The sequence below is a fragment of the Muntiacus reevesi genome, chromosome 7 (assembly GCF_963930625.1).
Source record: "Muntiacus reevesi chromosome 7, mMunRee1.1, whole genome shotgun sequence".
Classification (NCBI taxonomy): domain Eukaryota; kingdom Metazoa; phylum Chordata; class Mammalia; order Artiodactyla; family Cervidae; genus Muntiacus; species Muntiacus reevesi.
The window spans coordinates 65,033,935-65,150,575 of NC_089255.1; the positions used below are offsets into that span (position 1 = coordinate 65,033,935).

At 40.9% G+C, this 116,641-nt stretch overlaps 2 protein-coding genes and 2 pseudogenes across 4 annotated transcripts; 2 read left to right on the forward strand and 2 right to left on the reverse strand.

Annotated features, from left to right (window-relative positions):
- Nucleotides 1-3,962: 3,962 nt before the first annotated feature.
- Nucleotides 3,963-53,079, reverse strand: LOC136171508 (low molecular weight phosphotyrosine protein phosphatase pseudogene; annotated as a pseudogene).
- LOC136171509 (large ribosomal subunit protein uL23-like) lies at nucleotides 6,332-6,794 on the forward strand (annotated as a pseudogene).
- Nucleotides 52,536-70,377, forward strand: LGALS3 (galectin 3). Its single transcript, XM_065940152.1, has 6 exons — nucleotides 52,536-52,668; nucleotides 59,407-59,428; nucleotides 60,906-61,247; nucleotides 64,978-65,066; nucleotides 68,500-68,665; nucleotides 70,069-70,377. The coding sequence occupies exons 2-6, from the start codon at nucleotides 59,411-59,413 to the stop codon at nucleotides 70,222-70,224; spliced, it is 771 nt and encodes a 256-aa protein (XP_065796224.1). The 5' UTR covers nucleotides 52,536-52,668; nucleotides 59,407-59,410; the 3' UTR covers nucleotides 70,225-70,377.
- A 2,089-nt stretch (nucleotides 70,378-72,466) lies between these two features.
- Nucleotides 72,467-114,971, reverse strand: DLGAP5 (DLG associated protein 5). 3 transcript variants are annotated; one of them, XM_065940149.1, is made up of 19 exons: nucleotides 114,845-114,971; nucleotides 112,295-112,533; nucleotides 107,083-107,276; nucleotides 101,798-101,860; nucleotides 100,652-100,736; nucleotides 100,442-100,561; nucleotides 99,571-99,641; nucleotides 97,760-98,034; nucleotides 96,909-97,033; nucleotides 96,411-96,537; nucleotides 94,386-94,471; nucleotides 93,469-93,629; nucleotides 86,190-86,282; nucleotides 82,538-82,757; nucleotides 79,689-79,872; nucleotides 77,615-77,675; nucleotides 76,350-76,593; nucleotides 75,429-75,478; nucleotides 72,467-73,102 (listed from the first exon to the last, which is right to left on the reverse strand). In XM_065940149.1, exons 2-19 carry the CDS (start codon nucleotides 112,530-112,532, stop codon nucleotides 72,962-72,964), a joined length of 2,538 nt encoding a protein of 845 aa, XP_065796221.1. In that variant the 5' UTR covers nucleotide 112,533; nucleotides 114,845-114,971; the 3' UTR covers nucleotides 72,467-72,961. The 3 variants fall into 3 exon arrangements, with proteins under 3 accessions (XP_065796221.1, XP_065796222.1, XP_065796223.1); XM_065940151.1 differs by having other exon boundaries at nucleotides 72,966-73,098; XM_065940150.1 differs by lacking the exon at nucleotides 75,429-75,478 and having other exon boundaries at nucleotides 72,467-73,098.
- Between the last annotated feature and the right edge of the window lie 1,670 nt (nucleotides 114,972-116,641).

A 116,641-nucleotide genomic window follows, 5' to 3' on the forward strand; every position in this document is an offset into this window, starting at 1 on the left:
ACAAGGGGGATAAAAACTACTCTGATTTATGTCTCACACCATATACAAAAGTTAGCTTAACATTTACAGGCTTAAATGTAAAACTTAAAACTATAAAACTTCTAGAAGAAAGTATAGGAGAAAATCTTTGTGACCTTGGATTAGAATACCAAAAACATGATCCCTGAAATTAAAAAAAAAACTAATAAATTGTATTTCTTTAAATTAAGAATTTTAAAGTCTCAGAACTCAAAAATAAGAAAACAAAAACCCCGTTGAAACAGTGCAAATACCAAGTCTCCTGTAAATGTGTTCTCATACTTTCATGATTTAAAAAAGAAAAAAGAGAATTAAAAAAAAAAATTCTTAAAATTGAGCAAATAATTTGAACAGATAATTCACCAAAAACATACATGGATGGCCAAAAAAAAAGAGCATATTTTAAAACACTCAACATCATTAGTCATTAGGGAAATCAAAATTAAAATCACCAAGAGATACCCCTACACAACCTATTAGAATATCCAAAATCAAAAAGACTGATCATACCAACTGTTGTCGATGATGCAGAGCAACTGGACCTCTCATATGCTACTGAGGAGAATGCAAAGTGGTACAAACACTTGGAAAATAATTTGGCAACTTCTTTAAAAATATTAATCTTTACCTACCTTATCTACTCCCAGGAGAAATGTAAGTATGTGCCCATACAAAGACTGATAAACAAATGTTCACAGAAGCTTTATTTCTAATATTTCAAAACCAGAAACAACCTAAATGTCCATCAGGAGGTGAATACATAAACAAATTGTGGTATATCTACTTAGCCTTTGATAAATTCAACAGAGGAGAATTACTGAGCAATTGATACACTCAAGAGCCTGGATGAAACTCAAAATAATGCTGAGTGAAAGAAGCCAAAAGAATAGTGCACACTATATGATTCCAGTTATATACAATTCTAAGGAATGGAAGCTAATCCATAGAGAAAGAAAGTAGTGATTTGCCTGAGGACAAATAAATGGATTACAAAAAGATATAAGGAAAGGCCTTCCACCAGCAAGAAGATGACAATTTGTTGAAGGCTCAGATGAAAGTTAGCATTTCTTAGCAATAAAGTATTTTAAATTATAAAAAGATAAAAGGAAACTTTGGGAGATTATGGATGTAATCATTAACTTGATTATGGTTTCATAGGTTAAAACTTATAACATTATATACTTTAAATATATACAGTGTATGTTACCTCTCAATTACTTCAATAAAACTGTTTAAAAAGATCAGAGAATAGAGTTTGCCAAAATAAATGTAATACCTAGTAAAAAAAATAATAGCCAACATTTATTGAACATTTTGGAATTCCCTGGTGGCTCAGACAGTAAAGCATCTGCCTACAATGTGGGAGACCCGTGTTCAATCCCTGGGTTGGGAAGATCTCCTGGAGAAGGAAATAGCAATCCACTCCAGTATTCTTGCCTGGAAAATCCCATGGACGGAGGAATCTGGTAGGCTCTAGTCCATGGGGTCACAAAGAGTCAGACACGACCTAGCGACTTCACTTTCACTTTTCATTGAACATTTCAGAATGGTAAAAACATTATGCTAATTAAGAGTTCCCAGTTCCCAGTAACTTTATAAGGGAGGCAGTATTATTTCCATTAAGTAACTCACTCAAATTACATAAACCAGTGAGATGCTAAGCCAGAACTCAAACCCTTGACTTCACTACCTATAATCATACCCTCAGAGGGATACCATGATTCCAAGAGGCCTTCAAGGAATTTGCAGCCCAGTGGGAGGCAGATGGGCTTCCCAGGGGGCTCAGTGGTAAAGAATCCACCTGCCAATGCAGGAGACGCAGGTTCAGTCCCTGGGTTGGAAAGATTCCCCTGGAGGAGGAAATGGCAACCCACTCCAGTATTCGTGCCTGGAAAATCCCATGGCTGGAGGAACCTGGTAGGCTATCGTCCATGGGGTCACTAAGAGTCGGACATGACTGAGTGACTTCACTTTCACTTTTCATTGAACATGTCAGAATGGTAAACATTATACTAATTAAGAGTTACTAGTTCCCAGTAACTTTATAACTTCTCCAGGAGATTCCTACTTGGAGTATTCCATGGATAGAGGAGCCTGGCAGGCTACAGTCCATGAGGTCAGAGTTGGACACGACTGAGTGACTAAGCATGCACTCACGGAGAGAAAGATGCCACCACAGATACCAGCTGCCAACTACAACAGAGTCACCGACGGGGAAAGAAAGAGAAATTTTAGTAAAGCTGAAACTAAGCTCTTCCCAGGTTCCAAGCCAGACCACTGGCCCAATAACATGGGCAAGGCTCCAGATACAGAGTCCTGGTGCTTCTGTAGGGCCACGGGAGAAGGGAGGGGCTGGTGGGAAGGGATGGGGAGCCTCTATGTAGACCAAAGGAGATTGGACCATACATGCTTAGTTCAGGCAGGGCTCCATCAGTTCTGCCCAAGTTAAAGTTAATCAGAAGCAACTGATCAAACATTGCCTTTTCCCATTTCAGGAATATTAAGATAGGTTTTTAATTAAAAGACCTAAGATTAGAACCTTGGGCGAACCCTTTCACTGCTTAGTATTCCCACTGCCTCATCTCTAAAGTGGGGAAGTTGAACTAGGTATTGCTGTGGCTCCTTCCAGGTTTCCCGCGTGCTGCCCCATCCTGTTATTATGGTTTTCCCAGAGTATGAAGGCTCTGCTGGCCATCCAGGAAGTGTCTAGTAGGGTGACTTTACTTCTCTCGGCAGCTCTGCTGACTACAGGGAAACGAACAGAGATCACAAAGCAGCACCATAAATGACTAAAAAGGAAAATCATTAACTATGGATGCCTTTATAGTAATAGTCACTTTTCTGATTAAATAATAGAGGTTAATCATAGACATTTAAGGAAATACAGACTGTGAGGAAAGAGTTAACTCAGCAGGTCTGGTTGTCTACTCACTACCTGTCTTCAAGGGACCGATGATTAACCCTTACCCAACCACTGGGAATGTGGCCTTAGAGTGTTCCTTCTGTTAGTGATTGATGGGTGTGTTATATATACCTGGAGCAATGGACCATATCATTACCTGCTTGTCAGGTTGCTTTGCACAAACATAAAAATCGACGGTCTGCACTTGGTCTCATTGTTAGGGTCCTGAGTTTGCCTTGTCACGGTTGGTTGCATAACAGGATATACCTATATGACCAGCTCCCCATAAAAACTTTGGACTCTGAGACTCACAAGGTTTCTACGGGCAAAGACAGTTCACAGATGAGTCCATGGTCAACAGTGAGAGAAAGAGCAGTCCTGTGTGACCTCAGACAAGGAAGGACATTGGAAGCCTGGGTTAACGCTCTCTTGATCCCATTAATGCATATCTTCCTCCTGCTGCTTTTGCTCTGAACCTTTGCTATCATAAATCTCAGTGAGTATAACCTGCTACTAGGTCTCATGGGTCCTTCTGATGAATCACTGAAGGAAACACAATATATATATATAAATCAAAATCTCTCCACCTAAATATAACCATTGGGCTAACTTTAAAAACAGGTCTTACCAGTCAGAATGGCCATCATCAAAAAATCTACAAATTTTGGAGAGGGTGTAGAGAAAAGGGAATCCTCTTGCACTGTTGTGGGAATGTAAACTGATACAGCCGCTATGGAGAACAGTATGGTGATTCCTTAAAAACTAGAATTAAAACTACCATATGACTCAGCAATCCCACTAACTGGGCATAAACTCTGAGAAAACCATAACTGGAAAAGACACTGGTACCTCAGTGTTCATGGTAGCTCTACTTACAATAGCTAGGACATGGAGGCAACTTAGATGTCCATCGACAGATGAATGGATAAAGAAGCTGTGTACATATATATAATGGAACATTACTCAGCCATAAAAAGGAACACATTTGAGTCAGTTTTATTTTTATTTATTTATTTTTAAAAATTTTTTCTAATTTCCCCAGTTTATTTGAGAACAATTTTGCCTGACATACATTCATATGAATTTTAGATCAGTTATTTCAAAGTGCGCACAAATTATGTATATTTCCCTATAACCAGGCACTGACAAAAGAATACTTAATATATCAATATTTGAGTATTCCAACATAAAAGGACTTTTTCCAACTTAATACTTTTTCCCACACAAGGTGATCTATAATTGACATTCAGGCAATTATATGCATATAGAAGCAGACACAGTCCCCAAGCTGACCATAAGATAAACCAGTATACACGTCCTTCTCCTGGATATAATTACATTTCCAGAGGCAAAGGGGGTCAAATGGGAACAAATAAGTTGACTTCCTTATGAAATAAGCTACACAGACACAAACTAAGAAGGAGTGAAGGTGCTAAAGGTGAACCCCACAAATCTCCCTCCTTCCTGTCTTGAAAATGCACGCGTGGGCACTGTGAGTGTGTGACACTCGACCAACGTCACTGGACGCCAGGTCCTGGCATCGAGAGGTCATGCAGGCAGGGGCCCATCCAAAGGGAGAGGCAGTGCAGGTTCCTGGAAGGACGTCTTATTTCACTTCATTATGTTCTACTGTGCTGCTCCACTATTTCGACTGTTCCACTGATTTTGTAACTGGGGCAAAGTGGGAGGTTTAGCTAGTCTAAGGAACTCTTACCCCATAAACTATCTGAATCAAAGACTTTTTATTTACTCTTTTGCTAAACACAAAGACTGATTTCCATCTACAATTATTTTGTCAGGTGAGAAACAGCGAGTAAGCTGAAGGGAGGGCTGCGGCCTTGGCTCGGAAGGGACACTGTTGACAGTTGACACATGGCCTGGGGGGACGAGCCTGGGCCACAGCGGGATGGCCTGGTCAGCGGACCTGCTCCAGGAAGGCCCTGCAGCACCGCACACACTGCTGGTAGACGGTCTCAAAGTCCGCATCGTTGCCATAATAGGGATCTTCAATGATAAGCTGTTTTTGTGGATCATAGCTCCTGAGTAGTTCGATTTTCACTCTGCAGTTTTTAACTTGATTACTTTTTCTATTCAAATCTCTCAGATTGCTCTCATCCATACATAGTATATAATCAAAAGTGGCAAAGTCTTCTTTGGTAACCTGCTGGGCAACGTGACTCATGGGGATACCATGCTTCTTCATGCAAGCCTGCCCCCGATAATCAGGAGGGTTTCCTAGTTCATACGTGGATGTCGCTGCACTGTCTATCCTCCAATTATCTGAAATGTTTTGATCAGTTACAAGTTTCCTGAAAACCGCTTCTGCGATGGGTGATCGACAGATGTTACCCAGACACACGAACAGCACCGACTTGGTCACCTGCTCAGCCATCTTTCCCTTGAGTCAGTTTTACTGAGGTGGATGAATCACAGCCTGGTATACAGAGTGAAGTAAATCAGAAAGAGAAAAACAAATATCATACATTAATGAATATATATGGAATCTATAAAAATGGCACTGATGAACCTCTTTGCAGGGCAGCAATAGAGATGCTGCAGATGGTGACTGCAGCCATGAAATTAAAAGATGTTTACTCTTTGGAAGAAAAGCTATGACCAACTTAGACAGCATATTAAAAAGCAGAGACATTACTTTGCCGACAAAGGTCTGTCTAGTCAAAGCTATGGTTTCTCCAGTAGTCGTGTATGGATGTGAGAGTTGGACTATAAAGAAAGCTGAGCACCAAAGAATTGATGCTTTTGAACTGTGGTATTGAAGAAGACTCTTGAGAGTGCCTTGGACTGCAAGCAGATCCAAATGGTCCATCCTAAAGGAAATCAGTCCTGGGTGTTGATTGGAAGGACTGATGTTGAAGCTGAAACCCCAATACTTTGGCCATTGGATGTGCAGAACTGACCCATTTGAAAAGACCCTGATGCTGGAAAAGATTGAAGGCAGGAGAATGGGACAACAGAGGATGAGATGGTTGGATGGCATCGCCAACTCCGATGGACATGAGTTTGAGTAAGCTCTAGGAGTTTGTGATGGACAGGGAAGCCTGGTGTGCTGCAGTCCATGGGGTTGCAAAGAGTCAGACATGACTGAGTGACTGACTGAACTGAATAGAGACACAGACATAGAGAACAGACTTGTGGACACAGTGGGTGAAGTAGAGGGTGGGATGAATTGAGAGAATAGCCAGTGGGAATTTGCTATATGATGCAGTGAGCTCAAACTTGGTGCTCTGTGACAACTTAGGGGGTGGGAGGTGGGAGAGAGGTTCAAGAGGTAAGGGACATATGTATACCTATGGTGATTCATGTTGATGCATGTCAGAAATCAACACAACATTGTAAAGCAATTATCCTCCAATTAAAAAACAAAACCAAACAGATTTTGGCTGCTTGAAGATGACGCTGAGGGCAAGGAAGCAAGCCCCTGCTGCTCCAAAGCCAAAGCCAAAGCAAGGGCTTTGAAGGCTAAGAAAACAGTGTTGAAAGGCGCCCGCAGCCACAAAAAAAAGATCTGGACATTATCTACCTTCCTAAGGCCCAAAACACTGCAGCTCAGGAGAGAGCCCAAATATCCTTGGAAGAGTGCCCCTAGGAGAAACAAGCTTGACCACTATGTCATCATCAAGTTCCCCCTCACCACCAAACCAACTGTGAAGAAAATAGGAGACAGCAACTCACTGGTGTTCACTGTGGATGTCAAGGTCAACAAGCACCACATGAAACAGGATGTGAAGTTGCTCTACGAAACTGACATGGCTAAGGTTAACACCTTGGTCAGGCCTAACGGAGAGAAGAAGGCATATGTTTGACTGGCTCCTATGATGCTTTGGATGTAGTCTGCAAAACTGGGATCATCTAAACTGAGTCCAGCTGGCTAATTCCAAGTATAAAAGTTTTCACTATTAAAAAAAAATAACAGATTTTGATCAATTAAATAATCTTGTGAAAGTTTTTCTAAATTGTCAGAAGGCACAACTATTAATTGATGATAAGTTGTATTATGAAGATTAAACTTTATGGAAGCCTCATGTTAAGATTTAAAAGAATAGCTTTGCTGTTTCAAATAATTACCAAGATTTATTGAACTTACTTTTGTGACATAATAATGGTTTCATCTTCACTGGTGGTACAGACAGTAAACAATCTGACTGCAGTGTAGGAGACCCTTGAAGAAGATCCCTTGGAGAAGAAAATGGCAACCCACTCCAGTACTTTTGCTTGGAGAATTCCAAGGATGGAGGAGCCTAGAGGGTACAGGCATGAGGTTGCAAAGAATCAGACACGACTGAGCAACTAACACTTTCACTTTTCAAACTCCACATTATTCAAGGGTCAACTGTACACACATATACACACATAGTTTTATTTTAAGGATTTGGCTCATGTGACTGTGGGCTCTGACAAGTCTGGAATTTGTAGGGCAGGCTGAAAATTCAGGGAAGTTTTGATGTTGTAGTATTGAATTTAAAGTCTGTAGACCAGAAACACAGAGTTTCTCTGTTGTGACCATGAAGCAGAATTTCTTTGGGAAACCTCAGTATTTGCTGTTTAGGATAAAGGCCCACCCGCATTATGAAGGTAGAAAAGTACCGATTTCAATGTTAACCACAGAATAAAATTAACTTTCATAGTTGTGATCTTTCCTTTTTGAAGAGGAAAGGGAGGGTGGATTCCCAAATGTGATCCACTATTACAAGACTAACCCTGAGATGTGCCAGCTCCCAAGTGGACGACCTGCCCCGTACCCCAGTCACAAGCGTCTCCTGTTAGCCACAGTCATGCAAGTCTGGTTTTGGCCAGAAGAGGGCACTGCCACCTACTTGTGTGACTATCCGCTTGGGAACCAATGGGATGGAAGAGGTTTTGACATGACTTTCAATTATTACTTTTTACAGTCCCTGAGTTAGCATAGCACAACCTTGATAGAATAAATGCCTGTCAATTTTTAGTTTCACTGTGAGACCAAAGCACCTCCCTGTCATCACTCAAACTTGAGGTTCAATAATGCAAGAGGATGTAGAATGCACATGTCCTTTGGCTTCCCTGGTGCCCTAGAACTGGTCCAGTTAGGCAGAGCCGCACTAAACGGTTTTTTCAGATCAAAAGGTAATGATAACCCAATATGCAAAACAGAAAAAGAGACACAGAAGTACAGAACAGACTTTTGAACTCTGTGGGAGAAGGTGAGGGTGGGATGTTTCAAAAGAACAGCATGTATATTATCTATGGTGAAACAGATCACTAGCCCGGGTGAGATGCATGAGACGAGTGCTCGGGCCTGGTGCACTGGGAGGACCCAGAGGAGTCGGGTGGAGGGGGGGGGGTGGGAGGGGTGATCGGGATGGGGAATACGTGTAACTCAATGGCTGATTCGTGTTAATGTATGACAAAACCCACTGAAACGTTGTGAAGTAATTGGCCTCCAACTAATAAAATAAAATTAAAAAAAAAAAAAAAAAACCCAGGCTGATGCAGAGAAAAGGAGGAAGCTGAGGCATTTGGGGACTGAAAGGAAGAACTGGGAAGACCCCATGACTTAATTGGTAAAGAATCCACCTGTACTGCAGGAGACCCAGATTCAATTTGATCCCCTGGTGGGGAAGCCCCCCTGGAGAAGGAAATAGCAACCCACTCCAGTATTCTTGCCTAGAGAATTCAATGAACAGAGGAGCCTGGTGGGCTACAGTCCATGGGGTCGCAAAGAGTTAGACACGACTTAGCAACTAAACCATTGGGCCTGAAAGCAGGTAAGGAATCTTCTGGTAAGAAACAGAGGAGGCAGCCTTGGGAGGTTACTCTCTGTGTCTGGGTTTGAGAGAATAATACTACAGGCCCCTCTGGCAAAACCACTCGGCCTAGCAGAGCAGTTAATCTAATCTCTGGATTTTTAATTGGAAATGGAAATTTACATAAGTATAGTTGTTCTTTAGTTCTTGTTAATAATTAAAAGCCTCCTTCCCCTGCTTCCATGCTAATGACAGCTTCCATCCATGCAACTTGAGACTCTGCAGAGAGGGCTTTCCCACCCACAGCAAGGAACAGAGCAGGTACTGATTATTTCCACTTTACAGCTGAGGAAACACAGAGGGTGAATGGTTTGCTCTGGCTCCCCTATAATTTAAGCCTGGGAGGGGCCCCCTGCCTGGGGCCTGATCTTGGTCCTGTGCTCTGTCCCCTATCAAAAATACATTCCTAACCCTCAGCACTGCTGTTTCCAAGGTCTATTAAAAGCTGAATGTATGCAAACCCCATGACCCAGCAATTCCACTTGTAGGAATGCATACACCAGAAACGCATGCACACAGGCACTGAAAGTATGTGCAATGATGTTCATAGCAGAATAATGTCAACCGGCCCCAAGAGAAACTGACCCCAAGTCCAACCAACACAGAATGGGTAAGTAGACTGTGGTATATTTGTATCGTGAATTTCATGTGGTAATGAGAATACATGAACAAGATTTATGCAAAATGTAAAAAACTTCACAAATTATATAAAGTTCAAAACAGCAAAATTAATATAAATATTGAAAGGTTGGGGCTTCCCTGTTAGCTCAGATGGTAAAGAATCTTCCTGCAATGCAGGAGACCTGGGTTTGATTCCATGGACAGAGGAGCCTGATGGGCTACAGTCCACGGGGTTGCAAAGAGTCGGACACATTAGTGGTTATACCACTATTAGTAACTGGGATGGGGACACAGGGGTTTACTGGGGTGCTGATAATGTTTTACTTCTGGGCCCAGGTAGTAGTTATCTGAGTGGAATAGGTGTGTCAATTTGCACAAATTCACCAAGCTTTATATAAAAAGTTAAATAACTTTTCCATGAGCAACTTTACTACTGCTCAAATGTAGCTCATCCCTGATTAAAGCAGACTTGCTTGTTGCTCTATTCCAACAGTGACCACATCACCATTCCCCAGAGAGTTCTCGAAGAGTTGAGAGAGCAGGTCAACATCTGCCTTTGCGTTTGTGCGTGCAAAAATACATTTCAGGAGGGCTGCCACACAGGAAGTTCATCCCCAGCCTCCACTACTACAAACATATGTTCATTCTGGGTGTCCAGAAAGTAAAAAATGAAGGAGACACGCAAGCAGAGTAAGTCAAACACAGCAAACGTCTCCAAATGACAAAGCTTCCCTGCCTGTCTCACTTCTAACACTAGCAGTACCTTGTAGGAAAAACAAAGCAAGAAATCGAACCCCTGCACCCCAAAGATGCAGATGGCACCTCTAGACAAGAGAGTCTCAAAACACAAAACACAGGGCAGCAAACTGAAGCTGTTGAAAATTCCATGGCAGGGCCTGATGAAGTCATAAATGGAACCAGATTTCCTGTTTCCCAGAGTACAGCCTGCTTCTCATCAGCCCTTATTGCTTCTAACAGGATGAGGGGGCTTGAAAATCGTAAAGGACAAAAGTACAACAACATGTTAGATCAAGGATTGGCTACTTCATCCATGGGCAAGGACATTTGGTCTAGGGCTACACACACACCCTGGGTCTAGGAACACACACACACACACACACACACACACACACACACACTCTGGCTCCCTCTGCTGCTTTGAAGAGAGTTTCTCACACCACTTCAGCTGCTTCTGTCTCCTACATCAGTGATTTACTGCTGTTCTGGACTCTCACTCCATCCCGGGATGTAAGAGTGGAAATCTTAAAAACCACTTTGATACCTCCTCCAGCTTGATTGCCTTTGGAGAAGCTGGCCTTCTTTTTCCCTCCCAATGGTCAGAGGGACACTAGCTGTACTTTTTGCACCTTTCCCTGGTGGGCTTCCCTGGTGGCTCAGATGGTAAAGAATCCACCTGCAACACGGCAGACCCAGGTTTGATACCCAGGTCGGGAAGATCCCCTGGAGAAGGGAATGGCAACCCACTCCAGTATTCTTATCTGTCAACTTCCATGAACAGAGGAGCCTGGTGGGCTACAGATCATGGGGTCGCAAAGAGTTGGACACAACTGACCGACCAACACCTTCACTTTGATGCAGTGGGGTTGTCAGGACTCTGGAAGTTGGGCCATAAGGTGTCCTGCGACTGCAACAGCAAAACAATAGGGCGAGAGCAGAGGTCAGGACTGAGCCTGGTGGTGCTCCTCCAGGGTCTAAATGAGTCCCAGAGGAGCAGAGATACCCTAGGGTATGAATAGTTGGAGCCAGGAGTTTTCTGGCAGTGGCAACACTCAAAGCCAGTACATGGCACAACAACATGGACCCAAAGGAATCCACTGCAGCATTGTTGTCACAGAGAAAAATGAGAAGCAAGCAAAGCATCCAATGGCACAATGTGTTAAATTATGCTATCGTTACATACAATGGGTTATCATGCAGCCATGAAAAAGAACGAGGCAGCTCTACGTTAACTAACACAGAAAATGGTCTACACTCTAATGTTAAATGATAAAGGCAAGCTGGAGACAACTACATAAAGCATGATTCCATTTATATATTTAAAAAATCCTGTATGCTCACCCACACAGTCTCCCACATGCTAGTATTGGTAAATGATCTAGAAGAATGCACATTCACCAGGTTACACCTAGGAAAGGGAATTGAAGTAGGTGAGGGGGAGCTTTCCAAATTTGGCGTTTCTGTTTTTATTATTTATGCTTACCAGTATTTCTTTAGGGGCTTCCCTGGTGGCTCAGAGGTTAAAGCATCTGCCTGCAATGCGGGAGACCCGAGTTCAATCCCTGGGTCAGGAAGATTCCCTGGAGAAGGAAATGGCAACCCACTCCAGTATTCTTACCTGGAGAATCCCATGGACGGAGGAGCCTGGTGGGCTACAGTCCACAGGGTCGCAAAGAGTTGGACACAACTGAGCGACTTCATTCACTCACTCAATAGCTCTTTAGTGATTAAAAAAAATAATAATCTAGAAAGCCAGGGCGGGGACTTCCTTGGTGGTCCAGTGGTGAAGAATCTGCCTTGCAATGCAGGGCACACGGGTTCGATCTCTGGTCAGAAAACTGAGATCCTACATGCCACAGAGCAGCTAAGCCTGTGTGCCACATCTGGAGATTCTGTGCCCCAAAGAGAAAGATCCTGCATGACAACGAAGATTCTGTGTGTTGCAACTAAGACCCCATGCAGCCAAATAAAAAATAAATACATAGCATCAATTTTTAAAAAATAATAAAGCCAAGGCGATAGGGATGGGGGTATGAAGGAGGCACATCTGCTGGGCGTAGTCAGCACAGTCAGCGGCTTCTATGAGTCAGGATCAAGGACTGGGGAGTAGATTCACCCAGAATTTTGGCAGAGACTCCAAGCTCCTGGACATGCATACAGATTTTTCTCCTGTTTTTTCTCTTTGGGGTCATGTGCTTTTGGTTCTCTTTGGGTCACTTCCAACCCAAGGCAGCCAGAGGAGAAGGGCCCCTCCCTATGAAATGCCCATTTGGCCTGAGGCCTTAGCAGAGAGGCCTCTTTTATTTAGTGCATATTTCCTCGGGGTTCTTTTCCTGGGCCTTTGCCATCAGAGCACAAGCTCTCCAGGGGCCAAAGAAAAGGGACTTAGGGCTTGGCCAACTTTTAGTCAAGACTACTGCTGTTCTCTTGGGGAGGTTTTCTTAAAATATAAGCCTCAAATGTAGACACACACATTGAAATAAAGAATAAATGCTTTGTTACATTAGCAAGTGGCCCATGCTGGGTGAAATGGAAATTTTCATCCATTTTGGAATGAGTGCAAATTGGTTAAGAGCCTTTCAAAGAGCAATTGGGCAATATCAAGAGTCTAAAGTATTTTCACACTATTTTTTCCAGTAATAAAACTTCTGGGATTTCTTCTAATGAAGTACAAAGTGCTTCAAATAGAAAAATGCATAGGAAGATTGCTTTCATTATGTTTCCTTTATATAATAGTTAAAACTTGGAAACAAACTAAATGGTCAACAATGGCAGGTGATTGGTAAAACATGTGTGCTCCATGGAACACTGCACAACAATCAAAATTTATAACAAAAATTTGTAATAATAAATTCAAATGTACTAGTGATGGCCTCGTAGCTTTTTCTGGTACAAAAGTACTTTAGCACTTAAATAAAAGCTCATCATAAGAAAGAATAAACATGTTCAGGCCTTTGAGTGAGTGAGTGAAAATCACTCAGTCGTTTTGGACTCTTTGTGACCCCATGGCCTATAAGGTCCATGGAATTCCCTAGGTCAGAATACTGGAGTGGGTAGCCTTTCCCTTCTCCAGGGGGTCTTCCCAACCCAGGGATCAAACCCAGGTTTCCCACATTGCAAGCAGATTCTTTACCAGCTGAGCCACAAGGGAAGCCCAAGAGTACTGGAGTCAGTAGCCTATCCCTTCTTCAGAGGATCTTCCTGACCCAGGAATTGAACCAGGGTCTCCAGCATTGCAGGGGGATTCTCTACCAACTGAGCTATATCCCAATCTAACTAAATCAGAAGCTCAGGAGATGGGGCCTGGACATAAGAATTTTAAGTTTTCCCAGATGACTCTACTTGAAGCCAAGGCTGACAGAGAACCATTGACTTTGGATCAAAATGAAACTGCCCACTTCAGTTGTGGCCCAGTCCAGCTCATCTGGTTAGAGTTCTACTTGGGGTTCTGAATGGCCTATGTTTCCCTGGCCTTGTCCTGCATATAATGCCTAGAGGGTTGGGTAGTGGCCCCAGTAAGAGGCTAATCATAAATTTGAGATGAGGGCCAAATCACTTTCCATCTTACCAGAACCAGCAGCAGGTAGACTCATTAGGAAGCAGAGAATCAAGATCATCTCAGTAAGACACATGAGAGCTTGAATGAGGTCAGGTCAGCACTGGTAGGCATAGCAGGTATAGACCCTACACAGCTAGGCACCTGAGCAAAAGAGTTGGAACCAAGTCCCCGAATGTTGTTGCCTGCCGAGAAGGGGATACAGCCCCACAGAGTCACTGGCTGCCTGCCTGTTGGTGTCAACCTCCACAGTACTGCTAGCAGGGATGAAAGCAGAAAGCTTTAGAAGTTTTACCACTAGGAGATTCTGGTGTCTACAGGGCCACTTAGAAGAAGCTGTAACAGACAATTTGCTGATGGGCCAAAAGAATCAAGTAAAAATTGAATAGGAGAGAAAATTCAAGAAAGATAAGCAGCAAAAGGGGCCCATCAGCAGAATATAATGACCCCTTTATGCTATCCAGGCTCTTTGTTGCCTATAATTCCACTATGAGATGACTTCCACTTGAGTTATTAAGCATTTGCCCCTTCACTATTGTCCTCTCCAAAAAATTCAGACTCCTAAAAGGAATGATACTTTGATTTAGCAACAACTTAAATGGAATTAGCTCGTGATTTATTCAGCCAATCTGAATTCCTATTCTGTGCTTCGTACTACACTGGGAACTAGGATACATTGGGAAGAAGACCTCACTAAGTGAGTTAGGGAAATTAAAATGGAGGTAGTCTTGTTCAGGTTTCAGAAGTAGAGGAGCAGGCCTCTGACCAACTTCTGACCTTGCCTGGACCTTGCCTGTCTGCAAGCACACCAATTGTTACCAACAAGGCAGGTGACACTTTAGATAAGGAAGGGAGTAGGTCTTGGAATTCTTAAGCCCCTGGAAGCCTGGCCAGCCCCCTGGGGTCTAAGAAGTCTTATTACTCACAAGGCTAAATAAATAGCATTGTAACAGTTCACATTTTCGCACACAGACTGCTGATGATATCAGTTTGCAGCTTGAGATTATAAGTGGCAGCCCCCAAAGTGGCAATCTGTAGTTTCACCCATGGGGTAGACACGCTCCCTGGGACCCTTTCCCAACTGGGACCCCAGACTGCTGTTACTCAGGGCTACTCAAGTCTGGATGTAGGTGTCAGCTCAATCTGGTGATGTACACACTATTGCCTCTCTATTGTTTCTATTTATTTTCTTTTAATGACTGTATACTGAAATTAAGTCAAACAATCCCCTGTTAAATATTGAAATTGCTTATTGTGTGTGTAACCAGTGGTTTCTTTGGTTAACAAATCCTTCAAACCTAAAATGAAAGTAAAACTTTCGACAGAACACTAAGAAGACTCAGTTCAATACAGAAGTATCTGCTGAACACGTCCTGTCACCTGACCAGGAGCTGGTGCTGAGGCAAGAGGAAACAGAAAACTGCACAACACTGTCATCTCCCTCAAGAAGCTTCTAGCCTTGCTTGGGGAAATCCAAGCACACAAAAATCCAAACAAGCAACTGCTTATTAAACGGTTAATATAATCAAGGGCCAACATGAAGGGTGGAGCTAAGTACCTTCATGTGAAAGAGCCTTTTCAGAAGCCCTCATGATTGTATCACACTAACTCTTTTCATTAGGGAGCCTGGAAAATGAGCTATTATAGCCTCACTGTTTCCTTAATATTAATACGAGTGTGATTTTCTGGTTCTGGGGCCTCACCTTAGTTTCTGCCCTACACACTATAGATCTGGCTAGGCTGAGTACTACTGAAAGGGAGTTATTCATTACACATTTACAGGGTGCACAGGGTCCATCCACCTTCTCTAACTATGCCCCTGACTCTGGCCAGTTGCCATGTCTTAGTGGTGGGCTGAGTGGTTTCACATTTACTAAACACCCACAAGATACATGGTTTCTGTCTATCACAGTCATGCTCACAAGGTACCCTTGTGAGAAAAGCCTCACCAGCTGTTGGCTCTGGCTGTCACTGTGAAGGGAGAACTGTGACTGTCACCCAACCGGAATAAGGAAGCAAGATTTAGGAACAGAGGAATAGGTGTGCCTCAGAATCCAAGCATTGAGCAGGATCAGACAGGGAGATATTGCCAAGTGTGAGGTGTGGAGCCTTTTACTGAAACTATCCTTCATTTATTGTATTGTCCTGGAAACACATTCCAGGCCAGACATCCCTTGGAGCAAGGTCAAAAATCCAGAAGGAATGAGGAATATAAATTAGTGCAGGAACCGAATCAGCATCTACTCCATAGAAGGGGCATATTCATTGGCACCAAGAAATTGAAAAAGACTAGAGGAGGAACCGAAAATCAAATCTGGGATTGCTAAGGAAGAGCAGATATGAGAAACTCTCAGTCCAGGCACTGAGGTGGCATGAGGCTCAGAGGGGAGAAGAGCACAAGATGAAGACAGGGGCTCAAAACCAAGAAGCTGATGTCTTCAGACTAAGCAAAATACAGGAACACTGGTTGCCCCAGGTGGTGGGAGGACTAATTGGGAAGAAACTCGATGCAACTTTCTGAGAACATACAGAGATGAATGTACCATTATTGAAAGAAGTATGGGCTCCATGGGCATACCTATTTGTCAAAAGCTGTTGAACTGCATACTTAGGATTTGTTCATTTCAGTGTATGTAACTTTTACCTAAAAAACTGTAAACAAATCAAACCCTAATTAGGTTTACTTCTAGTAGTGCTAGGAATTAGCAATTCTAAAACTACAACCTGTATATTCTTGGGCATGAGGTAAATGGGAGACAGACTTCCAGCTTTTGGGGAAAGAAATTACAGATACAGAAAAGGCGTTTTTTGCATTGGAATTGGAGCTATCAGTATAACTATATATCTATGTCTAATATCTCTGTATATACATATATATACACACTATATTTCTAATATATATCTATGCCTCTATGTGTGTATATATAGGTAATAAAATATATTTCTGTCTGCTAAAAGGGACTAAAAGAAATGATACAGTAGGAACAAGTAATTTAACCCCTAGATTTTGATTTCTAAATACCATTCCCCAATGAAGGAACCAGGGATCCTTGAGAATGACTTACTCCAGGGTTGAGGACAGGAAAAGTAAAGGATGAACCTAGAACTGAGACAAAAAGTAAAGAAATACTCAAAGAATCATGTTGAAAGGACTCAGAAGGCAACTGAATGGGGCTCCCATTGGCCCAATCTGATATCATCTCACATTAGAATAAATAATATTAAGGGACTTCCCTGGTGGTCCAGTGGTTAAGAACAGGCCTTTCAGTGCAGGGGACACAGGTTTGATAAATAAATAAATGGGGATTTCCCTGTTGGTCCAGTGGTTAAGAATCCACCCTGCAATGCAGGGACTGTGTGTCTGATCCCTGATCAGAGAACTAATCCCACATGCCATGGAGCAAACAAGTCCAGGCGGCACAACTAGACAGTCCATTCCCTCAATGAAAGATCCCAAGTGACATGACAAAGATCCCACGTGCAGCAACTAAGACCAGCCAAACAAATAAATAAAATAATAAATAAGTAAATGAACAAATAAATAAATGGAGGTAAAGGGAAAACACTTCACTATAGAGGAACGCCAACATGACAAAGGTAAGGTAGCCAACAAGCATGATTGTTCAGTCGTGTCCAACTCTCTGTGAGCCCATGGACTGCACTGTGTCAGTCTCCTCTGTCCATGGAATTCTCCAGGCAAGAATACAAGTGGACTGCCATTCCCTCCTCCAGGGGATCTTCCCGACCCGGGGATCACACCTGCATCTCCTCTGTTTCCTGTATTGGCAGACAGATTCTTTACCACTGAGCCATATGGGAAGCCCCAAAGAAATACTCAAAGAATTGTGTTGAAAGGACTGAGAAGCCTGCTTAATGGGGCTCTCATTGAGGTAGAAAACTAATAGGTAAAAGTTTGACAAAAAGACAGAGTAGTTTACAGAGTTGCAAAGTACGCTCCTCAATTACTTACTGATTACAAAGGGAAAAAAAAATAATAACTCCACAGGTCAGGTCAGTTCAATTCAGTTCAGTCTCTCAGTCGTGTCCGACTATTTGCGACCCCATGAATCGCAGCACGCCAGGCCTCCCTGTCCATCACCAACTCCCGGAGTTTATTCAAACTCGTGCCCATCAAGTCAGTGATGCCATCCAGTCATCTCATCCTCTGTCGTCCCCTTCTCCTCCTGCCCCCAATCCCCCCCAGCATCCGGGTCTTTTCCAATGAGTCAACTCTTCGCATGAGGTGGTCAAAGTACTGGAGTTTCAGCTTCAACATCAGTCCTTCCAATGAACACCCAGAACTGATCTCCTTCAGGACGGACTGGTTGGATCTCCTTGCAGTCCAAGGGACTCTCAAGAGTCTTCTCCAACACCACAGTTCAAAAGCATCAATTTTTTGGCGCTCAGCTTTCTTCACAGTCCAACTCTCACATCCATGCATGACCACTGGAAAAACCATAGCCTTGACCAGACGGAAATTTGTTGGCAAAGTAATGTCAATGTCTCTGCTTTTTAATATACTATCTAGGTTGGTCATAACTTTCCTTCCAAGGAATAAGAATCTTTTAATGTCATGGCTGCAGTCACCATCCGCAGTGATTTTGGAGCCCCCAAAAATGAAGTCTGACACTGTTTCCACTGTCTCCCCATCTATTTCCCATCAGGTGATGGGACCAGATGCCATGATCTTAGTTTTCTGAATGTTAAGCTTTAAGCCAACTTCTTCACTCTCCTCTTTCACTTTCATCAAGAGGCTTTTTAGTTCCTGTTCACTCTCTGTCATAAGGGTGGTGTCATCTGCATATCTGAGGTTATTGATATTTCTCCCGGCAATCTTGATTCCAGCTTGTGCTTCTTCCAGCCCAGTGTTTCTCATGATGTACTCTGTAAATCAGAAACCAATTCTGTAATGCAGAAACCAATTTAGGTCATTAAACCATGCATATCTGAGGTTATTGATATTTCTCCCGGCAATCTTGATTACAGCTTGTGCTTCTTCCAGCCCAGTGTTTCTCATGATGTACTCTGTAAATCAGAAACCAATTCTGTAATGCAGAAACCAATTTAGGTCATTAAACCATAACATTGCTATATTGGTATAAACCAAAATTTAATATCATGTATCTGGGATTGGAATGCTGGGAGAAGGACACACCACTAATTCTGTGATATTCTTGTCGAAAATGTATAACCTGAATCTAATCATGAGGAAATATGAAACAAACCCAGATTGAAAGATGTTCTACAAAATAACTGGCTCATACTCTTTTAAAATGTTAAGGTCAAGACACAAAAAGAAAAGCTGAAGTAATGTTCCAGAATAAAGGAAAATAAATAGATGGACAACTAAATTTTGTACATTATCTTGGATGTAATCCTGGACTCAGGGGAGAAAAAGAAAGTAAGGATATTGTGGGAACAATTGATGAAATAGATAATAGCACTGCTGCTACTGCTGCTGCTGCTGCTGCTAAGTCGCTTCAGTCGTGTCCGACTCTGTGCGACCCCATGGACAGCAGCCCACCAGGCTTCTCTGTCCGCAGGATTCTCCAGGCAAGAATACTGGAGTGGGTTGCCATTTCCTTCTCTAATAGTAGTACTGTTAGTGCTTAATTTCCTGATTGTGTTCACTGAACTGTGCTCAGTAGGAGAATGTCTTGCTGGAAAATGCACACTGCAGTATTTAGGAGTAAAGGGACACCACGTCTCCAACTTGCTTTTTAAATGGGGGGAGAGAGAGCAAGAGAGAACATGAACCAGAGTGTAAATAAGACAAAAATGCAAACAAATGGATCAAAGATTGTAGCTCCTTGTACTCTTCTTGCAATTTTTCTGTAAAAATGGAATTTTATCAAAACAAAAATATCCTCTTCAGCAAGTGGTGCTGGGAAATTTGGACTGGTGCATGTAAACCAATGAAGTTAGAACACAATCTCATGCCATATACAAAAATAAACTCCAAATGGCTTAAAGACTTAACAAGACACCATAAAATGCCTAGAAGAGAACATAGGCAAAACATTCTCTGACATAAATCATACCAATGTTTTCTTAGGTCAGTCTCCCAAGGCAACAGAAATAAAGCAAAAAAACAAAAACAAAAACAAAAAAACCCCAAACGGGATCTAATTAAGCTTATAAGTTTTTGCACATCAAAAGAAACCATAAACAAAATGGAAAGACAACCTATGGAATGGGAGAAACTATTTGCAAATCATGCTACTGATAAGGGTCTAATTTCCAAAATATAAAAACAGCTCATGCAATTCAATAACAATAACAAAAAAATAACCCAATCAAAAAATGGGCAGAAGACCTAAATAGAAATTTCTCCAAAAAAGACAGACAGATGGCCAACAGGCACAGGAAAAGATGTTCATCATTCTAATTATTAGAGAAATGCAAATCAAAACTATGATGAGGTACCACCTCACACTGGTCAGAATGGCCATCATTAAAACATCTGCAAATAATCAATTCTGAAGAGGATGTGGAGAAAAGAGAAACTTTTTACACCATTGGTGAGAAGTAAAATTGTGCAGCCACTATGGAAAACACTATGCAGGTTCCTAAAAAAACTAAAAATAGAATTGTCATATGATCTAGCAGCTAGTGGAGGTGATGGAATTCCAGCTGAGCTATTTCAAATCATAAAAACTGATGCTGTTAAAGTGCTGAACTCAAGATGCCAACAAATTTGGAAAACTAAGCAGTGACCACAGGACTGGAAAATGTCAGTTTTCATTCCAGTCCCAAAGAAAGGCAATGCCAAAGAATGTTCAGATTACCACACAACTGCACTCATTTCACATGATAGCAAAGTAATGCTCAAAATTCTCCAAGCCAGGCTTCAACAGTATGCAAACTGAGAACTTTCAGATGTTCAAGCTGGATTTAGAAAAAGGCAGAGGAACCAGAGATCAAATTGTCAACATCTGTTGGATTATAAGGAGATCCAACCAGTCCATCCTAAAGGAGATCAGTCCTGGGTGTTCATTCAAGGACTGATGCTGAAGCTGAAACTCCAGTACTTTGGCCACCTCATGTGAAAAGTTGACTCATTGGAAAAGACCCTGATGCTGGGAGGGATTGGGGGCAGGAGGAGAAGGGGACGACAGAGGATGAGATGGCTGGATGGCATCACCGACTCGATGGACATGTGTTTGAGTAAACTCCGGGAGTTTGTGATAGGCAAGGAGGCCTGGCGTGCTGCAATTCATGGGGTCGCAAATAGTCGGACACGACTGAGCGACTGAACTGACTGACTGACTGTTGGATCATAGAAAAAGCATGAGTATTCCAGAAAAACATCTACTCTGCTTCATTGACTTTGCTAAAGCCTCTGACTCGGCAGTTCACAACAAACTGTGAAAAATTCTTAGAGATGAGAATAACAGACCACTTTATCTGCCTCCTGAGAAATCTGTATGCAGGTTAAGAAGAAACACTTAGAACCGGACATGGAACAACAGACTGGTTCCAAATGGCGAAAGGAGTATGTCAAGGCTGTATATTGTCACCCTGCTTATTTAACTTATATGCAGAGTACATCATGCAAAATGCCGGGCTGGATGATGCACAAGCTTGAATCAAGATTGCCGTGAAAAATATCAATAACCTCAGATATGCAGATGACACATCTCTTATGGCAGAAAGCAAAGAGGAACTAAAGAGCTTCCTTGATTAAAGAGAAAGAGGAGAGTGAAAAAGCTGGCTTAAAATGCAACATTCAAAAAACTAAGATCATGGCATCCGGTCCCATACTTCTGACAAATAGATGGGGAAACAATGGAAACAATGAAATGCTTTATTTTCTTGGGCTCCAAAATCACTGCAGATGGTGACTGCAGCCATGAAATTAAAAGACGCTTGCTCCTTGGAAGAAAAGCTATGACCAACCTAGATAGCGGAGAGGGAGCTGGGAGGGATTTCAGGATGCGGGACACATGTACACCCATGGCTGGTTTATGTCAATATATGGTAAAATCCACTACAATATTGTAAAGTAAATAGCCTCCAATTAAAATAAATAATTAAAAAAATTTTAAACAAAAGCAGAGATTATTTTGCTGAGAAAGATCTGTATAGTCAAAGGTATGTTTTTTTCAGTAGTCATGTATGGATGTGAGAGTTGGACCATAAATAAGGCTGAGGGTCAAAGAATTGATGCTTTTGAACTGTGGTGCTGGAGAAGACTCTTGAGAGTCCCTTGGACAGCAAAGATCAACCAGTCAATCCTAAAGGAAATCAACCCTGAATATTCATTGGAAGGACTGATGCTGAAGCTGACATTCCTATACTTTGGCCACTTGATGTGAAAAGCTGGCTCACTGGAAAAGACCCTGATGCTGGGAAAGACTGAAGGCAAAAGGAGAAGAGGGCAGCAGAGGATGAGATGGTTGAATGGCATCACTGGTTCAATGGATGTGAACTTCGGCAAACTCTGGGAGATGGTGAAGGACAGGGAGACCTGGCGTGCTATAGTCCATGGGGTCACAAAGAAATGGACACAACTGGGCGAATGAACAACAGTAACAGACTCACTTTCTGATGTACAGCAGAAATTAACACAATAGAGCTTCTCTAGTGACTCAGAGGTAAAGCATCCACCTGTCAATGTAGTAGACACAGGTTCAATCCCTGATCCGGGAAGATTCCATATGTCACAGAGCAACTAACCCTGTACACCACCACTACTGAGCCAGGGCCCTAGAGCCTGTGCTCTGCAACAAGAGAAGTCACTGTAATGAGAAGCCTGCGCACCGCAACTAGAGAGTAGCCCTCTCTCTCCACAACTAGAGAAAAGCCCACACAACAACAAAGACCCAGCACAGCCAAAAATAAATAAATAATTTTTTAAAGTTTTTTTTTTTTTAAAGAATTTAACTCAGCATTGTAAATCAACACTATACTTCAATGAAAATTTTAAAATAAATAAATTAAATTTAAAAATCCTCCCCCAATTAAATGAAAGCAAACAAATCTATGGGAGTAGTTAGGAACCAGGCAACACTCTGGCACTAGCGGCCAGGAGACCTGTGTTTCCTGATGGGGCAGAAGCCAGCCCAAGGTATGGCCGGTCCTGGACCTTCAGGAGGGGAGGGGTAGCCACCCTGTGGGGTAGGATTAGTTGGCTGAAACTCATATTACGTAAATTTTGTCTCTGACTTGACCACAAACTAGGGTGCAGTTCCTGACAGAGCCCACCACGTCCTTCCAGCAGCCTACCAACTGTTTTGTGTCAGATAATTCATAGATAACATGCAGCAAACAGAAAAATCATTGGTAAATGTATGAACTGTGCTCAGATTTCATCTCTTTTCATAAAACTATTTTCAAGCCTTCTGCTTTTGTTACAGCCCATCCAGAGACAGAAATGTGTTTGCATTTTTGCAAGGAGGCCTGAATTTTTAAAAATCTGATAAAAAGAGTTTAAAATTAAAAGAATTTAAGGTAAAATCAGTTAAGATTTTCCCATTTAGTAGGAGTAGTAATTAAGGCATAAACTTTCCCTAAGCAATTCCTTTCCAAAGAGGCATATGTTTAAACTAAATTCATTCCTCTCTTTTCTGTGGCCATTATCCTGTCTGGCCTTCTGCCACAGCTCTAGAGCACAGTGATTTCTTCCTCTCTGTCATCTCTTTCTTTTTCTGGACAGAGATTCTGAGCATCTTTGAGCTGCTAATTATATGATTTTCTCTGGTTTGCCCTCAAAAGCTTAACAGTCAGATTTTTTTTTTCACAAATTAATGCCCCGCAAATCAAAGACAAATTAGCTGAAAATAAGATAGGCTTCTTCACACAAATCCTAGGTGGATATCAACTGCCTGTCCCATAGTAAGAGGTGGCCACTATGCAAATAGCCACATATTCATTTCTTTTTATGGCTGAGTAATGCAGGTGACACCACACTTACGCAGAAAGTGAAGAAGAACTAAAGAGACTCTTGATGAAAGTGAAAGAGGAGAGTGAAAAAGTTGGCTTAAAGCTCAACATTCAGAAAACTAAGATAATGGCATCCGGTCCCATCACTTCATGGCAAATAGACGGAGAAACAGTAGAAACAGTGGCAGGCTTTATTTTGGGGGGCTCCAAAATCACTGCAGATTGCGACTGCAGCCATGAAATTAAAAGACGCTTACTCCTTGGAAGGAAAGTTATGACCAACCTAGACAATATATTAAAAAGCAGAGACATTACTTTGCCAACAAAGGTCCATCTAGTCAAGGCTATGGTTTTCCCAGTAGTCATGTATGGATGTGAGAGTTGGACTATAAAGAAAGCTGAGCGCTGAAAAATTGATGCTTTTGAACTGTGGTGTTGGAGAAGGCTCTTGAGAGTCCCTTGGACAGCAACGAGATCCAACCAGTCCATCCTGAAGGAGATCAGTCCTGGGTGTTCATTGGAAGGACTGATGTTGAAGCTGAAACTCCAATACTTTGGCCACCTGATGTGAAGAGCTGACTCATTTGAAAAGATCCTGATGCTGGGAAAGATTGAAGGTGGGAGAAGGGGATGACAGAGAATGAGATGATTGGATGGCATCACTGACTCACTGGACATGAGTTTGAATCAACTCCGGGAGCTGGTGATGGACAGAGCGGCCTTGGGTGCTGCCGTCCATGGGGTCACAAAGAGTCAGACACGACTGAGCAACTGAACTAAACTGAATATTCCATCATGTATACGTGCTCTGTCTTCTCTATCCATCCTCTGCTGATGGACATTTAGGTTGCTTCCATGTTCTGGCTATTATAAATATTGCTGCAAAGAACATTGGGGTACATGTATCTTTTTGAATTATCATTTTCTCCAGGTATTTGCCCAGGTGTGAGATTTCTGGGTCATATGGTGGGTCTATTTTTAGTTTTTTGAGGAGTCTCCATAGACCTAGAGACTGTCACAGAGAGTGAAGTAAGCCAGAAAGAGAAAAATAAATATTGTACAATATCACTTACATGTGGAATTCAGAAAAATGATACAGACAAACTTAACTGCAAAGCAGAAATAGAGACACAGATGTAGAGAATGAACTTATGGATACTAAGGACAAAGGGGCATGATAAACTGGAAGATTGGGATTGACATACACGCTACTATGTATTAGACAGATAACTAATGACAACCTCCTGGATAGCACAGGGAGCTCTACTCAGTGCTCTGCGGTGACCTAAATGGGGAGGAAATCTAAAAAGAGGGGGTATATGTATATGTATGACTGATTCAATTTGCTGTACCGCAGAAACTAACACAACACCACAAAGCAATAAGAATTGATTTAAAAGAAAAGAGAGAGAAAAATAGCCCTCTGCCAGCCCTCTTCAAAATGCATCTCACAACGAAAGTTCTTCCTAACCCTTACTTGCACCTCCCAGGCTGTGCTGGGGAAGGGCCAAGAGTGGCTTCAGCGATGGGGAGTGGAACAAACTGGAATTCACCTTCCCTTTCCCTCTGCCCACCTGTGGCGAGTGTTTCTGACTCCCACCCCGGCTCAGGCAGGGCGCTGGCGGCCGGGGCAGCACCTGGCCTTCATTAGAGGAGGTGCTGGCCCACGAAGGCCTGGAACACACCGCTCATTAGACGGAGGCTGACTCATGGGGTGTGGAGGCTGTTGGGTCACATTCTTGCAACATAACAAGCAAACAGAGAACTGGCAGAGAAAATCTAGACTGGAGTCTGTAAAACTTTTTCAAGGCCAGTTCATAAAACACCCACAGGTCTGTGAGAATGAAGTAAAAGGTGAGCAGAGCCTGTCAGAACTGTAAAACATCAGATTAGCCCATGGCTGACCTGAAAGAAGAGGCTTCTAGAAAGACAAATACCTTTTGGGATATGAAGGCTCGGGCAGAGGAAGGGCCTGAAACCTTACTTATAAAAAGTGCAAAAGATCGAGAAGCGACCTCTCTCGGGAAAGACTTGGTAAATCTCTTACCAGCCTGCGGCATCCAACTGTAACCACTTTTGGTCTTGAACCCCAACCTGGACGGAGTTTACCAAAGCAGAATGTAGCCCTTCACACCCCAAGTACCTGGCAGAGAGGAACGCTTTGAAGCCGAGATTTGCTTCTAAGGCATAATTAGTTCAGATCTCTGAAACTGGAAGATGAAAATCCAGTACATCTGAGAAGCAGGTCTGCTGGAACCTGAAGGTTCACACAGACAAACTGAGGCAGACCTAATTTGTTTTCTTCATAGCTTAAAACCATTTCTTTCTGGCAATGATCTGAAGGGGGGACACATGGCCCTAACACCAGACTTGAGTGTTCATCCTTTCAAGGAAATATTTCTGATAGATGAAAGGGTAGGAGCCAACAGAAGCCTAGAATGCTGAGCTTAACACAATTGATGTGATGGCCACACCCATCTCCCATGTGGACACCGCCTCCTCAACGGGACATTTTGAACCTGGCATTTAATAAGCTATGAGAAACATGAAACACATTTTCACTCTCATGATCAAAGGATGAGAGATGCTTTCTGACTTCTTTTTTTTTTTTTTTTGGTCACTCCATGAGACTCTTGGGGTCTTAGTTCCTAGATCAGGGATTGAACCCAGGCCCGTGGCTGTGAAAGTGCTGAGTCCTAACCACTGGACCACCAGGAAATTTCTGCTTTCTGCCTCTTTGCCTTCGGCTCGTTTTCTCTCACTTTCCAAGCTGGGCTGAGGAAAAAGAAAGGTGAGGTCACTAGTTATTTGAATTTGATTTGAATTTCACTTTCTAGCTATATTTGATTTAAAATTTGTATTTAAATATACTTTGATTTCATTTTTAAGATATATTTAAAACCATTTTTTAAACTATAATTAAAAACACAAACATGCAGCCATGTTAGCTGCTGCTGCTAAGTCACTTCAGTCGTCTCTGACTCTGTGCGACCCCAAAGACAGCAGCCCACCAGGCTCCCCCGTCCCTGGGATTTTCCAGGCAAGAACACTGGAGTGGGGTGCCATTGCCTTCTCTAGTGCATGAAAGTGAAAAGTGAAAGTGAAGTTGCTCAGTCGTGTCCGACTTTAAGTGACCCCATGGGCTGCAGCCTACCAGGCTCCTCTGTCCTTGGGATGTTCCAGGCAAGAGTACTGGAGTGGGGTGCCATTGCCTTCTCTGGCCTTGTTAGCTACCAGATCCTAACCCAATGGAAAGCAATTTTGCTTACAGGTTTTTGAACAAATCTTCGGACAGAGTTTCTTGGGCCCTCCCTGCGTCTCTCTCCCTTCTCCTGCTCTCCTTCAGCTAACAAGGCTTTGCAGTATAATGTCAGGTCAGGTCAGGCCAGTTGCTCAGTCGTGTTCGACTCTTTGCAACCCCATGAATCGCAGCATGCCAGGCCTCCCTGTCCATCACCAACTCCCGGAGTTTACTCAAACTCGTGCCCATCGAGTCAGTGATGCCATCCAGTCATCTCATCCTCTGTCGTCCCCTTCTCCTCCTGCCCCCAATTCCCCCCAGCATCAGGGTCTTTTCCTCTGCCTTTTCTAAAACCAGCTTGAACATCTGGAAGTTCTCGGTTCACGTATTGCTGAAGCCTGGCTTGGAGAATTTTGAGCATTACTTTACTAGCATGTGAGATGAGTGCAATTGTGCAGTAGTTTGAGCATTCTTTGGGATTGCCTTTCTTACGGATGGAAATAAAAACTGACCTTTTCCAGTCCTGTGGCCACTGCTGAGTTTTCCAAATTTTCTGGCATATTGAGTGCAGCACTTTCACAACATCATCTTTTAGGATTTGAAATAGCTCAACTGGAATTCCATCACATCCACTAGCTTTGTTCATAGTGATGCTTCCTAAGGCCCACTTGACTTCACATTCCAGGATGTCTGGCTCTAGGTGAGTGATCACACCATCGTGATTATCTGAGTCGTGAAGATCTTTTTTGTACAGTTCTTCTGTGTATTCTTGCCATCTCTTCTTAATATCTTCTGCTTCTGTTAGGTCCATACCATTTCTGTCCTTTATTGAGCCCATTTTGCATGAAATGTTCCCTTGGCATCTTTAATTTTTTTTAAGAGATCTCTGGTCTTTCCTATTCTGTTGTTTTCCTCTATTTCTTTGCATTGATCGCCGAGGAAGCCTTTCTTATCTCTCCTGGCTATTCTTTGGAACTCTGCATTCAAATGGGAATATCTTTCCTTTTCTCCTTTGCTTTTCGCTTCTCTTTATTTCACAGCTATTTGTAAGGCCTCCTCAGACAACCATTTTGCCTTTTTGCATTTCTTTTCCATGGGGATGGTCTTGATCCCTGTCTCCTGTACAATGTCACGAACCTCCATCCATAGTTCATCAGGCTCTCTGTCTATCAGATCTAGTCCCTTAAATCTATTTCTCACTTCCACTGTATATTCATAAGGGATTTGATTTAGGTCATACCTGAATGGTCTAGTGGTTTTCCCTACTTTCTTCTAATTAAGTCTGAATTTGGCAATAAGGAGTTCATGATCTGAGCCACAATCAGCTACAGGCCTTGTTTTTACTGACTGTATAGAGCTTCTCCATCTTTGGCTGCAAAGAAAATAATCAATCTGATTTTGGTGTTGACCATCTGGTAATGATCATGTATAGAGTCTTCTCTTGTGTTGTTGGAAGGGGGTGTTTGCTATGACCAGTGCATTCTCTTGGCAAGACTCTAACTAGCCTTTGCCCTGCTTCATTCCATACTCCAAGGCCAAATTTGCCTGTTACTCCAGGTGTTTCTTGACTTCCTACTTTTGCATTCCAGTCCCCTATAAAGAAAAGGACATCTTTTCTGGGTGTTAGTTCTAAATGGTCTTGTAGGTCTTCATACAACTGTTCAACTTCAGCTTCTTCAGCGTTACTGGTTGGGCCATAGGCTTGGATTACTGTGATATTGAATGGTTTGCCTTGGAAACAAACAGAGATTATTCTGATATTTTTGAGATTGCATCCAAGTACTGCATATTGGACTCTTTTGTTGACCATGATGGCTACTCCATTTCTTCTAAGGGATTCCTGCCCACAGTAATAGATATAATGGTCATCTGAGTTAAATTCACCCATTCCAGTCCATTTTAGTTCGCTGATTCCTAGAATGTCGACATTCACTCTTGCCATCTCCTGTTTGACCACTTCCAATTTGCCTTGATTCATAGACCTAACATTCCAGGTTCCTATGCAATATTGCTCTTTAGAGCATCAGACCTTGCTTCTATCACCAGTCCCATCCACAACTGGGTATTGTTTTTGCTTTGGCTCCATCCCTTCATTCTATCTGGAGTTATTTCTCCACTGATCTCCAGCAGCATATTGGGCACCTACCAACCTGGGGAGTTCCTCTTTCAGTATCCTATCATTTTGCCTTCTCATACTGTTCATGGGGTTCTCAAGGTAAGAACACTGAAGTGGTTTGCCATTCCCTTCTCCAGTGGACCACATTCTGGCAGACCTCTCCACCATGACCCGACTGTCTTGGGTGGCCCCACACGGCAGGGCTTAGTTTCACTGAGTTAGACAAGACTGTGGTCCTGTGATCAGATTGGCTAGTTTTCTGTGATTATGGTTTTAGTGTGTCTGCCCTCTGATGCCCTCTCACAATACCTACCGTCTTACTTGGGTTTCTCTTACCTTGGACGTGGGGTATCTCTTCATGGCTGCTCCAGCAAAGCACAGCCGCTGCTCCTTACCTTGGACGAGTGGTATCTTCTCATGGCCCCTCCTGACCTTGAACGTGAAGTAGTTTCGCACAGTATAATGTACCTACAGTCAAATGCACAATTCTTAAGTATTTAGCTCATACTCCATATAATCACCACCCATCTCAAGATATAGGCAACGTCCAGCACTCTAGAATCCCTTTATGCCCTTTCTTTTTATTTTACTAATTAATTACTTTTGTTGTTGTCGAGATGGGTCTTCATTGCTGCACGTGGGCTTTCTCTAGTTGCAGCAAGCGGGGGCTACTCTCCAGTTTTGGTGTGCGAGCTTCTCACTGCAGCGGCTTCTCTTGTTGCGGAGCATGGGTTCTAGTTGCACAGGCTTCAGTAGTTGCATCACGAGAGATCAATAATTGAGGTGCACAGACTTAGTTGCTCTGTGAATGTGCAATCCTCCCGGACCAGGGATTGAACCCATGTCCCCTGCATTGGCAGGTGGATTACAATTCACTGCACCACCAGGGAAGTCCCCATGTATGCCCTTTCAGGTCACTGGCACCCTTCTCCCATCACTATCTGACTCTACCACCGTGGATTAGTTAGTCATGTGCCATCAATTAGGAAAGTTATGGATCTGCACTGGCCTTTTACTGTTCCTGTGATGCAGTTACCCAAAACACAGCATGCAGTCACACCAGGCTCTGAAGCACCTATTTATTTGGTCTATGTTCTTGTCAGGCCTCAGGAGGCTTTCACAAGTGAATGTGCAACCTGCCACGTGGCTCTACTGCTTATAAAAGATGTTGGGTAGTTCATGTCTGACTTTTGCATCCAAAACAAGAAATTCAATAGTATTAATTATGGTTATGTGGAAATTTTTAAGTGTTCTCGTATTCCATTCTTCAAACTTCTGGATCAGTTTAAAGAACAGACAGGTGACTAGGCAAGCTGGTGTGTGTATGTGTGTGTGTATGTGTGTGTGTGTGTGTTTAGTATTTTATTTATTTGGTTGTGTTGGGTGTTAGTTTTGGCACATGGGCTGCCCTAAGGCATGTGGGATCTCAGATCCCTGACCAGGGATCGAACCCATGTCTCCTGGATTGCAAGGCAGATTTTAAACCATTGGACCATCAGGGATGTCCCTTATTTTTTTTTTAAATATTTGTTTACTCTTTGTGACTAAAATAATATAAAGGTAAGTTAAATGCACAGAGGATTGCAATGGCTGTACCTAAATTAATTGTTCCAAATTTGGAATTAATCAAGACAGTCATTTTTCCTCATAGATTAACTTTATAAGAAGTGAGTGCTAAATAAGTTTTAACTTAAAATGTATACAAAAATCATTTAAACATTTTTTTAAAATTAGAGTTTATATAAGATTTGTATGAAAAAGTTTTAATACTAAAAAGTTTGCAACCAGCATCCTAGGACATAATTTGTCTGGACATAGAGACTGTGCTGTTAAAGCAGCTGAATTTTCCTTCTTGACTGCAGTTTATCTCAGGCTTACATTCTTCTGGACCACCTTATTCTTTTCCTCTCCAGTTTGAAGCAATTTCTCTATCTGTGGTAGCAATGGAAACAAGGTAGTTAATGTTCTACTGCCTTCACCAGGAGAGCCCACAGTCCCTTTCCCTATAAACCTGGTTTTTAAAAGTTTCTTTGGAGACTGTGTGTACGTGTGTGTGCACATGCACGCACTCATGTGTGTGCCTATGTGTCCATGTGTGTTACTAACAGCATTAGAGATTGTTGTTCTTATTCTCTGTATGTATTTTTCTATTGTTAAAAAGATGAGGGGGACCTCCCTGATGGTCTAGTGGCTAAGACTCTATGCTGCCAATGCAGGGGGCCTGGGTTCGATCCCTGGTCAGGGAACTAGATCCCACATGCTATCACTAAGAGCTGGTGCAGCTAAACCAATTTACAAGGAGGGAAGGGGGAGAGATCAGAGAAGGGGGAGAGATCATTCTCAAAAGTCATTTCCTGAAATAAAGAGGGGAGGGAAGGCACGAGTGTGAGGGCAGTGAGTCATCAGAAGGCAGCCTGGAGGGAGCACGAGGCTACAGGCGTGAGCTGGGGAACCTTGCTCAGTCTTCCACAGGCCTCTCGGATCAGTGAGCTGAGCAGGGTATCGAGCCCTTCATATGTGAGAAGAGGGCACTGTGAGGGGTCCAGAGTGTACTCATGTACAGGGTGGTGGACAGCTGGAGGTTCAGGGGGTAGGCAGACAGACTGGTCCCAGGATTTTGGCTGGGGCCACTTCAGTTCAGTTCAGTTCAGTTCAGTCGCTCAGTCATGTACAACTCTTTGCAACCCCATGGACTGCAGCACGCCAGGCCTCCCTGTCCATCAGCAACTCCTGGAGTTTATTCAAACTCATGTCCATTGAGTCGGTGATACCATCCAACCATCTCATTCTCTGTCGTCCTCTTCTCCTCCCACCTTCAATCTTTCCCAGCATAAGGGTCTTTTCCTCCCAATGAGTCAGTTCTTCGCATCAGGTAGCCAAAGTATTGGAGTTTCAGTTTCAACATCAATCCTCTCAATGAAAACTCATGACTGATTTCCTTTAGGATGGATTGGTTGGATCTCCTTGCAGTCCATGAGACTTTCAAAAGTCTTCTCCAACACCACAGTTCAAAAGCATCAATTCTTTGGTGCTCAGCTTTCTTTATAGTCCAACTCTCACATCCATACATGACCACTGGAAAAACCGTAGCCTTGACTAGATGGACCTTTGTTGGTAAAGTAATGTCTCTGCTTTTTAATATGCTGTCTAGGTTGGTCATAGCATTTCTTCCAAGGAGTAAAATGAGGCTCACAGGGTTTCTTGGACTGTGTGAATGTGAACTTAGGATAGACAGGGCCTAACCACTTGGTCAGATAACACACAGTTCAGGCACCCCGCATAGGGATGTGAACTGGATTGTTGGAAAAGGCAGGACTTCCAAGAAGGGCAGTGGAAGAGGGCAGAAGGAGCAGAAGGGGGCAACTCTACAATCAGTGCAGTGGCCCCAGGCCCTGAGAAGAATCACGGGGCTCCCAGCCTGGACCTGACTCAAGCAACTGCAGAGAAGGTGGTCAAGGGGCAACTAGGAGGCCCTATCCAGAAGGAAGACTGAGAAGAAGGTTTGGAGAGTGGTTGCAATGTCCATGGCCAGGCAACTAGGGCAAACCAATTCCACCCCCAGCTTAAACTGGAAATCATGACTCTAGCAGCTGACTCTGTGGGTAGTGGGTGAGTGGGAGGATGATAGTCTAGATAAAGCCTAGACTGACAAGTCCCACTAGAGCTTTGAAGAAGAATTAGGAAAGCGGAACCACAAGATGCCTGGTTCCTCTTGTATAAAATTTAAAGTCTCACATCACTACTGACTTATTTTAAGTCTTGCTGTGGTTAACTGCCCCATTATTTGCTCCCTTTGTTGTCTTCTATTTCTCAAGAATTAGGAAAGCATTACAAGGATGAAGACTGGTCAAGAAATCAGACTGCCTGCTTTCATTACTGTAGCTTCGTCACTTATTATCTGTGTGGTAGGGCAAGCTTTTTAAAAGTCCCTGAGTTTCTACTCCTTCATATGTAAAGTTGAACTATTGACAGAAAGAACACATAATATGATTAAATGAAATCATGCATTTAGGGACTTCCCTGGTGGTCCAGTGGTTAAAGACTCCACTCTTCAAATGCAGGGGTGGTGGGTTTGATCCCTGGTCAGGGAATTAGGATCCCACATGCTGCATGGCAGGGCCCCCCAAAAGTATCAAGCATGTCAAGCCCCTGGCACAGGGTAAGGGTTCAATAAACATTTGCCAGTTGTGATGGTAAAGCTAGAAATAATAGTAGCACTAGGAATAATGATAGTGACAAACCAAGTGGCGGTCAGGTACATGTTTCAGGGATGGAAGGGTAGAAGTTGGGAATGCTGTCCTAGAGGATTGGCGTCCGGAGGAATCAGAGAGGCAGAGCTTCCTACCGTGATTAATCTCTGGGCACCAGCCTAGGTTGGTTCCCTTAAGCCTGCCCACAGCTCTGGAAATCCTCCCTTCCTTCAGTCTCTACATTGAAACTGTATTAGTGGATTCCTTCCCCTGCTGGGGCCCTGACTGATCCAGTACTGATGGTGGTTGTGTATCTTTCATCAGTCTTTGGTGATGAAAGCTCAAGGGGCTCAAACCAGCCCCTTCTTCCAACTTGCTCCCCATCCTTGGCTTTGGGCACCAGCATTTTCCCAAGCACTCAAGTGTGACTTTCAATCATCTCTGACTGGTTCTTCCCTCTCCCTGAGCCCCCACAATCCAACGTCCTGAGACTCTACATTCCTACCCCACAGGATACCTCATGTCCTCCTCCTCATCTCCTTTCCCATGGCTTCTCCTTTCCATTCAGATTCTTCTTACTGCCCACTTGGGCTAGGGAGAGAGCACCCTAACTAGACTCCTAGGCTCCAGGTTCCTCCTCCACACCCTTCATTCAGCCTATGATTTGCTGTCAGATTAATCTTCCTAACTCTGGGGCTTTCAAAATTTTTTGGCCATGACTCACAGTAGGAAACATATTTTACTTTACTACCCAGTACACACATACAAAACACAAAAAGCACCGCTGCACTCTGCTATTTTTTTTATCATGAGACTCATGAAATTGACTTTTTGACCCACTAACGGATCATATCCCACAGTTTGAAAGTACTGCCCCCACAACAGGTTTAATCACGTCACTACCCCAGTGAAAGCTGTCAACAGTCCCCATCACTGAGTGAAGTTAGTACAAGTTGTTTAACCTGGCATTTAAAGGCTTCGATAGGATGACCTTGATTTGTCGGCCTAAGCATTTATGTCATTTTTACCTCTCTGAGCTTTAGTGATCTAATATAGAGAAGAGGAACAACAATATTTCCCCAGCATGAAGGCCAGGGGTAGACCAGATGATATGTTTAGTTTCCTCCTTAAGGGCTATGATTCTGGGAGTCTATGTGCCCACTATCCAGTCACCAAACATATCTCCTCTCAGGTCTTTGTACACTTCCTATATCTGTGTCATCATTTCCCATTGCTCCATTTAGCCATCTTCCTCCATCTCTCTCTGTCCTCCTATGTTGAAATCCCATCAAAGTTCAGCAAAGGCAAAGGACACAGAAATAAAAGGTTAGAAAATACTTAAGCAATTCAATTAGCATACTGAGGATGAAGCCACTAAGGCTGGTATGTTACAGAGAGATGGAAAGATGAAACTATAGAGGTAGGGTAGGTGAGATCAGGCCAAACCGAGACCCTCAGGCTGAGATTTCATCTTAATTTAGAGGTCACGGGGAGCCACTGAGAGTTTCTGAACAGGTGTGATATAGCTAAAAGTGAGGTTTAAGAAAACTGATCTACCTGGAGCTGGGCCAACAGAGGTTATTTCAGTAGTAAAACTGACATAGCCCAGATGAAGTTGGTCTCGTGACAGGCCAGGTCATGGATGGGTCCTATAAATTCAGGCAGGCAGCACCATGGAGGTTCAGCTATGGCCACAGATAAGCATTCTGGAGAGCAGATGGAATATGGTGTTATAAGATATAAGAAGCAGACTCGAACAGAGGGACAAAGCTGCCTGGCTCCTGCCAACTCCGGCAACACAGTGCAGGGGCCCAGCCAGGGATGAGGACTCAGGGCTAGGGGGCTGGTCCTTGACAGGGCTGCTGAGAGCACTGTTTAGGAGCCATACCCTTTACTCAGACCCTGTATAAGACAGTTTCTCTGCCAAGCAGTGTTGCATATTGGTCTATCTGACTCCCAAGCCTGAAGTCTGAATGACACCCAACTGCTTCCAAGGTCTCTGAGGACAAGCAGCAGATTCTCTCTCCTCCTGAGACCTGGCATAGTGCTTATCCAGAGTGAGCCTAGATAAATATTTGTTGAATTGAATTGAAAAGAGATTATCACTCCTATCACCCCACAGATAATTGCAGCCTGTTTGTCTGCACTGGTGATTCTTGGTGTCCTGGCCCTTATATTGTTTAACTGAAAGAGCTCAAATACTAAAGCTCAGTGACTGATTATACTGATACTCTGAGCTCATTAATCTGGGCTTCCCTGGTGGCTCAGATGGTAAAGAATCTGCCTGCAATGAGGGAGACCAGGTTTGATTCCTGGGTCAAAAAGATTCCCTGGAAAAGGGAATGGCAACCCACTCCACTATTACTGCCTGGAGAATTCCATGGACAGAGGGTGAAGTCCATGAGGTTGCAATTTCTGAATGAGCTTTCCAGGTGGCTCAGTGGTAAAGAATCCACCTGCCAGTGCAGGAGATGCAGGAGACACAGGTTCAATTCCTGGGTAGGGAAGATCCCCTGGAAGAGGAAATGACAACCCACCCCAGTATTCTTGCTTGGGAAATTCCACGGACGGAGGAACCCCAACAGTCCATGGGATTGCAAAAGAGTCAGACATGACTTGGCAATTAAACAACAACACATTTCTAGATGAAAGGCTTCAGGTGTGGCTTCCACGACTGATGATGTGTGTGCACAGCCAATAGAAATGAGCGTTAGTGTTGTCTTTCATCCCAAGGCATTGGGGTGGGGTGGGGGTGGGGTGGTCAGCGCGAGCTCAGCTCTACAGCAAAACCTGAACTGGACATCATTGTGAGATTTGTTTCCCCTCAGGCAGGGGAGAAACCTGTCTCCTTTCATGTGCCCTTCTCCAGATGTATCTTGCTCGACCCACCGCCCGAGGTGTTTAGGAGATGAGAGGAGCCACTCAAGGAGCAGCCGGGATTGGAGAAAGCTGTGTGGGTGCTGAGGGCTCTGTGTGGGCCCTGCGGGTCCTGTGTGGGGCCCCAGCAGTTCTAGCAACCCCGGCGCAGGTGGGAGCAGCTAGCTGCGGTCCCTTGGGAGCAGCACACTCCTGTGGGTGAACAGGGGACACCGACGGCCAGGGAAAGGGTGTAGAATTGTTTTTCTTGGTAAACTCTCCATAAGCATGTATTGTTCATACTCCCTGGCTCCAAGTTATTCAGTCAATACATATTTTGGGATTTCCCTGGTGGTCCAGTGGCTAAGACTCCGACCTGGGTTGGGGAACTAGATCCCACACACTGCAACTAAGACCCTGCACAGCCAAATAAATTTACTCACTAAAAAACACTTATTTACCTAATGCCCCTCTGCTAACAGGGAAGCAGAGGGAAGTCAGGTTTATTCCACTTTTGAGGCTCCTGTGCTGTGCTGTGTCCAACTCTATGCAACTCCGTGGTCTGTAGCCCACCAGGCTCCTCTGTCCATGGGGATTCTCCAGGCAAGAATACTGGGGTGGGTTGCCAAGCCCTCCTCCAGGGGATCTTCCCCAACTCAGGGATCAAACCCAGGTCTCCCATGTGGCAGGCGGATTCTTTACCTGCTGAGCTACCAGGGAAGCCCCTTTGAGGCTCCTATTTAAAAAATAAACAAGTGGCTAAGGAAAGTTTCAGAACCATACCATATCTTAATGTGTTTTTGAAATTAAAACTATATGACGAATACTATCTTTTTTCCTTCCTGTAACTACAATTTTGTGTCTGAATTCATAACCTCATTTGTAGGTAGGGCAGAAGTCCAAATTTGAGACTCTTTATGAATATGAGACCCTTTTTTTGGGGGGGGGCAAGAATACTGGAGTGGGTTGCCATTCCCTTCTCCAGGAGATCTTCCCACCCCAGGGATAGAACCTGAGTCTCCCGCATGGTAGGCAGACGCTTTACCGTCTGAGCCACCAGGGAAGTTGGGCTCAAATGGTGAAGCATCTGAGCATCTGCCTGCATTGCAGGTGACCCAGGTTCGATCCCTGGGTCAGGAAGATCCCCTGGAGAAGGAAATGGCAACCCATTCCAGTACTCTTGCCTGGAAAATCCCATGGATGGAGGAGCCTGGTGGGTTACAGCTGCAAAGAATTGGACACAACTGAGCGATTTCACTTTCTTTCTTTTGCCCCTAACTCCCCAGGCCTCCCTCTTTGTTCCCTACCAGGTCCTGATGCATAGAGGACTGAACCACAGCTCATTATTGCTTTGACTAACATCAGACTCTCCACTGCTTCCATTCGATGCAGAGGCTTCCTTTGATTCAAGTCCAGCCTGGAGCTTTGATCTGTCCTAAGGGGCTCCACCCAGATGTAAGGCTCTGTCCTTCTCTGAAGCTGGTCTCCTGGGTTGTGAGAACCTTTACTGCCAACTCACCCAATAAACCATGCTACTTGTCTTGAGTTCTATCTATTATTTCCTCACAAGCACTGAAACTGTGAGGACGCCCTATTTCTAAATGCTTGGACACAATCATTTGCAGCAACAGGAAAAGCAGGGATTCCCCAGAGTCTTTTGTTTGGGCACATGACACATGCCTCTAAACCCACTTAGCCAGGAATAGGAGGTACCCTGGTGTACAAACACAGAAGCACATGACTTGATGCCATTGTGATCAAATAAGGAAACACCAGCACCCTCTTTTTTAAAAAGCCAAAGGAACCTAACCCAAAACATTAACATGTCTACCCTGTAAGATTTTGGCTTTAGAGAACGATGGTCAGAAGGACCTACTTCTTTGGGATGCCTGAGTCTGCCTCTTCTCCAGCTCTGCAAAACCCACCCTGGGGGCTCCTACAAGGCCAACTGACCTCCGAGTCAAAACCTTGTTGGATTTTCCTTGCTCTGATCTAAGAATCTCATATCTGTTTAGAGAGAATTAAGGAGTTGGCAGTCAACCGGTAGAGTCTGCATATAAATGGGTTCTGTCTCTTCAAGAAGTGGGACGTGGAGTGACACGGTTAGAGAGAGCTGTCTAAAGTTCTCAGTAACCTGGAAATCATTGATATATAAAAGTGCCTACCCTTCAGAAAAATCAGATAAGCAGATGAGAAAGAGCAGAAGGAATAACCTAGACTCTATAGTATCATTAAAGGAATAAAAGTATTTTTTCAAGCCCCATCTTAATTATAAAGAGATACAAATATGATCATGTAGCTACCAGGACTGTGTTTTTTGGCAAACAACTATATAATTTTTGTTTCCTCACAGGCTATGGCAAAGGGAAAACACTTTTTTTAAACTTTTTTTTTAGTTCCCAAGGGGGAAAAAAAAGACAAGTGGAAGAAACACTTTTCCCCATACTCGATCACACTTACTTTTGTAAAACTAGTGTATTTCCATTTATTTTAGAAAGTTTCTGCACATTAGTGAAAGGCTAGAGGACAGAGCTGGTTACTGTGTGTCTTGGGTGTTATCTCTTGAAAGAAAAATATAAAGGAAGTACCATATCCATCATTAATCACTGAGCTCTAGAAACCCTTAGTCACATGACTTTCAGTGTGTGTTTCGAAAAGAAATATTGACTGTTGCCTTCGTTTCTTTGACTTTAAGAGTGAAAATTCTGCCTAGTTTGTATAGGAATTCTGGTGGATTTACCGTAACTAGCCCACCACTTCTCTGCCCACACCTTCACTCTTCACCACCTGCTTTTTATTTATTTGGCTGTGTCGGGTCTTAGTTTCGACAAAGGAGCTTTGATTTTCATTGCGACATGCAGGATCTTTTGGTAGTGGTATGCAAACTCTTAGTTGCTGTGTGTGGGATCTAGCTCCCTGATCCAGGTCCCCTGCATTGGGAGCGCAGACTCTTAGTCCCTGGACCACCAGGGAAGTCCCTTCACCACCTTTATCATCAGTTAAAAATTATTTTCTCCACCCACTGCTATAAAAAACATTAGTCCTAATTACTCCTTCCTTCATGTCTAAGAAAAGGGGATGCCATTCAACCATTTAATCACTTTATTCAACATGTGTTCATTCAGTGCCTGTTTTCCTGGTGACCTCATGAGTTGTAGCCTGCCAGCCTCCTCTGTTGGGAATTTTCCAGGCAAGAATACTGGAGTGGGTTGCCGTTTCCTCTTCCAGGGGATCTTACTGACCCAGGATCAAACCCATATCTCTTGCATCTCCTGCATTGACAAGCAGATTCTTTACCATCGCGCTGCCTAGAAAGCCTACAGAGGTAAATTACGTTCTGTGATAAGTGTTTATCTTTTCAAGTGTTATAGCCATGCTTTCCGGGAAACAAACTCACTCAGAAGGACAATGCAGATAGTGGAGTGCAGTTTATTACACCGGTGGGCCCAAGGCAGAGTCTCCTCTTAGCCAAGGACCCCGACCAGCATTTGTGAAAATCTTTTATACCCCATGTGTGCGTGTCCAAACCCACCACCCCAAATCCCTTGAGGCTTACAAAGGAAGGGTAAATACAATCACAATAACCCCATCATTCACGTGTTATGTGTTCAAACAGTTAATAATCAATAAGGCCATGGTTACATTCCAACCAGTTAATAACCAATAAGCCTGTGGTTACATTTCAATAGATACTATCCGGAGGCAGGGGTGATTAGTGTCTGTGGAGGCAGGGGTGATTAGTGTCTGTTTTCTCTTCTTCAAGATTCCCCTGCCCAGAGGGGGGTCTTATCCTTCCATTGTCGTTCCCACAGGCGCTAAGCACAGAGTTCAGAGTCCACTGGAGAGGTGGCCGAGCACGATCAGCACGGACAGGCCTCAGATGGAGTTCAGGCTCTATGAATTCCTTCTTCACAAGAAGACATCCTCCTTGTTCTTATTTTGTCCCTTTTGCTCCTTGTATCCCAGCTGCTTTCCTATCTCCACCATCAGTCTCATCCTGTTCACCTCCTTCCCTGTCAGCAACATGCTGTGATTCTTCCCTCTAACCTTGCCTCTAAGCGTCTTGACAGAATAGTTCTATATTCTTCATCTTCTTTTCAGCCGCCAAACCATGAGAGTTGGTTCCTGCTCACCCCACACTACTGAACTATCCTCTCAAGATTGGCAGTGAGGATTCCCCCATTACGAATCCTATGGCAGCTTCAGTGCGGCCCTCAGCCTCTCCCAGTACCTAACACACCTGACTGTCTCCACCCGGCAATGTTCCTCCCTATGACAGTGCTCGCTCCTTCCACGGCTGAGTGATTGGTGTTCCCAGGGTTCCATCCTCTGCCTTCTCTGTCTCCTGTCCAAGCTGGGAGATGCCATTCACTTTCCAGGCCTCTGTTTTCCATTGAATTCCAACCTAGAATATCTATACCAACAGGGACGACTAGCAGCTTTCATCTAAGGTACTGACTCTAACCAATCAGCAGTCGGTGCCTGGAGCACTGCTGCCTTGAGAAGGATGCTGAGGTAGCATGTGACCTCACCAAGAAAAAGTACGGTGATCAGTCATCAGGTCTGCTTCCGGTGGTGGTACACGTGCCAGGTATTTGTCATCCAGCTCCAAACCTTCCTCGATGAGATAATGAGATAACCTTTTCCTGTTCCCATTACCCCTGCACTGGATAGTCTCTTTAAAGTATTGCAATAGTCTCTGTGGGTCGCCTTCTTTCAGTCTCTCTCTTCTTCATCAGTCATCCAGTCCTTGTTTCATCCCCCCAAAGCAAACATCTATGTCTGCTTATTTATTATTTATTCATGCCTGTTTAGAAAGGCTCACTCATCCTAGGATAAAGCATATGGCATTAAAGGCCATTTAGAATCTGACTACAGCACACCTACCACCATGAGCCCAGTACCTCCCAGATCAGACAGTATAGCATTGTGGGTTCACTGCATAGACTTGAGACCAACCTGCCCTGGTTTCAGACTTCAATTCTGCCATGGTTGTGTGACCCGGAGCTATTTGACTCTGTGTTTCAGTGTCCTCATCAGCAAAATGGGGAGAACAATCCTACCTAGCTCTTGGCACATAATAAACCCAATTAAACCTTGACTCCTATCATGGCTACCATGCCTGGCACACCTACCCTCAGTGACTTTGGTCGAGCTGTCTCCATTGACCCTGCTCCACCTTTTCCCACTCCCAGGAAGAATACATTGTTCCTTGCTCTGCCCTCCCCTAGAATGTGTCATACTCCTCTACTCCAACTGTTATCACCGTGTATAGTACTTAGTTGGGGTTTTCTGTTTGGCTGAGCACAGAGTGTGAGACCTTAGTTCCCCAGCCAGGGATGGAACCCGTGTGCTGTGCAGTGGGAGTGCAGTCTCAACCACTGGACCACCACGGAAGTCCCTGTATTTAGTTTATTATGTGTGTGCCTGACCCAGTGGTTGGGGGCTCCTGACCCAGTTGGGGGCTTCCCTTAAACAGGAAAGGTTCATGCAAGCAAGTTTAGAACTGGATGGGAGGCTGTCTTTCTTACTTTTATTTTCCTCTTCTACCATGGTGTCTGGAAAATTAGTAGACATGATTATGTATGAATGACAACATGATGAATGTAGCAAGAAATGAATTGGCAGAGGCCGAATGAGTACCAGGTGGACTTCCCTGGTGGGCTCAGATGGTAAAGTGTCTCCCTACAATGTGGGAGAGCCGGGTTCGATCCCTGGGTCAGGAAGATCCCCTGGAGAAGGAAACGGCAACCCACTCCAGTACCCTTGCCTGGAAAATCCCATGGATGGAGGAGCCTGGTAGGCTACAGTTCATGGGGTCGCAAAGAGTCGGACACAACTGAGCAACTTCATTTTCTTTCTTTTCTAGTGATAATGATTACAGTGGAATCTGTGGTTTCTCTCCAAGGGAGATAATAAATAACAGTTCATCTACTTCACTGCATAGTGAAGACACACCCAGGAATCTTATACCAGTGCAGGTACATTTGTTCTTACTTTTATGCTAGTACATTACCAGGAATCAATCACCATGCTCTGACTTTTCCTTCGCTCCCAGAAAGGGTTTTTATTAACTTATATGTTATAGTACTCATTTTCAACTCTATAAACATGAACTTCACTTTCCATGGCCCAATTCCACCCCCACTTCCAGTTCTATGCTAGATTTAGCCCAAATGGAAGCTTCCCATTGGACTGTAAGACCATTGACTTTTACTCTTGCTGGGATCATGGGCAAGTAGTTCTCAGGGTCCCATGATCATGATATCAGGAGTTTGTCAATCTAGCTCTAATCTGACAGCTAATGATAACAAGAGGTTTGGAGAGCTCTGACTTACAACCTGGATTAGAAAGAAAAAGGCCTCCTCTGAAAAGTACTTACCACTTACCCCTGCCTCACACGCTGGCTTTGATTCAGAATGTACTTTTCTCGGCAATAGATTTCCACAGTTTATAGTAAACAGCCTCTCAGCTTACCTGTGTGCCTGTCAGCTTCTCTTTAAGATCTATGACCTTGGTTCTGCCCTTCTGGTTTCAGAGCACATGGCATGCCCTTCAAATGTGCCAAGGGGGGAATCTTCCTCCATATTCTATTTCCTCCACAAAACAGACCTCCCAGTTCATTCCGTGGAGCTCTTTACGCTTGCTGACCAGCAGAGCATGGAGCCTGTGTGCAGACTGGACTGATCTCCTGCTGGGAGTCGGTCAGTCCTGTTCCACCCCACCCTGCCTCGGGGCTGGCAGTGTCCAGAGCTCTGCACCGAGAGAGCAGTAGCTCTGTGGAGGTGATGCTTATCTGTAGCTTTGACGTGCTTTCCAGCTGGTTTCCTCCTCTCCGCTTCTCCTAACCTAACAGACCAGCAGGTTGGAGAAGACACACCCAGGGAGTGTTTCAACTGCTCCAGTATTAGCAACAGGCTGAGGGAAATCCATGTAAAGCAAGCCTATGTGATTCTGCGGTGTGGAGAGAGGGGTTTGCATGATTTGGGTGTGTGTGTGTATGATCTGGGGAGGAAGAAGAGGATAGAATCTACCGAGGAGCACGTCAGGAGCAGAATGACAGTCCTGGAGAATGCAGCAAGGTGGAGGCCAGTACTCATGAGTGATTGTTGGGGACAAAGATCAGAAAATTGTGGTTCTAAGGAAGGCTGGGCTGACAGTGGACAGGCCACCTAGTAGAGAAGGTGTTACCCAATGCCAAGTTCCCAGAAAACACTTCCGAAGAGCGGGATGTCTCCCAGGCCCCTGAGTTGTGGATGGGCAGTGTTAAGATTCAGTGTAGAAATCCTGGAACCTGAGTCATGTAGCGGTAGCTATGGCAACAAAACTGAAAGCCAGCTTTCTCGGATTCAAGTCATTCTTTATTCCTTTTTTGGGGCCGTGCTACGTGGCTTGCAAGATCTCAGTTCCACAAGCAGGGACTGAACCCAGGCCATGGTAGTGAAAGCCCAGAATCATAACCACTCCCTCAATTTTTTCTCCTCTCTTTTATTTTTTGGTTCAAATCTTAAGTAGCATGCATGCACACACAGGTGACCCAGTCATCCACAAGTCACATGGACTTCAGTGAAGTCTTGTGAAGGCCTGGGTTCTATATTAGGGATCCTTGATGGCAAATGACGGAAACCAGCTTTAGCAAACCTAAGAAAAAAAAAGGATATTTTTTTAAAGGTGGGGTGTTAGGGGTGGTGGGCAAGAGTGACACATAAAACCCAAACGCAGAAATGAGACTTGAGCTCTGAAAAGGCCTGGAACCAGACATTTAAATATATCAGAACTCCTCTGTGAGTCTTGTCTCCTCTCTCCTTGAGGCTTCTTCATTCATCTCTTCAGCTTTCTCTGCTCTTCACTTCACGTGGCTCCCAAGTTCATATGGTAAAGATACAGCCACTTGTACCGACTGACTGTCTCTCAGAGGCCCACATGCAAGCTCCCGGGTGAGAGAATCCAAACGCTCAGTTGTTTCAAGAGTTTGCTCCTGATCCCATTGACTCCGGGGGCGAGAGGTGGTGCCAACATGCTGCTGGGAGCCTCTCCTGCTCAGGTGGCGGGAGGGGGCTTCTGAGAGAAATGGGCCAGAGAAGATGCCAAGTAGGTGTCTGCCCTGACCCCTGTCCCTGCGGCTGCTCTCAGTGATGTTCCGGCTGGTCCCTCCTCATTGTTTACATCTCAGCTCAGTTATCACCTCCCTGGAGACAGGATCCCTGATCACACCAGCTGAAATAACGATCATCCCCTCCCCACTCCTTCCCATACTCTCTCTGTTGTGAACTGAATTGTGTCCTCCAAATCCATGTGTTGAAGTTCTAACACTCTGTACCTCAGAATGTGACTGTATTTGGAGACAAGGTCTTTAAAGAGGTTAAGTTAAAATTAAGTCATTAGGATGAGCCCTAATTCAATATACCGATATCCTTATAAAAGTGAAGTCACTCAGTCGTGTCTGACTCTTTGTGACCCCATGGACTGTAGCCTACCATGTTCCTCCGTCCATGGGATTTTCCAGGCAAGGGTACTGGAGTGGGGTGCCATTTCCTTCTCCAGAGGATCTTCCCAACCCAGGGATTGAACCCAGGTCTCCCGCGTTGTAGGCAGATGCTTTACTGTCTGAGCCACCAAGGAAGTCTGATGTCCTTATAAGAAGAGGAAATTTGGACAAAAATATGTATAGAGGAAAGACCATGTGAGGCCACAGGGAGAAAGTGGCCATTTGCAAGCCACGGACAGAGGCTGAGAAGAAACCAACCCTGCTGACACCTTGGTTCCAGACTTCCAGCCTCCTGAACTGTGAGAAGACACATCTGTGTAGGTGAAGCCACCCAGCCTGTAGAACTTTGTCTCAGTAGCCCTAGCAAGTGGATATATTCTCTATCCTTTTCCTAGTTTGAAATCCCTCTTTCCTTAACAGCCAGGCAAGCAAAGCAGACCTTTTCCCAAGCTCCTTAAGACTGCGTGGCAAGACAGGGTCAAAAGCAGAGTTCAAAGCCAGGGAGCAGGGGCAGCAGAAGCTCTTTAACACTCTTAAAGGCAACTGCATCACCTTCTTTCCAGAACAGAATGTCAGCCACTCGTCAGGAGTTCAGGTCTCTGACAGTTCAAAGCAAGCTGACTTCAGCAGCAGAATGCAGTTTCTCTTCTAGCTTCCAGCCCTCCCGTCCCTACTCCCTGCAGTGGGCCTTTAGCAAAGAATGGGAGCCTGGCCCTCTCCTGGCCAAGAATAACTATCTAAATCTACCCCCTGGCTCAGGCCCAGGAGAGCTGCCTTATCGGGACCTTACAATAACAGGCCTGACCACAAAGGAGGAGAACTTTAGGATATGGATGTGTGTTTTGATGTGGGGGGAGGTACAAGACAACAAGGGATAAGGGTTTGATCCCTGATGGGGAAACTAAGATCCCACATGTCATGGAGCAAATAAGCCTGCACACTGCAACAAAAAGCTTGTGCAGCCACAAAGAAAAAAAAAGGAAAGAGGCAGTTCAGATAGTGGTTGATGCACAGACCCTCGTTCTGGCTTTCTCAAAAATAGTGGCAGCAGCTGTAACAGGGCCTGCTTGATGTTCCAGAAGCCTAGTTATCGAGAGAAGAGGCTATGGCAGGCATGGGGGTTTAGGTGGTAGCTGGGAAGAAGCCAGGCCTAGTGTCAGGCTCCAGGGCAGGCATCACTGAGATGGCCAGGTTGATGCAAGGCTGGAGAAGGCCCTTTCTACCCGCTGTGGTGCCAGGAGATCTTTTTTCTGGTGATACTGTCTTTCCCATCCAAGAAGGGGTGGGGGTCTCCTTTCAAAGCAGGCTACGGCTTCCACTGTACTCCCAAGGACCTCTAGTTAGAGTGTAACAGCAGTGAGCTTTCATGCCACTGATCCCATCTCACTTGTTGACCAGGCTTTGAAGAATGCCTGCAAGACTTGGATTTTGCAAAATGGTTGAGGCATATATTAGACCCCCATTAAATACCTCTAAAATTAAGGGAGTATGTGCAAACAACCAGGAATTGAAATAGCACACAGGCACAATCACTTCATCCTGAATCTGGAAATTTCTCTGCTTCACAGGATGTATTTTGCTCCTCATAACACTGGTATCTCCTTCAGTCCCTCCGTCTGGCAGCCACGTGTTCCACATAATTCCAAGTTCAGAATCCAGTTGTTGGCATGAGACAGACCAAATGTCCCAGTGCCCGACTACACTTCTCACCTGTCACTTGTATGTTAATACCCCTTGGACACAGATTTGCCAAACTTGTCATGGATTCCCCAGGGTCCAAACATGAAAACTGGAAAGATCTGTTTGTTTTCCCTTATCTGGCTTTCCTGCATTCTGTTGCCTATACTTACTATCAACATATTTTTGTTGATATCTCCTAAGAGCTTCATCTTTTGTCAGACATTCTTTCCTTATTTGGCCCCAGTGTCATGCTGGTTTCTGGGTAGTTTTTCATCATCTCTTTTCTGCCTTGTTTCAGCTCACTCACACCTTTTATTTGTCCACAATTTTCCTACTGTCCTCCCTATAGTCCTCTCCAATTCTACTTTTTTTTTTTTTCTTTCTGGCTGGGCCACATGTCAGGTTGACCAGGGATCAAACTCTCACCCCATGCATTGCAAGCACAGAATCTTAACTACTAGACCTCCAGAGAAGTCCCCAATTCTATTTTCCTATTAAAAACTGGTTCTGCTTTCTCCTCCACTTATTTTATTCTCTCTTCTCTACTCACCCTTGGAAATTCACTCTTTGCTCTCCTCTTCATCTGCTTCTCTCTCCTGGCATTCTCTAACAAAAGTTCCCCTCGTCCAGATGCCCTCTGGATCTTCTGGCATGCCACCAGCTTCCTCAAAGCTCCTCCTCTCCATCCTGGTGAGATGCCTTTCCCAGGGTCCTTGCTTTCACATCAAGGTCCTAAAAATCTCTGTTATCAGTAGAAATCAGCAAAACTATTGCTTGAGGGCTAATGCTGGGCTTGCCCCTTATTTCAAATAGCATAGTGATTTGTATATAGAAGTTACTCAATGATGTTTTTATCAGTGTTATTAGATTGCTTTATACACTTATCTTGGAAGAGTTTTATAGGCTTTGGGTTGGGTACTACTGAGCCATTTACTGCATGTGTACAAATTATAAATTCCCAGACACACCTGGATCATAGCAAAACCCTTCTGTTAGCTTAAGGGGCATGGGTCTGACACCAAAGAGTATTGGATGGGGATGTGCAATTAAGGAAGTGAAGTCAAAAAGATTTCTGAGCACATGATCAGCATAAGCAAGCCCACTAAGCAGCAAGGGCATGAGCTTTATCTATCCCGGAAGATCACTGGAAAGAAAAACAAGAGGGTGACTCATCCCTTGTCTCCATAACAACCAGTTGGCCATCCCTTTTTCTTATTTCCAGAGGTTAGCCTTTAAGCAATTCCACTCCTCGCCCTGTGGCCTCATGACTCAAAGTCTTAAGATTTACAGCATATTCTGAAGAGGCGAAGGCCATTCCTATGGGTAACTCCTTTTGAATACTCACAGATGAGTCATTTACCATGAATGATTCTGTTGAGTAAATTGGTTGCCAGGTACCCTCTTCAGAGAAGGGGTCTATTTTCATAAACAATCCCCAGCATACAGTGACTTCTATGTGTAAACCTAGAGGGGCCAGTAATGCAAGAACAGTACCAACCACTAAGGCACTTTCAAATGTATCTTAGGTGATGTTCCCAGCTCCATCAGGTGAATCCTTCACATGCATATTTCCCTCCTACAGTGAAAAACTTGTCTGGATGAAAGAATTTATCTTTACACAATTAATTATATGGTTATTTTAGAGAGGACAGGAATTATTTATGAACCAGATTATACCTTATTTCCTCCCTTGTTTACATAAGTCAGTCCCTGCAAGGATTCTCCAATCAATGTTTGTCTAGATGAGTTGTAAAAGTCAGGATTTCTGGATTCTGTTCCTAAACATGGATGACTTTGGGTAACTATCACTTTCCCTGACAGTAAAATAGAGACAATAATACTTATCTACATCTTTCAATAAAAAGATAAGACAAAGTTAAAAGAGAGTATACATAGTTTGACTTTCCTGTAAAAATGTACTAGAGTTGGCTGATAATTGCTTCATCATGGAGTTGTTTTGAGAATAGGTTTATTTATCTGAAATAAGTGGTCAGCTTTTAGTTCCCTGGAGAAAAGACATTTTAACATTTTTTTGTTTTTTATTTTTTGTATTTTACAAACATAGCAGCCTATTAGGAAGCACACACAACCTACTGAGTGTTTCATTCTTAAATTTTTAATCATTTTAAGAGGCATTAAATAGTTAACTATGAGGGGAAAGCATTGAAAGTAATCAAATCAAACAGCCTCAGGATTTCTCTCCAGGGCCCACACTATGAATTCATTTACTTAGCAAATACTGAGTGCCTATTATGTCCCTCTTGGATTCATCATTCATACAGCAAAGAACTGTGCAGTCAGGGAAGGAGGTAAAAGAAAGTCAGAAGGAACCAACAATAAACAGAAATAAACAGGGGCTTCTCTGGTGGTCCAGTGGCTAAGACTCCATGCTGCCAATGCAGGGGGCCCAGGTTTGATCCCTGGTCAGGGAACTAGATCCCACATGTCACAACTAGGAGTTCGCATGCCTCAACTAAAGACACAAGGCAGCCAAATAAATAAATATAAAAAACAAAAAATACAAGAGCACATAATAAGTGCTTGATGAATAGTAGCTGTTAATACTGGGCTGGCCAAAAAGTCCATTTGAATGATTTTGACCAATTCAACATTATCTGAAAGTTTGGGTGTACATACATATAAAATGAGATATATCTGTATATAATAAATATATATACATATATATGAAACAATTACCACAATAGTTTCCATAACCATCACTTCACAGTTACTTTTGTGTGTGTGTGATGAGAATACTTAAGATCTACTCTCTTAGCAACTTCCAAGTATTGTTAACTACTTTTTTTTTTTTAAGTTGCTCAGTCATGTCCAACTCTTTGGAACTCCATGGACTATACAGTTTGGAATTCTCCAGGCCAGAATACTGGGGTGGATAGCTTTTCCTTTTTCCGGGTGATCTTCCCAAACCAGGGATTGAATCCAGGTCTCCCACACTGCAGGCAGATTCTTTATCAGCTGAGCCACAAGGGAAGCCCTTGTTAACTATAGTATTGTTAACTGTAATCACCATGCCATACATTAGATCCCAGAATTTATTCATCTTGTAACTAAGTGAAAGTTTATGCTCTTTTACCAAGATCTCCCCACTTCTCTCCTAACCTCTGGCAACGAAATTATGTTTCTACATTTCTGTTTCTATGAGCTTGACTTTTAGACTCCACATATAAGTGAGATTATTTCGGTATTCGTTTTTCTCTGATTTACTTCACTGAGCATGATGCCCTTAGGTTTCATTCATGCTGTCACAAATTTCCTTCCTGCCATTTTAATGACTGAATAATGTTTCACTGTGTGTGTTAACCACAAATTGGCACTTGCCATGGGCACTGGCCATCTACCACTACAAGAATTAAATCATGTGCTGCTGTTAGCTGCTGAACTCCAACACCCCGCTGAAGGAGTTCAGGGTGGAGAGCTGGAGTGAGGCACTCTGCTCCTGGAATCTGGCAGGACAGGTCTTCAGATAGTTATTCTCAGGAGCTGATTTTATGAGCCCAATTCGTGTATCTTCTCATATCTAGAAAAGCACTAAAATCCTTCATGGTGATGACTGTTTCTCATGACTAGCAGAAGCTTCATGAGACCAACAGAACCTTTCTAAAAAGATAAATATGCTTGATTGCATGTACTCCCCCTTTCACCAAAATCATATATACTGTCCTTCTACCCATCTCTTTGGAACAGTTTCTCAGAACTATCCGAGGTGCTGTCTCCTGGGCTGCTGCCCTCATACTGCCCCAAATAAAACTTAACTTGCAACTCTCACGTTGTGCATTTTTTTTAAGTCGACACGTGTATGTGTGTGTGTGTGTGAATGTGTTTAGATATAGACATAGTATATAGCTATAGATGGGCTTTCAGAGTGGCACTAGTGGTAAAGAACCTGCCCACCAATGCAAGAGGTGTAAGACACTCAGGTTCGATCCCTGGATCAGGAAGATCCCCTGGAGGAGGACATGGCAATCCACTCCAGTATTCTTGCCTGGAGAATCCCATGGACAGAGTATCCTAGCCGGCTATGCTCCATAAGGTCGCAGAGTCAGGCATGACTGAAGTGACTAAGCAGAGCACAGCGCATAGCCATAGATAGAAAGCTCTCATTTTCTTTATTCCATTCATCCATCAATGGACACTTAGGTTGTTTCCAGATCTTAGCTATTATAAATAATTCTGCAATGAGCATGGGGGAGCAGATATCTCTTCAAGATAGTGATCTCATTTCCTTTGGATATGTACCCAGAAGTACGTACCATATGGTAGTTCTGGTTTTCTTCAAAACTATTTCCACAATGGATGCACCAATTTATATTCCTACCAATGGTACACAAAGGTTCTCTTTTCTCTACATTCTCTCCAATACGTATCTCTTGTCTTTGGACAGTAGCCATTCTAACAGGCATAAGGTGATATCTCATTGTGCTTTTAATTTGCATTTCCCTGATGATTCGTGACTTTGAGCACCTTTTCATGTACCTGTTGGCCATTTACATATCTCCTCTGGAAAAATTTGGTTCCTCTGCCCATTTTTTAAGATTTTTTTTTCTTTTTGCAATTGAGTTGTATAAATGAGTTCCTTATATATTTTGGATATTAGGCTCTTATTTTGATATATGATTTGCAAATATTTTTTCCAATTCTGTAGGCTGCCTTTTCGTTTTGTTGATGGTTTCCTTTGCTGTGTAGAAGCTGTTTAGTCTGATGTATGTCCCACTTGTTTACTTTAAGCTTTTAATGCTTGTGTTTTTGGTGTCATATCCAAATAATTATTGCTAAAATCAATGTCAAGGAGCTCTTTCTCTGTTTTCTTCTAGGAGCTTTATAGTTTCAGGTCATACATTGAGGTCTTTAATCCATTTTGAGTTCATTTTTAAATTGAAGTATTGTTGATTTACAACAATTTCAGGCATACAACGTTTCAGGCGTACAGCAAAGTGATTCAGTCATACATATATATTATTTTTCAGATTCTTTTCCATTATAGGTATTACAAGATACTGAATATAGTTCCCTGTGCTACACAATAGGTCCTTGTTATTTGTCTATTATTTATATCTTATTTGTCTAGGAGTATGTATCTGTTAGGAGAAGGCAATGGAAACCCACTCCAGTACTCTTGCCAGGAGAATCCCAGGGATGGAGGAGCCTGGTGGGCTGCCGTCTGTGGGGTCGCACAGAGTCGGACACGATTGAAGCGACTTAGCAGCAGCAGCAGCATGTGTCTGTTAATCCCAAATTACTAATTTGTTCCTTCCTCTCACTACCAAGTTGATAACCATAAATTTGTTTTCTATGTCTGTGTGTTAACTTTTGTGAGTGGCTATTTGAATTAAAAAACATATGTATCTAAGACATCCTTAGTCATTTCACTCAGCTATTATCCAGCGAAATGCTACAGACAAATACCACTTCTCCAGGAAACATCACTACTTGTAACAATCTTTCTTAGAGACATGTACTGTGCTTAGTTGCTGAGTCAGGTCAGACTCTTTGTGATCACATGGGCTGCAGCCCATGCTCCTCTGTCCATGGGGATTCTCCAGGCAAGAACACTGGAGTGGGTTGCTATGCCCCCCTCCAGGGGATCTTCCCAGCCCAGGGATCAAACCTAGGTCTCCTGCATTGCAGGCGGATTCTTTATTTTACTTTACTTTACTTTATTCTTACTTTACTCTGAGCCACCAGGGAAGCCCAAGAATACTGGAGTGGGTAACCTATCCGTTCTTCACTAGTCTTCCCCACCCAGAATCAACCCGGGGCCTCCTGCATTGCAGGTGGATTCTTTACCAGCTGAGCTACCAGCGAAGCCCTTCTTAGAGCCATAGCTTTATTTTATTTTATTCCTACCTTTCTCAAAGCTACATTTGTATTTAACTCTCCCCTCCATCAAGACTCTTTCCAATCTTTGAGAAAACAGACTTCCTAGGAAGTGATTCACTATTTCAATCATTCATTTACTAAACAAATTTAACCAGTTTACTGAGGACCTACCAAACACAGGGCAGATGTTGAGGAGGCAGTGGGAAGCAAACAGCAAAACAACCTAGGGCTCCTTGGTCTGAGAGGTGTGTACCCACATCACAGTTCAGAAGGGGAATAAAAACAAGACATGGAGCTTCTCACCCAGCATCTCAAAAAACGTGACGGGACCCTCCCTGTCACTAAAAGCTTCGCAGACTGTCCCCATCTTGGTCTGAGGGCTTAGCAGGTGAATCTAATGAGAGGGCGGTGAACCCAATCTCTGGCGGCTGCGGAGGGGACCGACTGGACGTCGAGGGGATGGAGGCCGCGGGTTCCACCCATCGCTGTCCTGGGTCGGGCGTCTCCTCTGCGTCCTGGGTCCGCGGCGCCTGGGCGCCCGGGTATCCAGCGGGGCCAGGACTCGCCCAGCCTAGTTCGCACCGAGAGGCCGGGGGCGGCCGGGGTGTGGCCCCGCCCCGGGAGAGGCGTGCCGGGCCGGGCGTATTTGAGGCGCAGAGCCGGCCGCCGCCCTGGCAGGACCACGCCACCTCTGACCAAGCCTCCCCTGCGGCGCGCGAGCCTGTGCAGAGGCGTCGGGTAAGTGGTGGGGGCGCCGGGACGGGGGCGCACACCCGCCTGCTGCAAGGCCAGGGCGCCGGGCGCTGCTCGGTGTGCGGCCCCCTTTGCCGGCTGGGCGGGAGCCGGAGAAGGGGGCTTGGCTTCCCCGGGGAACCGCGCGTTCTGGGCCCAGGTTCCTTGGCTTCGAGCCCTCAAGAGAGGAGTCTGAGACTCGGGGAAAGTTAGGAACGACTTACAAAGACTCACCTGCATTTCCTCGCGGCGGACGGGTGTGTCACCCTTTGCGGCGACTGGGAGGTTCAGCCCGGGCTTCGCGCCCGGCGCCCCGGGCGGCCCGTGGTGCGTAGTGGGCGCGCATCCTCCCAGCTGCCTGCTCCAGCTGGGTGGGAGGAACCAGGTGCCCCTGCCTCCGTCCACGGTGGAGACTGCCCCGGCACTCTGTGGGCGGTTCCTCGACTCTTAGCTTGGCTGTGGGATGGGGATGAGTTCTGCTGCAGGCCAACAGCGTCCGGGGCTGCAGCCGCTCTCTGGATGCTGATCTCGCAGAAAATGGTGCTGCCCCAAGGCTGAGTGGGCATGTGTCCGGCTTGGCAAAGACCACACACCCTCAGTTTTTGCAAATCCCAGTCCAGATTTGAGCATTAGCGGTCTCAGACCTGTGCTGGGGACATGTGGGGTGTGGCAGAATTAAATGTTGGTCCGAGTGTGCAGAGCCCTAGTTGAGGTGGGGAGAGGGTGCTTTTATTAAAACATGTTTGGGGATTTATTCTAAATTGTGAGTTGCTCACATCAAAGCACTAACATGCCTGCGCTTTGAAGAGTAGGAGCTCTGGGACCCTGGGGTTGAGGTTGTGCCTTAGGCTTCATGCCCTGCCCGTAGCGATCCTGATTTCAGATACCTGGAATATTTGTAAAGTGACTCCTGGGAGTTGGGTTGCTGGACATTGAGGACGGTTTGACTTCAGTGACCCAGTCTGTTTCTAGGATTCTGGAAAAGGAATGGAAGAGAGGCTCATTTCGTTCTGCAGAAAATGGTGGCAATAAGAATTGACCACTTGGCACAGAGCATGAGAAAAAATTTTCACCAACTTCCAAAATTCTAACTCATTTGCGCCAAGTTCACAAAGTTGATCTTTCATGCTAGGAAACTGTTTCCATAAAAGTTCAATAATAAAATTCATTGTCCCATAAGAATGTCCTTTGCAGACATTGTCTTTGTAGACAATATAGAGTCAATGTAGAGTCGTGTCATCCATCCCTTTGATGACTGTGCCTCACCCTTAATCTATGGGAAATCGGAGCTGCCTTTAGGCATCATGTGGGGGATTTTTGCTTAAAATCAGCATTCTCTCCATATTCTGGGGAGAAGTTTGATGATGGGTCTTGACTGTTTTGAGCTTAGAAATACTAGGTGGATGCCTCACCAAGGTATGTAAGAAGCAGAGGAGGAGCACTGTTTGATAGATTGACCCCCAAAGCTCATTTTTAAAATGTAGTAGGTTAGTCTTGCTGTGTTGAGAGGTCTTTAGTCAATGATATTTTGCTATGCTACAAATATGCAGAAGAGCTTTACAAAGACTTTTTACTTCTTGCTAGCGAGGTTAAAAGGCCCTTATTGGTCTCACCTATGATTTAGATACTGTTTGCCTAGAACTCTCTTCAGTCAGACTCTAAATCTTATCCCTAATAGAGATCTATATTCATATAGTAAAATTTGAGGTGCTTATGTTACCTAAAATACCAGTTGTCTTGTGAACTTCTTGTACCTGAGACTCATGGTAACTGATCAAAAACAGCCTCCTTTTTCTGTTAGTTTGGGACAGAGGCTTCTGCTGAGGACAGCTAGTTAACATTTTGTGTCTGGTGCCTGAATGGATTCTTCTCATTAAATTCTGAGTGGTAAGCCTGCCAGGGCAGTAATTCCAGTTTGCCGCTGACTAAGTATCATGTGTTTTCTCTTGACTGATATTCAGCTTTTCCATATGAGGGGGCGGGGGGAATCAGTAACTGAGAGGTACAAAGTAACTTTAACTTCCTTATGGCTGAGGAACTGTGATGAAAAAGAAATCCTAGGAAAGGACCAGTTTCCTTTATCCTAACTAGCATCTCTGAATTTGGCTTTGCAAATGAGCATTTCTCAAGCCTTGTTCCATGTTTCACTAAGACCAGGAAGTAGACAGCCTCTCCTGTGTTCTTTGGAGAGGAGTGTGGGCAGTGCTTGTGGTTCTGAGGAAATAGTTTATGATCTACTTCCCTTACAGCTTTTATAAAAGTTGGGGCCCTTTGTGGGCAGAAATTTCAGAAGTCCTCCTGGGAATCCAGGCAACTGAATTAATTGCTACATGGGTCTAGAATAACATAGTACAGTGGATAGCAACTCTTTATTAAAGGGCAAAGCTGCAATTAGCAGCAGATTAAAAGTGGCCTGCATTCTGACTCACGTTTAAATTCCTTGTTCCAAAGTGATACTGAACTAATTCCTGTAGGTTTTTCCAAATGTGAGGATTCAGATAGTATTTTTTAAATGCTTTTGCCTTTGACGTAGTGTTTCTTATCTGACTTCAAAATTCTCTGATTCTGGGAATGCCAGAGTTCACATACCTATAGTATCTGTACAGTGGGAAGTTTTTTTTTCCCCCCACATTTGATTATCTCTTTATATAAGCTACTCATCTAAAAAGAAAGAAACTTTCCAGGCAAGTAGAAAGATGTTTATCCAAATAGATTTTTTAAAATTGTTTTTTGGTTCTCCTTTTAAGTTCTAAGGTTGCTAACCTTGATTTAAAAAGAACATTGGTTAGAAACCTTTCCATCAGAGATCTGATGGTTGGGAGTTGATATAATCAAAACAATGCATACCCAACTTTTAGGAAAGTAAGCTTTATCAGTTTAAATGTGGTTATAATTAGCTAAGTGACTGTGCAAAATGGCATTCTTGTATTCAGTATCACTGCAGACTGAATGAGTCACCCAGCTAGTTTCTGACAAACGCATGATCTCTTTTTTGTTTACAATTTCAGCATGTTTGTGCAGTTCCGAATGAGTAAGCCAGAGAATTAGTTTCTAAATGAAGTAACTAATACTTTCAAAGGACTGTACTTTAAAATGTCAAAGTGTGAGGTTTGCTACTAGTATAAAATCAGTCAGAATTAGGAGTCAGGCTGTTTGGACTCAGGTCCCTGCCTGCCAACAACAATGACTTTGGGCCACCATGTTAACTCTGAGACTCAGTTTCCTCACCTTTGAAGTAAGGATACTAACTTTTCCCTGTCAATCTCATAAGATTATTATCAGAATCAAAATAAGAAAAGTATGTGAAAGTGCTTTATAAACTGAAAACATCACACAAATACAGGGTGTCATTATTCTAATGGGCTTCTAATGTGTCCCAGCACAATCCAAACTGCCATCCTTGGTGTTACCTGAAACACAGCGGAAATAATGGAATCTGCCTTGTTTCTCCAGTTGTTTTGGTCTAGTTGGAAAATGGGGCTTCCCAGGTGTTTCGGATGGTAAAGGATCTGCTTGCAATACAGGAGACCCAGGTCCAATCCCTGGGTCAAAAGACCCACTAGAGAGGGAGACGGCAACCCACTCAACTCCAATCCAAAACAGAGTATGTTTGAACAGAGACTTTGAAAAGAATAAATGTTACATTTGGGGCTAGCTGTCTTGCATGAGTTTCTGGTTGTGATCAGCCTTTAAACATAACTAAGTTTAATTGGATTTATATTAATAAGACGGGCTTTCCTGGCGGCTCAGCCTGTAATGTGGGAGACCTGGGTTTGATCCCTGGGTGGGGAAGATCCCCTGGAGGAGGGAGTGGCAACCCACTCCAGTATTCTTGCCTGGAGAATCCCCATGGACAGAAGAGCCTGGTGGGCTACAGTCCATGGGGTCGCAGAGTCGGACATGACTGAACGACTAAGCACACATATTAATGACACTTTATGAGGCCAGTGGTACAGCTTTAGCTAGTTTTAACAACTGAAACTACCTTTCTGTTTTTTATTGACCTGAATGGGTACTTTTATGTGAGGATACATATCCTCATTAGCTCAGGCCAGTGGTTCTCAAACCAGGCACAACTTTGCCCTCCTCTTGCTACCCCAGGGTTATTTGGAAACATCTTAAGACCGTCTAGGTTAGCACAATGCAGGGGCTGGGGGTGGGTGGGTGGGGGTTGCTGTCATCTTGGGTGTTGAAGCCAGGGATGCACATGATGCACAGAAGAGCCCCTCCCTACGAAGTATCCCACCTGAAATGTCAGTGACGCTGAGGTCAGGGATAAGCCCCAGCACAATGGGGATATTTAAAAGAAGTCAAGACACTTACAAAGTTATTGCTGAGTCTTTACTATGTTGCTGTGTTGCTCAGGAATGGAAGAATTTGTGTAATCAAAGGAACTAAACTTTCTGCCTACTGTGAAGTCCAAAATTGTTTCTTTCTGGTGTCCAAAGTGAGAAGCTTTATTTCTTGACTTAAGAAATATCCTTTCAAAGGATTTCACTGGCAGTACAGTGGTTAAGACCCCATGCTTCCACTGCAGGGGGTACGGGTGCCATCCCTGGTTGGAAACTAAGATCCCACATGCCTCATGGCATAGCCAAAAAAAAAAAAAGAAAGAAAGAAATGTCCTTTCTTTCCCTTTTCTGTAAGAACTCTTAAAGCTGTTTTTAAATCTTTATTGAATTTGTTACAATATTATTTTATGTTTTGGTTTTTTGGCCACCAGGCATGTGGGATCTTAGTTCCTCAACCAGGGATTGAACCTGCTCCCCCTGCATTGGAAGGGGAAGTCTTAACCACTGGATGGCCAGGCAAGTCCCTGTAACAACACTTAAGTTCCTCTTGTGGTAGCAGCATACTTCTCTAGGCAGTGGCAGTCTTTTGGGGAAGGAAGTACAGAGGAGAACCGACTTTCGCATTAAAGAGTCGAATATTATATACTAAATGCGATGAAACAAGCCCTGGGAGAGGATCACCTGCAGTTTCCAAATTGGAAGATGGGCACAGTGATAACCTGAGTGTATCCAAATTTAAAAAGAGACGTGCAAAAACAAAAAAATAATGGAAGGTAATATTGAACTGTATTTATAAGTAACAGCAGAGTAAGATAAAATATCTGGTGTATAAATGAAGCATACATTAAGTTGTAGGAGGACTTTTTGTCTGTTTTTGTTTTACCAAAAAGTCTAGTATTTTGCATTTTTAGAACCTATCAAGTAGCCACCATTTAATGGATCATTTTTTAGAATAATTGAATAACTTTAACAAGTAGGCAACTAACAGCTTCCCAGATGGTGCTCTTGGTAAAGAACCCACCAGCCAGTGCAGGAGATGTAAGAGATGTGGGTTTGATCCCTGGGTCAGGAAGATCCCCTGGAGGGGAGGGTATGGCAACCCACTCCAGTTTTCTTGCCTAGAGAATCCTATGGACAGAGGAGCCTGGTGGGCTAGGGTCCACAGGGTAGCAAAGAGTCCGACATGACTGAAGTGACTTAGCACACACATGTAGATAACTTAAGGAAAAAGATTCTGATTATTGAAGATCCAGGTAACTTTGACCATAGCACAGGTGATCCGGGGTGGAGAAAAGAACCCAGGCCTGAGGAGTCCCAAGCTGACCTCCTCTCCTCACCGCCAGAGCACTAGCTCTGGGAGCAAGTGTCAAACATCTTGTTTGTTGGGAACTGGCACTGAGGGAGGAGCCAGCGAAGCAGGAATGATGGTCTCATGGCCACCCACTGAGGCAGCTTTGGGCAAGGCCAACTCTCTTTGGTAACATCCTACCCCAAAATATTTTCCTCCAAATTGTCTTTTTTTTAAAACTTGATTTGTTATACTGCCAGATATTTTCATTTGGAATAACAAACACCTTAAAAAAAAATTACATCTTGTGCTCGCCTTTCTTCGCTATTGCTTCATATCCCCAGTCTCACCTTTCTTTCAAGGTGTAGCTCAACACTGTTTCTGTTAGAAGTCATCTTTTCAGTTGTGACTTGCCGTAGCACATAGTCTGGCTCACAGCGCCCATTACTTGTGACCCTTTCTGGCCTCTGACCCTTTGATGATACATCTTGGCCAATTCCATCTTCAAACCCAGACCTGAGCCCGCCCAGTGCCTGGCGTAGAACAGGCACAAATTTGTGCAAATGAAGAAATAAGTCATCAGCAGCAGCTATGGCTTGGGCATTGGGGTGGGCAAGGCAGAGACTGTCTTTCAAACACTAGGAGGAAGAACCAATGGCCTCCTCCTAAAACCCAGAAGAGGGTATGGGGCTGTCAGTGGGAACCAGAGAAGAGGTGGGCAAGATTCATTTAATGAATACTTTTTATGAGGTGGTGGAAAAAAAGAGCACAGGAAGGAAGGTGAAGGAGAACCAAAGGCACACCAGGACTGTTTCCATTTGTTACCTAGGAAACGGCAGAGTATTATACTCCTTGCTCTCCCACTTGCATTGTATTGCCTGTTACTTCCAGGATTCAGCCACAAGCTAGTGTGATTAGAGTTCAGTTATGAGTTAAATAGGGCCTGGTGATTCAGGTGGAGAGCATCCTCACCCTTTGAGACATTTTTATGGTTCCCCGCTATTGATTTTGGCATATTTGGAGAACAGACTTGTTTGTGTTAGGAGAATGCCTGTATATTGACTTGACCTGCACAATGAGTTGTTTGTGATGTTCATACAGAAACCAGTGAAATCTTTTAGGATCAAATGATAACCCCTATGTTTTTTTTCTTTTTCCTTTCAGGAAAATGGCAGACGGTTTTTCGGTAAGTATTTTATGTCTGTTTTCCTACCTTAATATATATACATTCATGCAGGATGAGGATTTTATTTTTTGTTGTTTGTTTTTTAACCACTCAAGTTCCCTGCTTAACTCTCCCACCACGTGGCTTCCTCTGGCCTCATCTGTCCAATGAGGGCTTGTTAGGTGGAGTCTTGTTTTTCTAGCAACAGGTTTGGGAAGAAAGCCAGGCAGAGAGGCCTCACTAACAGTAACCCCTTTACCAAAGGCCTAGGACAGAAGCTGGTGGATTTTGCCGGCAGGAACTGAGAAGCCAACTGAGCAAAGGGCAGTGTGGTTCATTCTGAACAACCTGATTTTTTTTTTTTAACCCTAAAGTGCCCTCAACTCCTTCTCCCTTCCCAAATGCTGGAGTAAGAAGCAGCCAAAACAAATTCCTATTAGTATGCTTATATATTCCCAAATTCCTTAATGGAATGACTCACGTCACCTACAGCCACAACGAGCTCTGCTCAGGTTTGTTTTCTAAATCCCGTTTGCTTTCCATCATCGCGGAGCCCTCTGATTCTATCTCCCACTCCCCCAGGCCACATGGGCTCCCTTCACAGCCTCACCGTGTTGCCCCAACACCAGATCTACGGTTGTGTTCCCAATGCATCAAAGACAATCCTGGCAGATCATATTCAGTCAACGTAGAAGTCTTTACTGGGCATCTTTCATGTACCACCTGGCAGTGTGCTGTAGAAAACAGGCAGGGAGAAAGCAGTCTCTCCCTGGAGAGAAAGGACACAGTCCAACACTGGCACAGAGTCTTGCAGTCTGTAAAGGGCCGTCACAAATGCTGCCTCACTTGTTTGTCACCACAATCATATGAAATAGAGCATTATCCCCATTTTACAAGCAGACACTAAGTCCTATACAGGTGACATGATGGCTCCAAAACTGGAGCTCTTGATTTCTTGATGGATAGCACTGGATTTTAAACCACATCATTTGACTCCACATCACAGGCTCCTCCCTGTGTACCAGGCAGCCTCTCTGGTACTAGCCTGGATGCCACTAAGTGGTAACTTCCCTGGTGTACCCGAAGTGCAGTAGACATCCCGCAAAGGGAAGGCCAACGTAACCAGGGCCAGCTTGGTGGCAGCTTTTGCAGCCAAAGAGTATACTGAGTTTTGTGACTATTTTTTTTTTTTTTTCATGTCAGTTAGAAAGTATGTGCTTTTACATAGAGGATGGCTAGCTCCTGACTCTAGCAAACTACAAAAAGGCAACCCTCAATGATCTGAGATGATGGGAGGCAAGAGTAAAGTGATAAAGCATGTATAATCCCATAGTCGAATTTTAAGTCTTAGGAACTCAAAACTAAAAGGTAGGAAAAACATTATTGATATGAATTTCATATCTTCACCAAATCCCTCTAATTCTTAGATCACATATTCCTGAAAATACTGTTGTGATTGTTTTTCATCCTATAATTTTTTTAATGTCTTTTTTTTCAGCTTAATGATGCCTTATCTGGGCCTGGAAAACCAAACCCTCAAGGTTGGCCTGGTTCATGGGGAAACCAGCCTGCTGGGGCAGGAGGCTACCCAGGAGCGGCGTATCCTGGGGCCTACCCTGGACAAGGACCTCCTGGGGCCTACCCTGGACAAGGACCTCCTGGCGCCTACCCTGGACAGGGACCTCCTGGGGCCTACCCTGGCCCAACAGCACCTGCTTACCCTGGACCAACTGCACCGGGTGCCTACCCTGGACCTGGGGCCTACCCGCCTCCTGCACAGCCAAGTGCCCCTGGAGCCTACCCTGCTGCCAGCCCCTATGGCGTCCCTTCTGGACCCCTGGTAAGATGGAGTGAATCATTTAGTAAACTACAACGTGTTCAGGACCAAGTTAATAAAGAACATGGCTGGGACTCCCTAGCAAGTCCAGTGGCTAAGACTCCCAGTGCAGGGGGCCTGGGTTTGACCCCTGATTAGGGAACTAGATCCCACATGCCACAACTAAGACCCAGCACAGCCAAATAAATAAATATTAAAAAAAAAAAAAAGAAAGAAAGAAAATGGCAATTGTCTGGAGCGGTAGCGTCATCACTTTGTAGTGCTCTGGCTGGAAGCTGGCTCTGGGCACTGACCTGCAGAGGGCTTTGGGAGACCTGAAGCTTGAAACTCACTACTTACAGCCATTTTTCAAGGACCAGGCACAGTGTATGTTGGTTCAATTGAAAAGTTAGTTTCCCGTGTTTAGTTATGTACTGTTAGTTTAAAGAGAAGCTAATGTGTGTTTTGAAGGCATCTGTAAGGCAGCTTTAATATAAATCAAGTTAAGATCATAGTAATGGTTGTTATTATTACTGATAAACACTGGATATATAACATGTGCCAGCTGTGTGCTTCTACATGGATGCTCTCATTCAACTCCATAAGCACTCTGTAAGATACTGTTATTGCCACTTTACAAATAAGGAAATAGGGCAATAAAGGGTTATACAGCCTTCCCGTGGTCATAGAGGGGAAACTTGGGGCAACCACAGTAATCTTGTTTTTAAAAACCTTCTAAAGATAATTTTGTGATCTAAGGATTGAATTTCCATTTATATTAAAATTCATTTTAATAAATGAATTCTAACCATAAGACCCAACTCTGGGGGCTCCAGACACATCTCCAAACAGTTTAGCTGTGAGAAAAGATACATATCTGAGAAAAGCGTTCAATAGCAGTGTGAGATCAGCCCCTTTCAGGAGTGTGATGGCGCAGGGAGTATTTGCTCTGCTTATTGGTCAGCTTAGAGGAGAGCAGAGGGACAGCATTGGGTGCATGAGAGCCGATACACAGGACCTGGACCACACACGGGTAGTCAGTTGAGACAGGAATATGGAAATTTTGGAAGGAAGAGGCAGTGGGAAAGAGAGTGAAGAGGAGGAACCCCAGAATCTAGTGGTTAAGTATTGTTGTTTTTGTTCAGTCACTAAGTCAAGTCTGACTCTTTGTGACCCCATGGACTGCAGCACACCAGGCTTCCCTTGTCCTTCTCTATCTCTTGGGATTTTCTCAAACTCATGTTCATTGAGTCCTTGATGCCATCCAACCATCTCATCCCTTGTTGCCCCCTTCTCCTCCTGCCCTCAATCTTTCCCAGCATCAGGGTCTTTTCTAATGAGTAGGCTCTTCACATCAGGTGGCCAAAGTACTGGAATGTCAGCTTCAGTATCATTCCTTCCAATGAATATTCAGGGTTGATTTCCTTTAGGATTCACTGGTTTGGTCTCCTTGCTGTCCAAGGGACTCCAGCACCAAAAATTCAAAAGCATCAATTCTTTGCTGCTCAGCTTTCTTTATGGTCCAACTCTCACATCCGTATATCACTGCTGCAAAACCCACAGCTTTGACTATACAGACCTTTGGAATCAAAGTGATGTCTCTGCTTTTTAATACGCTGTCTTGGTTTGTCATAGCTTTTCTTCCAAAGAGCAAGGGTCTTCTAATTTTGTGACTGCAGGACTTCTAATTTTGTGATTTTGGAGTCCAAGAAAATAAAATATGCCACTGTTTCTCACTTTTTCCTCATCTATTTGCCATGAAGTGATGGGACCAGATGCTATGATTTAGTTTTTTTGATTGTTGAGTTTTAGCCAGCTTTTTCACTTTCCTCTCTCATCCTTATCAAGAGGCTCTTTAGTTCCTCTTCACTCTCTGCCATTAGAGTGGTATCATCTGTGTATTTGAGGTTGTTATTTCTCCTAACAATCTTCATTCAGTCCAGCATTTCACATGATGTACTCTGCATAGAAGTTAAATAAGCAGGGTCACAATATGCAGCATTGACATACTCCTCTTGCAATTTTGAACCAGTTCTTTTGCAATTATGAACCAGTTCATTGTTCCATGTCCAGTTCTAACTGTTGCTTCTTGACCTAAATACAGATTGCTCAGAAGGCAGGTAAGGTGGCCTGGTATTCCCATCTCTTAAGAATTTTCCACAGTTTGTTGTGATCCACAGTCAAAGGCTTTCACATAGTCAAATAAAGCAGAAGTGGACATTTTTCTGGAATTCTCTTGCATTTTCTATGATTCACAGATATTGGCAATTTGATGTCTTGTTCCTCTTTTCTAAATTCAGCTTCTACATCTGGAAGTTCTTAGTTCACATACTGTTGAAGCCTAGCTTGAAGGATTTTGAGCATTTCCTTGCTAGCATGTGTAAAGAGTACAACTGTATGGTAGTTTGAACATTCTTTGACATTACCTGTCTTTAGAATTGGGATGAAAACTTTCCTTTTCCAGTCCTGTGGTCATTGCTTAGTTTTCCAAATTTGCTGACATATTGAGTGCAGCACTTTAACAGTGGCAAAGAATCCGCCTGCCAATTCAGGAGACACGGGTTCGATCCCTGAGTGGGGAAGGTCCCCTGGAGAAGGAAATGGTAATCTACTCGTGTTCTTGCCTAAGAAATCCCATGGAGAGAGGAGCGTGGCAGGTTACAGTCCATGGGGTCGTCAGAGTCAGACGTGACTTTGTGACTAAACACCACCAACAAAGAGTCAAGAAACGACTCTGGCTTTTCAAGAATGGACAAGGAGAATGCCGCCCAAGGGTCAGCCCAAACCAGGAACTCAGGAAGGGGGTCAGATCGCAGAGGGGCAGGGGACACCACTGCAGTTCACACTGGTTGGATTTGTGGCACCAGTAGCAAAGCCAGATGGGAAGAAGCACAGGACTAATACAGATCAGATCAGAGCTAGAGAGAGAAAGACTTGGGCAATGGTTGAACCCAGGGGAAAACAATCTTAAAGGAAAAAGAGAAGAAGCCAAGATAGAGCAGTGGAAATATTTATAACACCTTGAACATAGACGGTCAGTAAATATTTGTCGAATGAACTGGGGAAGGTATTAACTGGAAAGTTCCCATTCGACAAACATTGAGTACTTGCCACCTTTAAAGCACCACACAGGGCCTGTGCGAATTAAACATAAGAACACCTCAGAGGCCTAGAAGGTGCCACAGTGTCTGCCTGCAGGGAGCAGAACCACTAGGACGAACACGTCATATGGCAAGGATCTTAAGAGTGGTATAGAAATGTTAATGTTGATTGCAAGGTCTAGCTTAAGCCTTTCCGATGAGTTACAGATTAGGATGGTTCTTATCATGAGAGATACAGTCTCCAGAAGGGAACATGTTCTGTCTTTGGCACTAATTAACTGATGGCCTTTTTCTTGATTATTGTGGTTGTAGTTGTGTAGGGAGCCATCTCTCTCTTCCGGCCCTGGACAAGGTGGCCTGGGAGTCTGAAAAGATGGCTTAAAGTAGGGTTACATGTTATTCACATATATTAATAGTGGTTGAACTCTAGCAATGTCTTTTTCTTTCTTCCCTCAAGAAAACATGACTCTCTTTTTTGTGGGGGGGGGGGGGGTAGCTGCACAGCATGTGGGATCTTAGTTCACTGACTAGGGTGAACTAGGGTGAACTCACACCCCCTGCAGCAAAAGCATGGCATCTTAACCACTGGGCTGCCAGGGAAGTCCCCCAGAACATGACTCTTTATTGATATATATGTATTTTTTTATTCCCAGAATGTGCCTTATAACCTGCCTTTTCCTGGAGGAATCATGCCTCGCATGCTGATAACAATCCTGGGTACAGTAAAGCCCAATGCAAACAGGTAAAGAGCAAAATTAGCAAGTCTAACATATTGATTGATTGGTTTTTGGAATAAAGGGTGGTCTGTTTCAAATTTTAACAGAATTTTAAAAATTACATTTAGAATCTTGGCTATACCATAGTTTGTGATTTTCCCATAAATCAATACAGTCTCACCAAGAGGACAAATCCCTTGCTAAGTCTTGTGTTTTTCCCAGAACAAGAATAAAAATTTGTGAGGACAAAGAGGAAGAGCAGAAAAACCCGTTCTGTTGGTTCTTCCTAGCAGGGAAAGCCTTAGAATTAAAGGAAAGTAGACCCTTTGTGATGTAATGTTTAGATATCCCTCCACCTCTGAGCCACAGATTGTCTAAAAAACAAAGCCCATCAAAAATTAGCGTCAAAAAGAAAAAGATGCCTAGTTGATCTGAGAGCTTAAATATTATACCTCCTGTGCTCATATTGGTGCAATCTCCCTGTAGCTGTGAAAGTCATGATACACTCTCAGATTTGTGAGCTTGGTTGCCATTTCTGTGTTCATACTGTTGGCCTGGTCTACAGATGATAAGTGACAAGATGGGGAACCCCAGTGTTCTGAGTGGACACTATTTACTTATTTTTGCTTTTATTTCTGAGTGGACACTATTTACTTAAAAGGTTTGAAAAAACTTTACAAGTTAAAGTTTTAACTTGTCAAATTAATTGATCAAAATAAACCAGTGTTCACCATTGGTACTGCTTTGGTTGAGGTGAACTAGAAGGGGCTAAGATTTTGAGCTCACTTTGGAAAATCCATGCTGATTTACAGCTGCGTTGGGACACCAGACTGGTTATCACCACTGGTTATATTTACATATAATACAAGCAGGCTAAGGTTATCCTGAAGCTGTTCAGTCTGTCTGTCCTTGAGGTTGGTGGTACCATTAAAACTCCTACAGCCATTAATTAATCTGTTTCTGGGTCTTATAGACAATGCACAAAAGGTACAAATTCAAGCTGTGTACACAGGTTTATTTAATTCTGTAAACAGCCTCTGTGAGTGCCTGTCACTTTGATCCTGGTGAATCAGTGGGAGCAACCTCCTCTGTTACCAGGAGGTGGACAGGTTCTGAACAGATCATTTTACATTCAGCCAACCAGTTCACTCCACCTCCAGCCAGCCTCCTCTGGTTCTACGTGGTAGTCACTACCTTAAGTTAGTTCTTCCTTCCACACAGCCTAGACAGCTTCTCTCAGCACAGTACTTCCCTACACAGTAAAACTGGTCTCACAGCAAGTTACAAAACATATACTCATATATCTTCTATGTCCTCATCCACCTTTCCTCCCAAAATAACACAGGACCCACAGCCCTGATCCTGTGCAGGCAGCACTCATAATTGGGTAATATCTGCTCTCCTGAGGCAGCTGCTGTCAAGCAGAACCACAATGGCATCTTTGCTTTACTTAGGACTATCACACTAGAAAGGTTGGGCTTCTCAGGTGGCTCAGTGGTAAATAGTCTGCCTGCCAAGCAGGAGACACGGGTTCTGAATCCTGAGTCAAGATCTCCTGGAGGAGGAAATGGCTACCTACTCCAGTATTCTTGCCTGGGAAATCCCATGGATAGAGGAGCTTGGCAGGCTACAGTCGATGGGGTCCCAAAGAGTTGGACACGACTTAGGAACTACATCATCACCACCACCACCATCACCGCTAGAAAGGTTAGAGACTGTGGCAAGTTAAAACCAATTTTGGTTGAAATGATTAAAGTGGTAGTAATCTGAGAAATGGATTGCTTTGAGCTGCAAAATCTATGTGAGGAATCACATGAAAGAAAAAAAAAATCCTTAAAAGTGGTAGAGATGACAATTACCTTTTCACTGCTGAGAAAGTACAAGCATTGCATATTAAGTCAAATACAAGTTCTATTGCCATTTGACTATATTGATTCTTTCCCTGTGAATTTAATTATTGATAGTTGGATGTATCTGTTACTGGGTGAATGAAAACACACAAAGAATCATTGTTAATAGGTCTAGAATGCAGACCTTGCTTTAAGACAAGAGCTGCTTTTTTTTTTTTTTAACAGAACCAGCTGCTTCTGATATTAGTGCTCTGGGGAGCACACTTTTGAGAAACCATGTGGAAAGGGTAGTGCTTTAACAGCCAGAGAACTTGTGTTTGTATTAACATCCAAGGAGAGAGAACAGGATAGAAAGTTTATCCAGCACTTCCAATAATTCCACTTCACATCACAGAATGTTTAACACATTTATTATTATGACTTCACAACTCAGCAACAGGATACTGAACATTAACTATGTTATCTCATTCTTGCTGTTTTAGGACTAGGTTTTCCAGTTAACTATGAGGAAGCCAGGGATTTGATAGCACTTTATGTGACTGCTTTACTTTTAACAGGGGTTGAAAGTAACCTGTCAGGGCAAGAAAGAGGTAGCTGTATTTCCATAATGTCAGGTATAAAGTGCCCTCAAAGTGGCCCCAATCCTCAGCAGGGAAACCTTGAACATGTTTATATGTAGAGATAGTAAAAAGGGAAATACAGGTGAATAAGATATAACCAAAGACAACAAAGCTAAAACCTTAACACATATTGTCTTGTTTACTGTGGGATACTGTGGTAGTATGTCGAGTATAGTAGTGGCCCTTATCTGAGGTTTTGCTTTCCATAGCCTCGGTTACCCAAGGTCAATCACAGTCTGAAAATATTAAATGGAAAACTCCAGAAATAAATAATTCATAAGTTTTAAGTTGCCCACATTGTACACAGCATGGTGAAATCTCGTGCTGTCCAGCCCCATCCTGCCCAGGCTCTGAAACTACCCCTTTCTGCTGTATATCTGGTCTATTAGTTATCAGATCCACTGTCATGGTACCCTGGTGCTTGTGTCCACGTAACCCTTATTTTACCTAATAATGGCCCCAAAAGCAAGAGTAGTGATGCTGGCAATTCACATATGCCAAAGAGAAGCTATAAAGGGCTCTCTTAAAGTGAAAAGGGGACAGTGCTCAATTTAATATGGAAAGAAAACAATTATACACTGGGGTTGCTAAGATCTACAGTAAGTACAGATCTTTTGTCCATGAAATTGTGAGAAAGGAAAAAGAAACTCATGCTTTTTTTTTTTTTTGGTCATACCTCAAACTGTAGAAGTTATGGCCCCAGTGCATAAATGTTCATTTCAGATGGAAAAGGTATTTCGATACTATTCATGGTTTCAGCCATCCATTGGGGGTCTTGGAACACACATCCCATGCATGAGGTAGAACTACTGTACTTTGCCCAGTATACTTTCCAGTTTGAACCCATTCTATGGTTTATTTGCTTTCTGTTTAGAAAAGTGTCCTGTACTTTATAAATGATTTGCTCTTTAGAAAAGTATATGTTCTTCACTTGATACAAATGTACAACTTGAATGATTTTACTAACTGTGACTTTTGATTTAAAACAGACTTGCTTTAGATTTCAAGAGAGGGAATGATATCGCCTTCCACTTTAACCCACGCTTCAACGAGGACAACAGGAAAGTCATTGTTTGCAATTCAAACCTGAATAATAACTGGGGAAAGGAAGAAAGACAAATGGTTTTCCCATTTGAAAGTGGTAAACCTTTCAAAGTAAGTTATTGCTATTATATATTGATAATGTCTATTTCTCATGGGGAATCAAGCTTAAACCACAACACACTGGAAATTTTCATCAGTTGTCCTGGGACACCTGACCAGTACATCTGCTCCCCATCCCAGGGGAATGGTCTCAGAAATAGTGGCATATTCCTCAACTCCATTTAGGCACCTCACCATTGTCCTTGTTACCAGCCCTCTGAGTTTAAGATTTTCTGGAAATGAGAAACATACCATCTTTAATTTAAAAGGCAGAAAATCTCTTTTTTTGGCCGTAATGTGAGGCATGTAGGGGAAATCTGCTCCCCCTGCAGTGGAAGCAAGGAGACTTGCCAGGGAAGTCCCCTAGAAAGTCTTTATGATATAATTGGGCTGAGAGTTAATTCCTTAAAATCATAAGGTTAGCATGGCAATCAAAACTAAATTTTTTAAACTCTTAAAATTAATTCATGCTTGTTTATGAAAAGGAAAATTTACAGATTTTTTAACTAAAAAGTTCTCCATCCTTTATCCCTCCCCCATCCTCACAAATGTTACAAACAAGTATCTTTCCAGTGTTTTCTTGTGACAAGCAACACATTTTTTATTTTCAAGCATGGCTTCAACAAATATTAGGTCCACAGTGTTGGGTTAGGGTTGACTATACAGTGGGCAATAAAACAGCTGGACCATCTGCTCCTCAGGGGTGGGACCAACAGGGTCTGTATTCTACATCTGGTGGACATTTCCTTCTCAGAACACTGTCACCTAATAACACTTCATTGCTTAGAGATGCAGTAATTCAACCAGTACCCTACTGATGAAAATTTGGAGTATGGAAATATTACAAACAGATAAAACCTCGAAAGCTTTATTTATTTTACTAAAATACTGTGATAACTAGTCCTAATACATCTTTGCTTCCTAGAAGAGTAATTTTACTAAAAAAAAAAAATATATGTTTAAGATTTAGATGAAGATATTGCCAAAGTGCTGCTTCCAAAATGTTAGAATTAATGCATCCTCTAACTACTGGGAGATTATGTTTCTCTTACTCTTGCCAAAACTGGTTATTATCCATCTTCATAACATTCACTTCTCTAAACAGAGAATTCCTACTTTAGCATTTTTGTTTTTACTTTCAGTGTTTGAGACCATACAAAAGCTTTAAGTTTTTATGTAATGATTAATCTTTTCCTCTGTGGCTTCAATTATATATCCTTTTAACAACTTATCATTTTGTTCCATTTAAATCTTTGAATAATTTGTAAATTTTTTTTCTGGAAAGTTACCTTTTCTGACTTTAATTCGTTCTACAAAGGATCAGAAAGATGAAATTTTTGACATCCAGAGCTTAGGCTAGACTAGTTTTAAAAGGAATGGGCATTTCTAACAGTTTTGTGCATGTGTCATTTCAGATACAAGTGCTGGTTGAACCTGACCATTTCAAGGTTGCAGTCAATGATGCTCACTTGTTGCAGTACAATCATCGGGTGAAAAATTTTGGGGAAATCAGTACGCTGAGAATTTCTGGTGACATAACTCTCACCAGTGCTTCGCACACTATGATATAATCTTAAATGGGCAGATACTTTTTTAAAGAAATGAATTTGAATGTAATCCTTACACATTTAAAAGTTTCATGTTAAGTATGAGTGAAAAATTTTACCTTTATTCATCAATGTCCTTCTTGTAAATCACTGATTTAATAAATATTCTAAGAGTTACTTGTCTTTACATGTAATTTAATTGGGGCAATTTATTGTTAAGTCCATTGTACAATGGACTTAAAGGAAAAAGAAATATGTGGCAATGTTAATACTGCATTAGAGCCTCCCAGTTTTCAATATTTGAAACTATATTTTTAAAAAGAAATCAGGAGTAAATACTACCACAAAATTAACCTCTCTCTTCTAGAGTTTGGTAAAAAACCAATGGATACTACAAAAAAAATCATTCTCCTATTGTCTTACTTAAGGAAACATAATATATTCAGGAAATAAGAAAAGCAAAGTTTACATATATATGACCTTTTGGACTTCTTTTAACTATTTTATCTTTCTAAACCATACTTCACACTATCAGATCAGTAATTTATACCAACATCAATCTTCCTGTGGAGCCTTTTGGTTTTATGAAATCTCCAGATTTGTAGAAGGAAAAAAGTAGGTTTTTATTTGAAAATTCCATTGTCAATACTCTATCAACCATGCCTTTCTGCCCTTCTTCATTACCAGGAAGGTCAAAGATTAATATAATTTCAAAACTTGGATATGCTCAGACCACTTCATTTTATAAAAAACCAAAATATTATTTGATCTGTTACTGTTTCTCCAGTACCATCTTCTCAAATAATCTATTGGCACAGGTTGTGTTCCCCAGGAGGCAAAGAGATGAGAATGCAGGTTTATGAGGAAGTATATGCCCTTTTTTTCAACAGCTGTGAAGACAAGAAAGTACCCGACTGAGCAGAGAGAAGTGGTGCATCCATGCCTCAGTCTACCCTACAGGGATTCTGAGCTGGGATGATCCTTTAGAGTTGTCAAGAGGGGGACAGGCCTTCATATTTTCACTTCATCCCATTTCGTTTTTCATTTTTGGAAAAGCTCTGGTTCTACCCAGTTTTCTTTCATTTTATCTTTAAAGGTTTTCTTAATACCTCACAATTCTAGAATCCAGTAGCCCAAGGGCAAATTGATGGCTGCCTACCTGACTCATTCCCTGCTACCTAATAGTCCTGGTTTTACCCAGGTATAATCCCAGGTAAAGCAGGGGATCCTGATTAAGTAAACCCCAAATGAGATGCGGATGGAGATATGGCATTAGTTGGCCTAACCAAACTAAAAGGAAGGACATAGCTCTGATTACCACTAGCAGCCATCTTATCACCCCAAAGGACCCAGCATTAGAGATGCTGACACCGAGGATGCCAGAATGAACTGTGAACAGATGTTGGACCTTGATGTATCATTGAGCCATTGACGATAAAGTGCCTGAAATCACCACGACAACATTATAATAATGAACTTCCTTATTGTTAAGCCAATTGGAGTTCACTGCATTGTTACTTAACAGCCAAAAGTTTTCTAAGTGATTCAACAGTACATCTTATTAAACCTAAAAAAAAAAAAATCACGTTTACTGACTGGCATTGTTTTATTCTCATCTACTTTATCAATGGCAACCCACTCCAGTATTCTTGCCTGGAAAATCTCATGGGCAAAGGAGCCTGGCAGTCCACGGGGTCACAAAGAGTTAGACACAACTGAGCATGCACACACTGACTTTATCCTTGAGGGCAAGTATTATCTTATTGTTATGTTACATATTGCTTTATGTATGTTCTAAGTCTTGGGTTGCTCTGTACTCATCTCTTTTACATGTTCACGGCCCTGGACCCTTAGAAAACTCCAAACTTTGATAATACTATCTCTTCTACAAGTCCAACACAACTTCCTCTGACAACAAAAGTGGATGTGCTTTTCCTTTCTTGTTTGGAAGGCCCTCATCTTAAAGAATTATTCATAAAGTTGCTGCTTGTTTGGTGAATACCTCCAACACTCACCTCATTTGCAAACAGAAATAACTGGCCCCAGGTCTGATGGCAAGCTTTCATTACTATGAGTCATCTTAGTGCTCTGCTGTACTGATGGCCCTGTCTTTTACAATCCTATAGTCAAGAGTTTTATAAAGGAGAAAGTATTTCAGATATACTGATGGATATCTAAAGAAACTCAACATATGAAAATGCAATATGCAAGCTATTCAATATCAACAAATTTAAGAGTTCAAACTAAGTATAAAAGAATGCAAATATTTGTTAAAATTTAACATTATATTTCAATTAAAATGAAGAATGTTAGTAAGCTCTGAGTAGGTATACTTAACTTTTAAGCTTATACATTTTAAACAAGAGAGGCAAGGCAAGTACATTTTTATTCTGCATTGGTTAATATACAACATATCCCCACTTCCCTTGAGAAACAGTATCATATCTAAAACACACTTTGATGAACACTGAATATTAAAATATTACACAATCATTCCTCAGAATCCTGAGGGGGGGGGGTGGCTGGATTGGTCCCAGGATCACCCCCTCCCCTCACACACACACAGATACCAAAATTCAAGGATGCTTAAATCTCTTAACAGTAGGCCCTCAGTATCCACAGGTTCTGCATCCAACTAAGGAGGGCCAACACTCTACAAGTGGCTTGAACAGCAGTGAACATAAACACTCTTCAACTTTTCAGTATTCTAAGAATATAGCACAGATAACATGAAGAAAAATGTCTGGATTTATTTTTAAATTCAAAATTCTTCTGGTTGTTCTCCACTGAGAGGCCTCAGAGGTGAAAAGGAAATCAGGTTACCACCAAAGGAAATGTGTCTGGTCTGTTCTTGATGTCTTCTCTCCATCTGAGTGAATGTATTACTGCAGTTTAGGCCTGGCTAGAGAAGAAATTTAGAAAAGCCACTAAAGTAACTATCAAGAGTTTTACCAAGTGAGTGTTCAATCTTTCAAATTTTCAGTGGATTAATTAATAATATAAATGACGTTTTTTGTGCACAATGATAAAATTCTTAGTAACATAATGTTATGCTACCCTCTATGGATCTAATTTCAAAATATAGTTTTTTTTTTTTTAATTGAAAAGTATATTAGGAATATATACCTTATATTTGGAACCTAGAAAAATGGTACTGATGAACCTATTTGCAAGGCAGGAACAGAGATGCAGACATAGAGAACAGACTTCTGGATGCAGTGGGGGAAGGAGAGGGTGGGACGAATTGAGAAGTACTGAAACATAGATTATCATATATAAAACAGCTAGCTAGTGGGAAGTTGCGGCATAACACAGGGAGCTCAACCTGGTGTTCTGTGACAACCTAGAGGGGTGGGGTGGGGTGGAAGGTGAGGGGGAGCTTCAAGAGGGAAAGCACATACGTATATTTATGGCTGATTCACGCTTTTGTGTGGCAGAAAAAACACAACATTGGAAAGCAATTATCCTCCAGTTAAAAATAAATTTAAAAAAATAAAAAATTTTAAAAAGGAATACATGCCTTAAAAAGTGACTTCAGTAACACATGCAGGATGAATAAAACTGAGGCCACTTATGCAGATTCCACACATCCTAGTACACATGATTGTAATTAACAGGTCTTTTACTGGTGTGATCCTGCCAGGATCCTTCTCTTGGTTCTCCCTCAAGCCCTACTTCAGGTTTAAATGATGCACAGAGCTAGTAATAATGTGGGTCTAAAGGTATACCTATTAAAAAAATCCTAGAATATAAATCCTAATATTTATGGGAATGGAAAATAACTCACAGGGAGACTAAGTTATAAGATACTAAGATTTATCAACATAAAATGTATAACTGTGAAGCAATTTTATTACTAATTTATCAAAAACAGAATATTATGATTAACTTCTAGACTTACTTATAATATCATATATTATCAGAACCAATTATTCAGAGTTCAGAACTGGGAACAAGATTAAATCAGGTTTCTATAAACTGGCCTCATGCTGAAATCCCTGTCCTTTAAGTGTCAGCCTCTGAGTAAAGAAGGCTAAGGCCAAGAATGAACAGAGCACGTCACAGTAATCATTCTGCTCCTGAGATTCAGCGAGCCCAGAAGGCTGAATAAGGAGAAGGTAGCTTTAAAACATAATAAGAGTCAACATAGTCAGAGGTCCTTAAGGAATTAGTGGCTTTAGAAAGCCAAGCCTTTGTCAGGCTTTGTGAGATTAACAAAAACTGTTGCTGTTTTATCCTACATTTGCCTTAACGAATTTTTTATATTCTGAGATTCAAGATTAGCAAAAAAGCCCATTCCCTGACTCATTTTAACAATTGTTCCTGGAAAATTTCAAGGTAAGGCTGTAAACCAGAGTTGCTGACCCTGGCTACATGAATTGCCTGGTGAACGTCCAAAACCAGATCACTGAAATAAAAACATCCAGGAGTAGGGCTGAAAACCAATGTTGCAAACACTCAGTAGGCAAGAAAGCACTCTTCCATTTATGTCCTACTATTCAGTGCCAGCATCCATGAATACGAATCAGACAGCTCTGCCCAAAGAGAAACTTATAGTTAATAAGGGAAATAGATTCCTGAAAGCATCATATGTTTTAGGAATACAGTATTGCTTATTCATATTATACTCTTAAAAAGAGATTAAATGTGTGTACTGCATATATTGTACGCCTGTGTCTACAGAGAAACATGCAAGAGATGAGAGCTTTTACAGGAAGGCATCACAGACAGGCAAATGTTTGAACTAGACTTAGAGGCAAGAGGTCACTAAAAAGTAAAGGTTGGGGGGCTTCCAAATAAAATAACAGGACATAAAAATAGCAATCTAAAAGAATTACAATGAAAATAAGCATTGATGAATGAAGGTAGGATAGACATTTTCTTCTCAACTGTATACTTCAAAAGGGTATAACTCTTGCCTTATCTTTTTCTTGCATCACTGAGAAATACTGAGCATACTACATATTCAAGTATTCAACCAACTTGTCACAACAAATTTGATACATAAATCATATAGAGAATTAAATCTTCAGTTTAATACTAACGCATACTATAAAGTATATGAAAATTTTTTTCCCATTTGGAGAAAAAAATGAACAAAAAAGGACTTCAGAGTAAACACTGACAAGATGTACATTTTAAATTGTGCATATAAACTGAAAAATAACACTCATTTTATAAAACAAATCTAGAATACAAAGAACTTTTCAAATAAATTGAAAACTTACTGAATCAAGAAGATGGCATTCAGTAGTGAGACTTTTATTATCGCATAATACTGAAAAAAAAAAAAAGAATAATTTTTAACTTTTTAAAGAATATTCTTGCAGTTAAGGGTTGTTAGAAATGGACAAAGACTTAAAAGATATGAAAACTTCCAAATATCAAAGGCAAAGAAAAATGTGGGCCATCTTATGCTCTAATACCTTGTTAAATGTAGTTAAATTTCTTTGTAAAATTCTCATCCTTAATTTTAGTATAATAAAAGTCTTCTCTAAATAAATCTCATGCTTGTAATTTAAAGGTACCCAAAAGATGCTGTAAGAACATAGCGGGAGTGCATTAAGTGTCTGCCCAATGTTATAACGTTTATTTCACCTCAGGCCCCAACCAGAACAGCACCATAGAGTAACAGGTAAAAACAGGAGGTGAAACCACCACACATTACATTATAACATAAATACAAGAGCCATTTCCTATTGAAGAACAATCACAACAAAGTAGGTAAGAAAAGGTATTAGGGCAGAAAAAGAGGATGTTTTTAAAGAAAGGTTTGAGGCTCTTTGATGGAAAAGAAGAGAACTAAAAAAAGTTTCAGGGAATTTTTCTAATTCTGAGCCTTCACAAACAACGAAGGACCCCAGATAGGTCTAATGAAAAGTGCTCCTGCCATCCAACGTGGATTAGTATCTGTTGTTGTTTTTAATCAAAATCAAAATCAACCTGTTGATTTTTAATCAAAAGAGTCTGGGGTGGAGAGTAGGATACCACAACACGAACTAATTCTCATTAGATATTTATAGCAAGTATCCAATTTCTCAACCATCACTCTTGGAAACTATATCCAAAAGTGTTTACTATAATCTATACTTCAGGACAAGTTCATTTATTTAACAAAACCTTATTTAAATACATTAAAAAGACCTCACCTGACTGAGAAGTTTTCGTTTCTTCTTCCCATGAGATGTTATTTTGTGATTGTATATTTTTTTCAGGGCTAATCATCAAAACATCCTGTGTTGTAACTGAATTTAGTTCCATTCCTTCCACAACATCTGAAATTTTTTCCTTTTTGTTGGTATTAATATCATCTGCTACTTTGCTAGCATGGAGAGCCAAATTCATTCTTTCACTAGATAAACAACCAATCTCAAAGTTTATCTTATTTATATCCTGGAAGTAAAAATGGTTTTTATATTTAATTATCCAAAATAAAAATAAACATAAAAAGTCTTGTCACTATTTAAAACAATAATAGAGGGATGACATTCTGAGCACAAGTTAAAGAACACTACAAATCCATCCTTCTATCTTGCTTCTTGAACAATGAGATCAGATAATATTACAGCAATAGTATAACTGAAGGAAAGTTTCTCAGCAAGTACCAATATCCCAGTTCAGAGATTGACAGACATTCTATGTAAAGGGCCAGGTGTATGATGGACTCTTGAACAATAAGGGTTTGAACTGCAAGGGTCCACTTAGAATCTTTTCAGTGGCAAATACCATAGGATCTGCAGTTGTTGAATCCACAGATGTGAAACTACTAACATGGAAGAACCAAGTATAAAGAGTGGGCCAACATAAGTTTCATGTGGATTTTCAACTGTGCAGAGGGATGGCACACCCCTCCTGCTGTCATTCAAGTGTGTGCGCACTCAATTGTGTCTGGCTCTCTGTGACCCCAAGGACTGCAGCCTGCCAGGCTCCTCTGTCCATGGAATTCTCTAGGCAAGAATACTGGAGTTCGGTTGCCATTTCCTGCTCCAAAGAATCTTCTCGACAAAGGGCTAGAACCCAAGTCTCCAGATTCTTAACCACTACACCACCTGGAAAGATCTCTGTTGTTCAAGAGTCAACTATAAATATTTTAGGCTTTGTAAGCCAAACAGTCTCTGCCACAAACACTGAACACTCTATCACTGTATTTTGAAAGCAGCCAAATACATAAATGAATGACAGTGGCTGCAGTACAATAAAACTTTATTCACAAAAATAATCTTGATGTAAGTTGAAATACAAATTGGCACTATGGTCTCAAACAAGCCAAAGGTCTTTGAAATAAGAACTATCATTTCATATGACTAATCAAGATTTCCAATGGAAATTTTGGGGGTTGTTTATGGAGTTACTATATATATTGATACAAATAGAGAACATCCTAGGCTACCTAATGCATCAGAACAGGACTTACATGGTTTATTTCAACTAAATCTTGTAAACCAAGACACTTAGCATCTTCTCCTGTGCTGTTTCTGAAAAAGAAAAAAGAAGCACTGTACTCAGAAAATTAAACATATTGCTGTCTTGATTTGTTTTGAGACTATCCTTTATGGGTCAGAGATGGACCCTCATCTAAGATCAGGCCTGATCCAAATAGATTAGTTTTGGATGATAGCTACTATAGGATGGCCTTAGAAACCAAATGCATTTTCCCCAGAACACTTGCAAGTCTTTGACCATGCTGGTCAGTCTATTGGAAATCTTTTGAACCTCAGCCAAATCCAGAGCCACATACTAGGGAAGGGTAAGCTAAAGCTTACTTCTAGGGGATGGAAACAACATGCAAGTGTTGTAAATCCGGAGTTGGCTATATTTACTTGTTAGCTACAGCATGATACATTCAAATCCTGAAGTTCTTAACTCACTTTTTATTAGAAACATCTGTCTTAATCTCTTGGAGTCATTTTTTTTTTTTAAGTATACTCTATTTTTCTGGTTTTCAGCTTCACTTTGCCTTGATTGTACAAAGTTGTTTGTAAAAAGGCTCTTTTGAGACTATTTTTAGAAATTAAAAAGTAAAGAGAAGTCCTAAACAGCACTTGTAATATCACTTAAATACAATTTTAGATCTTCTCAGTACAAGATAATGAACTGCAGGATAAGAAATGACAATAAATTGGTATCTTACAATCCACAGATTTTTAAAGCATCTAAAGTATTTTAACTACCACAAATGCTAAATATACTTTGGCTTACATTAAAAACTAGAAATCTTATAACTTGTTCCATGAAATACTTATGAAGAGAAACTTTCATTTGTTTCCCCTATTTCAAGTTATAGGGTGTTCTCAAGGTGAATTTGGGTAACTTACTTTCCAAATTTTCTCATTTTTCAAAAATGGGGATTTAGTACCTCACCTGGTTGTTTTGAGGACTGAATATATGATAGAAACCTAGAACCATGTCCAGCCCATAATAATTTTTTTCAATTGGGACTAATTCCTTCATTTGGGAGCTGACTGCCACAGACCTCAGGAGGAAATACATCTTGCTTTTGCAGAGATCAACATAGTTCAGCAATGCCCAAGCTCCTCTTTCAGAGAGGTGAACCTCAGCTTAGAGGAAGGGCTGAGGAGGCTTCCACCTGAAGGTGACATGGAGAAGACGGAGTAATCACATGGGAGCCAGTCCAGGAGCAAGCCGAACGCATGGCCACCTGCTGCTCCCCTGTGCCCTGCCAGGAGAGCGCCACGAAGCAGAGGCATCCGGGTTCCCAAGCGGGCACCAGCAACACCTCCAAGGCAGACCTGAGGAACCTGAGGATGAGGTTCCAAAAGTAGTCCCTGCAGAGGCTAAGAGTCTGATCAGGAATAAAAGTAAACGGGGGTGGGGACATGGTGTGTGTGTGTTCAGTCGTGTCTGACTCTGCAACCCCATGGACTGTAGCCCACCAGGCTCCCCTGTCCGTGTAATTTTCTAGGCAAAAATACAGGAGTGGGTTGCCATTTCCTCCTCCACATAATAATTGTTCAGTACATATTAGCTCCCCCTGGTCTGCTCTGTCATCTGCCAAGTCAGGATTCCCAAGGTACTTTCCATAAAGGCTGGTACAAAAGTGCCTACCTCCTAATGACCCTGCAGGGAGGTAACAGCACTATTTTATACATGATGAAACTGAAGTTGAGTTAAGCTTGACCTGAAGTTTCATAGTATGTCACATGACTGATTTTGAGCTCAGATGTGTCAAGCACCAAAACTGCATACAAAACAACACTATACTGCTTAGCACCAAAGAACACTATATTGTTTCTTTTCTTTTCAGTTCTGCAGAATTTATTTTATCCATAAATATATGACCATTTCCAAATCTGAAATCTGAAGTCTTAATTTCCTCATTTAGAAAATAGAAATATTGCCTATATGTTACCAGGTCACTGTGAAATTTAAAAATACATGTGTTCCATACTTAACAGGTTAACAACTGGAAATGTTATTTAATGTCTACATTTTGTTAAACTCTTAGTAATAACACATTAAAGAAATACCTGTTTCCAGGAATATTTGAAATCAAAGTCTTATCAACAGGTTCACTTTTGGCACCCTGAGGATCAGGATTCTCTGGTGATGTAGTTTGTCTTAGAAGGCCCATCTCAGCCCTGGTCTCAGACACAGTTTTGCTGACTGACTTAGGTGTTTTAAGTCTTTGAGAAAGGCATTCAGAAGAAAGTCCTAGAAGATGAAATAAATCATCTCAACACCAAAAAGCTTTTTCATTCATTTTTCACTATAGTTAGAGAGACAGTGCCAATTCTTCCTACTCCCCTACCAACTAGCCTCTTTCTCCTAGAAAATAATGTTTGTTAGTCAAATGCCTGAGACTTTCAGTTAAAGATGATACTGAATACACACACTAAAGGCTTCCTCTTAACATTTCATTAATATAAACAGTAAAGAGATAATCTTCAAAGGGAGAACACTACAAGCACAAAGCATCCTCTTTTTTTAAGGTCAGTGACTTTTAAAATTCAAAATATAATTTTCAAGGACAGACGAAACTAAAGAAGAAACAACAAAACTTAGGAAATTCTGGAAGTGCAATATAGATGGATGAGTCGTATATTACCTAGTAAACCTGAGAAAATAAATCCTAAGCCACCAGTCAGGAAAGATGTGAATCAGCCCAGTTTATACCACAGTACCCCTCAAAAAGAATTGGCGGTGTCAAGAATCGCTAGGAGCAGAGGTAAAAACAGGAAGATTGGTTCAAAGTCAGTTTAAAAAACAATTAAGAGTCCAGACTCCTTTCCTCATTATGCACAGCTGGGCAGCTGTGAATAATCCCCTCCCACCATGAAGAAAAAAAAAAAACTAGAGGCTTATTTCCCAAAAAAAGTTGAAATAGAGGGTCTATGGTTTAGGATTTACAATTGAAAGATGAGTACTATATGGAAAAGGGGGGATGGAATGAGTATTTTTAAAACTGTTGATACACTCAGTTTCCCTCCCTCCACGTAGCTCCTTAAAAGACTGGCAGCCAGAATCATACCCTCCAGGCAGCAGGTTGGAAAGATCTCTGGAGAAACTGGCTGCTGCTGTCACTTCAGTCGTGTCTGACTCTGTGTGACCCCATAGACGTCAGCCCACCAGGCTCCCCCATTCCTGGGATTCTCCAGGCAAGAAAACTGGAGTGGGTTGCCATTTCCTTCTCCAAAGCATGAAAGTGAAAAGTGAAAGTGAAGTTGCTTAGTCGTATCCAACTCTTAGCGACCCCATGGACCGCAGCCTACCAGGCTCCTCCGTCCATGGGATTTTCCAGGCAAGAGTACTGGAGTGGGGTGCCATTGCCTTCTCTGGGAGAATCTGACTAGCCCATGAGAAAAGACTTAAGTACAGCATAACAATGCAGCTAAATCATCCCACAGTAAAGACCCTACCACCCATGTGCTGCCGTGCAGAGCCCTGCTCATAGCTATGAGCAGGCAGTGAACCACCATTAGACACCCAAGGGAAGCCTCCGATACAAGAGACAGAAACCAAAACCAAACAGATAAGAGTATTTTGGAACAAATATTGACTCTCCAGGACAAAAATACACAGAAGTTATCATTAATGTCTACAGAAAAATAAGACAGCACACTTAAGAAACAAGCACAGAATGTTATAAAACGGAACATTCAAAGAACGAGAAAGAGCTGTTAGGAAATAAAAACAGCGTCAACAGGAAAGTTGAAGAAACTCAGGAAGTAGAAGAAAATGAAAAGTACAGGAAAGAATGATAGTCTATTACTAGGAGATACATGATTCTGGAAGAAAGATCAGAGAGAACCAAGGAAAGTATATATTCAAAGAAATAATTCAAGAAAAAAAATCTACACTTTATTTATAAAAGGCCATAAACAATATCCAAAGATTCCTCTAAGCACTGGAAGTGGTGGCCTTGAGGATATAACAAATAGAGGCTTCTTGGGGGACTTCTGTTTATAACAAACCTCATATAACCTATGTGTTATAGAATTAAAACTCAATTTCAAAAAGATAAATTTTGGTCAAAAACCTTGATCTCTCTAGTCATAAGTGCCAAGATGGGACATGAAAAAACATACAGCAGTGAACCCATGGTCCTGGAAACTACTAGGCTCCTTGGAAAGTAACTAGCAAGGAGTCATGTCATTAGCAGTGAGGCAATTCCTGGGCATCCAGGGAGTGCAGCTGCTTAGAGTAAAGGAAACACATCAAAACCACACTCTAGGTGTGATACCTAAATTGATTGGGAGGTTATAAAATACTTGGTGATAAATTTACATTTTAAAGTAAATATTAGATAGCAACTCAAATTTATTGTCAGAAATCTTCCTAGTGGACACAGTTAGATAATAGAAAAAAAAAAATCCCTCCTGCTAATTAGTATTTAAAGAGGACTTGGTCTGTCTCTCCTTGGAAATAAACATCTAGCACTTAAAGCATTAAAAGAAGTGTCTACCAAGATTTAAAGAACAGATTACTTCAACTGTGACCTCTCATTTATGGCTTACATTTAATTTCAATCTAAGTAAATAAATTCAATCTAATAAAGATAGCCTATGAAAAACAGGTACTAAAAAACACAACCAGTTAGAAAATCATAAGAAATAATGACTTCCTAAAGTATTAAGAGCTGGTTACATGGCAGTATTTTAAAATCAGGGAATTGGTACTTTCATTACATTTCAAAAACATTGGAGGAAAATTTTCACTCCAAGTGAAAATGAAACCAAACTTACCTTCCATAAGCTATTTCTCAGAAATCACAGTGAAAACACATAAATCTTCACATGAAAACTGTTTTTCAACTCTTACACAAGCATCTATCCAACCCAAGTATTTCCCTTAGGTAGTCTCAGCAGAAAAAACTAACCTGAGAATGATTTAATGGGACTTTCAATTCTGAAAAATCCAGCATCAAACACTATTTTATCCACTTCCTTTGGCATTACAGAGGCTGCTGCCTCAGCCTGTTCCTCCTGCTTAATTCTCTCTCTCATTGCATTTTTTATGGCGGCGAGGCGATTTCTAGCAGCAATTCTTCCATCATCATCCTGTTTGGGTTTACTTGCTATACCTGAGACAACTTTTTTCTGTAAAGAAAAATTATAACATTTATTAAAGCTACTCATTACCATCTAAAGAATCTGCCTCCAAGGCAGAAGATCCAGGTTCGACCCCTGGGTTGGGAATATCTTCTGGAGAAAGGAATGGCTACCCACTCCAGTATTCTTGCTTGGAGAATTCCATGGACAGAGGAACCTGGCAGGCTAGTCCATGGGGTCACGAAAAGTTGGACATGACTGAGTGATTAATACTTTCACACTTACATTAATATTTTATAAGAAAAATAAATAAAGTATATGTAAAATATTTAACATGTTCAATATGTACTTATCAAGCTCCTAGTATGTGCTAACATGCTGGGATCAAAAGTTAAGGGACCAAGTTCCTGCTCTCAAGGAGCTCTCAGCCTCATGGTGGAAGAGCTAGATAAAGACACTGATAATAAATGTCATGTTAAAACTAAATTCAGAGGGCTGAATTTATGAATTAATCAACCTTCAGAGGGACCAAGAAAGGCTTCCAGGATGTCACACCTGAGCTGAAATCAGAGACAGGTGAGCTATGAGATGGGGTAAGGGGAGGGCTAGGCAGATAGAAGGGCATGTTTGCAAAACCAGAGGTGAAAAAGCAACAGAGGAGGTGGCATGAGGTGAGCACAGTTAATCAGAATCCTTCACATGTGGCCACTTACACAGAGGACAAAAGAATAGAGATTGCTGATGAGTTTTAAGCAGGAGGTTAGCATTATCAAATCTGCCTTTTAGAAAGGTCACTCACTCTGTGTCCAGCCTGGAGAATGGACTGGAGGGTTACAAGCCAGTTAGTAGAAGGAGACTACTGCAGTGATACTGGAAAAAGATGCTAGTAGTTAAGGTTAAGGAGGGGAAAAAATGGAAAAAAGTAAACAGATTCAAGAGATGTTTAAGAGGAAGAATTGAGAGGGCTTAGCAATCTTTTAGACATGCAAGGGTGAAATGGTGAAAAACAGAACGGATCACAGAAGATAACCAGGTTTCCATCTTGGACCCCTGGAGGGATGGTAACACCATTCTCTGGAACAGGGAAACATCAATGTGTGTGCAGATGATTTCAGTTTGGGATCTATAGCTTATACATATCTTAATACTTTAAGTATTACTGTGTCAGCAGTAAGTGTAGTTTGAAATATAGATTTGGGAATCATTGCAGGGTGGGTACAACTGCACATGAAGAAGGTGGAAGGAGGGGAGAGAGCTGGAGTAGAAACTTGAGTATAACAAACACTTAAGGGACAAGTGGAAACAGAAACTTGCAAACATGACCAAAGAATGGATAGAGGTAGGAGGAAGATCAGTAGAAAATAATTTCAAGAAAGAGGAAGTAGACTGTATTTAATAATGCAGAGGGACTAGATTTTATAATTAAGTGTCTAATAACTGCAGAACTAGTGGGTCAATAACCTTGGTTATAACTGTTCTAGAGGCCTGGAGATGGTGAAGCTGAATGGCAGTGTGCTGGAGAGGTAAATGGGAATCAAAATAGTAAAGACAGAGTACAGAGAACTTTGTGACTGGGAAGAAAGAAATGGGAATGAGAAAGGGAAGGTACAGATAACTAGAGGGAGATGTGGACCTCACAGGTTTAGCTGTTTTTGCTTTTTCTAACATAAACAAAGATAAGACACCTAAACATATCTAAAAACAGATGGAAAAAAGAGGGAAAGGTAGAAAACAAGGCTAAGTGATGGAATGAGAAGTCAATAAATAGGAATCAGAAGGGAACAGTATCAAAGTATAGGTAAAAGATAAATCTTATTGTTCCATAGCTTAACAGTAGCTTATAAGTAAAGCAGGAGGAGAGAGACACCTGGTGATAAAATGCAGAATTACAAGGCTCTGCTATATTGCCGTATTGCTACAGCCATGATTTGCATCTCTGGTGATACTGATGTTTCCAGGACTAAGTACTCAATAAGAAATATCCACAGTGGCTTCAAAATATTCAAGCATCCTTCATTGTTCAGTAGATTTAAAACTCATTTGTTTAATTTTGTCAGTGTCCTTAGAAGTCCTTGTCATAACAATTAGCAAAATAATTTTATTAAAAGCTTTCTTTAATACTCTAACATCTTAAATTCCTAAGGAGTCAAAACAGTTTTTTATCTAGATTACACAGCATAATAAAGTACCAGTCTAGAAGTCTATAATTTTATAACCACAGGCATTTTTCTAAAATCTAAAAGGAAAACTGGAGGTTTAAGAAGTGCTCATCTGAACCAATGAGTTTAAAACATTACTAGAAGGCTTCCCTCGGAGAAGGCAATGGCAACCAACTCCAGTATTTTTGCCTGGAGAATCCCAGGGAAGGGGGAGCCTGGTGGGCTGCCGTCTACGGGGTCGCACAGAGTCGGACAGGACTGAAGCGACTTAGCAGCAGCAGCGGGTTTCCCTGGGGCTCAGTGGTAAAGAATTCGCTTGCCAACGGAGGAGACACAGGTTCGACCTCTGATCCCGGAAGATCCCACATGCCATGGAGCAGCTATGCTTGTGCGCCACAACTACTGAGCCTGTGCTCTAGAGCCTGGAAGCCACCACTATTGAGACCACGTGCCACAACTATTGAAGCCCACCCACATACCCTAGAGCCTGTGCTCCGCAACAGGAGAAACCAGCACACTGCAGCTAGAGTAGGGCCCCACTCACCACAACTAGAGAAAAGTTCACAAAGCAATGAAGACCCAATACAGCCAAATAAATAAACATTACTAGGGAAAAAATCTACAAATATATAACATTGGGATCTACCATGATAAAGTGAATTTCACAGAGAAAAGTAATAGGAAATGTTACAAAATAAAATGTAGGCAAAAAGACAGACATTCTAAAGAGTCATTGCTCCTCTTTTCTATTTAATATTCTTTAATTTTGAAATATATAACTCAAAAGAGACACACAATCCAGTGTACTGGATAAAAACAGGGATTCTGGAATGAGCAAGTCTAGCCTGAAACCTAGCTCCACCTTGGGCAAGTAACTTAATCTATTCTGGGCCTCACATCCCAGATAACAGTACCACCTCAATATGACTGTTGAGGATTAAATGAGCTAAAACATGTTAAGTACCTGGAACAACATCTGGCACATACTAAGCATTATATAAATAATTTACTTCTACTATGTATAAACACAATTTAAAGAATAAAACACACACACACATACCCACTATTGAGCACCTCAGAAGCTCTTGGGGTGCCCCAATTCCATCACAGCCCCTATCATTGCTCCCTCCAGAAATAATCATCATGAATTTTGTGTTGTTCATTTCCTTATTCTTTCTTCAAAGACAATCATGACATTGTAAGCAATATATGAAACTTATTTTATAAAATGATAAAAAAATCTGAAGCTAAATGTTTTTGAAGCTGGAAAATAAAAATTCTTTAGAGTAGAAGAGTCTATATTAGAAACCCACAGACTTACCCGAAAAACTTTTTTGTTTGTATTGTTATTGTTTTGCCATTCAGATTCCTCAAGTTTGGTCAGATTGCTAAATTTTTGGTTTACGTCTTCTATCTGTTAATAAATAAAGCACAAGTTTATCAGATCAATGAAAAACCACATTAAAATTACAAACTAATAAACCAAAGCTTCAAAAAAATTGAGAATGGCAACATAAAATTAGACTAAGTAATTCTCAATTCAGTATTCAAAAATGTTAAGAGAGATATCCTAAATGTCTTTGTTTCCTAAATTACACAATCTGAACACAATCTTTCTCTTTTTTACAGTTTATTTATCCATTCTTTTACTGAAGGACATCTTGGCTGCTTCCAAGTTTTGGCAATTATGAATAAAGATGTTATAAACATCTGTGTACACGTTTTTGTGTAGACATATGTTTTCAATCATTTGGGTAAACACCAAGAACTGTGATTGCTGGATTACATGATAAGAGTATATCTAGTTCTTTGAGAAACTGCCAAACTGTCTTCTAAAGTAGCTGTACCATTTTGCATTCCCACCAGCAATGAATTAGAGTTCCTGACGCCTGCCATGCTCACCAGCATTTGGTGCTGTCAGTGGTTTGGATTTTTGCCATTCTAATAGGCGTGCAGTGGCACCTCATAGTAGTTTTAATGGGCAGTTCCTTAGTGATCTATGACGTTGAGCTTTATCTTGTCAAATGATTACTTGCCATCTGTATAACTTCTTTGGCAAGAAGTCTGCTCAGGTCTTTTTTCCACTTTAAAACCATTTTAAAGGTGGTTTTAAGGGTTCTTTGTATATTTTGATATTTGTATCAAATATCAGATATATCATTTCCAAATTATTTTTCTTCTAGTCTGTGGTTTGCCTTCTCATTCTCTTCACACAACCTCACTTTAAAAAATTCAAAGTAATATCCCCATCATTTTGATATTTCCAATCTCTTCCGAAGAGGTACCCACTGTCAATAGTGTGGTAAATTTGCTTCAAGTACCCTTACTATGTATTTATATTCATAAGTACTCTCAACTTCTCTCTCTCAAAAAAAGATTTCAATGTCAAAATGACTCAGGATTACCTTTATGATTACTGATTTTCAACAAGGTACCACTGCAGTTCAATGAGGAAAAGACAGTCTTTTCAAGAAACAGTACTGGGAAAATTTTATATCCTCAAGAAAAAAGATGAATTTAGACTTTTACCTACACCATACACACACCAAAAATTCCAAATGGCTCACAGACCTAGCTGTAAGAGCTAAAACTATAACACTTTTAGAAAAAAACCTAAGAGAAAAACTTTATGATTTGTGGTTAAGTAAAAAGAGTTCTTAGATATGATCCCAACATAAAAGAAAATTGATAAATCGAACTTCATCAAAATTAAAAATATCTGCACTTCAAAAGAAATTTTTTAGAAAATTACAAGACAAGTCACAAATTGAGAGAAAATATTTACAAATAATACTTCTGATAAAGGACTTGTGCCCATGATATATTGAAAGCACTTACCACTCCATAATAAAGGCAAACCAAAGTAAAAATGGGCAAAATATTTCACCAGATATTTTGCCCCCAAAAATATGAACAGCTAATAAGCACATGAAAAGATGCTTAACATCATTATTATTAGGAAAACACAAATCAAAACTATTACATGACGAGATACTTCTCACCCACCCAATGACAGACAATAACAAGTATGAATATGGTAAAAAAGGAACACACCAATTGCTGGTAAGAAAAATGCTGTAATCACTTTGGGAAATAGTGTGGTAGTTTCTTTAAAAGTTAAACATAAATTTACTATATGATCCAGCAATATTCCACATATCTACCCGAGAGAAATAAAAACATAAATCCACACAATATATGAATATTCATAGATGACTTCATAATCACCAAAGAGTGGAAACAATCTAAACATCCATCAGTTGGTTAAAGTTCAGATACAATCTATAACATGGATGAACCTCAAAAACATCATGCTAAGTGAAAAAAGTCACATACAAAAGATCACATACTGTATTAGTCTACTTAATATGAAATATTCACAAAAGGCAAATCTACAAAGACAGCAAGGTTAGTGGTTGCTTGGGGACTAGGAGTGGGAACGTGGATTGATTTGCAGATAGGCAAAGAGAACCTTTTTGTGGTGATAAAAGTATTCTTGGGAATTCCCTGGTGGTCCAATGGTTAGGACCCAGTGCTTTCACTGCTGGGGCCTGGGTTCAATCCCTGTATAGGGGTCTAAGATCTCACATGCTAAGTGGTAAGGCCAAATAAAAAATGTTTAAATAATAAAAATGTTCTAAATTTGGATCATGGTGATATTTGTACAACTCTGTAAATTTATTGAAAATCATTGAACTGAACACTTGAAATGGGCTAATTTTATGATATGTAGATTATACTTCAATATAACTCAAAAAAAAAAAAAAAAAAAAGTCCCAACAGCCAATTGGTTGAAGAGGCTCCCAATGGTCAAAGCTAAGAAATGAGCATCAGTAAACGGTAACTATAAACAATGAAAACACATCCAATATCTTTAAATCTATAAATTAATAACAATACTAGGAAATGCAAAATTAATTGATCACCATTGAAGTATACTAGTGAACCAACTCATCAATGTGAAAACTGTCAAATATATAAAAACTGGTCACAAAGTAATGCTTACAGTATGACTACATAAACACTATTCACAGGACTCCCCCGGAGGTCCAGCAGTTAGGACTTTGCCTTCCAGTGCAGGGGGTGTGGGTTTGATCCCTGGTCTGGGAGCTTAGATTCCACATACCTCACAGCCAAAAAACCAAAACATAAAACAGAAGCAATACTTTAATAAATTCAAAAAAGACTTTAAAAACGGTCCACATTAAAAAAAAAACAATCTTAAAAAAAAAAGAACAAAATACTATTCACATCTGAGTCATATAGTTATTGAAACAATTATGTTTCTTTACTCATTTTTTCTCCAGACTTGTGTTTTAATATTTATTATTTATTTATTTGGCTGCACTGTCTCTCAGCAGCAGCACACAGGATCTTCGCTGCAGCAAGCAGATCTTTAGCTGTGGCATGCAAACACCTAGTTGCAGCATGAGAGATGGAGCTCCCCAACCGGGGACCGAACCTGGGCCCCCTGCATTGGAGCGCAGAGTCCCAGCCACTGGACCACCAGGGAAGTCCTCTTGTTTTGCTTTTTACTTGCTTAGTTGTTCATGTATGATATTTATCATTGATTCATTCTAAACTCTGCACAGTAAGTATAAATCTCCTCTTAATGCAATTTAAAAAACAAATCAGGTATTTTACTCAGTTTCACTTTCCAGAATCAGGTATGGCAGAGCCTGAGACCCCCTGCTCTGCTTGGAACTGCTACTTCCTAAGCTTGCTGCACACATTCTTGGCTTCCCCTCCGCCTCAATTCTCTTGGTCTCTTTCTGGGGATTAAGCTCATTGTCTTCCCCATTCTTGGTTCACTCCCTCATTTTTGTGAGATACTTGCTCATTTCAGTTCAGTTCAGTCACTCAGTCGTGTCCAACTCTTTGCGACCCCATGAATCACAGCATGGCAGGCCTCGCTGTCCATCACCAACTCCTGGAGTTTACTCAAACCCATGCCCATTGAGTCGGTGATGCCATCCAACCATCTCATCCTTTGTCGTCCCCTTCTCCTCCTCCCCTCAATCTTTCCCAGAATCAGGGTCTTTTCCAATGAGTCAACTCTTCACATGAGGTGGCCAAAGTATTGGAATTTCAGCTTCAGCATCAGTCCTTCCAATGAACATCCAGGACTGATCTCCTTTAGGATGGACTGGTTGGATATCCTTGTAGTGCAAGGGACTCTCAAGAGTCTTCTCCAATACCACAGTTCAAGGTATCAATTTTTCGGCACTCATCTTTCTTTATAGTCCAACTCTCACATCCATACATGACCATATTCTCATTTAGCTTACTGAAAAAGAGTGCTTCGGAGGTAGTATCTGAGACTGTTGTGCTTGGAGAATGCCTATCCACTTGATTGGTTGGCTACAGAACTCCAGGTTGGAAAATTATCTCCTTTAGAATTTTGAGGGCATTGTTTTCCCAGTTTTATATGCTGCAGTTGAGAAATCCAAGGCTATTCTGATCTTTGACCCTTTATATGAAACTTGTTTTCTCTCTGGAAGCTTCTAGAGTTTTCTCTTCATCACAAGAGTTATACAGTTACACTTAACGAAGTACGCTGGTGTGGGTTTATTCTGATTCAGTGTCGGGCACTCAGTAGACGCCTTCAATCTGGAATTCATGTCTTCCAGTTCCACTTTATTGATTTCCCATTTTTTCTGTACTCTTTTTCTGGAATCCCTATTATTTGGATACTGTACTTCCTAGATTGGTCCACTTCCTCCATCCAAATACCTTTCTTATGTTTTTCTTGGCTTCTTTCTTTCAGGTTTGAGGCTTTCTTGAAATGTTTAATAGTTGTTGGCTGTCGGTTCTTGAAATGGTGTTTTATATACTTATTTCTAAAACATGCCCAAGAAGCTGGAAACTGTCATCTCCTCCCATGCCTTTACTAATCTTCCTAGTGATTCCTTCTCTCATAGCACTTTTTACATTAGATTGGAATTCCTCTGGGGCAGAAAATGTGCCTTATTTTATCAACTCCTAGTACAATGTCTAGCACACAAAGGAACTCAGTAATTGCTAGATGAACTCAAGTGCTAAAGACTAGATTTCATTCTCTCACATGTAGAATCATTATAATTATTCAACAGTTGAATATAACTCAATTTCCAACCCAAATAGAAAACACTGATTATATGAGGGAGAAGAAATCGGTCATCACATTTTGACAGCACTTTACAGTTTATAAAGGTACTAATATCTCATTTATTAGGTTGGTGCAAAAGTGTGGCTTCAGACTGTGAATTTTAAATCATTATAACTAGCTCAAACACATCTTTATTAATCAAAATAGGAACCATTACAATCAACACATTTTTGCCAACAAGAAATAAGTTTGCTTATTCCTGTAGCATAAAAATATGTGCTTTGGGATCTGATGAATACTTGGAACGCATTTTTTGCATCCTGCTGATTGTGAAAGTGTCTTCCCTGCAAAAAGTTGTCGAGATGCTTGAAGAAGTAGTAGTTGGTTGGCAAGAGGTTGGGTGAATATGGTTGTTGTTGTTTAGTTGCTAGGTCATGTCCCACTCTCTGCAACCCCATGGACTGCAGAACACCAGACTTCCCTGTCTTTCACCATCTCTCTGAGCTTGCTCAAACTCACGTTGAGTCGGTGATGCCATCCAACCATCTCCATCCTCTATTCTCCCCTTCTCCTCCTGCCTTCAATCTTTCCCAGCATCAGGGTCTTTTCTAATAAGTCAGCTCTTTGGCCACCTTTCTAATAAGGTGGCCAAAGTATTGGAGTTTCAGCTTCAGCATCAGTTCTTCCAATGAATATTCAGTGTTGATTTCCTTTAGAATTGACTGGTTTGATCTTCTTGCTGTCCAAGGGACTCTCAAAAGTCTTCTCTAGTACCACAATTTGAAATTCTTCAACATTCAGCCTTCTTTATGGTTCAACTCTCACATCCATAGATGACTACAAAGTCAGGCAAATGTGGTGGATGAAGCAAAACTCCATAGTCCAATTCGTTCAACTTTTGAAGCACTGGTTGTGCAATGTATGGTCGGGCATTGTTGTGGAGAACTGGGCCCTTTCTGTTGACCAATGACAGCTGCAGGCATTGCAGTTTTTGGTGCATCTCATCAATTTGCTGAGCATACTTCTCAGATGTAATGGTTTCACCAGGATTCAGAAAGCTGTAGTGGATCAGACCAGCAGCAGACCACCAAACAGTGACCATGTGCAAGTTTGGCTTTGGGAAGTGCTTTGGAACTTCTTGGTCCAACCACTGAGCTGGTTATCACCAGTTGTATAAAATCCACTTTTGACTGCATGTCACAGTCCGGTTGAGAAATGGTTCATCATTGCATAGAATTCTAAGAGAACACAACACTTCAAAACGATGATATTTTTTATTTGTGGTCAGCTATTGAGGTAACCACTTACTGAGCTTTTTCACCTTTCCAATATGCTTCAAATGCCAAACAACCAGAGAACGGTCATCATTGAGTTCTTTAGCAACTTCTCCTGTAGTTGTAGGAGAATCAGCTTTGATGATTGCTCTCATTTGGTTCTTGTCAACTTCCACTGGCTGGCCACTGTGCTCCTCATCTTCAAGGCTCTGTCTCCTTTGCAAAACTTCTTGAACCACCACTGCACTGTACATTCATTAGTAGCTCCTGGGGCCAAACACATTGTTGATGTTGCGAGTTGTCTCCACTGCTTTATGACCCATTTTGAATTTGAATAAAAAATAAATCGCTCAAATTCACTTTTTTGTCAAACATCATCTCCATAGTCAAAAATAAATATAAAATAAACAAGTAATAAGTCAGGAAAAAACATAAAGTGAGAAATTTGCATTAAAAATGATGTATAACTTAATCATATTTATTAAGAATGTATTCTGATATCAAACAGCAAATTTCAACAACGGAAAAACCACAATTATGTTTGCACCAACCCAATAATATTACAGGTACATAAGAAGCTACTTTTCTTTTTTCTTTATTTATTTTTGGCTGTGCTGGATCCTCGTTGCCACACAGGTTTTTCTCTAGTTGTGGCAAGCAGAGGCTACTCTCTAGTTGTGGTGTGCAGGCTTCTCATTGCAGTGGCTTCTCTTGTTGAGGTTCATGGGCTCTAAGGCAGAATGGCTTCAGAAGTTGGGGCACGTGGGCTCAGTAGTTGGGGCGCACAGGCTCAATAGTTGTGGCACATGGGCTTAGTTGCTCCAAGGCATGTGGGATCTCCCAGCTCGGGGATTGAATCCGTGTCTCCTACACTGGCAGGTGGATACTTAACCACTGAGCCACCAGGTTAGTCCTAGAAGCTACTACTAACCCTTTTATATTACTGTTAGGGGCTTCTCCAGTGGCTCAGTGGTAAAAAAAAAAAATCTGCCTACAATGTAGGAGCTGTAGGAGACTCGGGTTTGATTCTTGGGTCAACAAGATCCTCCAGAGGAGGAAATGGCAACTCACTCCAGTATTCTTGCCTGGGAAATACCATGGACAGAGGAGCCTGGCAGGCTACAGTTCATGGGGTTGCAAAGAGTCAGACATGACTTAGCAACTGAGCACATATTACTGTTAACTCATTAAAAAAAAAAGACTCAAAGTTAACATATTCAAAATATTTGACCACCCACCTGAAAATTAACCATATCCCAAAATCCATCCAGATCTGTACAAGTAGTCTCCTTTTCACCTCGTTTATATTCACAATTGTCCATGAGTCCTTCAAATTGTTTAAACCTTTCTTTCATAAGGAGTCTTGTTTGACCAACTGCTGTGCGAATAAGATCTTTAGCTAGAGGAAATACAAGGTTTTTAAAAGTTAAAGGACAAAATAAGATCTTTATTGCAATCCAACCAGCTGATAAGGTGACCTCATTCCAAATATCCTACAGTTAAAAAATCAAATTCTTACTTTATAGCAAAACAAAAAATATCTACTACAAAACTTTGTCATACAAATACAGAGCATTTATTATCTGTTTCAATTCCTGATAAAAATTAGTAATATACATTCTCATACTCAACAGCCACACAGCAAAGTGTTCTATCTCTCCTTGTATTTTATAAGAATTCAACCTTAAACAACTTACTGTACATCAATATCTAAGGACTTTGAGCTGGCAGCACACAAATGACTTTTTTTTCCAAACAGCTTTCCTGAATAGGCAAGATTATGGAATTTTTCAGAAAATTTGATCCATATTGATTTGAGTAATCTTTATTCAAAAAATATTTTTGTATAATTAAGCAATATCAGACATAGTTGTCATTCATGGAATCACAGTAAAAAACATTTAATAATAAAATTGGCAAATGTCTAACTCTTAGGAATGATAGTCATTAATCTAACTACTTACATCTTTTACGTTAGGTACCATTTTAGCACAGAGATATTAGTGAACATACGTGTCATATGAAAAATTCTTGCTATTTTGAATAACAATGAAACTATAAAGTTGGACAACACTAGATTTTTATATTTCAGGTAAATGCAACCATATTAAAATAAACAAAGCTAAGACATTAAAAAATATAAGTGTTCCCTCACCATCATCTGGAATGTCCAAGTCAAGTTTTCTGTCCCACTCAAGGCAGTGTGAAATTAACTTCTCAGTTTCTGACCGGAGAATATTTCTACAATGAGGACATACATTAGCATTATGACACTTACACAACATTGATTTCCTAGAGCTGATGCTTAGTTGTTTTATGAACTGTGATATATTAAAATCCATGAATATACATTGATATTCTATGTCCATCCTTCTACACCTAAAACTTAAGTGGATGGTTAATGCTAAGAGCCCATTTTTCAAGCTAATATTTCCAGTTATTTCTGTTCTTATTTTCAAATGCTGAGAAGAAAGAATTAGACATTCCTTAGTTCTGCTCTTAGTTATTTTCCACGGAACTATGACCAACCCAATTGCCAAGAGTGAATAAGATGAAGCTAGAAGCTGTTAAGTCTCAAATTACAGTGATAAGGCCTTAAAGATTCTACTTAACTTTGCTTATCCAAAGACAGTGGCATTCTCAAGTGGGGTCAGTTTTTCCTACCAGGCAGCATTTGGCACTCTCTAGAATCATCTTTGATAATCATGAACTAGAGGAGTACTGCTGGCCAGGGATGCTACAAAACAACCTATAATGCAGAAGACCCCACAACAGGAATTAGGCAGCCTAAAATGTCAATAGCGCCAACGTTAAGAAACCTTGGCTTAAGGTAAATTTAGTATGCTTCTTTACAAAAACATCTGAGCAGGAAAACTGAGGAGAGTTTTTCTTAGAAGACAAACTTAGCTGTTTAAATCAATGGCAACAGAGAACAGCTTAATTAATGAGAGAGGAGACCTGACTTAGATCTGACATTATTTAGTTGGGTAAATTGCTTATCATCTCAATGTTTCAGCTGAACAACACAGTAGACTAGTTAACTTCTAAAAGACCTTACAATACCAAAACATTATACTCTAAAAACAACTGAAGTGGTTCCCAAACATATAAAAAGATACTCATTCATGATAGAAAGAATGACTATTAAAACAAGAGGAAAGGGAGTTGCCTGGCGTCTCAGTGCTTAAGACTCTGATGGTTTGATCCCTGGTCAGGGATCTAAGATCTCATGCCAAAAAAAGGAAAATAAATAAAAAATAAATAAAACTAGAGTAAGATAATATTTTTATTTATTTGATCGGTAAAGTTCAAAAATTGTTAATATTGTATTGGAAATGGTATAGGAATTTTCTTGCTTTATTCATCGAAAAATTGTAGAATAATTTTCTGTATGATGTGGAATATAAAGGCCTTTCTCAAAATGCATGCCTCTGATATGTTTCCAAGGCATTTAGGTGACATGTTGAAGTTCCCCAAACAGGAACTTAATTTTCAATTCAGAGTTAGAGAAACATAATCCTATCTCATGAGTTGATGGGCCACTGAGCCTCCTATCCATTTTTTTTTTTTTAATAAACTGTAATTTGGTTCTTTGGGGGATGGGGAGGTATGAGAAAGTAGGAACTCTCATACCATGCTGAAGGGAATGCAAACTGAGGTCCTCATATATTTGCACATGAGAGAACTGAAATATATACAAGGTTGTTCTTTGCAGCCTTGATTATAATAGTACTAGATTGAACCCAATGTAAATAATCAGCAACAGGGACTTATTTAGTAAACTATGGTATATCCGCATTATTGGATACTATGTGACCTTTAGAACACACTCAAAAAAAAAAAAGAAAAGAAAACACACACTCTAAGTAACATGAGAAAGCTCTTTGAACACTAAAATGTAATGTCTGTTACAGTTAACATTACATGAAACAAAACAGCATGCTATTGTTTATATTACAAAAAAGAAAAAATACTTCTCACTTGTATCTTTTACTACCTTTTGAACTGGGAACTAGTTAGTGAAAAAAAAAATTATTAAAATTTAAAAGATAAATGAAAATCACCGGAATTCAGTTTCCCCCAATTCATCTATTACATTCAGGCTAAAAATAGTTTAATCTTGGTTTTAATTGCCTACACATGAATACAAAATTCTTATACTTGGAACAAATGGACAAACCTGAAATATGGCACATCATGTTGTGGCTGAGATAACTGATCTTCATTTACTTCAAGTGATGGGACTTCTTTTACTGAAAGGCTATTTGAATTTTCATTAGTAGTTTCATTTTTATTTGAGATATGTTCTATAGATTAAAGAAAATATTACATATAAATTTCAAAGCAGCCATTCACAAAATGATGTCCCCCATAAGACAAATCTGTTTAAATCTTACAATTTTTCAATGTGAATTTTCAAATTTTATCTCTGACTTAGAGATTCCATTCACCACATATCTCTAAAGTGACTCCCAATATTCATCTCTTCAAACTCACATTTATTTCTCAGTCTGTACTCCTCATTCCAACTCTCTCTCTCTCCAGATATTTTCCCCCAGGTCTTCCCATCTTTCCTGACCCTGAGATCACATTCCTGGGCTATATGTTGAAAAGGGCTAATAAACCTGATAAATCACAATTCAGAAAAGCAAGTAAAAAGTTAATTAAAATTCAATACCTTTACTCCAAACTGTTAGAGAACCCAAAGGACACTGTGATTTACTTGAATCTTGAGGTACTGTTTTGGCAGAGAAGGTTTTACATTTTTGTGCCAAGATTTCTTTTGTTGCTTCAGTCTTATCACTAAAAACAATAGTAAAAATACACTTCTTAAAACATGACCCTCATATGAAGGATTTCAAAATGATGTTGCTTTTTAAAAATCTGGGTAGAAATATATTTCTAATATTTTTAAATGTGTCTTTTCTGGACACATAGTGGGAACGTTTGTCTTTACTAATTATGAGATCCAAAGATTACAAAGATCTCTTCATGGAACATAAGCACTCTATAGTCTTGCATGCTGCTGAGCAGTTTCTAGTAAATTTGCTGCCAGTCAGTCTTTGCAAAACAACCATGCTGTTTCTATTAAAGATTCCAACTGATTTTCCCTCACTTTGCAATTAATTATTTTTGTCTTTACAGGTAATTTTTCTAAAGTAACAGTCAGCAAAAAGACAAAAAACCCCAAACCATTTCTGAGCTACAGTATTACAGTTTCTTTCTTCTAAAAATTTATTTCTAAGTCTTTATAAAAAGATCACTTATTAAAAGCAAAAAAAACCCCACAAAGAGTACCATGAAAATATTGATAAAAACAATGTATAGGAAATGGTAAAACTGTCTAGTACATTACTGTACCCTTTTGAAGAATTTTTTTAAAAGACCAAATTTTCATGATTTATAATATAAATACATACACATAATTTACTAACTAAACATTAACCTTTAAAAAGCACAGGACAAATCTAAGAAAGGTGCTTGTTAACCATCTTAGCAAAGAATTCATTATTAACTTTAAATTCTTACACTTCTGTGTTTAACGGGGTCCAGGTATAACTGGGTGTCAAGAAAGCATTGGCACTTCTGGGAGTCATAGGTGTTACTTGATAGGTCTTCAGACCATCTAGTGGCTGAAATATAAAATCTTTAGGTGCAAAGGAATTCTTCCCTTTCATTTTTGCACTGTTTGTCTTAGATAAATTTTCCATTTTTGATAAGACTCCATCTGGATTCATTCCATTTGTTGCCCTGGTTTGTGAATCCAAAGTATTTTCTTCATTATCAACTTTAAAAGAAATGACCTGGATGGAAGGAAACAGAATAGAGTGAGAATTTCTCTCCTGGGGATATATTCAAGTCAATTTTTACAGGTCTGAAAATATTAGAGTTGAGATATGTGTCCCATGTATGTAATTTAAGAAAGAAAAATAAATACAGCTAAATGTAAATATGAAATCAGTAGACCAGCTAACTAAACCACTGTTATGATCCAGAGAGAGAGAACCAATCCTCATTAAAAAGACTAAATAATAGATTTTAGGTATTATGGCAAATTAAAATATATGAAAACTAAGGTGGAAAAATTACCCAACTAACAAATACCCACCTTTTTCTTTAAATTATGTTGATAATTACAATGATTTGAGAATCAGAAATCCAGTGTTTATTGGATGACTATTATTGTCAAGGAACAAATCCTCTTTTACAATAACCTTGATTATAAATAAACATCCTATGAGAAAAATATCTTTCAATGTGACATAGTGAGATTAATCAAATATAATGTGATGCTGATTTTCTTTGTCAATGTAATTATTTGACTTTTTGTAAAAATAACCTGATACTAGTTTTGGGCATGCAACATAATGATTTGATATTTGTATGTATTGCAAAGTGATCTAGACAATAAGTCTATGAACATCTGTCACCACACATAGTTACAATTTCTTTTCTTATGATGAGAATTTTATGACCTATCCTCTTAGCAACTTTCAAATATATAACACAGTATTATTAACCATAGCCACCATGTTATTACATCCCCAGACCGTACTTACTTTGTAACTGGAAGTTTGTAACTTTTGACAACCTTTACACATTTCACCCACCCGTACAAAGGAAATTTTTAGAGGATTTTACATTTCTGATTTTTAATTTTCAGTTAAGAATCTAGCCACAATTTTTTAAAAAATTTTTAACTGGAGTATAATTACTTTACAATGTTGTATTAGTTTCTGCTGTACAACATAGCCATATTTCTTATATTTTGGTATAACTTTCTTTTTTAAGGTTAAGGAACTATAGCATTGATTATAAACCGAGGCATTGGGGCCTCAAAATGGTGACTCTTTTCTGAAGACCCTATAAGGTACTATGCTAGACACTGTCAGAAACATTAGAGTATTTTGTTCTTAAAACTACTCTTATGTAAGTATTATGTACTGGAGATGGGAAAACAAATTCATAGCTTGCCCAAGGATATATAGCTAATAGGACAATATTCAGACTCAGGCCTAAGTGAATCCAAAGTCAATACATTTCACCCTACTCCATCCTCTCTTAGCGAGTTCCCACATGAAGGTTTCTGTCAGCTGTGTTTCTATCACTTTTCTTTATTTCCTGTTAACCAAATTATGCTTTCTCTAACTATAAAACTCTGAGGATAAGACACCTGAAAAAGGAGTAAAACCTCCTGATGCTTCTTTATGGTTCAAGAGGTTTTAAGACACAAGGCAAGTCAACTTCTTGAAGCAGTTCTATATGCTTAATTTCCATTTTATGAAAGTAGCAATGAGATTTTCAAAGTATCTAGAGATAAACAGATGTTTATACTCTACCTTGTCAGGTTTTGTTCCTATCTTTTTGGCAGATTTTCCTTGATTTGGTGCCTTTCTGTCTGCTTCATTACCTAAAATAAAAGTGAAATAAGACACCCATTTTGACTAGATTAAAAAATGCTGCATTAAAAGTACAAGTTTTTTTTAAAAAGTACTAGGTAATTTGGGAAAGGAAAAAAGGCTTAAAAGAAATGTACAGCTTAAAGGAGGTTATGATAAAAAATCATATTAGAAAATAGGATAAAAAGAGATGAAATTTCCTGTTTCAAGTATAGGCCATCTGTTTTCAAAACAAAACAAAAGGTGTTAAGGTATTTTACCTTTTGCCTCTAAATATAAAATACATATTTATTATAGAAAATTAGAAAAAATTGTAAAAAGCACAAAAACAAAAATTTTACTAAAGTTTACATTACTCAGTTGTAATCACTGTTGACACTGCAGAATATGATTTTCCAAAGTTCACATTCACATACATATTTCATTATAGAATTTCGATCATACTGTTCAGGATTTTACCTGTTTCTCTTTGCCCACTTAATATCATTAACCATGTCATTAAGTGCTTTTTCATACCTTGTTCTTAAATGATTACACTGCAATCCACCAAATGATGGACTGTAATTTATTGGGGCCATTAATTTTTCACTTTGAATCACTGCTTACACCAATTCAGCATTTCAACATTTGAGCACCCACTGTGTGCTAACAGGATTATCAGGGCACAAAACCTGCCTTCAGGAGTTAGAATCTCCCATTTCCTCCTGTCCTACTCAAAGAAATATATAATGATCTTAAAAACTGAACACAAAAACCCTCAAGGATCAAAACATAATCCTAGTTCAGTCACTGATCAAGAAATTGTTCTTACCATTAATAGCCCTTGTCTCTGGCTTTCTTGCTGCTGTAGATGGGATTTCTTTGACAATCTGCTTTGCTGCTTGAGTAGATGATCGAGTCATTCTCACTGGCAGCATTACAGGTTGTACAGCTGTGGGAAATAAAATAAAACCGAATGCTTTTGGTGGTTTTAAATTATTGTGGCAATATCAGAACTTACAAAAATTGCTAATACTTCTACCTTTTTTCTCTTTGTCCAACACTTTCTTTTCAGAAGTCTGTCTTTGACCAGGCCGGCTTGCTCGAACATCAATCCCATTATCACTCTATTTAAAAGATAAGGTATTAATTAGGTGATTTAATTGCATAATGAACCAAACCACATTTTTAAGGTGTAAATTGACACCTCATTTGAAATCTGATACTGTAAACGAACCAGCAAAATATCCACTACCCTAAATGAGATGAAGAAACAAGTTTTCCATTACATAAATTTCCTAACAAACTTTTTCAGAATCCCAGAATTTAGAAAAACTATTAAAAAAATAACTGACTATAATCTTCTGAGACTCTTTAAACACAACAGGTATCTTTTTATCTAGAAAATTACTCCCCTGGAAGAAAGACCTTCCCCACAACTCACTCTTCTACTTCTTGAAAAACTGCATTTAAACTGCCACCATCTCAGTGAGGCATGATCAAAATTCTACCCAACACCTACTTCAAAACTCTCCATATCCATTCTTTCTTTTCTTTCATCTCCCCCATAATACTTTTGACCATCTGACACACCTCATGGTTCTTTTTATTTTTTTAACACTATGTCTTATGTAAAGTCCTTGAAAACAGGAAATTTTGTTTGTTTTATTCACTATTATATCCTAGAGCCTAGAGGAACGTGACAGTCACTCAGATTCAGTAACTACCTGAAACAGCTTCCTCACCTGACAAAGAAGCATACTATTTTTCTCCTTGCCCACTTGACCTGACTTTAGTAATTCTCACAGTAACTTTATCCATAACAGTGTTTTGAAGACCCATAAATTTATAAAACTCACCCTATGTGCTTTCTATTTCTATCTGTGCTTCATGGTGACATGGGATACATAATAAAAGCCCAGTAAATAAACAAAAAAAGAATGTGTCAGAGTTTAGTATAGACCTCATAAAGGATGTCTGTGCAAAATATTTTAAGTGACTGTTTCCTTGGCACGTAGCCAAATCGGCTCTGTCACCATACAGTAGCATTTATTCTGGCACTATTAACTCTGGTAAAATAATCACTATTGCTTAAAGCTGATATTAAATTAAAAATAAATTTACTTACTCAGGAAAAAGTACAATTTGTCATTTTAGTAACAGTGACCTACTAAACTACCAACTGTACCTCAGTCAGCTCCATCTGGTCTCTGGCCTTTGACCTTGTAATCCGTACAGAAGATGGAATGGCCTTAAAACAGTCAAAAGGAGATAAAGTTTAAAAAATATATTAAATAAACTGTAAAATTTATTTCCATGTCTCATGAAATAAAGCTCCCATTTTATTTATTTTTGAGTGGCTGCACAGCATGCCAAGTGGGATCTTAGTTCCCTGACCAGGGATCAAACCCTCACCTCCTGAATTGGAAGCTTGGGGTCTTAATCCCTGGACTGCCAGGGAAGTCCAAAGTTCTCATTTTAAAGTTATAAATAAAAATATTTACATTTTAAATTTATATTTTTATATTAATCATTTATGGCTAAAAGATACCTGCTAACTTACTGGTTTTCTTTTTTTAACTTTTGTGGGTTTTTTTGGCCATGCTGCACAGCTTGCGGGAACTTAGCTCCCTGAAAAGGGATTGTATCCTAGCCCCAGCAGTGAAAGCACCAAGTTCTAACCACTGGACTGCCAGGGAACTCCCTAAATTACTATTTTTTCTGGTTCTGGTTTGATTTAAAATATGTTTAATAGCTTCAAAACTTACTCATATTTTTCAATGAGGAAAGAGAAGAAATTTCAAAGCATATTTTCAAAGTTATTAGGATCCTTATTAATATGATTAGCTGGACGTATTTGGAATGGGGTAGATGAACAAACTGGGAAGATTCTCTGGAGTAGGAAATGGCAACTTGCTCCAGTGTTCTTGTCTGGAAAATTCCATGGACAGAGGAGTCTGGCGGATGACAATCTATGGGGTCACAAAGAGTCGCACACAGCTGAGTGACAGCACACAGACGAACAAACTTGAGTATTAGGATCTTTTTTTTTCTGTTTATGAAAAGAAACTGTACAGCTGTACTGTACAGCTTACTTCCCCTAGCTTTGACAATTTGCCTTCAAATCTCATGATTACACAGCTGTTCATTATCAGTAAGAAAATGGAGACCTGATCAAAAAATGTGGGAAAAAATTGAGAAGATTGATTGAAAAATTATAAGGTATTTATCAACTCTATAAAATTTCTTAAGAAGCATAATCAGACTTCTCTAGATGAGAAGTCATTTTTCTTCTCCAAATCTCAATGAAAACCTAGTGCTAAAGAAATTAGGCTTTTCTTAACAGTACTTAAAGGGATTAAAATTCAGCAATGGTTATTGCCTGAACAAAATGAAGAACAATTATTGACTCCTCACTGAATCATACTATTTAACACAATCATAGGTCTCTTGTTCCTCTTATACATATTTATCATATTTTAAAATTTGTTTACAGTATAGATCAATGAATGCTGCTGCTGTTGCTGCTAAGTCACGTGTCCGACTCTGTGCGACCCCATAGACAGCAGCCCACCAGGCTCCCCCGTCCCTGGGATTCTCCAGGCAAGACTACTGGAGTGGGTTGCCATTGCCTCCTCCTATGCAGACTCTTAGCGACCCTATGGACTGCAGCCTACCAGGCTCCTCCGTCCATGGGATTTTCCAGGCAAGAGTACTGGAGTGGGGTGCCATTTCCTTCTGCGAGACCAATGAATGGCATCCTATATATTCTTGAAAAGACAGCTTAAGTCTAATCCCTTCCAAGATGTCTTCTCTGATGTTCCTCCAATGCAAACAGTCTCTCCTTCCTCTAATATATAGAACATATTTATCTATATCTTTCCACTTGAACTACTACTATTAATTTTGGTCTCTTCTACATTACCCTAAGATCATACAGAGTAAATAATCAAAGATCTGTCAAATGAATTATTGAGATTCATGAGGCCTAAAAAAGAAACTGTATCTTGGGGCTTTATATTATTCAATCCTTACTTAAATCAGGAATGAGTATATAGTCAATGAGATCATTTATATGTATCTTTAAATTGCAAAGCACCAGACTATCTAATCTACAGTCCAACTGATCTGTTCAAATTTCATCTTTTTTTCTTTAAGTTTTAAACTTACTTTTTAATTGGAGGAAATTGCTTTAAAATGTTGTTGGTTTCTGCCATATAACAATGATAATTATATATATATATACATATACATATATATGTATTTCCTCTCCCTCACGAGGCTCCCTTCTCTACCCCCACGCCACTCCCTCCAGGCCATCAGAGTGCCTGGCTGGGCTCCCTGGGTTATATACAGCAACTTCCCACCACTATCTGCTTTCATGTGATAGTGTATTCATGTCAGTGCTACTTTCTCAATTCATCTCACCCTCTCCTTCCCCTGCTGTGTCCACAAGTCTGTTCTCTCCATCTGTGTCTCTAATCCTTCCCAGCAAATGGGTTCATTAGTACCATTTTCCTAGATTCCATATAAATGCATTAATATATTTGTTTTCTCTTTCTGACTTACTTCATTCTGTACAACAGGCTCTTGTTACCTCACTACCACTGACTCAAATCCACCCCTTTTTATGGCTGAGTAATATTTCATTGTATATATATGTACCACATTTTCTTTATCCATTCATCTGTCAATGGACATCTAAGTTGCTTCCTGGCTATTGTAAATAGTGCTGCAATGAACACTGGGGTATATGTCAAACTTCATCCTTGACTTACTAATCATTCTCTCTACATCACCCTACCCTTTAGCATTTATTCTCTTGTCATCTGATCAGTCGTTTTCAACCTATCACTGCCCACCTGAAGCTGTTCTCTAGACCTCACTCAGATAATTGTACATATTCTTACTGAGTGGTTTCATTTAGTCCTACAACTTAATATCACATTAAGTTAACTTAACTCCTAATATCACATCCTAAATCCACATCTTAGCCTGAGTCTCTAGCCTGATTTCCAAATAGGATTTTTTTAAAAGGTTATTAATATTCACCCACTTAAACTTGACCTTTTCTTGCCTTCCTCATCTCTTTTAGCAGCAGCAAAGTTTGTAATATTATTTTTTTCCCATACATTCTTTCTTTAAAATGTATTTTTAATCGGAAGGTAACTGCTGTACACTGATGTGTTGGTTTCTGCCATACAACATGAATCAGCCATACGTAGTGTATATCCCCTTCCTCTTGAGCCTCGCCCCACCCCACCCTCCTGCCCACCCCCTAGTATATCACAGAGCACCGGGCTGAGCTCCCTGTGTTACACAGCAACTTCCTACTAGCTATCTATTTTATACACGGTAATGTATATGTTTCAATGTTCCTCTCTCAATTCATCCCCCCTTTCCTTCCCTTGCTGTGTCCACAGTCTGTTCTCTACATCTGCATCTCTATTTCTGCCCTGAAAATAGGTTCATCTGTATCGTTTTTCTAACAATCCCCCTACTGGGCATATACCCTGAGAAAATTGTAATTCAGAAAGGCACATGTACCCCAGTATTCACTGAAGCACTTAATTACAACAGCCAGGACATGAAAGCAACCTAGATGTCCATCGACAGATGGATGGATGAAGAAGTTATGGTACCTATATACAATGAAATATTACTCAATCATAAAATAAACATGAATTTGAGTTAGTTGAACTGAAGTGGACAAACCTAGAGCCTTTTATAAAACTTGTATTATTGCTCAAACTATTATCTTCAGAACAATCACCTTTAACTCTTTAACTTCCTTTACTTCTCACTACTTACTTGAGGTCACCAGTCCTGTCAAATTTATCTCTTAAGATGTCTTATATGACACCTATTAGAAAGGCCATTATCAAAAAGACAAAAAATAATAAGCTTTGGTGAGGATATGGAGAAAAAGGAGCCCTACTACACTGTTGTTAATGTAAATTGGTGCAGCCTCTATGGAAAATAGTATGGAAGACCCTCAAAAAATTAGAACTAGAACTACCATATGATCCAGCATTTCCAATTCTGGGGTACTTTGAAAACACTGACTCAAAAAGATATATGTACCCCCATGTACACTGCAGCATTATTTATAATAGCTAAGTGTCCATCAATGAAGAAACTAATAGTTCATTTGTGTGTGTTTTTAATATTATTCAGCCATGAAAAAAGAAGGAAATGTTGCCTTTTATGACAACATGAATGGATATTGAGGGCATTATGCTAGGTGAAATAAGTCAGACAAAGACAAATACTATATGATCTTACTTACATTTGGAAGTTTAAACAAATAAGCCAGAGAAAGACAAATACCATATGACCTTACTTATATTTGGAAGTTTAAACAAATAATCATCAAAAACCCAACCTCCTAAAGAACAGACTGGTGGGGGACTTCCCTGAGGGTCCAGTGGCTAAGACTCTGTGCTCCCAATGCAGGGGGCCCAGGTGTGATCCCTGGTCAGGGAACTAGATCTAGCATGCCACAGGTAAGAGTTGGAATGCTACAACTAAAGATCCCACATGCCACAACAAAGATGTTGTGCCATAACAACCCTGCATGTGCCATAACTAAAGACCCAGTGCAGCCAAATAAATTAATTAAACTAAACTGAAAAAAAAAAAAAAAAGAACAGACTGGTGGTTGCCAGAGGTGCAGGTTGGGCAAAAAGGGTGAATGTAGTCAAAAAGTACAAACTTCCAGTTTTAAAAATAAGTCAGTCCTGGGAATATAGTATTCAGCATGGTGACTACAGTTAATAATACTATACTGTATGTTTGAACATTGTCAAGAGTAGAGCTTAAATGTTCTCATCACGAGAAAAAAAATTTTGTAACTATGTGTGGTGATAGATGTTAACTAGACTAATTACGGTGGTCATCTTATAATGTATACAAATAATGACTCATTATGATGCACACCTGAAATTTATGTCAATTATAGCTCAGAAAAAATGATGTCTTAAACCTATTTCTTCTTTTTAAACCAATGGCCCAGTCCACTTATCTCATTTCACCTAGTCTATGTATAGAGAATAGTCATAATATATGATTCACAACTGGTCTTCCCATCTTTAAAAGCTTGCCTTTCTAGACTATAACCCTCAAAGCAAGGTAATCTTCCTGAACATTAGTTTGATAACAGTACAATCTCATTTATAAGCCTCCCTTAACTCTGCATATCCTATAAGATAAATGCCAAATACTCTGGCACAGCATTCATTGTTTAGCCTGACTCTACCAGGTTTTTTCCAATCTCTCCCCTGGTTTTATCCAATCTCAACCTACCAGCAGTTACATCAAGAGACTCTGTTTTCATCTTCAGAGTTACTATTATGTCATTTCCACCCCTATCAACTAGGGGACTCAGGGAAATGATTATTTTAGTCATCTAATCTCTTAAAGAAAATACCAGTTAAAAGCAACTATTTCTCTGTATCAAGTTAGGATACTAACCTTTTTTGGCTCAGCTTTCATAGCATTCTGGTTTGAGAAGAGAAAACAAGGCATATCAGGTCTATAAAGACCCACTTTAAATACTCCTCGTTTAGCTTTCTCTCTCTGCTCTTTCAATTTTTGAAGTTGTTTTTCTTCTTTGTATTTTTGGAGCATCTGTTTTCGTTGATCAAAGACAACAGTTTTTGTTGACTCTAAGTAGGAAAAAAGAAAAAACAGTATATAAAATACTTCAGATAGAAAATTAGGCAAATATCTTAACTTTTAACTTCAACTGTTTCTAAGAAGTGCTTTTAGTAACTTCTTGTTAATTCCTTAGCACTTCAATTTATTTCCACCTCTGTTTTAAAATTCCTATTTCTTTTGACTTCACTTGCTCAAATATCTAATTGCTTGCTATGTACTAGGGATGTATTACTTCACTTTTAAATTAATTAACTTCTGTGATAGCCAGACTCCAAGCTGATGCCCAGTGATTCTCACCTCCTGGTAGTCATGCCTTTTGTCATCCCCTGCCATCTGAATAGGGCTGACCTGTGTAACCAAGAAAGTACTGTGGAAATGATGGAGAAAACTCCATGACTATGCAGGTTAGATCCGGGGTTGGGAAGATCCCCTGAAGGAGGGCATGGCAACCCACTCCAGCATTCTTGCCTGGAGAATCCCCATGGATAGAGGAGTCTTGAGGGCTACAGTCCATAGGGTCACAAACAGACACAACTGAAGCAACTTAGCACATACGCATACACTCTTAGATCACTTGCTCCGGGGGGAAGCCAGTGGCCACGTGGAACCGTTGTAAGGAGACTCAGGAAGCCCCATAGAGACGTCCACGTGACAAAGAACTAAGGCCTCTGCCAAAAGCCAGCACCGACTTGCTGGTCACATGAATGAGTCAATTTAGAAGTGAATCCTTTATAACAATCAAACAGTATGGTAGAGGCAGATCTCCAGTCTCAGTCAAGCCCTCAGATGCAACTTGGATAACATCCTGACTGCAGTCTCCAGAACCATCTAGCCAAGCTGCACTCCTGACCCACAAAAATTGTGTAAATTAATAAACATTTATTGTTTTAAGCCACTGAATTTTGGGATAACTAATACTATTTCTTTCTTTTGATATTTGGGCTCCCTGTCAGTTTCTTTAGCTCAATTTAGGTTTTCTACATAAATCTTTTGTTTCTTTAAACTATGAAGCATTTTACAATACAATGCTTATTATATTGTTGAAACATTTTTATATGAAAAATATAAGTGGCTATCATGTGTGAGCCATTTTTAGGTAGGAAGAATAAGTAAGAAAATGTCTGCCCTTGAGGGGCTCAAGGGAACACAGTTTCAGTTTAGCATGAAATAAAAAGGAGAATGCACATAATAAAGAATCAGTACAACAGCTATCTGGACAGATCAGGAAATGCTTCTCTAAGACAGCATACCTAAAAAGGGTTCAGAGGAATAAGTAAGTGTTTTCCCCTGGGTAAGGATTAAAAATAATCCATCTGTAACTGAGTAAATTTACTACATAACTGAGTAAATTTACTACAAAAAGGTATATACTTAAAATGAGAGAAATTTATAGTATATAAATTGGACCTTGATAAAATTGCTAAATAAAAGAAAACCCCGGACAGAGCACAGAATATGCAAAAGCACAGATGATCAAGTGGTCAGTCATCAACAAACCCCTTTATCTTTGACTTCTCTGAAGGTTCCCCATAGCTCTTGATTGAACTGAGACCTGGCTCTGCCCTGAAGTCACTGCTTCCCTAATTGTCCTCTCAAGAGGTTGACTGTTTTTTCTCCCATACTAGAGTATCACTGCACCTAAAGAGGAGAGATGACCTCATTGTTGGTTCCTGATTAGTTCTTCTTTTTCATTTAAAGATCCCAGCTTTATGTTTCGCGTCATCAGATCTAACTACCCAGTATCTTAAGCTGTTTCCATGTTTGTTTCTCCTTCCTTGAAGGCTTTAGCTCGTGGCTCACTGTCATTGTCTCCATCACTACTCTTGCACAAATCTTGAAGACTCATCCAGTACCCTAGCTTCTCAGTTCTTAGGTGTTCTTTCTTCCACTGTATCTCAGGTACCCATTCCCATGATCACACCCAGACTAGTATTTCAACCTTTCTCGTGTCATGGCACACATAAAATAACATTCACAGACTACCCTGCTTGTGGTCAAATGCAACTAACCAGCCAAAGAGAGAGGTCTGATCAATCCAGGCCCTGCCAGAGACTTCAAGGGCTCAGAGGACCAATTTCCTGTCACACCTGTATTCATTCATGAGATAACTAGGCACTTGAGATCTCTTAATTACCGATGAATACTGTATGTCCTTCATAAGCCCAATTTTAAGAAATCCACTCTCTGATTACCATATCTTATCTTTCCAACAATTCTTTGGCTCCACCAGGACGTACCTACACGCTCCTGATCTACAATCATATTTTCACTGTCTTTCACCTCCCTCACATCAAGTGTTTTCATATCCAGTTTAGAGCCCATGATTTATCATCATAATCACTACTTCAACTTTTTGGTCCCTCTCTCTCTGGCAAAATCCCAATTCCAATTAAATGCCTCTCTATGTCTACTTCCCACCTGCAATGCACAAATGAATATGGCTGCAACAGCACACAAAATGCATGCTACTTCTTTCCTTTCTACAGTTGACTCTCCATATTCCTGGGTTCCACATCCACAGATTCATTCAACTCCATATGGAAAATATTCAGGAAAAAAAATTCCAGGGGATTTCCCAGCAGCCCAGTGGTAAAGAATCTGTCCTGCAATGCAGGGGATGCAGGTCTGAACCTTGGTCAGGGAACTAGAGCCCACATGACACATCTAAGATCCCATATGCCGCAAGGAAGATTGAAGATTGAGTGCCACAAGTAAGACTCAGCACTGCCAAACAAATAAATATTTAAAAAACCAAGATACCATGTATAAGTTGGCAACACCTGAATTTATATATCTAGTTCAGACTTCTCCTCTGAACTCATCTTGGATATCCAACTGACTTTTCAAAATCTCCTCTTTTACATCTAATAAGCATCTTCAGTTTAACACATGCAAAACTGAACTCTCAATCTTACCACTCCCTCAGTCTTTCACAATTTAGTAAATGGCCACTTCATATTTTTAGGTGCTCAGGCCAAAAACTTTGGAATCATCTTGATTCCTCTTTCTTACTTACCTACATTTATTTATTTATTTAACTTTTTGGCCTCTCAGCATGTGGGATCTTAGTTCCCTTACCAGGGATCGAACCCTCACTCCCTGCAGTGGAAGAGTGGTGTTTGAACCATTGAACCTCCAGGGAAGTTCCCTTGACCTCTCTTTCTTTATCAAGTCCTACATTGAATCCATTAAGAAATCATATTGGTTCAACCTTCAAAATACATCCAGAATTCAACCAACTATTTTTGCTGCTACCACTCTGGCTTCCCTGGTGGCTCAGATGGTAAAGAATCTGCCTTCAATGCAGGAGACCCAGGTTCAATCCCTGGGTCAGGAAGATACCTGGAGAAGGAAATGGCAACTCACTCAGTATTCGTGCCTGGAGAATTCCATGGACAGAGGAGCCTAGTGGGCTATAGTCCACGGGGTTGCCAAGAGCTGGACATGACTGATCGACTAACACTTTTCACCACTGTGGTCAACCATGAACTAAATTATTGCAACAGTCTTCTAGCTGGTCTCTCTGAGGCTATGCTTGCCACCCCACAATCTATTCTCAACACAGTAGCCAAAGAGATGCCTTTAAATCGTAAATCAGAGAAACACTCATTAATCCATTAAACATTTCATATTTCAGGGTAAAAGCCAATGTCCTTATAATGATGGCCCTCAGGGCTCTCTGGGAACTTGCTTGCTTTCTCCAGCCATGCTTCCCTATTCACTTTCTCTGGAACACACCTGGCCCACTCCTACCTCTAGGCCTTTGCAAATGAGGAATAAAAGACACTTTAATAGCACACTGACAAAGTTAAATTTCATTTGAAAGATTTTGGCTGAGGAATGAAGTGTTTGAGAGGGTCCCAGTAGAAGCAAAGAGACAACTCAGAAGGTAATAACATCACCTCTTCTCACAGAAAATATCAATTCTTTCCTCAAAGTCCATCTTATTCAGTTCTATGACCCAGTTTTCATTTCCTCTGAATTCCTAACAGACGTTATTCTTTACTCGATCCCCCTCAACAACCAACCCACTTCCTTTGATCTTTAAACATAAACCATCACTTCATCTCAAAAACAAAAACAAAAATGCTACAACATATTAATCCAATTCCTTTTTCTCACTTTCTTTTAGAATCACAAAAATGACAAATCTAGAAGAAATAGTTTTAGGCCACCCCTCCCTTTTACAGAAGCAATTAAGCTTTATATGTTGAGTGTCTTGTGCATGTCAAACATTACACTGGTTCTGGAAAAATTATAAAAACTGAAGCAGTTAACACGTGACATCTCATTTCTCTATAAAACTTGTAAGACTTTATCACTCTCTGCCATTTCTTCAAACTTCATCTTTGCTTTGTTTCACTGCAATCTAGCTCCTAGTACCTGCTATATAAACACAGCTACATAGGAGTCCAATGACTCATTCTGCAAATGCATGCCACTTTCCAGTTCTCTTCCTTCCATTCTATAGTATCGCTTGCCTTCTAAGACACTCATTTTTATTATCTTTATCTTTTGCTGAGATCATTCCTTTCTTTTTTAACTGGTTCTTCCCCTCCTAAACACCCCAAATCCTTCTAGGTAAACTACAGGGATTAATTCTTTGATTTAGTATCCTTAGTTCGTGGATACTTCAATTAAGCATATCCATATTTTTTTTTAGTTACAGCATGCAAATTATCATAATCAGTTATATTTTTATATTACCCTTATCAGCTTATCTTGTTAACGTTTATCTTACCTAAGCTCTAGAAGAAATTAGGATTCCTACAAGGCCATATAGGTAAAAAATGTTATAATACTCCATAGGTGAATGGCATTAGCCTAGATAGGGATGTTCAGTCTTTGCTTGAAATAGGAAGTACTTAATTATGGAAAACAGAGTTATTTAGAATGGTATTTCAAAACTCCATTCTTCTGGTCAGGGTTTTTTTTAACCTCAGGTATTAAACCACTCTTCTGAGGTAATAATACTCTCAGATACTACACTTCAAAGCACTTGAAATTACAATCAATCTTTACTTACTTGGCTTGATAATGGTCTTTTCTGGAACAAGCTCTTGAGATGTCTCATCTAATTCAAGAAGACTTCTACTTTCCAAGGTTGGAATGTTGACATCTTTCAAACCAAAGTGTCTATTTCGTTCATATTCCTTATGTCTGTTTTCTTTCTGAGATAGTGATTTTCTATGAGCAATTTTAGTTCTAATCATGTCAGTACTTAAATCCTTTCTGTGCCGACTGGCAAAATGTGATGAAGACATCCTGTCAGGAAAAACAGAGAAAGACCAACTTACATGGAATTTCATTTTATATTTAAAAAATTTAAGATTCCAGTTCACTTCCTGTACCACTTCAGAGCTTTCAGAAATAAAAATGTTAAAATACAAAATGGAATAAACATGTGACTTAAGAGTGGGAAGAAAGTTATCAAAAGAGAAGATACTACAACCTGTTTTGGGATTCTGAATAGGAACTTGTTAGACAGGTGAAATGAAGTCCAGGAAGCCAAGGTCTGGAATATAAAAAAGAGGTTCTAGGCTTACCATAGAGAACACTGCAAAATGTATGCAGTAAAGGTGAAAACAGGGAAAAGTAAGTGAAGGACAATATACAGAATAGTTGCCTTAACCTTCCCCTGATGATGAATGCAGGCAGCCTGGCACTTTTTCTCAACCCAGAAGACAAAAAAAAAAAAAAATACAAGATGCCTATTATATAGTAGAGAAGATAAATAGGCAGTCAAACATCAGATTGAGAAAAAAAGTTTTCAGAAGTACCATAATGATGTAGAAGGATAACCATATGCTTGCTTTGGTGAGACAGAATAAAATTCTTTTAGCCATGTAAGAAGTCGTATAGTTTATTTGGCATATACTCTTTTCTTAGAAAGATCCCTGAGAATGTATTGAAGTAAAACAAGAGAGAACAAGAAAGATGATGTTATGGGTTCTAAAAAACTGTGGATCCAACTGAAAGTGAAAGTGAAGTCAGTCATGTCCCACTTTTTGCGACCCCATCAACTGTAGCCTACCAGGCTCCAACTGAGGAATCGACTAAAGGAAACCGGAAAATCTAAGGGCCTCACCTAAACAGCTAGTGGAGAGAACAACTAAGCCAAACTGGAGAAAAAGGACCAATTCTCCAACTTGCCAACTTAAAAGAAAACGGGGGGGAGGGAAGGATGGAAGGATGGAAAGTCTGTCACTAGGAATTTTAAAAATATATAAGCACACAATGCTCTTCAACAACAAGAATAACTAAGAAAGTACCCTAGAAAACTGCACATAAAAATCTGCATAAGAAGTGAGGCAAATTAAAATGCTATTTCAAGCAATCAACAGAGTATAAAATATGAGAATTCATCTGACCTGAATGACTCATTAGAAAACACCCTGATGCTGGGAAAGACTGAAGGCAGGAGGAAAAGGGAACGATAGAAGATGAGATGGTTGGACAGTATCACCAACTTGATGGACATGAATCTAAGCTCTGGGAGTTGGTGATAGACAGGAGAGCCTTGCAAGACGCAGTTCATGGGGTCACAAAGAGTCTGACACGACTGAGCGACTGAACTGAATGCTAAAAACATTCTCCTTTAAGGGTCCAGAGGAAGTGACAAAGAACTGTGCTTTTTATTAAGAACACTCCTCTACTATGTGATTTACCACTTCTCACAAATACTACAGAACACTTGCTCTCCTTGCTGCACAGCAGGCCAATGAAGGGGAGATGAAGTGTAGAGGCAAGGACTTTATTTCGGAGAGCTGACCAAGAAGATGGTACACTAATGTCTAGGATTCTGAACAAAGGCATTTTAGTTTAAGAGTCAAGCAGAGGGGTAGGATTCTCTGAGGCAGGCCATTATGCATGATTATAATAACAAAAGCAGCGGAAAAGCAAGTCAAAGAAACAGTTCTGACCTGAAGTCAAAATTGGCTTTTCCTGCAACAATATTAAGCAGCTATTAAAGAAAAAATAAAAACTATGTATTAGTTATTTAAAATACGGCATAGCACTGTACTGGACACAGCAAAGCGAGAAAGGACTAACACTGACGGCATATTTTATTATCATCTAAATCCTAAAAGGTAGCATAACTACCCTTATACAGATGAGGTAAATTAACTGCCCATATAAGCACTGTTAAAAGGTAGTGGAGCTGAAATCCCCAGCCCCGCAGCCCGGCTCTTCACACACATTTAAGTTCTCTACCCTTGACTGGAGTTTCTTCCAGCCTGAAAGTCTAGAATGCCTTATTTAGTCTAGCTTGCCCAGGGATTGTCAACCCAAGCGTTTTTAGTTGTCACATAATCTGTAAGGAGCTACTGGAATAAAGTTGGGGCCAAATGCCTATTACGCCCCGGCGGTGAAATGCTGCTGCTACACGGATCTTGGCAACAAATATTTACTCTTCCGGAGGACTGCGTCAGCAACTTCCGGAAGGAGAGGTACTTCGGTCCCAGAAGTCTCCCCCAAGCGAATTTCGTAGCTTTGCCGCCAGTCCTCGGACCCTTTTATACCTTCTAGAAAGAAGCGAACCGTGTCCTCCTCCAGCTCCCCAGCAACCACCTACCTGAGGCAGTTTCCAGCGTTAAACCTCAACCAAACTAAAAGGAACTCTCTGGGCCCGGAAGACCACCGCCGCCTCCGAAGAACGAACGTCTACCACAAGAATCGAAAAAATTCAAACTTCCCGCACACAGCCGCTGATTGGAGGTATTTTAACCAACACTTCCGGTAAAAGTGCCCGCCTCTTCCCTTCGACGAGGCTCGCTATTGGTTCACTTCTTGCAATTTTTTGAACTGATTGAAAGGTGAAAGGACCATTCAAAGGGTAGGTGTAAGCGGACTCTTTGGGCGTGTCCGGGATGCTATATTGATGAAGGGCGGAGCGGTGGGAGGGCTGGGCCGGCTAGGAGCGGGAGTGGCCGGCGGTTGACCGTGGCCTACGCTTGAGTCCGCTCTGCAGCTATCTGGCCCTCGCGGGTATCAGAGAAAAGACGGATGGAGGAGAGGGGAGTCAGAGTTTGCAGGGCTTTTAGTTGTTTTTCATTTGCAGGGCTTTTTAATGTCCTTGTTTAATTACATAAATCAGCTGAACTTAATGAAATATTTTCTTCGCTTAAACTTTTAAAAAAAGTTTTATTATCACACCAAATTGCTCCTTAAATCAATATTAGTTTTATTACTTGTTACTTGTCTTTTTTTCTCGTCTACTTTAAAAAATAGATATAAAGTAATTACATTCAAAAGCATAGGTTTTTTTAGTGTATAATTTGATGAGTTTTGCTAAATGTAATCAGCTGTATAACCACCAACCAGTCAGGATATGTGAACATTTTCATAACCTTTGAGTTCCTCAAGCCCCATTCTAAATCTTCTAGCGTTTAGGTGATCACTCTTGTGATTTCTGTCACCTTAAAAATAGGAGTGGCAGGTACTGTTTCCTGTTTGCCTCTCTCTCAGTGTATTGTTTGCAAGATCCGTCCCTGCCTTTGCATGAATCAGCCATTATTGCTGAATACTATGGTACTCACCTAGAGCCAGACATCCTAGAATGTGAAGTCAAGTGGGCCTTAGGAAGCATCACTAGGAACAAAGCTAGTGGAGATGATGGAATTCCAATTGAGCTATTTCAAATCCTAAAAGATGATGCTGTGAAAGTGGTGCACCCAATATGCCAGCAAATTTGGAAGACTCAGCAGTGGCCACAGAACTGTAGAAAGTCAGTTTTGATTCCAATCCCAAAGAAAGGCAATGCCAAAGAATGCTCAAACTACCGCACAATTGCACTCATCTCAGTATCAGTATCAGTTCCGTTGCTCAGTCATGGCTGACTCTTTGCAACCCCATGAACCATAGCACGCCAGTCCTCCCTGTCCATCACCAGCTTCTGGAGTTTACCCAAACTCATGTCCATTGAGTCAGTGATACCATCCAACCATCTCATCCTCTGTCGTCCCCTTCTCCTGCCCTCAATCTTTCCCAGCATCAGGGTCTTTTCAAATTAGTCAGCTCTTTGCATCAGGTGGCCAAAGTGTTGGAGTTTCAGCTTCAAGATCAGTCCTTCCAATGAACACCCAGGACTGATCTCCTTTAGGATGGACTGGTTGGATTTCCTTGCAGTCCAAGGAACTCTCAAGAGTCTTCTCCTCTCACAAGCTAGCAAAATAATGCTCAAAATTCTCCAAGACAGGCTTCAACAGTATGTGAACCATGAATATCCAGATGTTCAAGCTGGATTTAGAAAAGGCAGAGGAATGAGAGATCAAGTTGCCAACATCCGTTGGATCATCAAAAAAGCAAGAGAGTTCCAGGAAAACATCCACTTCTGTTTTTTTGACTATGCCAAAGCCTTTGACTGTGTGGA

Excerpts from the sequence above, each read along its gene's own strand:
- LGALS3 (XM_065940152.1), top strand. Across the intron at positions 61,248-64,977 it reads GCGTCCCTTCTGGACCCCTG|AATGTGCCTTATAACCTGCC; the intron begins GTAAGATGGAGT and ends TTTTATTCCCAG. Across the intron at positions 65,067-68,499 it reads GTAAAGCCCAATGCAAACAG|ACTTGCTTTAGATTTCAAGA; the intron begins GTAAAGAGCAAA and ends GATTTAAAACAG.
- DLGAP5 (XM_065940149.1), bottom strand. The coding sequence starts at position 112,532 with ATGTCTTCATCACATTTTGCCAGTCGGCACAGAAAGGATTTAAGTACT. Across the intron at positions 97,034-97,759 it reads ACCCCGTTAAACACAGAAGT|TGATAAGACTGAAGCAACAA; the intron begins GTAAGAATTTAA and ends TATTGTTTTTAG. Across the intron at positions 76,594-77,614 it reads ATTTAGTTGAAATAAACCAT|GATATAAATAAGATAAACTT; the intron begins GTAAGTCCTGTT and ends TTTTACTTCCAG.